Source organism: Ailuropoda melanoleuca, chromosome 6, assembly GCF_002007445.2.
Source record: "Ailuropoda melanoleuca isolate Jingjing chromosome 6, ASM200744v2, whole genome shotgun sequence".
Classification (NCBI taxonomy): Eukaryota; Metazoa; Chordata; class Mammalia; order Carnivora; family Ursidae; genus Ailuropoda; species Ailuropoda melanoleuca.
The window spans coordinates 102831142-102972145 of record NC_048223.1 but is presented as its reverse complement, the minus strand read 5'-3'; the positions used below and the strand labels follow the sequence as shown (position 1 = coordinate 102972145).

At 48.1% G+C, this 141004-nt stretch overlaps 3 protein-coding genes across 11 annotated transcripts; 2 read left to right on the top strand and 1 right to left on the bottom strand.

Moving 5' to 3' along the window:
• The first annotated feature begins 26096 nt into the window (after positions 1-26096).
• Positions 26097-104812, top strand: FBXW4 (F-box and WD repeat domain containing 4). Of its 4 annotated transcripts, none has more exons than XM_019809212.2 (9): positions 26109-27000; positions 44678-44773; positions 47577-47762; positions 48182-48314; positions 52201-52295; positions 92018-92083; positions 103158-103298; positions 103752-103838; positions 104076-104812. In XM_019809212.2, the coding sequence occupies exons 1-9, from the start codon at positions 26204-26206 to the stop codon at positions 104086-104088; spliced, it is 1614 nt and encodes a 537-aa protein (XP_019664771.2). In that variant the 5' UTR covers positions 26109-26203; the 3' UTR covers positions 104089-104812. The 4 variants fall into 4 exon arrangements, with proteins under 4 accessions (XP_034519050.1, XP_019664771.2, XP_034519049.1 ...); XM_002913913.4 differs by having other exon boundaries at positions 26125-27000; positions 103697-103838; XM_034663158.1 differs by lacking the exon at positions 92018-92083 and having other exon boundaries at positions 26115-27000; positions 103697-103838.
• A 640-nt stretch (positions 104813-105452) lies between these two features.
• Positions 105453-123505, bottom strand: DPCD (deleted in primary ciliary dyskinesia homolog (mouse)). 2 transcript variants are annotated; one of them, XM_019809220.2, is made up of 6 exons: positions 123355-123505; positions 118144-118224; positions 113201-113325; positions 112721-112854; positions 106067-106244; positions 105453-105774 (listed from the first exon to the last, which is right to left on the bottom strand). In XM_019809220.2, the coding sequence occupies exons 1-6, from the start codon at positions 123416-123418 to the stop codon at positions 105670-105672; spliced, it is 687 nt and encodes a 228-aa protein (XP_019664779.1). In that variant the 5' UTR covers positions 123419-123505; the 3' UTR covers positions 105453-105669. The 2 variants fall into 2 exon arrangements, with proteins under 2 accessions (XP_019664779.1, XP_002913917.1); XM_002913871.4 differs by having other exon boundaries at positions 106142-106244.
• Positions 123506-123512: 7 nt separating this feature from the next.
• On the top strand, positions 123513-131781 carry POLL (DNA polymerase lambda). Of its 5 annotated transcripts, none has more exons than XM_011236025.3 (9): positions 123513-123577; positions 124432-124596; positions 125345-125639; positions 125828-125990; positions 126374-126691; positions 127441-127614; positions 128185-128313; positions 130366-130534; positions 130879-131781. In XM_011236025.3, exons 2-9 carry the CDS (start codon positions 124482-124484, stop codon positions 131241-131243), a joined length of 1728 nt encoding a protein of 575 aa, XP_011234327.1. In that variant the 5' UTR covers positions 123513-123577; positions 124432-124481; the 3' UTR covers positions 131244-131781. The 5 variants fall into 5 exon arrangements, with proteins under 5 accessions (XP_011234327.1, XP_034519051.1, XP_019664751.1 ...); XM_034663160.1 differs by lacking the exon at positions 123513-123577 and adding an exon at positions 123586-123905; XM_019809192.2 differs by lacking the exon at positions 123513-123577 and adding an exon at positions 123586-123962.
• The last annotated feature ends 9223 nt before the right edge of the window (positions 131782-141004 follow it).

Below are 141004 nucleotides of genomic sequence, written 5' to 3'. Positions count from 1 at the left end.
TGATGGACATGTGAGCTCTTCCCATAGTTTGGCTATTGTAGACATTGCTGCTATAAACATTGGGGTGCAGGTGCCCCTTTGAACCACTATGTTTGTATCTTTGGGGTAAATATCCCGTAGTGCAATTGCTGGGTTGTAGGGTAGCTCTATTTTCAGCTTTTTGCCAGAGCAGCTGCACCAGCTTGCATTCCCACCAGCAGTGTAAGAGGGCTCCCCTTTCTCTGCATCCTTACCAATACCTGTCGTTTCCTGACTTGTTAATTTTAGTTATTCTGACTGATGTGAGGTGGTACTTACTATGGTTTTGATTTGTATTTTCCTGATGCCGAGTGATGTTGAGCGTTTTTTCATGTCTGTTGGCCATTTGTATGTCTTCTTTTTTTCCTCCAGACTTCTTATAGGAGATTACAAATGTTCTTTGTTGTTCAAGCCATTTTGAGTTGGGTTTTCTGTAGCATGTGGGCAAAGACATCCTAATAGATACAGAATATCATAAAATTAGGACTCTGTTTCTCTGGTAGTCAGAGTGTTTTTCCTTTGTGCAGCTTCCCCAGGTGAGAGTAAGTCACATTTTTCTCTCCCAAGGAAACACTGTTGCTTTGACAGCAAAAAAAGATCTACAGGATTCCCAGTGTGAGGCTGGGAGTTGTGGCTGGACACCACTCTGATCTGCCTTCAAGGAAGAACTCACCATGTGGCTGCCTTTTTCAGCCAAACCTATGCTCTTCATAGGCAACCCATGCTAATGACTGAGCTTGGTGGGGGGTGCCAGAGCCTGGCCATTTCTACCTGTGTAGGACTCCTCTTAACCAGCAGTCTTTCCTCTAGAGCCTTTCCCTGTCCAATCTGGCTTCTCCCCTCTTTTATCTTTCCCAGGTGTTACCACCCCCTACCCCAGCCTGCTTGCATACCTCACTGTGTCTCAGTGCTCACTTCCTGGAGGACCCACGAGGTTGAATATAATAATGACTCCTTTTGAGGGATTTGTGCAGCCTGCTCTGAAAATATAGGCCTGCTTGTTCCTTGTTGTCATTCTCTATTGTTCTTTTTTTTTTTTTTAAGGTTTATTTATTTATTAGAGAAAGAGAGAAAGAGTGAGTATGTGTGGGAGGAGGGGCAGAGGGAGAGAATCTCAAGCAGATGCCCCTCTGAGCATGAGCCTGATGCAGAGCTCCATCCCATGACCCTGAGATCATGACCTGAGCTGAAACCAAGAGCTGGACGCTCAACTGACTGTGCCACTCAGGTGCCCCTATATCGTTCTAGACATATTCCTAGTACCTTGAATAGCAGATCAGCAGACACTCAGAAATTGAGCAAATGTTAAGTGCCTGTTCATGCTAGCACTCTACTGGAGGCCTTGCATTCCTTCTCTAGTTTAATCCTCAAGGAAGTCCTGTGAGATGGGCATAAGTAGCCTTATTTACCAGATTGAGTAAAACTGAGTCTTGAAATGTGAGGTGATACATTCCAAGGTCACATCATCAGAAGGTGACAGATCTCATTTTATTCAGATCTGGCTGTCACCCTTTCAGAGAGCCCTGCTTTCCTGTCTAAAACACCTCCCCCACCTTCATTGTTCTCTACTCCTCTGTCCACTGTAGCACTCTTGACGCTACCAGTTTATGTGTTTATCGTCCGTCTTTCTTTCTGAAAGGGAAACTTTCCAGGGCTGTGGTCCTGTCTTAGTGCTATATCCTGAGAACCTAGAACAGTGTCTGCTACTGAGCAGTGCTCAACTAGTCACTGAATGGATGCATAAAGGAAACTAAGTCCCTCTTTAGGTCATGTTTATATTCATTGTTTTAAATAATTATACACCCTATTTGAATAATACTACAGTTTACAAAGTGTTTCCACTGTCCTCTCAGTTGGTCCTTGCAGAACTCTTTGAGGTAGGACTAACACCGTTGCTCCTTCTGGAGGGTCTTTACACACTAGCTGGTCTTTCTGCCTGGAATGCTTTCCCTCCACTTCTTTGCCTACATCACTCTATGCTTCCTTTGTCACTTCCTTAAGGAGGCTGGCTGTGGTCTTACAGACCAGGTTAAGAACCTGTGTTACAGGCTCTCTTAATACCTTATAAGTCTCTTGTAGGCCTTATCGTAATGGTAGTTAAATAATTATGTAATTATTTTATGACTGGATCCCCTACTAGCCAAGGCTCCATGAAGACAGGCCCTTGCTGTGCCTGTTCATGTCATATATATACCTTTGTGTTGCTCATTACATACATGTATGTGTATGAATATGCATGTATACTTATACACATATATGTCTAAGAGGAATTATTTCCACTCAATAGATGGGGAAATCAAAACCCTATGTTCTAAGTTGTGGGCTGGAAAACTTTTTTTTCTTTTTAAAGATTTTATTTACTTATTTGACAGAGACAGCCAGCGAGAGAGGGAACACAAGCAGGGGGAGTGGGGCAGGAATAAGCAGGCTCCCAGCAGAGGAGCCCAATGTGGGGCTCCATCCCAGAATGCTGGGATCACCCCCTGAGCCAAAGGCAGACTCTTAACGACTGCGCCACCCAGGCACCCCGGAAAACTTCTTTATTTGTTACTCATGTAAGAAATTTATTGTCCATCATGACCCCAGGAAACACACATCCACACACACGCAGCAGTGCTTACACTTATTATGGACTAAGCAGTGATATTTTTCTATTCCCTTCAACTTGACTTCATTAAAAAATGTGCATTCCAATTTATTTCATTGATTTCATGACGAACCGATGTCTGAACAACCTTGGCCTAAGTGATTTGCTCAAGGTTACCTGACTAGTATAGTGGTGGGATCAGAAAAATAATTCAGTATTCTCATACCTACTATACGTACTCTGGTGGATTTCTTACCCTAAGGCAAGACTATCACACAGTCTTGTGTCAGTTTTGATACCAAAGAACCAATTTATTCTTCTGCTTTCAGCCATAATTAAGGCAATGCCAGTCTCACCATCTGAAGGCATTTCAGTTTGGTTCATCCAGATACCTTGGCTCTCTGCAATACAGCTGTCCAGAAGGTTCTTCCTAGAAACTCTAAAGGGAAAGATTTAGCCCTAATGGGTGGCACACCTATACTTGCTGGAATTCTCATCTGAATTACACCAAACATTAACATATGGACAAAGGCACATGGCATATTAAATGATTTAGTGGGGTCAAAGATCAAGTCAATGGCAGGCCTACAGTTAGCCTGCCACGCATCCTCAGAGTCTGCTGGCTGACACAAGGAAGCCTGGGCTAGGCAGGCAGTCGGCCTGGACCCAGTCAGCCGTCGGCCAGTTAATCTACAACGGCACCTTCTTTTCCTACCAGAGGGAGGTTTGCCTTGAACTCCTGGGAGACCTGGCTTCTTGGAATCTAGATTTCTCTGCTTCAGAGTCTAGTTTGGCTGGTGTTGGATGCAGAAGCTAGAGAAAGCTGAAACTTGTTTATTTGTTCTTTTATTCCTGGATTTATAATTTGACCTAATATACTGTATGTCTGTACATGTGTTGATCTCAAAAAAATGTTTGAGCTTGCCTGCTTCTCAAGCCATGTTGGCAGGCAGCTGTTAAAGCCATCAGCAATGTTTGCTTCCAGTTACAAAAGAAAACATTCTCTATTTGGGGCTATGTTGTTGTTTTTTTTCTTTCCTGATTTAAAAGGGGAAATATGGTTCCCAGTAGAGATGTGGGGCTGCTCCATCCCCTTTCAGAGCTGAGAATGACTAAGAACCCTTTTCGGCACACCTGGTTCAGCGTCTTTCTAATATTCATGCTCTTTTTCTCTCCCCGTGGAAGTATTCTTAGGGGATTTGGTTTGAAATTGTTTGAGCAATTGGGCAGGTTTCTTGCCCTTCCCTGGGGATAGAGTTTACGGTTCAACATCTCCCTGAAATTCTGGTGTGTCGTTAGCTAAGAGTCAGGTTATGTCCCATTCTCAGGTGCACTGATGACACAGCTGCTGATGAGACCAAGAAAACACGAGTCATCCTAGCCTCTGCTCAGAACCTTTGAAAGAATGCACAAACCCTGACCTTGCTTTGGAGAGACCATCTGGGGAAAACTTCATTTCCCCAAATATATATGAAATTGAGAGTTCCTCTGGGTGGGAAGTAGAGAAAACCATATGGCAAATGTGGGGTTTGCATATGCAAATATTCGTTTCAGAGAAAGCGATTTAACATGGTAAGTACACTCTTGAAAGACTGACCTGTATCCTGGGGAAGAGCACGGGAGGAATTTGGGGTAAAGAGGAGCAAAGAACAGAGAAGCCAGACAATAGATGGGAAACAGGGCACAAGGAAGCGTGATTTGTTGGAGGTTGGAGGTGCCTTTTTAAGCGGCAGGCTAAAGCTCAGTAACCAGCTGGAAGCGGGAGAGGTGGGAAGGGTTGAAAACAAGGAATGGAAACCTCCAGGTAAGTGTGGCTGCCCAAATAAAAGAGGCTTGGAGGAACAAAAAAAAAAGGACTCAACAAACAGTGCCTCAGAGGAATCCAGCAATGGTGAGAATCGCAACTTGGACTGTAAGCTGAAGATGCCGTCTGGGCCACTACAGGAAAGGTCTCAGGAACCCCAGGATTTCTGACTGAAGGACATAGTCAGGTTGAAACTGCTAATCACCTGAATGCATGACTCTAAGAAACAAGACTTAAAATGGTATCTTTTTCAAAATTTCAGATTCCAGTTGTTTATTGCTGGTGTATAGGCAAGTAATTGACCTTCGTGTCCTGACCTTCTAACGCAGACACTCTTTCCATTTACCTAGGCCTTTTATTTCTTTCATCGGTATTGTCTAGTTTTCTAGATGTAGATCCTGTTCATGCTTGGTTAGATTTATACCTGGTATTTGGTTTTTTTTGGACGCTATTATAAACGGTTTTTAATATTTCAAATCTGAATTGCTCATTGCCAGTCTTCGGGAGAGTACAAGAAACTAGAATTTATCTTCTTAGCTGCCATTTTGAGCTTGTTCCCAAAAACACTCTGAGCGAGGGGAAGCTAGGGTAGGATGGGCCAGTAATCACAGCTGTCCCCTCCCCACCTTTCCCGCCTTCCTCACTCTGTAAATGTTTGTTTATTTCATTTGGCTGAGTTGATATTAGGCTAAAGAGCAGCTAGGGAGGAGGAGGTGCTATTGAGGAATAAGGGACAACGTCTAAGTCTTAAGGTTAAGATCTTTGGAGGAGCAGTGTTTGAATTCTTAGAGTTTGAGACAGAATGGTGGGTGTGGGAAAACTAGTGGTTACAGCAGAATGAGAGAGGGCTTCACCATATGATGTGGGTAAAGATGAAGTCATGTTGTGCCTGGGGTTCCCTGTGACAGTCTACCAAAATAGCATATGAGTTGAGATCTAACTCCTGCTTTTGGCCCAGAGTAATTAGAGCATAATCAAGCCATTGCTGTGCTCATGGTTATGCTTATATTTGTCTTAGAAATCAATAAGATGGGGAACATGACCAGTCTCTGTACAACTTGGGGCTTGTTGTGGATGCAAGGCTTGTTGGTTGCGAGAAAGTGGGGCTTGCGGTGGGAACTGGGTTGAGAACGATGTGAGAAGACTATATACTCCCACCTTTTTATCCCCCAGGGTGTAGCAAGTAGTTCTCAATAATGTATATTGTATGTTGAACAGATCTGGAGGCAGCTCAGTAAAGTTGACTTATTGCCCAAGTGTCCAAGGTGGGGCAAGGAAAAAATGAGTTTAAGCAACTATTACCCACAGAATCTGGGGTAACAGCTAAGTCAAGATTTGTGTGGCTTCCAAGGTTTTTGTTTTGTTTTGTTTTTTACTGGGACAACAGGTAGACCAGCACCCTAGACAGACAAGCTGTTGCTTACTCAGTGACCGAAGTAGCTGAGAAACATGGCTCTGCTTTGGGTTTCAGACGAACCATCTGTGGTTTCATACCTTCCCTAAATCTGAAGAGTGTCTGCTGAGCTGTCAGCAGATGAGATGCGTAGCTGGGGAGGCTGCTGGGGTGCTAGAGGACCAGGTAGTGCTAGCATCTCTTAGCATCTCTTCTTTTTTTTTTTTTTTAAAATTAGACTTTTTTTTTTTTAAAGATTTTATTTATTTATTTGACAGAGAGAGAGACAGCCAGCGAGAGAGGGAACACAAGCAGGGGGAGTGGGAGAGGAAGAAGCAGGCTCCTAGCGGAGGAGCCTGATGTGGCTCGATCCCATAACGCCGGGATCACGCCCTGAGCCGAAGGCAGACGCTTAACCGCTGTGCCACCCAGGCGCCCCTCTTAGCATCTCTTCTAATCAGGATCACTTATGATTCCCTGGAGCTGTGGTTAAAGAGTTGTGCCCTTTGCTGGAGGGACCCTAATTTATGGAGGGTGATTGGAGGGGAAGAATTCCTGAGAGCCAGAGTCAAGGCCTTGGAGCAGAAGCCCCTGAGTCTTGACGGGTGTGGACAGGAGGTCACCTAAGAAGGTCAGAAGTATAGTGGGGGAACCATTTCTAATGCTCTGAGTTACAATTAATTACGATACCATGGAAAAGATACCTTTACCTTCCCACTGGAACCCCAGCTTTCATTCTGGGTCCCAAGGAAATAATTTCCACAAGGTTCTCATCTGGAACATTTCGCTCTGCACTGGCATATCATGTATGTTTCTTTCATGCCTCTTCAAACACTAAAAAAGTTACCCAAGAACACCACCATCTTTTCTTAGTCAAGGACATAACACTCACTGATAATATTACTTCACAGAGGGACCAGTGTTCATTAACAGTTAAATATGGAGAGAGGTTTTATTCTGTGAAACCAAGAGCATGAGCATTGCAATCAGTACATCTGAGTTCAGTTTTCAGTTTTGCCATACGCTAGCTTTGTGGCCTTAGACAAATTACTGAACCTCTAGGAGTCCCTAAGAAATAGGGGTGATAAATAACAATATCCATTCTGTTGACTTTACAGGCTATTGCTGTAAGCAAGGAAGTGCTATACGTTAATAAAGATTTTTATTGGGGCAAAATTAGAATCAGTGCTCCCTGAAAATTATGCCAGGAGAGAGTTCATTTAGAAGGACTGACACAGACCTACTGACATAAGCAGGTCATGAAAGGCAGGGGAAGTGAAGAGGGTCAGTCAACAAATATTTATTTACCATGCACTATATGTAAAATGTTCTTGATGCAGAGGGAGAAAAGTGGAATGGGGGAAAGAGGTAAGTAGTAGTAGGTAGTAGGCATGGTTTCTGTCCTTTGGGGAGAACAAAGACATGGTGAAAGTATGGCCAATACCAGGTAGTCTAGACAACTGACAAATGAATAGTCTAGTCGGGGAATGCTAGGGATTTTTGTGGGAGGGCTTTCAAGGGGACCAAAACTTAAGTTTGTTTGACTTGGTGGGATTCTGATGAGAGAGGACTTTTCCAGAAAGAGAACAGGTGGGACCAAAGGTTGAGAGGCCAGGAAAAACAAGACATTCATGTCACTCCTCATTGTATTAACTTCTTTAACATGCTGTTGTCCAGTTTAACATGTACATGATAATACAGCAAATTAGACTTTGTCATCCCTATTTTACAGATGAGGAAACTGAGGCTCATCAAGGTTAAATATTTTGCCCAAGGTCACCTACTAAAGAAATGGCAGAGGCAGGGTTCAAATCCAGATCGTTGAAGTCTAAGTCCAAAGGTCTTTCCACAGTATGTGCTGCTTGCTGGGGATATAGTAAATAGGTCAGTTTGCATGGAATGGAAGGTTTCATGATGGGGAAATAAGGCTGGAGAGAGGTCCTGGGAAACCAGACTCTAGAGTGCTAGGCTGAGGTTTATATTGACTACAAATCCTGTGGGTAGCAGAGGTCTCCGAGTAGCAGAGTGACATAACTGAAGTTTGTCCAGGATTTCCAAGTCCAGGGCTCTGTGGGGGCATAGACTGTACCAACTACTAATCAGACAGAAAGGAGGGAGAAAGCTCCCTCCTTTATTCCTGGGTGATTCCTCCTCTTGACTTACCTTCTCATTGTGTTATTCCTGGGTTTTCTTAAATATTTCTGCAATTTCCACCCCAGAGAGATCATCATATTTTTGTAAGGAGCTGAGTGAAAGAGATGCAGTTTGGTCCTGTATCCAGTAGTGAGCTCCAGTGATGCAAGTGCTCACACACAGACTCTTGTAACACCCGAGTACCACTGAACTGAGCCTTCCAAGTAAGAGGCTTCTACATTCTTTTCCTAAGCTGAAGGTTTCCACGTAGGTCAATGGTGAAAGGCGAATTGCTGGAGGGCTAACAGACAATACGCACTCTTTACATTGTGTGAGTGAATTTCTCAACTGATTAAGTAGTAGTTTGCTTGGGGTCTTTAAGTGTGTAGCAGCGGTGGCGATTCTATCCTCCAATCCCTCTTTTTAATTGAATTTTAAATTGGATGTTGATCTTCAAAGCTTAAAAAAATGTATATGCTCTATGACCCAGCAATATCACTGTTAAGAATTTTTAAGCAAATTTAAAGCAAAGTCAAGAATGTGAATATGGAGTACTCTTTATAATGCCAAAAAATTGGAAACACCTAAGTTTCTGGTAACAGGGAATTGGTTGAGTAAATTATGGTACATCTTAGTAGAATGCTATGCAGGCATTAAAATGATATTGTTGAAGAATATTTAATGGCATAGAAAAATGTCAAGGTTATATTGAGCTACAATTGAGGCCAATTTTTAATTTTTAAAAGTATAGAATCTCGGGGCGCCTGGGTGGCACAGCGGTTAAGCGTCTGCCTTCGGCTCAGGGCGTGATCCCGGCGTTATGGGAATCGAGCCCCACGTCAGGCTCCTCTGCTATGAGCCTGCCTCTTCCTCTCCCTCTCCCCCTGCTTGTGTTCCCTCTCTCTGGCTGTCTCTATCTCTGTCGAATAAATAAATAAAATCTTTAAAAAAAAAAAAAAGTATAGAATCTCTTCACACCTATTAGGATTGTTATTAAAAAAACAAAACAAAACAACCCAGGGGCACGTGGGTGGCTCATTTAGTTGAGTGTCTGCCTTCAGCTCAGGTCATGATCCCAGAGGGGTCTCCCTGCTCAGTGGGGAGCCTGCTTCTTCCTCTCCCTCTGCCCCTGCTTGTGTTCTCTCTCTCTCAAATAAATAAATAAAATCTTTAAAAAAAAACAAAACTGGAAAACAAGTGTCGGTGTGGATATGGAAGAATTGGAACCCTTGTGCATTGCTGGTCGGAATGCAGACTGGTGCAGCCAACTGTGGAAAATAGTATGGAGGCTTCTTCAAAAATTAAACATAGAAATACCATTTGATCCATCAATTCCACTTCTGGGTATAGACACACAAGAACTGAAAGCGGGGACTCATACAGCTGTTTGTACACCAGTGTTCATAACAGTATTATTTCTAATAGCCAAAAGGTGGAAATAAACCAAGTGTCCATTGGTAGATGAATGAATAAACAAAATGTGCTGTAAACTTACAGGGGGAATTATTCAGCCTTTAAAAGAAATGAAATTCTGACCTATGCTACAACATGGATAAGTGAAATAAACAAGATACAGAAGGATAAATAACTGTATGATTCCACTTAAATGAGGTATCTGTGTAGTCAAATACATAGTGACAGAAAGTAGAACAGTGGTTGCTAGAGGCAGGGGGAGGGGGAAATGGGGAGCTATTGTTTACTGGGTACAGAGTTCCAGTTTGGGAAGATGAAAAAGTTCTCCAGATGGATGATAGTGATGATTGCACAACAATTTGAATGTAGTTAATGGCACTCAACCGTACACTTAAAAATGATTAAAACAGTAAATTTTATTTTATGTATATATTACCGCAATAAAACAATTTTTAGAAAAGTGTATCTACAAAAGACTATATGGAAGGCTGGGTAGCAGATTATAGCTGATTTTATTTATTTTTACTTATCATCAATTTGGCCTTTAAAATCATTAACTTTTTTAAAAAATTATTTTTAATTATGTGAGAATTACATAAAAGAAAACATTACAGGGAAGATTAAAATCCCCTTACATCACCTCCCTTGAGGCAATATATACATGTACCTGACATATATATAGGGTTGTTGTATACATATCATTTTCGTAGTATAATTTGTCAACTTTTTTCACTCAACACCATTTCTTAGGTATGTTTCCATGACACTCTTTTCCAGTTTGACTCTTTCAAATGATTACATATTATTCTATAGATGGACACGTTGTGGTTTATTTAGCTAGTTGACCATTGATGGACATTAAGGTTGTTTAATTGTTGTTTTTGTTACTACAAACAATGTTGGGTGTACACGATTTATGTTTTTTTAAATTGATTCTGATAAAATATGTTACACTTAGAAAGTATTTTAGGGGCGCCTGGGCGGCAGAGTAGGTTAAGCATTGGACTCTTGATTTCAGCTCAGGTCGTGATCTCTGGGTTGTGAGATTGAGGCCCATGTCAGGCTCCATGCTGAGCGGGGAGTCTGCCTAAGATTCTCTCTGTCCCCCTCCCTCTGTCCCCTGCCCCCGCTCACTTGCACACATGCTGTCTCTCTCTCTCTCAAATAAATTAATCTTTTTAAAGAGAAAGTATTTTAAAATAGTAAAAATATCTATTGTTTTAATTTGAGCTGGAATGAAGGCAGTGACTTTATTATTTTTATTTTTTATCTTATATTATTTTTTTAAAGATTTTATTTATTTATTTGACAGAGAGAGAGCAAGCACAAGCAGGGGGAGTGGCAGAGGGAGAGGGAGAAGCAGGCTTCCCACCAAGCAGGTAGCTGGATGTGGAGCTTGATCCCAGGACTCTGGGATCATGACCTGAGCCAAAGGCAGACGCTTAACCGACTGAACCACACAGACACCCTGAAGGCAGTGACTTTAATTCAGTGTGTGTACCCATATTCCTAGAGACTAGGGTGGCCCAAGATGCCACCTTTCCCTGTTGGTGTGTTAGGAAACTTGGCCTCTTGTTTTTTTTTTCCTCGCAGAATTCAGAATATTATAAATCTATCAACTCCCCAACTTGCAGGATCCATAGGAAAAATCATAAAGACCAGTGACTGCTACAGATAGACATCGTATCCCATTCCTTCTAAAACCTCAAATCAGAGGAACTGAGTCCTGGGGAGAGACTGCTCAGCCCACAGAGAGGAGGAAGTGATGTGAGGTACGGCCACCCCTATCGCACATCACAATTCTCCAGTGGAACTGAGATCATTTGAATCCTTAAATGTGCAGCCACATTAGCTCCTGTCACCACTGGATCTTCAATTCCTATCCTTATACTTGGAATGCTGGGGACAATGGAATTAATGAGGAAATCAGCAAATTCCCAGCACCTTCTGCTTAGTACCATGTGATTTTTAACCGAAAGTGCAACTGAGTGTAAAATAAGTGAAGTTCTTGTCTTTGCTAAAATGAATTACAACATAAAGGCTCTCCAGTTTAAAAAAAAAGAAAAAGAAAAAAGGAAAAGAAACTCCCCTCCCTCTAACCTCCTCTCAAGCCTCTAATCTCATCTGTGAAAAAGAACTGTACTTTACTGTCCACAAAACAGTCTATTTTCAAAGTGAGAGGAGAATTGCTGCGTGAGGAGAGCCATCAGTGACTGGGGTTCATGAATTCCTGCTTGTTTATAGAAAGCAGTGACTAAGGATAGACACTTTGAAACCACCTGTGAAAGAATTAAAGACCAAGGGGGGCGAAACCCCCATCACAAACAGAATCTCACTGATCAAGTGTGAAAGAAAGGGAAGAAAGAAAAAGCCAAGTAGATCTTTGCAGGCAACCACTAGATGGACATAGAATTCAAAAACATTCTTTAGTGAGATCAAGGATGGCAGGCTTTGAAGCCTGGAGGGCTGGCGAGTCTCAGAACCGGCCTGGCCGTGGCAATCCCCGTACCGACGCGCCCACAGTCTTGCACTTGCTGGAGTAAAGCATTTAAATTGGAACAATGTCAAATTTCACAGCTATCTTATGTCCAGTGACCTTACGGGACCCTGAGGGAAAGACAGATAAAAAAATGATTGTTCTCAACACGTTCCTGAAAGCGAAGAAGTCACACAGGCAGTGTCGAGAAACAACTTTCCAAAATGCAAACACCCACAAACTCTTGCTTATTTATTTATTCGTTTATTTATTCTTTTTACTGAGGACTCATATTCTTTACAGAACACATGCAAAGATCAGGTTCCATCACCATGGCAGATAAATTTGTGAGGATAAATGTTATTGTGAGAAAAGAGAAGATAACTACTCTTTTGAATTATTTAATCAATTTGAAACAGGTTTTATTGTCATTATAAAGAAAGTGAGACAAAAGTTCCGTCTGACTGAAAAACCCTCCGTATGTTATGTGAAAGAATAATTTGAGGACAAAGATGAGGTCTCAAACCTCTGCTGTGTTTTTAGATAAGAATTTCAATGACCCTTCACATCCCCTAACTATGTCTAAGTGAATCATCTTAGCTTAATGGGTTTTTTTTTTCTAAAATAGACAGTATAGATGTAGCTAAAATTCCCTTTCACCACTACCCTCAATCTCATTTCCCATCTTCCTTCCCAGAGGCAGCCATTACCATGAGTTTAAGATGCATAATTCTGTTCTCTTTTTTGTACTTTTACATACATATATGTGTTCCCTCAAGAGTTAAGATACTGTTTTTTGTGTTAATTTTTTTCATAAACGGCATCATACTGTATATATTGCTTTGAATCTATTTATTTATTTTGCTATTACACTCAACTTTATGCTTTTCCCACCTATCCAGATAAATGTTTCATTCCTTTTGGGGACTTCACGTTTTAAAGGAAGAAAGCAAGGAGGAAGAAAAGTTTATTCACACCAGAACATTTACATGTACCTATATGTTTCTGCCTGTCTCGATTTAGGAGACTAATGTCAGGAGGACTTCTTGGAGGAAGGGCAACCTAAATTCAGTTTTTAAAAGAGATGAAAAAATGCTAAGCTGCAAAGAATGTCATAGGGCATTTTAGAGATATCCTTTAAAATAATTTCCTAAACTAGTAATTGTGAGATTTCCTATATGATCTTTCCTTCATTATTTGGAATATAGGTTCTGTTTTATTAATTAATTAATTATGTTTTGACTAGTTTTGACTAGATGACTAGGTTTCACTGGGAAAGATGTTTAAAAAGGGATGCTATACTAATCGAGTAGAGATTTGCTAAAACCAGACCACTTCAGAAATTCTACAAAACACTATCATTTAAATCCAACAGGTGGACACACATACCAATTACAGATGAAAGAATCTTTGATTAATGGGAGTCACTGGTGTGTGCTGAATAAAAGCCATCCAAAATCCAAAATGTATTTGCAGTGTGAGGTGAAGATATGGAGGTCACAAGTGAGTGCTGCTTATGTTAGTAGTTTTAATTTTACCCTGTTGGAGCCCCTGTGTACAAAACTTGAGAAAACTAGACCTTGATTTGCTCAGGTTTCCCTGAGGAGGGGCCGCAGAATCCTTGAAGCATGATTTGAAAAAGATGGATAAGATATTCCACCCAAAATTCAACATCACCTTTAATCTTGCCCTCTCCTCCTCTAATCCCTAGGTAATGTTTTGTGCTTCTTTTGCAGGAAAGCAATTTTGTTAATCACTTTAGCACCAATTCTTGCATCCCTGGCAATACTCAGAACTGCCTCCATCCAAGTCTTTGATGTGGGAAAGAAACACACACACTCTTTCACATGTAATCTGAAAACAATTCACCTCTTGCCAATGAATGCACAGCACTCCACTTTAATAGAGAGCAAGTTCTGTGGAGGTTTCTAATCCTTTCTGCCAAAGAAGAGAAGAGAGAGAATCGCTCAGGTAGCCCAACCTCATTCAGGAGTTAAAATCATTTGGAATGTTTTGTGGTGGGTTGGGGGCTTTTTAAAAAATATTACTTGCTGAAGATTACTGCTCTCAGGGGAAATCAAAACAACTCGAGAGGAAATAAATAAATAAATAAATAAATAAATAAATAAATAAATAATAAAAAAAGATTCCCCATCCCCAACTCAAACAGGATATTCTTCTCAACTCAGATAACTCTTGATCTAAGTGTATTAGAAGAAACCTGCTTTAATCCCTCAAAGCAATGGTGTTATAGATAAGTAGCGATAACTCAGGTGGCTTAAATTCCAGAAATGTACAAAAGATTTGGTTGGAAACAAAACTAAAGAAGAAAGGAAGCTCAATCTGCATTGCTGTGACTTGAAGAGGTAAATTTAGGGCAGTAAAAATGCAAAGAATGACCCCTAAAAAAGAAATAGCCATAAAGTTCAGAATTGTCTTAATGGTCTTATCGGCTGCTTACAGCGTGTGTCTGAATGTGTGTGTGTGCTTTTGGGGCGTGTTTGTGTAAGTGTTTGAAGACAGTGAAATTGTTTTACTGATTTCAGGATCTGCTGGAGTTCATTTGAAAACTTATTTATACATTTTACTGTGATACTACAAGATTTTGAAGTTTATTTCACAAATGATTTTCTTTCTCCTTTTATAATTTGTAGTTGAGTTCCAGTATTTTGTTCCCGCGCAGTCCTTTTTCCTACCATATCACTGCTGACTTAAAATGTAATGGGATGGACTTGATGCTTTCTCCTTCTGTCAGTAATCACCATATTTTCACAGTCTGGATATTCATTTTGATCTACTTTCTGACATCCCAGTTAACAGATTGCAAAATCCCCCTCCCCCTCGTCAACTATAGCTCTCTATTACAAAATAATGGCAATTTCTTTCATTATGGCCTCTTCTGTTTACCTAAAACATGCTTCAAAATGCCCTTCCACTTTTTAAAGTGTGCCCCGTTTTGAGAGTAAAGGTTGTGATTTGATAGGTGATACATAAAAATAGTTAATAATTAGAAATTCAGAGGGTATAAAATAGCATCCCACGCAGCTCCCCTACTTAGAAGCAAACACTGGTACTAGGTTTTAGTGTAACTCTCCAGAGATTTTTTGGCATACAAAAGCCAAAGAACAGAAATGTAGTTTTCCCTGCAAATGGCAATATATTCTACACACACTTCCATATCTTGCTTTTTTCACTCAATGTATGTTAGAGATTCTTCTATATCAATGCGTACGATCTTCGTCGTCCTTTTTTTTTTAATTTTAAATTGATCTTCCTCATTCTTTTTCACAGTTGCTTACTATCGTATTCTACAGATGTTCCATGATTTATTTAAACAGTTTGGAATACATTTGTTACAAATGCTTCTATTCTCTGTCAGTGTCTTGTTTCTTCACAAGTTGTATCTATAACTCTATCCTAGGTACGGTAAATAAGTAGACTGAGTTGAAACGTGAAGGGCTCTGGAACAAATGTTCAGATTTATTTTCTGTACATTTAAAAACTTTAAAAAATTACCCAAAATGATATGGGTTTATAGTTTTTTTTTATTTTTTTTAAAGATTTTTTATTTATTAATTTGACAGAGATAGAGACAGCCAGCGAGAGAGGAAACACAAGCAGGGGGAGTGGGAGAGGAAGAAGCAGGCTCAATAGTGGAAGAGCCTGATGTGGGGCTCGATCATAACGCCGGGATCACACCCTGAGCCGAAGGCAGACGCTTAACCGCTGTGCCACCCAGGCGCCCCTAGGTTTATAGTTTTTAAAAAAACAGCATTATGGAAGTTGTGTGATGCCAAAACTTTGAATGATTTTTTGAATTATTTCCTCTCAGTATCATCATGGATCCCGCCTGGATTGTGTCATGACCTAACTGCTCGAACATTTAAAACTCCATTTTTCATGGATTTTCCTATATGGGTTAATATAAGATTCTGTATTAAGAATTTCCTTCCAATAGCTCATATGAACTTTAATTCTCTTAACCTACAAAATATTATTAAATGTTGCTTCATACACCTTGAATTAAAACTAATTCGATATGCTATCTCATACATGACTAAGGACTCAAATCAGAGAAATTGGAACTTCTAGTTGACCTCAACTCTTTTGGGAGAGGCAAGCTGTGGGGCCCAACCATTGTGATTCTTCTCCTATTATTGAGTGTTCTAAGAGATGAAGATCTTGGGAGGTTATAGATTAAGATCCCCTGAAGCAGGAAGAGGTCCAGGCTAGCTCCTGGGTTGTGTCACACATCCGCCAAGATTGGTCATGCTTAAAGCATGCATGGGCACCTGGGCAAAAACTTCTATTTATTGGTGGCTCCATAGCACTTGGAAGCCCATGCCCTTGCCAAGTAAGGATTGAACTCTTAACTCTGCCTGACTAGGGTTAATATCTATGTGATTATTGTTTGGTTCTACTGTCAGACCAAGTTCAGTTTCAGGTTTTTTAATGTGTTCATTTTGCTCCTGATTTATGAGCTTCTGTTGCAAAGAGAAGTTTAGCTTTTCTTTGCTCACTCTTTTACTGGGAGACTCTTCTGGCAGAAAGCCTGTCATCTGTTGTAAAGGAGAGCTGGTGTTGACTTGAAGCAACAGAGTTGGTGGTCCAGTAGCCATTATCCTGTGTTAGGAGCAGGTGGTCTCACTAAGCTCCATGTGTTTGGAAACTTCTCTGACCAGTGCTTGTGCTGCTAAAGGAAGAAGAGCTCAAGCTGTACTCCTTGTTTTCCAGGTCAATCTACTGAACCTGGGAAAATCCCCAGGGGCTAGCTTGGACCTTTTCCTGCTTTTTCTCTCCATGGTGGATTTTAAATGTAGGGGATTTTCCTCATTCATCCCTGCATTTGTGTTTGAAACAGCTGCTATAGAAAAGAGAATAGGCACATTATATAGAAAATATAATTTTTAAGGAGCAGTGACACAGGATCTCAAAGGATAACAGTGCAGTTTTAGTACAAAGGCCATAACTGCTCTTGATGTGGTATATGAGTGTGTGTGTATATATGCATTTTTTAGTAAAGTAAAAACCAAAAAAATTAAATAAGACCCATCCTTATTCTATTCACATCCAAACTTTTGTTCTTATTTAACAACTAAACACAACCCACCATCTGTTCAAAATAATGCAACTGAAACTCCAGAAAAGTTGCTTTTTGTGTTTCTCTCTCTCTCTTTTTAGAGAGGGAGAGTGTGGGGAGGGGCAGAGAGGGAAGAAGAGAGAATCTTAAGCAGGCTCCACTCGGACGCAGGGCTCAAACTCATAAACCTGAGATCATGACCTGAGTTGAAATTGAGTCGGACACTTAACCAACTGAGCCACCCAGGTGCCCCTGTATTTTTCTCATTTTTAACAGACCCCAAACCTAGGACAAGATAAATTATATCCTGTGGTTTCATTCAGTGTAATCAATGTTTCAGATGAAAAAATTGACCTGAAGTTAGGCATTCTTAAATAGTAATAATAATTATAGAATCAGGTATAAGAATCTTATATTTGACCTGGCACTTTCTTCCAGAACTACTAAAGATACTTAATTTTTTCTAGAGCTTAATTATCACTCTTTTCTTGGAAGAGAACTCATAAGATCATATTTGCATGTATTCTATCATTTTTAAAAAAAGATTTATGTATATTAGAGGGAGCAGGGGTGGGGCAGAGAGAGAATCCCAAGCAGACTTGGCACTGAGTGGGGAGCCCCAAGTGGGGCTCAGTTTCACAACACTGAGATCGAGACTTCGGCAAAAACCAGGAGTCGGTTCAACTGACTGCTCCAGCTAGACGCCTTGTATGTTATTCTATCTTAATGATGACCTTATTTTTATTTATCTGTGTATGTGTGTATGCATATTTGTTTAGAAGTATATATTTATTTAACGAAATCCCCAGTTGATCATGAAAATTTCACAAGATTTTTTGGTTTCCTTCATCTTTAAGTTTTATATCTTCCATCATCTTGTGCCAAATGAGTCTTCTAACTGACAGAGATCAGAAAACTCACAAATTCTGTTGCCACATGGCAACACAGGAATTTATCTTATCCTAATGCTGATGGTGTACTCTATATCAAAATCTCTTTCAGCATCACCTGTTGACATGAAGAAGGCTATCTGAGACTAACTAATGATAACATTACCTAACTGGCAAATCTGAAAATCTGTTTTCTCTTCCCCACAGTTACATTTTATATTTGTATCCCTTACTTGTTCTACCCATTATAGACATGGAGTCCTTAAATTTTGTATATATATGTGTATGTTTACATTTGTATATTTAAATACATGTATATCATTTCTATAAAAATTGGTGCTTGGAAATGCCTGTTTTCTCACAGTTGTAAAGTTAGGACAGTATCTTGGAATGATATCTGTCCTTTTGGAAAATGAATCTTTCTGGTATAGCTGTCAATTTGGGTGACTAGAACTCTTAAGTAGAGGTTTTTGTTGGAGATGACCTATGGGACATTAATTTTACTTTTTTGTTTTGTATGTATGGTGAGAGGATAGAGTTTCATATCAGGAATCTCTATAACTCAGGAAATACACTGCCTTCACATGCATTACAGTTTTTGCAGAGATTTTCTGTAAAAGTCATAAAATGCTAAAATGAACTTTAAAACAAATCCCTTGATTTTGTAGAACAGATTTAGATTTACAGAAAAATTGTGATGCCAGTAGAGAGAGTTCCCACATACTCCCATTATCAACATCTTGCAGTACTATCATGTATTTGTAATGATTAATAGACAAATTCCTCACTTTCTACCTAACATCCTTTTTCTTTTTTGTTCCCAGATAGCTCATTACATTTAGTTGTCATGTCTCCTTTGGCACCTCTTGGCTGTGACAGTTTCTCAGACTTCCCTTGTTTTTGATGATCTTGACATTTTTGAGGAGCGCTGGTCAGGTAGTTTGTAGAATGTCTGTCAGTTGGGATTTGTGTCATTTTTTTTTTTTTCATTATTAGACTGGGATTATCGGTTTTGGGGAGGAAGGCCACAGAGGTAAAGTACCATTTTCATCACGATATATCAAGGGTACCTGCTATCAACATGACTTATCACTGTTGATGTTGACCTTGATCTCCTGGCTGAAATGGTGTTTGTCAGCTTTCTCCACCGTAAAGTTACTCTCCCCCTCTTTCCGTATTGTGCTCCTTAGAAAGAGTCACTGTGTGCAGCCCTCACTTTAGGAATGGGGGTGGGTGAGAGGCCTTGGCGAAGATGAAATACAACACAAATTATTAGGAACTCTTCTGCATAGGTGATGTGTAAAATGAACTTTAATATTAAAATGAACTAATATCAAAATATTAAAATGCACTAATTAAATTATTTCTTACATTTAGATGTGAATACTTAGGATTTTTCAAGAACTGATTATTTGTGTAATACGTGTTCACTGCAGAAAGACTTAGAAAATGCAGAAAAGTGTAAAGCGACAGCAAAAAGAACTATCCATGATTCTACCTCTCATAAGCATCCATTTCTAGCATTTGGTTATATTTCCTTCTGTTTTTTTTCTGCATAAAGTAACTATTTTTATTTATTTATTTATTTTTTAAAGATTATTTATTTATTTATTTGACAGAGATAGCCAGCCAGCGAGAGAGGGAACACAAGCAGGGGGAGTGGGAGAGGAAGAAGCAGGCTCCCAGCGGAGGAGCCCGATGTGGGACTCGATCCGGAATGCCGGGATCACGCCCTGAGCCGAAGGCAGCCGCCCAACGACTGCGCTATCCAGGCGCCCCTAAAGTAACTATTTTTTTTTTTAAGATTTTTAAATTTATTTATTTGACAGAGATAGAGACAGCCAGCGAGAGAGGGAACACAAGTAGGGGGAGCGGGAGAGGAAGAAGCAGGCTCACAGCCGAGGAGCCTGATGTGGGACTCGATCCCATAACGCCGGGATCACGCCCTGAGCCGAAGGCAGACGCTTAACCGCTGTGCCACCCAGGCGCCCCTAAAGTAACTATTTTTAAACAGTACTTTATTATTTATTTATTTTTATTTAAATTCATTTTAGTTGACATATAGTGTATTATCAGTTTCAGGGGTAGAATTTAGTGATTCATCTGTTGCATATAACACCCAGTGTTCATTACATCAGGTGCTATCCTTAATGCACACCACCCAATTACCTTAAAATTGTTTCATGTGAAATAAAAATATTTTATCTTTGAATATAACAAAGACAGTGGATTCATAAAAAACAGAAGATCTTGGTATGTCTAACATGATGAATATAAACTACCGACCTGATAATTTCTGAAAACAAAACTTTAGACTCCATCCTTCTATTTGTGTGTTGCTCACATGTTTATAGATACAGTGTTCACTGTTAGGCTTCTTACTTTTTCTCATTTCTAATACTCCAGTTTGTTCTTTATTTTACTAATAAATGATACACATTTTAAATGGAATAAATAAAGTTTATTTGAAATGAAAATGAAACTTAGGTGGCTAGTTAAAAATTCTGGTAATAATCTAGGCTTCAAATCTCCAACTTTCTTGTTGCATGGTGTGTTTGGACTCATGACAACTATTTTTTCTTTTTGAGAGATTTTATTGATTTTGTAAAGGTGATACATGCTTCCTATTTAAAAAATCAAGGAATACAGAGAAGTACAAAGTAAAATCCAAAAATTTATTACCTAGAAATAACCATTATTTTTCGAAAAATTTTTATTTAAGGGGCACCTGGGTGGTTCAGTTAAGTCTCTGACTCTTGATTTCAGTTCAGGTCTCAATCACAGAGTTGTGAGTTCAAGCTCCACCTTGGGCTCCATGCTGGGCCTGGAGCTTACTTTATTTATTTTTATTTTTTTCAAAGATTTTATTTATTTATTTGACAGAGACAGACAGCCAGCGAGCGAGAGAGAACACAAGCAGGGGGAGTGGGAGAGGAAGAAGCAGGCTCCCAGCGGAGGAGACTGAGGTGGGGCTCGATCCTGGAACACCGGGATCACGCCCTGAGCCGAAGGCAGATGCTTAACGACTGCGCCACCCAGGTGCCCCTGGAACTTATTTTAAAAAAACTTTTTTTTTCCCACTTGAGTTTAGTTGACCACATGTTACATTAATTTCAGGTGTACAACATACTGATTAAACTTCTTTATATGTTATGCTATGCTTACACAGTGTAGCTACCATCTGTCACCATTCAAAGGCATTACAGTATCGTTGGCTATATTCCCTATGCTATGCCTTTTATTCCTGGGACTTTACTCATTCCATAACTGGAAGCCTGTGTCTCTCACTCCCCTTCACCCATTTTGCCCAACCCCCTATCCCTCCCTTTTGGCAACCACCAGCTTGTTCTCTGTATTTATAGGTCTGATTCTACTTTTGGTTTATTCATTTGTCTTGTTTTTTAGATTTCACATGAGTGAAATCATATGATATTTGTCTTTCTCAGTCTGACTTATTTCACTTAGCATAATACCCTCTAGGTCCATCCATGTTCTTGCAAGTGGTATAATATCATCCTTTTTATGGCTACATAATTTTCTAGCATATGTGTGTGTGTGTGTTTGTATACATACACCACATCTTTCTTATCCATTGTGTATCGATGGACACATAGGTTGTTTCCATATTTTGGCTATTGTAAATAATGCTGCAAAAACATAGAGGTACATATATCTCTTCAAATTAGTGTTTTGTTTCCTTTGGGTAAGTACCCAGTAATGGAATTATTGGATCATATGGTATAAAAAGAACCATTATTAACATCATTTCACAAAATCTCTCTTTGTGTATTTACAAATGGGATAAATTTACAAAAAAAACCCTCATATAATACGTACCATACATATATTGTTATTTAAATTTAACAGAAGAAATTAAAGCTGAAGCAAATTATTAAACTTTAGTTAAATGTTCTTTTGCAAGATAGATTAGTTCCTACAAGTCCCTTTAAATTTTTGCAAAAAGATTACGGAAAGCACTAAGAGGCTGAGGTCTGCATAGTTAACTCAAAAAAGTAATGGAGATAAGAAAGGAGCTACTTTAACTGCTTAGAAGCAGCTTTTATTTAGATACCAGAAGTGCTTTATAGTCAGAGGTTAAAGTATATTATTATTATTTTTTTAATGTTTTTTTATTATATTATGTTAGTCACCATACAGTACATCCCTGGTTTCCGGTGTAAAGTTCGATGATTCATTAGTTGCGTATAACACCCAGTGCGCCATGCAATACGTGCCCTCCTTACTGCCCATCACCGGTCTATCCCATTCCCCCACCCCCCTCCCCTCTGAGGCCCTCAGTTTGTTTCTCATAGTAAAGTATATTATTATTAAGTGTGTCTTTATCAGTTGCAAGGGATCTCAGAGGACCCTGTATTCAATGTCTTCTTCCATTCTCTGCTATGTATGGCAAAAGCATGGTTCAGAGTATAGCTTTGGAGTGCCAGTTAGGAACCATGTGGCCTCTGGCTTCAGTCTCATCTGCAAAAAACTGGGTTAATAGTATCTTCCTCATGTGATTGTTGATAGGAATAAGATAATACATGGAAAGCTCTTATAATAGTGCCTGATAAATAGTAAGTGTTTAATAAATATAAGGTATTATTATTATACAAGAATAATGGTGAGCATCTGAACCAGTATATGCCATTGAAAACTGTCATTCACGAAATCATCTCTTTCTAATTCATCTCAGAATGATTTCCCTGTTAAATCTGCCTACTCCTAAAGTTAAAGGCGGGGGCCCTGGATGTTTCACCAGTGGGTACATGGGCTCCTGTCTGAGACTGCCGCCTATATTTACAAGAATGGACAGAACTCACAATTTTAGTGTTGTTTACAATCCTAAGCGTACATTACGTATTACCTATAACAGCAATAGTCACTACTATGCACATCACTTACATGGACATACACAAAGAACTTTATTTCTATACTTAAAAATCCTCTTTAAAAGTAAATAATATTAGCGTTTCTAAATAGCCAGTATGAAATTCATATTGAGTCTTAAGTTTTAATATATTCTCAGTTCCATGTTTCTGACATTCTAAGTTTAGTTTAGTACTTTCAGTTTACCTATTATATGCAAATTAAAAATTTTAATAAAAAGCTTTATAAAAATAAAGGTAAATTTAGCCATCCTACATTATTTTATTATGATTGCTTCCTGAATTTGAATTTCAAGGAAGTTGATGACTTTTCTTAAAAATATTCTAAAGTCCACTCTACTCTTTCTAATCTCCCTTTTTGGGGGCTATTAATATATTTATTTTCTTTGATAATAAAATGCTATTCAGGTACTCCATGAAGATATACATTTACTTTTATTATAAACCCATCTTTCAGCCATAGTTGATTTTTTTTTTAAGTACCCTGTCCCAAAAAAGAATTTTGAGAGTAAAAATTCTAGCTGCTTCTCTGAGCTAAGACTATAGTTTTGGGTTTCTTTTCATGCTCAGGAATTTTGGGATATATATGACCACCAAGTAACAGAAACATATGCCAATTTTCCATTTTGGCTTTGCCTTTCAACGTAGTGAGTAGGCATTTTTTGGTAAATCATTAAACCATAAATTCTAGTACAGACAGTTCACTTGATTTCTAGTTTGGGTGTGAAAGAGGGTGAGTTGATGTATGTATGTATTTATTTTTAAGATTTTATTTATTTATTTGAGAGAGAGAGACAGCAAGAGAGGGAACACAAGCAAGGGGAATGTGAGAGGGAGAAGCAGGCTTCCCACCGAGCAGGGACCCTGATGTGGGGCTGGATCCTAGGACCCTGGGATCATGACATGAGCCAAAGGCAGATGCTTAACGGCTGAGCCACCCAGGCGCCCCATGATTTGATGTTTTTAAATGATGGTTTAATTTCTCCAATAAAGGTAACATAGGGTAAAGAGTAAGTTATATTTCTGTGAGGGTGGATTTTAACACTGACTTGATTTATGTTGGGTTAATTAAATAATTTTTTGTGCCTTCAAGTTCTCCAGTAAAAACCAGGTCATGTGCATAAACTCAGCTTGACTCTGTAGAGGAATGGTCAAAAAATAGTCAAAGAATAAGAAATTACAAACATGTCTAACACAAATCTGAACACAAAATGTAGGAACCATATGCTATATTCATCTCTGTCTTCCTTCCACAGTGGCTCATGGTATACAAATATAGCAAAATCAATAAATGTTGAGTTGATGACCTTATCTCAATTTGTAGTATTCCTACCTCAAACCTTCTAACAGTATGATACCTGTGAATAAATTTCTTTATAATGATCTTTAAGATAGTCTAAATTCTTTGGTTGTACAGAAATGTCGTATCAAATATTGCTTTTAAGTAAACCACTGGCTGGAATTTGGAAATCTTTTTCTACTCAAAGCCTTTTTTTTTTTTTTTTTTTTTTTTGGTAAGGGTATTTTTTGTAACAGGATTTGACCTGCAACTATTATTGAGAATTTTCTTAGAGGAGTTCAAAGCATTTTACAGGGATCATCTCATTTATCCCTCGAAAGTAAGGCAGAGGCATTATCTCCACTATAAACTGAGAACACTAAAAGGCCAAGATAGGTGGGGTTTTTTGTTGTTGTTTTGCTAAGATCAAAAAGTAATTCTAGGGCAAAGCCAGATTCCGGTCTGACCTTGTTACATGATGCTTCTGCAGCACCATAATGCAATGTAGTAGATTTCCTAGGTCTCCCCTTGGCTATCCTAGGTGTTGAATAATTTCCAGAGTTGATTTCTCATTCATTCTTGCTCCCGGAAAATGGGTCTTCAGATGTAAATACAAAATAAAACCCTCAAACAGGATTTGGGGTACAGGCTACACAGGGTTAGTCATCTTCCTCCCAAATCTTACTGCCTAGTCCAGTACTATGTATAGAAAAATAATTGGGGCCATAAATGTAAGTCACATGTATAATTTTATTTTTATTTTTAATTTTAATTTAATTTAATTTAATTTTTTTTTTAAAGATTTTATTTACTTGACAGACATAGAGACAGCCAGCGAGAGAGGGAACACAAGCAGGGGGAGAGGGAGAGGAAGAAGCAGGCTCATAGCAGAGGAGCCTGACGTGGGGCTCGATCCTATAACGCTGGCATCACGCCCTGAGCTGAAGGCAGATGCTTAACTCTGTGCCACCCAGGCGCCCCTAATTTTTATTTTAAAAAAATATTTTATTTGACAGAGAGAGACAGCGACAGAGGGAACACAAGCAGGGAGAGCAGGAGCCGGAGAGGGAGAAGCAGGCTCCCTGCTGAGCAGGGAGCCCAACTTGGGGCTAGATCCCAAGACCTTGGGATCATGATCTGAGCTGAAGGCAGATGACTTAACGACTGAGCCACCCAGGTACCCCTTATTTTATTTTTAAAGATTTTATTTAGGGATTGAGAGCACAGGCAAGCGGGGGGAGGGGCAGAGGGAGAGAGAATCTCAACCAGACTCCATGCTGAGCACAGAGCCTGATGGAGGCTCAGTCTCATAACCCTGAGATAATGACCTGAGCCCAACTCAAGACTCGATGCTGAACTGACTGAGCCACCCAGGGGCCTCTATAAATTACCTTGTAGTTACATTAAAATATATTTCATTTACCCAGTGTATCAAAAATCTTTATCACTTCAACAGGTAATATGAAAGTATTAAGATAATTAACATGCTTTTTCTTGTGTAAGTCTTCAAAATCTGTTGTATATTTCACATAGCACACCTCAGTTTGGACCAGCCACATTTCAAATGTCCAATACTTAATGTGACTAGCAGGATGTGTTGGACAGCATGTCTAGACTTAAGTAAGGTTTTCTTAGCTCTCCCTTCAGATTGGTGCCCTTGTGAATGGAATGGGTGGTGTGGGGTAAGGACTCCTACGTGACCTTGGAGAATCCATTTGCACTTGTGTGGTAACTAGTAAGAAGCCCTAGCTTTTGCCATTTCCTGATAACATCACTGGGAGTTACGGATTCAGGATCTAGAGGACTGCAGCTTCCTCAGACGTCTAAAATACCAGCTCACTGCCCTACCCTGTGGGAGGACCCGGGCTAAGGAAAGTGCCAAGTTCCAGGGCTGCGGTTTATAGGGCCCTGGGAGGTGGCCTGTGGAAAGGAGGCATCACCCAAGGAAGAGAAGGGTTCCTTGAGAGGGAAGGCGACCCAAGTGGATGCTTCTTGAAGGCAGAGGCACCTAACTAGGTAGATTCGTGGAAGGCGGAAGCTCTTCTTGGGGCCTTCGCCGGCCGCAGTCGGCCTCACATGCCAGACGAGTGAATGCATGTGCTTCCACCTGGTGCTCCCGGCGGCCCTGCGGATGGGGGAGGGGGGTCTGCGCCCTGGCCCGCACCCCGCAGCGGCTCCACGGCCGCGGGTGTGAGGGGCGGGCCCAGGTCTCGGCCCGCGCCGCCCCATGTGACCCGGTCCGACATGGTGTCACCTCCTCCTGGGGCGGCTGCGGCGGCGGCTCGGCTCTGCTTCGGGCCGGGCCCGCGGCCGCTCATGGGCAGCCAGGGCCACCCGGGGCCGCCCGGGAACGGCGGGTCGGGCGAGGGCGAGGGCGGGGAGGCGAGGAAACTGCAGGAAGGGAGGGTCGCGAGGGGGAAGCGAAGAAAGGGGAAGGGAAAAGCAGGAGCAGGGAAGGGCGGAAGAGGAAGCGGGGCGGAAGGGAAGCCGGGGCTGCAGAAAGCGAAGGAGACAGCGGGGCTGGGGGCCGAGGCGGGAGCCAGGGCAGGCCCGGGGGAGGAAGGAGAGGGAGGTGGAAGCGTGGAGGAAGGGGCGAGAGGGTTCGTGAGGGGAGATGAAGGGAGCGCAGGGGAGGGGAAGGAGGCCAGAGGAAGAGGTGATGGGAAGAAGGCGGAATGGAGGGTCAGGCCAGGGCGGCGGGAGGACGCGAGGCCGGGGAGAGCGCAGGGACGAGGGAGTCAGGCTTGGGGCTGCATCGCAGGGGCTGGGGCGGCGGGGGTGGCCATGGCGGCGGCGGCCGAGGAGGAGGAGGAGGAGGCGGCGGCCCGGGAGCCGGCCGGCCTCCCCGCTGCGGGGCCGGCGCTCTTGCGCCTGCCGGAGGAGCTGCTGCTGCTGATCTGCTCCTACCTGGACATGCGGGCCCTCGGCCGCCTGGCGCAGGTGTGCCGCTGGCTGCGGCGATTCACCAGCTGCGACCTGCTCTGGCGCCGGATAGCCCGGGCCTCGCTCAACTCCGGCTTCACGCGGCTCGGCACCGACCTGTAAGCGCCCGCTCACCCGCTCGCTCCCCGCCCCCGGCCGGCCCGCGTCCCGGGAAAGGGCGGGGCGCCGCGGCCTGGTCGGCCCGGGGTTGTGTCGCACCCCCGAATGCCGAGGCGCGGCCTCGGCGGGGACCCTTCCCCGAGCGCCCCTCTCCTGCTGGAGGCCTCCCTCCGAGGAAGCCTCCCATGAGCATCCCTCAGTTGGTACCCTCCTTGGGCGGCTTCTCACAATTAGCCATCTTAAGCACTGCCTTCAGCTTGTAATTGTGTCTTCCCTCACAGACGGTGACTGGCCCGGTGCCTCAGCCCCCCCAGGAGCCAGGCTGGTCTGAGGCTTCAGACGCCTCCTCCGGTCCAGGTGTAGGACCCATGGCCACTGTGTGGTCTATCAGAACGTTTTTGTGGACATTCATCCGCACACCCTCTTCTGAAGGTTGTTAGGCTGCAGGGCTCAGATAAAATCGAATATGGAGAAAAGGGCTCAGGCCTGAAAAGAAGGCTCCTGGTCCAAGCGTCAACCATAGTTTGACTTGATACAGGCAGAATGACTCAAAAAAGGGTGCCTGGTTATGGCAGGGGACTGGATTAGGTCTAGGTGGTATACAAAGCGTGGTATTGCAGTTTGGCCTGTTTTGGGTAAGGTCAAAGACCTGGGAATAGAAAACTTTCTTGAACCATTTGAGCTGTTCAATAGGAAGGGGGAAAAAAAAAAGAATTGGGTGAGTAAAAGCTTTTAGATTGCACCTAAAACTCCATCCAGTTTGGGTTTTAGAAAAGGTAATTCTAAAACAGTATAACAACATTAAAGAAAGTTTTTTAATATGTAAAACGCTATATAATACAACTACCTTTAGACAACTATTCATTATTTAAAATTACTTTTCACTTGCATACTTCTTACCCCCTCTCAGTTGCTGTTTTACTGATCCTGACAGAATAGGTGCATAATAAATGTTTGTAAAGTTTACCGTAATGAGATTAAAAACATGAGTCTAATATTAAACTTTCATGTGTGTCCAGATTTTTGCTATTACAGATAACAATGAAACAAATAAAGCATTTTTGGGTAACAGCTTTTGAGATATGTCACATACCACACATACGCCTTTTTAAATTACTTCCTTAGGATAAATGCTCAAGATTGGCATTATTGGATCAAAGGTTATGGTTTGTGAAATTGTACCAAGATACGGTGGCACCGGCAAAGAATGATTAAGCCAGTTTCATGTGAAAATTTAAAAATCTGTTATTTTAGTTGGGCATATGATTGTATTCCAAAGTTTTATTGTTTTATTTTTTTTGCTTTTTTTTTTAACTGTTGACCCCAATAAATATTTTTTCCAGGTGTTTGTTTCACCTGTGAGATCATCTGTACCTAGTCTTTGCCCATTTATTATTGGGGTCTTGATGTTTTTCTCATAAATTTAGAATCCTGTGGGTCATAGATACTAGGGTCTCATCTATCATCTTTGATGCAAGTATTTTCCCTGGTCCTTTTTACTTTACTGTTTTTAGCCTATAGAAGTTTTACACTTAAATATATCAGAATGTCAGTCTTTTGTGATTTTTTTCTTTTTTACCCCAAAGCTGAGACATTTATAATTTCTCCAAGACCTGATGAATCTTCTTTTTGATATTCTGTTGGTTTTCTTATAATTTGATTTTTTAAAATAGTTAACACTTTCATCAATATCAGTTTTGTTCTGATGCAAGGGTGAATTTAATTTTTTTTCCCCTAAACAGCTACCTAGTTACCACTGTACCTTTTGTTAAATAATTCTTCTGTTTCCCTTTGTTTAAGAAAGCTTATGTTGCCAATTATTAAGTTTGTGTGTGTACACACACACACACGTACATACGTACATATGAACTCCATTTTGTTCCACAGATACATTTTTCCATTTTCCTCATGTTTTAAATGTTGTTGCTCTTTGGTAGAGTCTAGTATTGGTTAGGGTTAGATTTATCCTTTTTGTGTGTGTCAGGTCTCGACTCCCATTTAACTCCCCAGCAAAAAAAAAATTCTGTGCCTTTTCAAAAGTTTCTGTGATTTTCCCTGTAAAGTTGCCATATATCTATTGTCAAATTTATTCCTAAGTATTCCTATATGTGTTACACATTTTGTTTTTATTGTGACTGTAGTCTCTTTTTCAGCATGTTTTTCAGGTGGGTGTTACTAATGATGTACAAGATTACTATAATCTTTTGTAAATTTTGAACCTGATTATTTTGCTTAACTTTTATTCTAGTATGATTTTGTCTATTTATCTAGTCAGGTTTGTTACCTAGTATGAGGATAATGATTCTTTGGAATCTTTTGGCATGCAGTCTTATTACCTTCATTTCTTATAAAAAAATTGTTTCAAAGGACCTGTCAGTTGACCTTTAAGGGAAGTTGGCTAAAGTGACTGAAACCCAAGCCAGCTAAGGCAAAGCTTGGTTTCTTTCCTTATAGAGATTGAATGAAAGAATGAAAGAATTGATGTTTTATTTTTCTTTCCTTTTCAAATGCGCTAAAAGAGAGATAATAGAAATGAGTGTTCGTTCTGTGAGCAAAAACAACAAAATGAAAATGAGTTTATAGTATAAAGTGTTTTGTGACTGTCAAGTGATATGGCTTTATTATTTATTAGCCATGTGTGTTTTGATTTCTTGCCTGTGTCCTAGGATGAGGTATCTCCGACCTTCTAGGAAAGTTGTTTTACCACAGCACTTGATAAAGAGCAGGGTCACTGCTCATGTTTTCTGAGTTGAGGGGAGAAGTTATGCATGTTACAGCAGGTGGAGAGAATGTTTACCAGTGTGGTCTGTTTCTGGACAGCTGCAGAGACGTGATAAGCCACCATGAGAGGTGGTTGTCATCTCTGGAGGGAGACAGCATACACCCCAGTCCTCTTAGAGCATCAAAGAGCTTGGGCCCAAAGTATGAGACTATGGCTACTTGGATAGTGGCAGGGCTGTAGTTTATGGTTTTGGCTAATTAACTGCAGACTGGACAGTGGGATGTTTTTATGAGCACAACACACAGCTTCATTTTATCAGAAGTTACACAGCCTCACTGGACCTGAGTTTTATCATATATAAAGAATGGGAATGACCTACCCAGTAAAATGAGACTTAAATGTATGAATGTGTAGGCACCAGCACAGTGTTCAGCACATAGTAGGCACTCAATAAATTGTTGTAAAATGGAACTTTTTAATAGCTTGGCTTGTCTAGTCAGTCTGTATTTAGCAAAAGAGATGGTTTGAATTGGAGGTGCTGCCAAAAGACAGGAGGAGGTGGGGGAAAACACACACACACACACACCTTAGTTTCTCTCACCTGTCTCTAATGTTTTTGGAAGCATGACAGCAGAACCTGTGGGCCTAGGGTCTGCACTCCCTGCTGTAAGAACCTCTGGATTCTCAGAAACACAAACTGCTAAGGTTTACTGACCTTCCGGCCCAGGGCAAGTCCCATTTAGTTGGGCTGTTCCTAACTGATCATAGCTTTGTTGAGTAAGATGAACTGCTTTGGTTCCTTGTGATTTGTTAATGGTCTTATACTTGTGCTTGAAGGCATTTTGGCCACTTTAAAACCACAAACAAATAATTTGCTTCCCTTTAGGCCTCTTGCCCAAACAGTGAACATGGGTAGGTATCCTGAGCTTTTTTTTTTTTTTTTTTTTTTAAAGTGAACACAAAGACAGTTTGAGTCAGTCATCTGGTTTAAAATCAGTTTTCTTTGAAGGTTTTATGAAGCCAGGGGGAATAGAAATATCTTTAATATAAAAATCAAGGAAATGTTTCATATAGCGATCTTTTAAGTTTTCCCTGAAGAGTAGGGGGGAAACTAACCTAGTTTAGTCTTCAAGAACAAAACAGTGAAATTTAACCCTGTCAGTTTATAATGAAGGCTAAATGCAAGAGGTGGACAGACAATATGACAGGTGGAAGAGCAGAGGTGCTATCTGTAAATTCTAATACTGAAAATGAACAAGAGCAAAGAACAGAGAGAATGCAGTATACCTATGTATATAATCTAAGGGTTTTTAAAAAATACCTTCACCAGTCTCATGTTAATTCCTCCCAAATTAAGTCCTATGTGTTTTCAAACTTGAATTTTATTTGAACTATCCTTTGAGCGATACCTGGGTGCTCTCTTGCATTTACTTGTGATAGATTTGCCTAGAATTAACAATAGGCGTTTAGGAAGTAAGGCTCTGAGGTGTTTGCCCTGGCATGTACATTCATTCCTTAGCTAGGGTCTTGCAGGCTTGGAGCTCTTTGAGGCTGGGGAACAGGGTATCTATTACAGTGATGATTAACGTCCAGAGTGGTGAGATGGACACAGATAAGCAGAGTGTGTTTGTTTGTTTTAAAATGATTGCACCTAAGAGCATTTTTTTGGCCCAGAAAGCATAAAGTTTCCTTTCCTAACTCTGACCTGGAGAAGGCATTGCTGTCTGATTACATTTAAGGTCTGAACAGTGATTTTTCAGAAAACAATTAGCAACTTAAAGTAGCTTAGGCTTTCTCCTTTGCCTTTCTGCCTTACCTAGGAAGGGGAGTCACTTTTTCTCTAGTTGACTGAAAAGTTTCATAGATGGATGTATTTCTCTTTAGCCGTTCTGAAAAGGCCTTATTTTTAATCATTTTGTGAGTTAATAAAAGTTGAGTTCAGTTTACATGCTTAAAATAAATAAAACAATACACCTGTGGAAGCAGGAAATGGTCTAGTGCAGTTAGTACCTCCAAATGGAAACTAGAAGAATGGAAGAGGCCTTTTCTTCCAAGACCGTGAGACTATAGAGCTACATATATCCTTTCCAGTCTTGTAAAACTTGAGTAGTAGGGGATGAATTTCCTAACATTCAAGGCAGAAACATGGAGGAAACCCAAAGTCTTCCACAGTCTGTAAGATGAGCAACTCCTGTTGGGATGGGATCTCTGAAAACATTTCAGTGCTCCATACTTTGAATTTTCTGTGCCTAGCACCTTCACCTTAGGTAAAGATTGTGAGCTACTGAAATCAAACTGACAGTGAAGTTACTGAGGAACCATACAGATTTAAAAATATATATGTTTTTTGAGTGTTTGACATAGAAAAGGATTATCTTTGTGTGACAACGTAACCTTAACTCTGGGTTGACCCTGGCATTGGATTTGTTTCTGGTTCTCATAACCATGGGACAGGGAGTATTTAGGTAGACTCTTCTTAAGGCCAGTAAATTTTGAAAATTTAAGATGAGATCAGCTGTTTGAAAAAGTGAGGACAGAGTCAAGTTTTGAATTTTCAATGCAAATTGGCATACCCCTCACTCTGATCTACAGAAACAGATTTTCGCTAAGCTCCAGAATTTATCTCAGGTGAGTCAACCATCAGACTAGGTTGAGAATTCAAAGATTTGCTTTCTTATTTATTTTTTAAAGATTTTGTTTATTTATTTGACAGAGAGAGAGGAGAGCACAGCAGGGGGAGCAGCAGGCAGAGGGAGAAGCAGGCTTCCCGGCTGAGCAGGGAGCCTGACATGGGGCTCGATCCCAGGCCCCTGGGATCATGACCTGAGCCAAAGGCAGACGCTTAACTGACTGAGCCAACAAGGTGCCCCAGATTTGGTTTATTTTTGAGGAAAGTCCTTTCTATTCAGCAGTCTTGCTCAGATTTGAACAGAATTCAGATGGAAATCCAGTTGTAGTCAATGGAAACGAGACGGTTGTGCTAATTAAGAATATGTTTGTGAATCCCAAATCATGTGAACACTTGAACTGGATCTAAAGCTGAGGATAAGACTATCTGGAAAAAGAATTTATCTCTTGTTAGAGGTTTAGCTGCCTTTTCTCAACTCCGAGTCAGTTCTCCATTAGACCCAAACCATCCTCATTGCCCTCCCTGGAAGTCTGGGCCACCCAATGGGCCCCAGACTGCCCCTCTTTAGCCCACAATTAATTGCCAGTACATTCTTTCTTCTTCTCCTTCTTTTTGGTATTTGACATGAGCTCAAGTTGCTGAGAAAGGTGACAACTGTGAAATGAAGACAGGGCTTAGAGACACCTTAAAAAATACATGCAAAGGCCACTAAATGACAAGAGCAGACCGCCAGGCTCTTTCAAAACATCGCCACGTCTGTTGACTTTCCATTCCTTGTCTGCAGCACAAAATTGGAGGTCAAAGAATCATAGGAGTTAGAGATGGAAAAGACATTTGGGGTCAGCCAGTTCATCCCTCCACCTTCTTCTGCCCCTGATTCTGAATCATTCCTTACATTATATTTTCTTCCTCAGCTCTTGTACAGTTTTCACGGTCTTCACTCAACCCCGGCTGTCACCTTTGGGGAATGATGCTGGAGGCTCCATCCAGTTTCTCCTCAGCAAAGAGAGATACTGCCTCTTGCCCCAGTTGACATTCATGAACTTCTTTGTTGGTGGTCTCAGCTGAGAGGCTGAAGACTAACTGGAAGTCTCTCCTCTGCCTGGCAAGGGGGCTTTTCTCGCAGAACTGAAGCACATTTAGTGTCTGATGATGTTGGGGAAGGGTAAAGGGCTGGGATATGGTGTAGTCATTGCTGAATTTTTCCTAGACATTTGTTTTTCGGGGCTCTTGACCTAAAAGGAGGTGTGTGTGTGTGTGTGTGTGTGTGTGTGTGTACAAGGGGTGTGGTTCTGGGGAGGTGGACAGAGACAAGGAGATTACACTGAATAGGAGTTTGGTAAAAATCCAAACTTGGAAATTGGTGGGTTAAGCAAACAAATAAAAGATACTAGTCCTGTGAAGTAGTAGAGGACTGTTTCAAGAAACACGTGTCGGGGAAGACAGAGTGAGGGCTTACTGTACACAACTTTCATCTTACAGTCAAGTTGAGGAGATCAGATAGGGAGGCAAGTATTTTGGACTAGGGGACGCTGTTGTTTTGGGGGTCTCCTTGCTTTAAGAAAGTAGGGAAGGACAAGTCTTATGTTCATTGGCTGCGTGGTTTGGCAGGGGGAATGGTCATTTTTAGAGGCAGCTTTTGGAAGGTTACCCCTAGCTCCCCATCTTGTTCCAGCAGCTGTTGGGAGCAGTCCGAAGGGGGTATTATGTTTCTTCTGGTAACTCTGCCAAGAATGAGAGGAAATCCACAATCTGAGGGCTTTTTGGGGGGAATGGGGATGGGGTGGCAGGTGATGGGACAGGGAAATTAAATTGTTTTATAGTAAATATGTTGAGATACTTTTCCTGGAAAGCTGTTTCACCAGAAGGAATGATACTTCCGCTGCTCACGAGCTTGTAATGGGTTCTTTCTCTGCAGAGAAGGGGAAACAGTGTTCTTCCAGTACATCTTTTTCTTTCTTTCCTCTAGTTCCAGCTTTGACCTCCCATGTTTCTTTGAAATTTTTTTAATTTTTAATTTTTATTTATTTATTTTTTTAAAAAGAGAAGTGCGTAGTGAAAATGTGAGTCAAGATTCAGATACAGGTGCTGTGTGAGCCTAAGAGGGGCCTCTCTTTAGAAGTGAGTTACTAAAGATGAAGCTCTCATTTATCCAGTATCTTGGCTGCAATTTGACTTTATCATAATGGCTTCAAAACTGGAGATGTAAAAACTTTCTGGGTGGCGTCTGGTTCATGTTCTTTCCATCCCTTCATCCAGGCTGGAAGGGCACCAGGGATTTTGAAGCCTGGCTACTTGGGCTGAGAACCTGTTTTAGTGATTAATATGGAACACAGTTGCAAGATTAAAAACAATAAAAAACAACCCTGAGAAGCAGAGCAGTGTAATTATTCCTTACATTTCAGATGGGGAGTCCAGGGAAAAGTCATTTTTAAGGTATGAGAACAAAGTCCACTTGTGAAGCTGCTAGTGCCTAATTCATGACTCACTGAGAGGATGGCCTGTTCACAAAAAATAGTGGCATCTTTCTTGCTGTTGTTTATGCTCAGAAACTGCTAGATCAGCCTTTCTGAAAGCTGTATTTTGGGATTCGTGAAAAACTGATTCTGTGATCAAATGAGTATGGGAAATGCTGTGCTCCACATTGCTTCTCTTGGAGGTTCACAATGCCCGTTGGTGAATTAAAGACACTGAGAAGTCCTGCGATTGAGAGACCTGTTGAATTTTGTTTCAGCCGGCATTGTCTGAAGCTTTTGACTGTAAATTCCCCCCACCTTGCTTAATATCTCTTAACATCTTGGAGAACATACATGGTCAAGTGCCCTGTAAATACAGAACTTGACCAGTAGTAGGAGGAAATGAATGTGAGTGTGAACACAGTCCTAAATCCTATACTCAGGGTTCTGAATTGGGGTTATCCCTAGTACTTCCGTAACCTCTTTGGACAGCTTTGACATGTGGTATCACATTAAGGTAATTTATCTGCTCAAGTTCCTACCCTCGAACTTCTCTAGTGTAAGAATTTGGTGGCTTTTGTTGAATTCCTAAAGGTGTGATATAGTACACATTTTTAGGAAGGAACTTTGGAGCTAGACGGTAATGTGTCCAGGCTCCTGAAATGCTACAAGTATTGTTGAAAGTGTGACTTGCCAAAGGGAGAACTGTACTTTTGAGGATTTACTTAAGCAGTTCCTAAGCAGTATATATCAAAATACCTGTTATGCTAGCCCACGGTTCTCCCCTTTTGTGTCTGACATACTTTTGTATGCTGTTAGAATTTTTGGTAGTACATTAAAGGATTAAAATGTAAATTTTTTTTTTAAAAAATCAAGTTTTAGAAAGTTGAAACACCTGTATATTTATTTATTCACCATCTGGTATGTTACTGTTTGGGTAGAACCGTTTATTGCCCTGACTTTTTCTCTTATATCCTTTCAGTTACCTTCCTCCGAACACACAATCTTCATCTTACTTTGCAGCACATTGGGCCATGGGCCACATTGTGGCTCAGTGGTTTGTCTAAAATCTTCATGAAAGTGTGGCTCTTTAGTTGAATGAAAATAAATTGTATAAATTGTTTGAAGTTTTATGGCACAGTTATTTGGGGTTCCTAGTATACCACTGCTCTGCAGCATGCTGATTGGGATGTACTTTTAGAAGCATTAAGAGGTTAAGACTTGATCCTGTGGAATTCATGACTGTATTGGACAACAAGACATAGAGCCGCAAGAAGTTAACTGTGGTACGTTCAGCCCAGGGGTTCACATAAGAGGGAGAGGACTGTTTGCAGGACTTAGGAAAGTAGAGGCATAAGCTGGATCTTGATTAGAATGGGTGAATTTGACTAGTGCCCAGAAGAGGGAAACAGGCATTTGTCAGAGACAAAGTAGGCTGGTGCTGGCAATTGAGGAGAAGGTATGGAAGTAGGAATGAATGTAGACGAGATGGGCTTGGCTGGAGTTCGTTTGCATGGTGTGGGACCACTGGAGGTGAGGTTGGATGAACAAAGTGAGGCCTTGCAAGGGATAGGTGGGTCTGCTTCCTCACCTTGTGCATGGTCCTGTCATCACTAGAGAGAACAGTCTCACTTCACCCTGGCCGTTTCCCTGTTTCCTGACCAGAAGGGTAAGCAATTTAACACAACATAATGATTTTTCATTGATTAAAAAAAATCTTAATTGAGTCACCTGGGTGGCTCAGTCAGTTGAGTGTCCGACTCTTTAATTTCGGCTCAGGTCATGGGATATCAGGGTCGTGGGATTGAGCCCCGTGTCAGGCTCTGTCTTGGGTGTGGAGTCTGCTTAGGATTCTCTCTCTCCCTTCTCCCTTGTGCTTGTTCTCTCCCTTTCGATCTCAAATAAATATATCAATAAGAATTTTTAAAAATCTTTTTTTTTTTTTTTTTAAGATTTTATTTATTTATTCAACAGAGATAGAGACAGCCAGCGAGAGAGGGAACAGAAGCAGGGGGATGGGAGAGGGAAGAAGCAGGCTCATAGCGGAAGAGCCTGATGTGGGGCTCGATCCCATAACGCCAGGATCACGCCCTGAGCCGAAGGCAGACGCTTAACCGCTGTGCCACCCAGGCGCCCCCAAGAATTTTTAAAAATCTTAATTATAGACCTCTGCTGCTGAGGCCATTGGAAGATTTAGTCTGATGCAAGTGTAAATGAAGAGTTAGAAGTTTCCTGTTTCAGGCTGTTTCAATACTTCTACACTGCCAGCTGCACCACCACCCTTGCCTGAGTCTTTTAACCTGGGTGTTAGCGTTTTATTTATTTATTTTTATTTTAATTTTACTCATTTTTTTAAATTATGTTATGTTAGTCACCATACAGTACTTCATTAGTTTTTGATGTATGGGTGTTAGCATTTTGAAGAGATGCCTCAGGAGTTCTGGCCATCGACTAACTGCCTCCTCCCCAGCTGGGAGCTGTTGGCAAGACTGTAACTAGTGACGTTTGTACCACCAAAGACTCTATTTTGTGGTTTAAGAAGAATAAAATTGACTACATTAAAAAAAATACTTGTACATGAAAGTCAAATTCTTAGTATTGGTAGAAGGTAGGGTAGGTACAGGCCATACAAGGGAAAGTCTTTCTGGAAAGCGAGATCAAATAAATCCAGAGACAGTGTTAAAATTCCAAGCCCTGAACATCATTTTGCATAGCCCTGTCTCCCCTCCTTGGCCGAGTGCACCCTGAGATGGCCTTGTTCTCCACTTGTGGACAAATCCCCTCCTTTGCCAAATTCCCAAATCAGCAGGGAGTTATGCTTATGGAAGTCATGCCATTCATGCATGGAGGCAGCATCCACAGCATCAAGGGGAACTGAACTGCAAGATGGGGTAGGGAGGGAAACTGAGTTGTGATCCGGGAGTTTACTGATCTTAGAGACGGTGCAAGTTTAAGACCTCTCTAAGATACCCGCACTTCCTGCTCCTTCACCCCAGGCCATTTTTATTCAGACTAGGTTTATTTATTTGCTTTGAGTTTGGGGGGTAAGGGAGGAGAAGTGAAATGAAAGGGGAATCTAGATAACTGCCTAGATTAATTTCTGTCCCTCTGGACTCAATTGTTGCCAAGATTTTAAGGGGCCCGATAGCTTACCATGGGTGCATGTTGTGTTGTTTTTGTTTAAAATAGGTCTTGTGCCCAGGAATGCAGTCAAACTATAATGGTGACTAAGTGCCGGAAAGCTGAGAGGGAGGGGGCCCAAGTGGAAAATGAGCCTCAGGCAAGAGAAGGCGGGCTGGGAAAATGGAAGTTCCACCAGGCCCACGGGCCCCGGTTAGAGATTCCTCCCCGCATTAACAGCCCTGTGAGAGGTTTATTTACAGGGCACTAATCATTTTGGGGGGGAGCACCCCCACTTTACACCAGCAGGTGTATTGGAGAAACAGCTAACCAGAGAGCATTTCAAAGATGGGAACAAGGGTCTTTACTGAATCCCAAGGGGCACCTGCTCCTGTCTTCTTAGGCACGTCTGCTGCCTTGTTCTACCAACCTCTTCGGACTGTGACAGGTCCCACAGCGGGGATGGGTACCTGTTTTCCGAGAAAGATTGTTTTATTTCTTCTGATTTTTCAGTTGCTGAGGCTAATAATATACATCTGATTTCGCCACCAGCTAGGGAAGCTAACCATCAAAGAAGATGGAGTGGACAAAAGGGATGAAAAAGCTGAGTTGTTAAGCTGCTTTTAACAAAGTGCTACTATTTCTCAAGTCAAAGCCAAAGGGAGTGGCTTAACAAAGTCGAAATTTGATTTTAAGGGCCGGAGCCAGGTGTTGCGAGGATGGAGTTGGTTGTGGGAGAGGACGCCTGCACCTGCTCTTTGGTAGCAGCTTTTAAAGTTCAACTTGGCAAGTTTCTTGCTGCCGTGATCAGGCCCTTAGGGCAGTGCTTTGACCCTTAGTAAAGTGTCAGCAAATGGCAGTTAAGTGATCAGAGAGATGAGAGAAGTGTTGTCCTTAGCCCAGTTCAGGAAATATATTGATTCTTTCCCCCTTGCTTCCTTCCTGCTGTGATCCAGAATATTCAATTTTTGTTTTCACCTCCACCTTTTAACTTGGACCTAACTCCAGAGGAAAGGTGAGCTACGGAGGATGTCTTCTTTTATACCTGGGAGGGATTTGCGGATAAGATTTGACAGGGAATCTCATCTTTCTCTTTAAGAGTTCAGTTCTTCGGTGCATCCTGTTAACTGTCTTTTGCTGCGCTTAGTTCTCCCTCCATCTGGTAGTGAAGCTTGCTTTCTAGCAGTGTGAAACCGGGGACCGTATTCACACAGTGGACAAATTCAGGAGTATATTTTAGCTTTAATGTGTGTATACCCAAATCCTTATCATTCAGCCTGAAAGAGGACTACTGTTTGACATTAGAGTAATGTTTAGTAATTGTAATTAAATTAGAAGAAAAATAAATGGTTATTGGATTAACTTCAGGGACGACACCATTAATCAATATTAACTACTACCTGTGTTTATATTTGTGTAAAAAGAATGACCCTTTTTTGTACTTACACAGTACTTTGTTTTAGTTGTCATTTTAAAGCCATGGTTATGAGAAATATTATCGTCATTTCTTGGGGGAAGATATTGACCATTAGAGAAGCCAGGTAACCAGAATTTTTTAATTAGTAAGAGGTAGAACTGGGATTCAGATCCCAGTTTCCTAAGTGTGCATTCTGGGCTTTTCCCACAACTTCATTGAAGCTACTATTTAATTTAAGGTAAATTGACAGACTTAAGTATCAACAATTATGTGAGAGAGATAGGTATAAATATGTTATGTAAGATCTATAAACTCACTTCCAAAGCACCTCTTCTGACATGTTTATGGAGACATAATTTTATGTAGCATCTCTTCACCTCTACCTTTATAAATCTGATTGCATTTTAAAATTACCATTGCTTGCTGTGGTCATTTCCAAAGTGCTTGGCAGTTCCCACATTTGTCATTTCTAGCGGCAGTATATTCCATTGCATGAGTATACTGTTCTCCCCCACAGACAAACATTTGGGCTATTTCCAGGTTTTAGCTCAGATATATAGCTGCAACTATAAATATCTTTGTAAAAAATATAGTTTTCTTTTGAATTATTTCTTTGTGATTTAGTGCCAAAAATGGGAATGCTGGGTCAGAAGCTGTCATTTAACAATTCTCCTCGACAGAATTCCTTCCTGAAAGGCTGTACCGGTGTGTTACCTGCAATATATAACCAAACCCAATTGTTCTATCAAACAAAGCCAGTTTCTGTTTTTCTACCTAATAATAGATGTGAGGTGGCACTTATTAATAATGGCTTTAATATGCATGTCTATATTAATGTTGTGAGATGTTTCCCCAGTGTTTCATAATGTGGACACCGTTTGTTGTTATCTGCTGTTGGTTATGGATGACGGGGTATTGGAGACAGGGTGTTAATTCTGGTAGATTTCTATCAGGCCCTTAAAAGTTTTAGAGATAAAACTTGTACCTGTAGTATTGGTAATTTTCCACTGTTGTTTACTCTGTTTTCATTTTAATCTCTTTTTTCTTCTGTGCAGCATTTAAAATTTAAACACTTTAAAATCTTCTAGTTAAAAAAATATTTTAAATTCACTTTCATTTTGAGGGGATTTATTATATTGGGTTATGAGATATAATCTAAATCAGTTTTTTCTCCATTGATACCCAATTTTGTTACCAGCATTATTATTTTAATGAGTATTTTCCTCTTCACCAAAATATTACAGTGTAGAAAAATTGGAAAATACATAAAAAGACAAAATAAAAACAGAGTTGGCTGTCCACAGTTAACTATTTTATTTTTTTATTTTTAATTGTTCATTTTATAAATATAGTGTCAGACTAGTGCATTGGTCTGACCGTTCCTTCACTGTCGCATAGCATCTCCAGTAAGTGAGGGGGGATGGGACCCAGGTAACTATTTTAGAGTATTTACTTCCCATGTTCTTTCTAGCCATGTATATTCCTCTTCCCGCCCTTCTTTTTCATAAACTTGGGAACATGCTATGTAAACCCAACAACACTAATGAAGTAGTGATTTCTTTCCTTACTTTAAAATTTTACTTGGGGGGCGCCTGGGTGGCACAGCAGTTAAGCGTCTGCCTTCGGCTCAGGGCGTGATCCCGGCGTTGTGGGATCGAGCCCCACGTCAGGCTCCTCTGCTGTGAGCCTGCTTCTTCCTCTCCCACTCCCTGCTTGTGTTCCCTCTCTCGCTGGCTGTCTCTATCTCTGTTGAATAAATAAATAAAATTAAAAAAAAAATTTTACTTGGTTTGTTATATATTAAGTTCATGTCAGTTTGGATCATTTCTGGCTTTCTCTTTTTAAATTGAAGTATCAGCCAGTTTGCTTATTGCTTGTTTCCAAGGTCTTCTAATTGGATAAAATACAGGAAGTATAATTGCACTATAAACAAATACTTATTGATACTTACTATGCATAGATGTTGGATAAATGAAAAACAGTTCCTGGCACAGCATAAACACCATATTAAATTTAAATAAATTATCTTTGGTATTATAATCCAGAGAGATTAAAACATTCTACATAATTTTTAAAATAGTATTCAGTTGGGTTAACTAAACTCTACTATGTTGAAAGATTTTTCATAGTAAGATTTGAAATAAAAATGTATTTTGGGGGTGCCTGGCTGACTAAGTAGAGCATGTGATACTTGAACTCAGGGTCGTGAGTTCAAGCCCCACATTGGGTGTGGAGCCTACAAAAAAAAAAATGTATTTTGGGTTGATTTTCTTCTAGCCAGAAAATTATAATAAAGAATCCCTTCCTGAACATTCACTCTCTTTAAAGTGTTTTCAAAAGTTTGATATGAAGTCATGGATATGTAAAAATTTTTTCAGTGTCCACATGGATAAAATGCAATAAAAGTAATAATAAATTGGAACAAAATTGACAATACAGATTATATAAAGAGCCTTTACACACTCACAAGAAAAAGACCAAAGTCATCATAGGAACAGGGACAAAGGATATGGACAAGCATTTCCCAGAAGAAATGCTAATGGCTTTCAAACATATAACCAGATACTCAGTCTTATCCATAATTAGAAAAAAATACTGTACACATTTAAACAACAGGAAAGAAACTTTTTAAAAAAGATTTTTATTTATTTATTTGAGAGAGAGAGAGTGTGAGTGGAGGGAAGGGCAGAGGAAGAGAATCTTCAAGCAGACTGCCCACTGAGCGCAGAGCCTGATGCAGGGCTCTATCCCATGACCCATGAGATCATGACCTGAGCCAAAATCAAGAGTTGGGTGTTCAACTGACTGAGCCGCCGAGGTGCCCCAGGGACTTTTTTTTTTTTTTTTTACTTCTTAGAATGGAAGAGATAAAAAAGAAAATTTTAAAAGTGTCATGATCATGAAAAATAAGGAAAGACTAAGAAACTGCTATAGACCAGAAGAAACTAAGGAGACATGACAACTAAGTTCAACGTGGTGAGCTAGATGGGATCCTGGGACAGGAAAAGACATTAGTGGAGAAATTGGTGAACTAATACAGAGTGGAGTTTAGTTAATAGTAATGTACCAATGTTAATCTCTTAAACTTTGACAAATAAATGTACCATGGTTATGTAAGATGTTAACAGTAGGGGAAGACAAGTGAAGGGCACATGAGAACTCTGTACAATCTTTGCAATTTTTCTGGAAATCTAAAATTATTCTAAACTTTTAAAAATGTTTATTTTTTAAAAGACAAGCTAATAAAAGATATCCCGAAATAAACACCCTAATATGGTATTAGAACTGTAAGTTGGTATAATCTCTTTTGGATGACAATTTGACAGTATCTATCAAAATAAAAACCCCACAATTTCCTTTGGCCCATTCAATACCATTTCTAATAATTTTTTCTTCGGATAGATTCTTACATCTAAATGAGATGCAAAGGTATTTATTGGAGAAGCATTTATAATAACTAAAGTCTGGAAATCTTTAAAATGTCAATCAGTATGTGATTGAGTAAATGATAGGGTTACACAACAGAATTCTACGCAGCTATTAAAGAGAATGAGATGGATCACAGTGTATTGATATGGAATGGTTCCTAAGGTACAGTGTTCAATGAAGAAAGCAATGAATAGAATAGTATACTTTTTTTAAAATTAAAAACTGGGAATATGTATAAATATACACTAATATATATGCATCTATGGTATATATCAGTATATAGAGACTATATATATAGTCACTTTTGCATGGCTAACTTTTCATGCTGTTAGCTTTTTTTTTTTACCCTGTACATGTATCATTTTATTTATTAATCAAAAATAGTCTATACAAATAAACAAATGAGGTCAGGAGGTGTAGAGTATTATTTATCTAGAAACGGAATAAGTATCTTTTCTTTTGGCCTGCCAAAACCATCCTTTTTTTTTTTTTTTTTTTTTAAGAGAGGGGGAGAAAGAGAAGAGGGAGAGGGAGAGAGAGAATCCCAAGCAGGCTCTGTGCCCAGTGTGGAGCCCATTGTGAGGCTCGATTTCACGACCCTGAGATCATGATATGAGCCCAAATCAAAAGTTGGATGCTTAACTGATTGAGCCATCTAGGTACCCCCAAAACCATCCTTTCTAACCTGTATCTGTTGTAATCTTGAAAGCAGGACTTGATTGCTGCCTTTTAGCAAAGGGTAGTTAGTAAATGTGAAGGTATAGCAGAGACTGGAAGAGATGCATGTCTCTCTCTTCTTTTCTCAGTAGACATGGTAGTTACCACTCTCTGTTCCAAGTAGTGTACTCTTATTGTCCAGTGAAGCAGGCCAAAGAAACACAGGGGAGCTATGGGGCCTAAAATGAAGTTTTCAAATTCTTGCCCAGAATTTCAAAATTCTGTCCAAAGGTGCATTTTCAGAGGGGCTTTGAGCTCTTCTCCCTACCTACCACTCCAACCAGTCACAAACTATGCCATTCCTGTTGCTGGTGTGCTCCCTTCTCTCTTACTGCTCTAACTTTCCTAACCCAGAAAGTACTATTGACACTCTCAACATTTTCTTATGAAAACTTTTTCCAAAATGGCTGTACCATTTTGCTTTCCCATCAAGATTGTAGCAGAGTTCCTTACTGGCCTTGAAAAAATATATAAAAATGTATAGATTCATATACATATGTATACAATTGTATACATACAATTACATGTATAAAATTACAAATAAACATACATAAATGCATGTATAATATATACATATATGTATACGTACGATTATACATATGTATTTATAATTTCTTCATATTTTCTGGTTATAAGCCATTTGTCAAATATACATTTTGTGAACATTTTCCCCCAGACTGTGGTGTGTGTATTAATTTTGGTGAGCAAAATTTAAAATTTTGATGTCTCATTTATTAGACTTTTATGCTGTTGCTTTCTGTGTCTTAAGAGACCTTTGCTTAGCCCCCAAGTTGCAGAGGTATTTTGATATATTTTCTTCTATCAGCTTTATAGTTTTAGATGTTATGTTTAAATTTATTTTGAATTTTTCTGTTTGGTATGTGGTAGGAGTCAGAGTGCATGTTTTTCCTTAGTGATAGCCAGTGGTTCCAGCTCTCTGTTATCCTTTCTCCACTAGATTGCTTTGGCATTGCTATAGACTCTGTACTGGGCAGGCTGTTCTCCTTGGCTTTCTTGGTTATTCTAGGGTGGAGAGAGAAAGTTATTCCTTTCTTGTGTCCTAACGCCATCATTTACATCTAGACGTATTCTAGATACTCCTGAGTTCTGACTCATAAGCCTATGGAATTTTCTCTGGTTGGCAATAAGTCGTCATGACTGGGTTATCTGTTCTGTCTGAACACAGGATGGCCAGTGTTCCGGTGAAGGAACGGGTGAAGGTGTCTCAGAACTGGAGGTTGGGGCGCTGCCGAGAGGGGATTCTGCTGAAGTGGAGATGCAGGTAAAGTAGCCTCTTGACTCTTTGAAAGCTACCTGCGACAGCGAAGCATGCTGGGAAGTAAAAGATCTTAGCTAGAGTGTAAATGTGCCTTTCTTGAGTGGTGTGACACTGGTGATCCTTTAAACATCACAGAGGGGGCATCAGAGAGACACTTTTTTTTTTTTTACATTTGTAAAAATTACCGAAAAATGAACTTTAACAGATTCCACATTTTTATGATTATAAAAATAACACAGGTTTATTGTAGAGATTTGAAAAAATAGAAAAGTTTAAAGAAGAAAATAAGACTTCTGTATAATGCTCCCACTCAGAGGTAACCTCTATTAATGTACCTCATCAAAAAAATGAAGCCAGCATTTCAACCCATCTTGTTTTACAGTTATTTTTCTTTAAATTTACTCTCTGGAGTTACGCCTTCACTTCATTCACTCCATTAGCCCTCTGCCCAGCTTTATTAAGAAGGCAAAACAGGATCTAAAAGCTTGGCTGTAGATGTTATAGGAGGTAGAGCTCAGAACTGCGAGGAAATTTAGGCAGTGGCTTTGGACTGCTAATGCCACAAATTTTATGCTTCACTGGTGCTACATTATTTCATGGTTATCATTTGACTCCCTGCCAAAAAAGTGCTCCTTGTTGATTGGTTGGAATGGATAAGGAACTTCATGGTTCCTCATTCCAGGCTGACCTGTACAGACAGGCTTCTTCCTCTGAGGACCCCTTCTCTCTTGCTAGTGTTCAGTTTCTGCTGCTTTCATGGGTGGTGGTTGCTGTAAATTATGCGGGGGTCCTGGTGGTGGTGATGGTAAAGAAACTATTAGGGAGAAAGACCGATTTTTATGGTAAAAAACTTTACCCTCAGCTTCCTGCTTTTGCCTTTTAATACCAGAAAGTAGAGTTTATTTCTCTGTCAAGGTTTTGTCCCTGACGTCCTTTTGGGGATGGTTTTCAAAGCAGTTTGGCAAATAAACACACAAAGCAGTTACCAGGCTACCCCGGGATTCTCCACTGTTCACCTGGCATGAACCTTGTTTCTTGTCCTAGGCAAATGGCTATTTACCAGATGGCTCTAAACACATGCATTCCGACCTCTTCTGCTTGCTCCCCACTTGAGTGTGCCACAAACCCGTGCAAGGGGATGTTGAAGAGGGAAGTTCATAATGAGTAAGAATGTAGGCATCTATATACACTCTACACATGTTCTGTATAATATATGCACACACTTGTAAAAACCTTCTGAGCAGAAACTCAGCTACTACAAAGTCCAAGCTGCATTTAATGGCCCGTCAAGTCAATTTGCAGAACTTTTCCACATTCCCATGACGCTTGTATTAAGGAGTCTGGGGAAGAAACACAGCCCAGTTTGCTCAGACAGGCTTGGCAGTGGGAGATGGTGTCTCTGTAACTGTGGATGAATCAGCAGTCCCTGTGCTTTGCTTGGGATCTGGTAGCTCCAGAACTCCTACATAGAGTAGGACAGGCTGCTGGGATGTCTACCTTGGGAGAGGGGCCTAGTTCCCACCAGAGAGCCTGGGGTCTGGCAGAGTCTGCTTGCCTTTTTTCTGTTCTTTTCTTTCCTTTTCTCTTTTCTCCTTTTCTTTTCTCTCTTGTCTTTTTTCTCTTCTCTTCTTTTTCTTTCTTTTTTCCTTCCTTCCTCCCTCCCTTCCTTCCTACCTTCCTACCTCCCTCCTCCTCTCTCTCTCCCTCCCCCTCTTCCTTTCTTTTTCTTTCCTTTTTTAAAAAAGATTTTATTTATTTGTGTGTGAGAGAAAGAGAGAGACAGAGAGAGCCCAGGGGGAGGAGCAGAGGGAGAGGGGCAAGCAGACTTCACGCTGAGTGGAGCCTGTCCCTGGGCTTGATCTCAAGACCCTGAGATTGTGACCTGAGTTGAAATCCAGAGTTGGTCACTTAACTGACTGAGCCATGCAGGCGCCCCTGGCAGAGTCTTCTTTCTTAAGGCTCATTCCGTGCTGTGAGACTGGCCTGTGGCTTCTAACCTTTTTTCCTCCTGCCAGACTGTAGAGGGAATCTTTAACTATTTGTGGATTTCTCTTATCAGCTGTCTAGGAGAGCTGACTATTTCCCTGGAGCCCCCAAACTGTAGTGGGCTGCTGCGGGGCTGTGTTTTCCCATTGCCCCACTTACCCTCTAATACAGAAATGCAGATATCCCCTGTGAGGATCTAGATAGCTAACCAGTACATTAGCATCCTTTCCTGAATGGCCTTATTCCTTTCACTTATAAATGGCCCCTTTGCTGTAGCAGGATAAGGAATTGGGGCTTCTTGGGGCTCACTCTTCTCTTTTTTCCATCTGCTCTGTTGGGGGAAGACATTAAGAAGTATGTGTGGGAGTCTTGGAACCTCGAAACTTATCACTTAACACTTCAAATCAGGGAGGATGCAGAATGAAAGAAAATCACTTCATCTGGGTGGAAGGTTCCTTTTTTAACCCTCTCTGCTCCCCAGTCATTGAATTCGCTGAGCTCTGCCTACCCCCAAGAAGTCTGCGCTGCCAGTAATTTGAGTCGTAAACATTCTCCAATTAAGAGTGATATTTAATTGGTCTTTTAGTTCTGACTTTCTTTTAGAAAGTCCAAAGAAGATTAGGTTACCACAAAGCTCAGTGTCTCTGGTTGTCTAAGGGTAACCTAAGGGTAGGTAATTTTACAGGAGAGGGGTGGGTAAAGGCTTAGCCGTGCAGGTTGTACTCGCTAAGTTGGGGATCAGTCAGCCTCTCCAAAGATTGGAGTCGAGTTTTCATGCTGTATCTTGATGATCCTTAAATTGTGTTTTACATCTCTGCAGTCAGATGCCCTGGATGCAGCTAGAAGGTGATTCTCTGTACATATCCCAGGCTAATTTCATCCTGGCCTATCAGTTCCGCCCAGATGGTGCCAGCTTGAACCGTCGGCCCCTGGGAGTCTTTGCTGGGCATGATGAGGACGTTTGCCACTTCGTGCTGGCCAACTCGCATATTATCAGTGCAGGAGGGTAAGTGCTGCAGGCTTCTCCTTCGACTTCTTCCTTAGCATTCTTCAGGGAACTTCTGCTTGCCTCTGACTTTTCTCTCTCAAGAAGAGGGAGTATTTTTTTTTTTCCCCATTTGAAGCAGAGATATTTACCAAAGGCACTTAATAGGGTTAGCTGGAGAAGGAAAACAGGAAGAGTCTTTAATGAAAAGTGAAGCTGGTTTTGATACTCTCATGGGGGAAATTTGTTTTGTCTCTCAGCTCTGCTTAGCCCCAAGTGTACTGAAGAAGTAGAGGTATCTCAAAGCTTAGCTCCCTGTTGAGCTGAATTGCCTAAAACAGCAAATTTGGACATCACTGGAGACTCAGGCTGCTTCTGTAGCCTTGTTCTCTTCTGACAGAGAGAATAATTGGCTTTTGGGCTCCCTGTTTCTCTCCTAGAGATGGGAAGATTGGTGTTCATAAGATTCATAGCACCTTCACTGTCAAGTACTCAGCTCATGAACAGGAGGTGAACTGTGTGGATTGCAGAGGGGGCATCATTGTGAGTGGCTCCAGGGACAGGACGGCCAAGGTGAGTGGTCTCGCCCTTACGTACGGCTATTCCCTCCTGTCTATAGGGAGTGGGGTGGGAGAGGGTGGATAGGGCCTTGAGTCTTGGGATTGGCTGAGGGCATTGGGTGGGGGCAGGGGGGAACGTCACGATAAAGGACTCACTTATGTGCCTTTGGCATGCAGTTTGCCGTGCCAGGCTATGTCCCTGCCAGCTGGCCTGAGAAAGGAGTGGACAGTGGCTGGGAAGCTTGCCACTCACTTGAAATGTGGCGTGAACTCAAAAACAGAGGGCCTGGCCAGCTTTTCCTCCCTGTGCTGAATTTCCTCAAGTTTGTGGGCTGAGTTCTGACCCCAATATTTTATTTTAAAATCTCCCTCCTTTTGCTCACTCTCTGTTTAGGGAGGTTAATTTTTCACCACCTTGTTTATAAGCAATCAGGCTGATAATTAAAATGTGTTTTTACTGCTTCTCTGGAGAGTGATGTGGTCAGCAAGCAGGAGAAAGAGGAGGAGAAAAAAGAGTTTTGGTGCGTCATTGCCAAACTGCCTGGTCTACAGTCAGTCATCTGCCAATGCAGAACAGAATGAGGCTGATAAGTAGTGTAACCCCTGCTTTAGGGACTCTGCTCATCTGCGTTTGAGTCAAACAGGCCTCCACCCATGAGACAGAGAAGAGCATCTTTCTCCATCCCTGTGTCCAGCAGCCCTGGGCAGGGCCCACACACACCTGGTCCTACCGGGCTGCTGTGGGAACTTTGCTGACAATTCTGTCGAGGTGCAGGAGGCCTGGTAGTATCTTACTTGCCTGTTTCCCGGCATCTGGAGACTCCATAGTGCCAGCAGGAGCAAAATACCTGTTCGTGTCAGCAAATGCGCCTCTAAGACACATAGGGTCTCCGGAAAGGGAAGTTGCAATTTTTACTCATTAACTTTTCTGACTCCATGTACTCTCTGGTGAGTACTCCCTATAAAAATGCCACCAATTTATATAAAAAGAAGGGCTACATATGTTCCTTTCTACTTATGGAAGTTTCTCCTCTCTTTGCTCTTTTCTTCCTAACACTTTGTATTCTGTCAGAGACATGCACACCAGCACAGGAAGCCTGAGAAAAATCCAGAAAATCTTTGGATCCAACTTGGAAACTGAATTTTCTATTGCCTGTTTCCGTTTCCTCTACCCAATACTTACTTTAGGTTTCTGAAACATTTTCTTTGTAAGACTTCTGAGTTAGGGACTGCTCAGGGAGCCTTCCCCCCTCCCCCTCCCACTTTCAAACTTACCATAACTTAGTTTGGATTCCCCCTCTGGGCTTTAGTGAGGCCAGCTCCATCCTGAGATGTGATAGGCATGCAGGAATGTTCTCAGTGGGCCTGGGCTGGTCCTTACCATTCTTTCATTCTTTCCTCTAGTTCTCTATTCTTCCATTCATTCTTAAAAGTATCTACTGTATGCAAGGCGTAGCGTACAAGGCACTGGGACTCTTCAAAGGTGAGGAAGAAACAGCCTCTCTTCTTGAGGCGAGCTGAGACATGCCTGCAGTGGCTCTGAAGCTGATCGGAAGTGGCCAGGACTGTGAAGTGTAAGGCTCTAGGGAGAGGGCCAGAAAGTTCAGAGGGTGGAGAGATCACATCTGGCTTGAAAGGGGAGGCTTTATGAAGGAAGGAACATTTGAACTTGTTTTTTTCTTCTTTGAGTTATTTTTCAGTGCAGAGGTTTGCTTGTTTATATACAAGTAAACAGAAATGATGTTAAGCACTTTACAATTGTTCATTTTATAACGTTTTCTATTATTATTATTATGTATTATTTGTAAGTGTCATCTTTAATGGCTTAATGAGTAATAAGACCCACCGTTGTTGAATGCTGAGCACCTGCCAGATGCTGGGTTACCGTGTTCGGTGCTTTACGCAGTTCTTGACTTTTCTGCAGCCCTCAAAAGATAGGTATTATTTCCCATTGTACATATGAAGAAACTGAGGCTAAGAAGTCCTGAAACATCCCTAAGATCAGAGATAATAAGTAACAACTGGGTTCAGACCCACATGTGTCTGATTCCAAAGCCCATGCCTGCTCTTCCTGCAACTGTGGACTGCTGGGAATATTTTTACCATATAAGTTTCTCTTCACTTTAGAATTACTCTCTTTGAGTAGAGTCTCAGCAATAGAATTACTGGGTGTGAGGCTTTGGTTGTTTTAAGGGTCTTGATACATATTGTCAACTGCTTTTTGAAAGGACTATATAAATGTCCAAGTTATATGTTTTCCAGGGATGGATTTGTTTTGGATTTGACCACTGAGGGTAAAGGTGTGATCAGCATATTGTTGTCAATTCCCCTCCCTCAGGCGTCATGACACTTTGGTTTCTGGTGGATGGTGAGCCACTCCTGGAGACCAGGAACCTTGTCTTGTCCTGTGGTTTGCACAATGTCGGAATCCGCCAGCCCCTTCCATGCGGGGCACTGGTGAGTTCAGGACTGGAGCTGGCCCTATAGATTTTACAATCAGAGGCCTTAGTGTCTCCTCACCCTCCGACTTGCCTCCTAGGGAGTTGGCATCTGAGAAAAGGCAAACCTCTCTTCCATGCTGGGAATGCCTGAAAAAAGACATTAGAAGTGCATCTGTTACAGGCTAAGTGTCCTGACTGTAGACCCAGAAGAATAAGCCAGAATCATGGCACTCCAGGAAAGCTGGGGTATTTACCTTTGTTTTCTGCCCCTCCTTGTTCAGTTCTTCTTGTTAAGTTTATTTTCTTTTCCCTATGTTGGAAGGAACTCACACCCTCCTCCCCCTGTCATGCATACACAAAATCTTAAAACACTTTCTCCTTTTATAGGAAAGACATGTCATGTGACCCTAAGAAGACAAGACCACCCCCACTCCGTCACCTGCCCCTTAAAACTCAAGGAATGTCTCCTGAAAGTTCTTCCATCTAAGGTCCTGACTGGCTTTTGTGTGTTCCCCTTAGAGCACTGCGGAAACCTTGAGAGGTCAGCGATCCATCTGACAGCCTCAGGATCCCTCCTTGGCTGCTGTCTGGGACAACCCTGTACATTCGAGGCTTCCTTTCTGTTTGGTTAGAGGCTTATTTCCCCGAGTGTGTCATCTGGGGTTGGGTGAGGTGGGGGGGCCTTGTGCTTAATGGGAGATTTCTAAATGCACTGGCCGCTGAGGGCTCCCTGAGTGTTGATTAGAGCTAAGCCCGGAGTGGCTGCTAATGTACATTCCTGACTGATAGGGACCAGATAACGTGCTCCAAGCAATATTTTTAACCTGTAGGAGATATGGAAGCTTAAAAGAGTTAAGCTTTTCTGCTACTTTCGGTGACACTAGGTGCTAAATTCCCTGCTGACATGAATAGCACTGGATCCTGGGCATTATCAACAAACAAACAACAACACACCACCTTCGTGCTTTGAAGCCTCTCTTCTTCCATTCTTTCCTTCCCTTGTGGCTTTCTTTTTACTCCTCTCTCTTAATTCTGCTCTAATTCTGTCTTTGTTCCCCCATCCTGGGTCTTGATCATCCTCCTCCCTACCTCCCAAAGGAAAGTCTGGGTCACAGATAGGGAAAAGGAAAACCCACAAATACAAGGAGGTTACTAAGAGAGGTGGGTCCCACCTGCTCTCCCTGCTGAGTCAAGTCTCAGCTAAAGAATGTGGAGCCTCTGATTCCCTGGTATAGAATTGGGTGGTGAAGAAGGGCTCTCAGGTGGACGTTAAGGAGGGCGGTTCGGGCTGGGAGGTAGGTGAGCCGGGGGCTGGGGAGGCTCATCTGCTCATTCTCTGGACTCGGCATATGCAGGGCAGAAAGGAGTCTCCGTTCCCCTCCCGCCCTCTCCGGGACACTCACCTCACACTCCAGCCCCAGGCAGTGCCACTGAGAGCGTCTCCTCTCCTGTTTCCAGGTATGGCCTTTGGCCTCGGGTCGGCTGGGGCAGTGCTTACACACCATCCAGACTGAAGACCGAGTTTGGTCCATTGCTATCAGCCCAGTACTCAGGTAAGGGAGACGTTTTGGGGTATGGTTTTGTCCTGTATAATAATGCTTTTATTTTCTGAGGTTGGGTGGGCTAGGAAATCTTGTATATTCTAGGTTGCTTTGAGCCTGTCTTCTGGAGATTTTGAAAATCCTCCAGAGGCTTGAGGTCTGTGGCTCACTTCATATATGTGTGGAGTGGAGACAACATTCCAGGGGTTAGTTTCCCAGGCACCTACCCCAGAAATGTGAGGGGAAAGATACCATTAAAATGTAACTGAGTCCAGCTATTACAAGAGTGCCCCTTCTGGAGCATATGCCCTCTGGGGTTACTTCCAAAGCAGAGGCCTGTTAGCACCCCTGGGAAGTTACTGCACCAGCCAGTCTGCTCTCACGACCTACACCTGGTTTATTCCCTTTGGAAAATGTCTTCTGGAGTATCCCTTACAGAGTTGAGTCCTCAGGAGAGGCATGGGGCCCATCTCCAATTGGGCCCTCATCCAAAGACAGGAATGTGGGGTAGAGAGTTAATTGTAGCAGAAGTGCCAAATTTTTGATGGTGGCTTTGCTTTATTCTTTGGCCTGTTTTTCTCTAGCTCTACATGTAAACGAGTGAGCTTTGCATCCTGACTTCTGCTTTCTAGGCTTTCTTGAACCAAGGCAGAGCCGGCCTCTCTTCTCACCAGCAGGATACATAGACTCTCTCCTGCACCTGCCCTTGTCAGAGTGTTTGTTTTTCTAGGGTCTTCCCTCACTTCCTTCATCCCTCACTCCTCACCTAAGTGATCAATGGGAAAGCCGTAGGGCTGCCACCCTCCAACACGGGGTTTAAGTCTGTCACTAGTTTTATGAGAGAGTTGATTCCCCCCCCCCAAATCAGCCACCCTCAGCCTCCCTCTCCTCACCCCATGGAGCTTGCACCCCTCCTCCTGCCCCCTTCTACAACTCCCTTTCAAATTTTTTTCTTTCTAAAGAATTAGAGCCGATTAGCCACGTCATTAATTCTTCAATTTGACGGCTGATATAGCAGGACCCGAAACACATTGCTGACCCCAGAGAATGGAGACCCCGTTCCTTAGCATATTGACGATGGGAGAAGTTAATTAAAATTCCACAGAGCGGAGGTGTCGGCTAACCTATAAACCTGTCGCTGTTCAGAACAAATCATTCTAGCAATCCTAGGAAAGAGGGAAGGAAAGACCAGCGGGGAGTAGAGAGGCCTAAGTGTGTGGGAGCGGTTGGTGGAGAATAGAGCCATTGGGTATGGTCCCCTCCACAGTGTTTTTCCTCTGCTGTCCCTTTTAAAGCCAGTTGGCCAGGCTTGGAGGTCTGTGGGCTGGATATGTGTAAGGATTGAAGGAAGGCAGAACAGCCTGTGGGAGGTGGTTGGTGGGCTGGTGGCTGTCCTATGGACTTCTGCTGGCTTCAGGAGACTAGGGTGGACTGGGGTGGGGCTGGTGGTAGAGGGAAGCTCTTGGCCAGCTTCAACTAGCACCTCATTCCTTGGTCCTCTACTCCAGCCACCTCTCTGGAATGTGTTAGGCTACCCCATAACAATAGAGCATGACAACTGTTGAAGATAGTTTCAGTAAAAGAGGTTGAGGTCAGAGTCTGTCTCGTCATTAAGAAGCATTTTAGAACATAGTAAACTGGGTTTTCTTTTGGCCACAACTTGCAGACTGGCTTTGAGGAAGACCTAGTTTTTTGACAGTACCAGTACTAGTCTACAGTGACCTTGATACATGTGTATTAGTCATTTGTCCTGTGCCAGACCCTTTGCTGAGTCCTTGATGTGCCTCACCTTTGGTGAAAACCTGGGTCTTTTGTTCTCTTATTCTCCTTCAGAGTCTCCTTGTCCTCTTGGTGTGCTTCTTGGCCCTAAGATGACGCTTTCCCTCACTGTTGACTGGCTCTTCAGCTCCTAAACCACAGTTATTTGAGATGACTTTTTCCCCAGCTCGACAGATGGTGTTGTGGACTCTTTGAAAATAGTTTGCACTGGGGATCTTGGCTTTACTAGATGGCTGGGGCAGATGCTGCTGTTCTTTCTCCCCCATTTTCTCTTACCCTAAGGCGTCCTGGGCTAGGGCTGTTTCATCCCGTCATAAGATCCATTTCTTTTCCCCATATCCATGAATTTGAACCTTTCATTGAACGCTTCTATTTTCCCAATCTGGGGAGACCCTGCCTCCTGGCCTTGGGGTCTGTTCTGAAAGACTGGGGTTCTGCTTTGCCGCCACTAGCAGGTGGCCTCAGGTGAGTCATTCCCTTCTCTGAGCCTGTTTCCTCCTTTATTCAATGTGGATACTGTTTCCTTTATAGACCTCACTAGATGATTGTGAAGATGACCTGAAATAATAAGAAAATACTCCAGAGCTAGAGGGCCTATCTAACCCAGAATCTCTCCTCTCCGGGATGGCATTTGTTCAGAGGCTTTAGTTGCTTTTCCTGTTTCCAGCTTACCTGGGGGCTTCTCCCAGCTCTCCTGGAGCTACACTGCTCGTCTGCAGTCTTCTTGAGGTGGGGGACCCTCGGCAGGAATCTCTTTCCTTTCCCCCCCGCTCTGGTGTTCCTGCCCTCGATGGCTGTCTTCTGTTCCTGTGTCTGCCACCTTCGCTGTTGAGTACGGTCATCGGTGTGCATGTGGTCACTACCAGCATGTGACTATGAACCCCTCACAAAGAACGTGAGGGGAGGTGGGCAGCAGCTACCCTCTGGGCAGGTATTCCTGGGCGACCTGATAACATCCCAGTCTCTCACTGCTCCCTCAACCCTTTAGGAAGGTCCTGAATGGTTAGGAGACCTGCCACATCCCTTTTCTCAATTAATCTTTCTTCTACTGGAAACAGTTTGTTAGAGCTATGCATCATATTTATCTCTGATGCTGGGGCTTTCCTGCCTTCTTTGCTTAGGTGTGTGCTTAGACACTAGTAGCAGGAAACATGAAACCTCAAGCCTCAGGCTTTATTTGAGGTGCTCATGACTGGGAGAAAGCTGGTATTCTGTCCTGTGTCCAAATGTCACCTTTCCTTCCTCCCGTGCCCTTGAGTTCTTAATTGGTAAACAGCTGTGGAGGGTGATATTTAATACCAGATATGTGCTTAGAGCTGTGTTTGGGTGCTCGAAACCACAGAAGGAAAGCCAGTAGTCTCCACAGGAGGGTGGCAGACAAGGACCTTTTTCTCTACTTCTTGTGTGCCCTCCTGCCCGTCTCCTTGCTCTGACACCAGTGATCCTGTTTTTAAGATTTCTGACTTACTGGTGAAGCCCTCCTTTTGGAGAGGAGACCAAGCCTGGAGCTGTTTGATGAGGGAAAGGAGGACAGGCTGAGATGGAAGAGAGAGGAACTGTGGGAGGCTCACCTAGGGCATAAGGGCGTATCTCCAGGTGTGCTTTGTAGCTCACATACAACCTTCTGAGGTCATGTTGGATTCTGAGCACTTTTCCATGAGTAACACAGAGAAGCAGAATTTTAAAAATGTGTGATAAGTTTTATTGCCATTTAAAAACTATTTCCAGCTGAATAAATTTAACATATTCAAGAGTGAGGAAATAAAGAACTGCTAAAGACTCCTTCCTTCCCTCTGACTTTCCACCTCTTCCTTCCTTCCTCCCCTCCCCGCCCCCCGCCCCAACGTATTGACCGAACCCTTGATAGATGGCAGCTCCTGTGAGGATTTTACTCCGTGGTGGGGTAAGATGGGCTTGTAACTGTAATGGCTGCCAGGTGATACTAAGTGCTGAAATTCAGCCCTCTCTGGCTGAGGGGGAAGAGGGTGCCGCCACTACCACACCCTCCCAGCAGAGGGAGAAAGTGAGGCTCGGGGAAGACTGATGCAGGGCATACGTGGCATGGGGCAGAAGAGGTGGCTGTTCGTGCTCAGGTCTGTAGCCTAGGGCCGAGTCCTGTGGTGCTGAGGGATGACCACAAGGCAGGCCCCAGGTCATTGCTATGCCTTCATCCACCAGCATGTTGGACAGTAGCTGTGGCCTATGAAAGACTCTTGGGGCCTGAGGAACATTCTCTCTTCCTAGAGGCCCAAGTTGAGGTGAAGGGGTGGGGGAGGGCACTACATCCTTGAGGCCTAGCCTCATTCAGGCGGCTGTGAGTGCTTACCCCATCCCAGGAGTGTGAATTCTTGTCGATCTTTGGTTTGCAAGGGTGTGGGGGGGGCAGTCCAGGCCAGCTGTGGGCCCTGGGGGCGGTGAAATGAACCCCAAGACCCACTTGCCCTGTTGGCCTGCTAGGGGAAGAGTGAGGAGCCCACAGCTCCTTCCTCTGCAGACACCATATTTACTGCCCACCAAGAATGAGGAGGTGCTGAGCAGACTCCTTTCCCCATCTCCGAACAACTCTTGCTATCCTGTGAGTGAGTGTGGTCAGGAAGGCTTCCCAGGACACTTGGATTTTAATCCCTTCTCTCTTGTTTCTGTCACTAGAAAAATATATGAGTGGTATAGGTGTAGAAAATTGACTTAGCTGTGTTATTAAATATACAATATAATTTTCTGTAACTTTGCTCACTGTGGTGGCCTGTTTGTTTTTTGGGGGAATAGTCCAAGTCTGCATGAAATGTACCGATTCAAATTTGTAAAGTGAGTTGTAGCCTCTGGGGGGTTTTGGTGGAGGAGCTGCCCCTGCTTGCTTCATTTCCCCCAGAGGTGAGGGAGAGTCTGGAAGGAAAGCAATCACTGTGTACTGTTTGGGGAGGGGGCAGGTTTCTGGGGAGAGCAGGGTGTTTGTCCCAGTGGCTCCAGGGTTTACTGTGTGTTATGTGTGTAGTAAACGCATATTCACCAGCCTGTTGAAATACACCTTTCTTTAGAGAAAGGTAATTGCATCTGGAGTTTTCTCTGACAGAGAGGTTTGAAAGATTGGAAAAAAGAGACAGCCAACTTTCAGTTTGGATTCTTTTGGTTCCCAGTGGCTCAGCAATCCTGTGGCCCTGGACTTCGTAACTCTGAGCTTTTAGGGGAAAATGAGTCAAAAGTAAAGGTTGTGCCTCTGAGTTTTGCTCTTTCTGGTTGGTGATGGGGAGCTGGGCTGTTAAAAGGAGCCCTAACCTCGATAACTGGAGGAGAGAGTCTGAGGCTGACTTGGTCGTGCTTTACATTGTGGCTTGGCCTGTGGCCAACTCGGTCTCTATGTCCTGCCTTGCCAGGGCCAGGGCAGAGGGAAGCTTCCTCTGGGGCCCATCGAGGGAAGGGAGACCTTCCCTAAGCAAGGAGTGTCTCGGTGTCCTCCTTTGCCAGGCTATGGAGCACACAGGAGGGAGCCTCCTGCGGGTGGTGGTCCTGGGTGAGAGAGTCAGAGGCGCAAAGACAACGTGGAGGGGCCAGGGGCAGGCATGGCGGGAAGAGGGGGCATGACACCTGGAGAAAGAAGGAAGAAGCTCTGGGTAATGCTAGGTGGGCCTCCTGGTCCAGCCTGAAATGACTGTAAATTGGAAAAGGATCAGTGTAAGCGTATGACTGAAACGGAGTCTGGTCCTGCTGAATCGCAGTGCAGTGCCCGCCACCAGAGTTCACTGCCTGTGCTAAGCCAAGTCTCTCTGGCGGGTGCAAGTGTATCCATCAATAGCAAAGATGAGATGCCACAGGGGTGGGTTTCACTTCCTCAAGACCCTGGATTTTCGCCACTGCTCAGGGCAGGATGGGCACAGGGAAGCTCATGTGCTGAGCTGCTGGCCTCAGACCAGCAACCCGACCAGCCCCGGCTGGCCCAGAACCCATTTGTGGGAGCCACTTCTTCCCTGGCCAGCAAGGTTGGCTCAGTTGTCAAGAGTGGACTTAAATAAAACACCACAAATAGAAGCAGAAGCCACTGCAGAAGATAGGTACTGCACATGCAGAGTTGTGCCCTGAGACCCTGCCTCTCCTGACAGAGAGACATGGCCATCTCTGTCTCTGTCGTATTCTTTCTCTCTCCATCTCCAAGGCTGTCTGTCTCCCCCGCCTTCCCCCCACCCCGTCTCAATACGATACTTAAACATTGTTACATGCTAGACCCTGGGGAAACCCTGGGGAAGCCACCGTGAACTGGACAGCGTCGTGTGACAGGGACCAGTCAAACGGGTAATATGGTGTGTTGAGTTCCCAGCGGGGGGAATAGCGCACTGGAGGGAGCGGCCTGCCTCCTGCTCTCTCTCCTGCTGCTCCTCCTGGCTCTAGTCCCTGCCTGCACCGGCGGGGTTTCTTCTCTCCTCTCATGAGGAGGAGAGCATGTCCTTTTCCTGCCGGAGCTGCCCCTACCTTTTCTGGGTTGTGTGTGCAGTGTGCCTGTGTTTGTCCACCTTTGATCACTGTTCTGCCAACACATAATTTAGCAATCCACATCCCCAGGTGGAAGCATGGAGTTAATGTTAAAATTAGTTGGTGGGTTTATATACACACACACACACACGCACGCATGCACACTCTGTCTCTCTCTCTCTTTAAACTTCAGTGGGTGATGAGGCAGGGAGACAGGAGGGCGAAGGGGAGCCATAAATCCTGGGCCTGGTGTAGCTGTTCTCTGAGCAGCCGGGAAGCCTCTGATGTCTCCACAGCACTTTCATTAACATTTAAATTAAGGGTTTGTTTTCCAGTCTGTTTTATAGGCAGGGACCTTTCATGGCCTGTCACATGCACACACACAACCCCCCCCCCAAGTGTGTAATTGTAGCCACTGCTCTGTCCTCACTGGGTTGCAGCCAGAGTTCAAAGGGAATTCCTGGAGCTGGAGCTCTGGAGGTACAAGGTGTAACAGTCAGGATGTGGGTGTTCCCTCTGACACAAAGGTGCTGTGTAGGAGCTCTTTCTTCTCGCGTCCTACCTGTGCTTTGCTCTTTCAAGGGACACACAGACACACACTCCAGTCTGAGTCTGACCGCTTCCCACCCTTCCTTCCCTGGGACCTCAGGCATGAGGGACAGGGAGCATCCGTGAGTGCCCGCTCCTTATAGCACAAGTGAGGGCCTGGGACAGATGGTTCTGAGATACAGATCTTCATGCTTATCTTCCTCCTTTTGATTTTTTTTTTTTTGAGCTTCAAGAATACTTCCTCCTACTCTCCTCAGAGAAACAACAATATGAAAGAGATTGCCATCTGAGAAGAATTTATAATAAGGCCCTTTGGTGCTTAAAAGTGCGTTCTAGTATTGACACGTGTACACACATCATACATAGTTGCTCGCTCTGAGCGTGCACACGTCTGAAATAGCTTACTGATCTAGGAGCTCACTTGAGACCTGTTCTCTGAGGTTCTGGCATTCAGAGGAAGCTCTTCCGTGCCCTCACAGGGAAGAATTGTTTCTAAGCTTCCATTCATAAGGCGTATCTGGCAGCATTCGGGGGTGTTTTGAAAAGGCATCCCTGCTCTGTCTCTGTCCTCCCCATCAGCATCCTGTTGATGTGTAGATGACAAGAATGTGTCCGAAACACCCCAGAGCATCTCATTAGTTCATAACCTCAGGGCTGAGTTCACCCACTGCTGGTCTCCAGCTAGAGTTCCCCTCTGGACAGTGAAGAGGGGAGCATTGGCGCCTTTTTCTCTTCCTGTCCAGGGGCTGAGAATTTTCTTTCTCTCAGAGCCCTGACTTTACTGCTCGAGTTGCCATATCCTTCCTCCTTTCTCCATGAATCTGCTCAAACCATCTGTGACTTATCTGCAGGATTCAAGGTGGCTTAATGTCCTGCCCTCCTGCTCCAGGTAGCCTAGTCAACAGGTGGACACCCTCATGGCCCGGAGTCCTGCCCGAGAGGAGTGCGGGAGGAGCTGGGGCGACCCTGTGCAGGTGCTGCTGGGCTCGGATTGCAGCCTGGTGTCCAGGCCCCGCCTGGTGGTGATTAATCTGGGACACGGGCCGGCAGAGGCCCAGCCAGGGCAGCTTTGGTCCCTCACTGTGAAGACCTTTGGCTCGGACACTGAACTGATCTCTGTAGCCTGCTTCGGCTTGAGTTTGATCTGTCAAGGCTAAAAAGGAACCTGATGGTGGGGCGGAAACTTCTAGCCCTGTCTGACTTACGGCACTGATCCGTTCCAGTGGCTCTGTCATGATAATACTCGTATATTTAAGAAGATTTCCCCACCTGTTCGCTGTAACACTCAGATCATTCAAAAGAGGCGTCTTCATGAAATATCTGTGCTTTTAGTTTCTTGGGCCAATGGAGCTCACATTTGCAAGTAGATTGGGGGGTAGGGTAGGGTTTGTACTGGGCCCAAGTGAATAAGGCAATGCTGAGATGTGGCTGGATCAGTAGCATAATGTATGTTTGTGCATTGAGGGGTGATGTCAGGGGTGGAAGGATCCCCCCATCCTCCTGCTGCAAGTAGGTGGCTCTCAGGCCATTTGGGACAGATTTTGGTACTTCAGTTTGGAGTCAAGTCTTAAGTTCCTTGTTTGCATTTCAAACCAAGTTTTTTGAAAAGGTGTCCCTGTTTCCCCCACCACCTTTCCATTTACCGGAGTCCTTGGTCCCTGGACTCTCCAGCTGGCAGTCCACAGTGTCTGAGTTCAGGGCAGTCACACATGGCCCTGGTTGGTCATGTTCTTAAAACCCAAGAACAGGATTTCTGCTGCTCATGACTGTTTCTGGATGTGAGTGAGTTCCATTATTATAGTAGTTCCATTTGGGAGATTAGGAGCTGGGGACCTAAGAGCTGGGACAGGAAAAAGAATAGACCCCATCATGTACAGCGGCAGTGGAATATGTTGATGCTACTGATATGGGGAACTGTCTGTGAAGATGCTCAGAAAGTCTGTGTTGACTCTGAATTTTGCTGTGCTGACTAGAGCTTCTACATAGGATGATGGTAAAGGATGCATTATGCCTCAGCAAGCTGACCACTGTGTTCTCTTCCTTCAGATCGATACTAGATGAGCCCTGGCTGTGTGACTTGGACATCTGCTAATCCTTGTGCCTCTCTAGCAGTTTCTTGAACAGGACTCTTTCGAAGGTTCCAGATTTTAACCTTTAGGGGGAGGGGTTTTATTTCCTGTCTTGTGTGAGTTCTCTGCCTGTGTGCTACAGATAAAACCCCTCTGCCTCTGGAGTACCCTACTGAGCTGACTACCCAAGACCTTACCCCCTATCCCCTTTGTTCTTGCTCCTTTCTCTGGCTAGAGCATTTTCAGAGGGGGTAGTTTGTGACCTGGTCTGTAGTACCCTGTCCAGTTGGCTTGGCTCAGACAGAAGGTACTGGCAAGATAGGGAAGAGTGGAGAAAGGAGGAGGAGGGGTATGTGCATGCAGAAGCCATGGTAATTGCAAAGGGAATATTAGTCTAAGAGCTGCTGGCCCAGGAAATTGCTTTCTGCAGAAGCTTTCCTTTTTCATAGTTTGCAATGCAGATTTGAAACACGAATGGTACACAAAAAAGTAAGGGAGGGGGCAGATGGAGTGCCAGTTGGGATGTGATAACCTCCAAAATCTTGAGCAGGGTCCTCATTTGCAAAAGAGAATTTTAAGTCGTGGGAGAGAAACATTTAGGAGATTAAAATAATTATAAATTGTATTTTGCTGTGGTCCCCCACCCTCATATGCACACCTATATCTTTTCCTTGTTGTGTTCAGACTTGTCTCTGGCCCTGCTCAGCTTACACTGTTGTCCACTTCTGCCTCTTCCTACAGCAAAGCCATAATCCAGCTTCTAGAACAATGGTCATGGTGCTCATGGTGTAGTATTTGATCCTCACAGCAGATTGGAAACAGTGGCCCCATCTAAAGTTGGTGCACTTTGGACAGCGTGTGCCCTGGCCCTGGGGACTGGAGCCTTGACCATGTGCAGGTTGAAGACCCTGCATCTTGAAGGCAGGAGCTTGCCCACTTGGGGAAGGCATTAAAGCCAACGTGCTATTCCTCTGCTTTCTCTGACTCTCTTCACACTGTGGGTAGACTCAATGAAGTATAACATGGGGTCACTGGGCTTTTTTCCTCTGATTTCCCATGCTTCCTCTGCCACATCTAGGGAACACGTATGGCTTTCTGCTTCCAGGCTGAAGACACCTGATGTCTGGTGGCTTCTGGATGCTTTGGTGATGTTGGAGGTGGGGATAGGCAGGGGGTGACTGCTACTTTCATTATGCTGGCAGAGCGATCAGTTGGTCAGGTGGGAAGCGTCAGACTGGCTTTTTTCTAGGAGCTGAGCTAGACAGGAAGACATGAAGAGAGGCCAGCGGCAAGAGCTTTTCAAATACAAGTATGCCCTGATAGTAGAGCCAGCATGCAGCCGCGGGCTTGCTTCTGCCCCTTTCTGTATGGCTCTCTTGCACATGTGACAAACACTGTCTGAACAGGAGGGGAGGGAAGGCTGATCTGTATGGGGTAAAGTGAAATGTATGTACCCTTTCTGCCTGTGGCCACCAGGAGTCTTCCTTCCTCCCTCCCTCACTGGGGAATTTTGAGAGTGAGATTAGCTCAAATGGTGCCGTGGGTGAGTCCTGTGTTGCCTGGGCCAAACTCTGGAGTCTCAGGGGCACACTCCCCCTGTAGGATGCTTCCATATTCAATCAGCCACTGCTTATTAGCACATGCTCTGCACTCTCAACTTGCTGCACCATGGCCTTCAGGGACTGCAGAGAGAGTCCAGCTCCGAGCATGTGACCCTCCTGTCTCTTTCTCCTGAGGACTGTCTTGTAGGGTGTTTCTCTTTCTCCTGTTACTATCTCCCTGTCGTGGCTGTGACTTTAGCTGTTGCGGCCAAGCCTGGGCCTCTTTTCTCCTCAGCCCGAATGGGAGGAGAACAAGTGAGTGATTGAACCTGGGGTCCTATGGTGAAGGACCCAAGAGAAGGGTCAGCTGGACATGGGGTGCGATCTGTAACATTTGGCCAAGAGAGAGGGACACGTGGGTTAATGTGTTTGCAACACCCTACTTTCCCGGCCAGCTTGAATCTTACTAGTATCCAGGGTGAGCTGTGATTGAGAATAAAAACAAAAAATTAACAGGAAAAAAAAATACAGATTATTCAAAGGATTCTTCCACTTGTTAGAGGTCTGTGGCCAGGAAAATCCTTTGCAGGCGGGTAAGGGCGGATCCAGGAATAAGAGGGAAAGTTAGAGTTTTAAAAATTTCATTAGTTTGGCAGTGAGTACCCAAATAAAAACATGAAAACCTTTTGACACATAAATTCCACATCTAGGAATTTATCCTAAGGCAACAACCAGACAAGTGTGCAAGATGCATGCGTAAAGACTTTCATTAAAAACACATAAATATCCAGTAATAGGGGTCTGGCTAAATATTTTACGGTATGTTCACCCAGTAGAAGCCCACCTCACCACTGAAAAGGATGATGAGAACTGTATTTATTGACTCCATAAGATGCCCTAGCCTATTATTAAATATAAAAAGGTCACAAAATAGTATAATAGTTATTTGACTGTCTCTTCACAGTTATTTCTTATGTGGGGGGATTTCTGTTGACCTTTCCCGGTTTTTGTTTTTGTTTTTTTTTGGGCGGGGGTCAGTATTTAAATGTTTTTGTAGTGAGCACAAACACAAATATCCATTTCAGCACCTGGCAACTATAGAAAGAATCCTTCCTTTTTTCTTTACATAGTTATTTAAATTAAGGTTGCGTGGACCTACATTTAGTTTTTCATTTTAAACATTTGTATGAAAGTATAATTTACATACCATAAAATTTGCACATTTTAAGAGACAATTTAAGTATATGATTCCATGATTTTTGGTAAATTTACAGAGTTGTACAACCATCACCACAATTCAGTTTCGAATATTTCTATCACCCTGAAAAAGTCCTTCTTTACTTTTACTTTTGCAGCAGTGAACTTGGTTTCATGCTTGGGATCTTTTGTGGAGGAAAGAAATTAGCTAAAATACTGGAATTTTTTAAAACGGTAGTGTAAACTCAGAACTGTTTTTCCGTGTGATGTATGTCTGAGTGCCTGCCTTACAGACGTTTCGAGAATGCTGCTATGTGCTATGTCACATGGGGAGTATGAAGCCCAAGAGACAGTTTTTACTACCCAGGAGCTTGCAGTCCAGTTGGGAAAACAGTGCATCTACTCAGACAACAATTCATCCCAGTCTCTATGGAGTGTAAGTGCCATCAACTGCCAGGGTTCTGGACAGGAAATTGGAGGAGAGCAGTAGCCTTTTAGTGAAATGGGGGAGCTTTCTGGGTGACATGGAATTTGAAGTGGGACTTAAGGGCGGCTCTATTTACATTGCAGGAAGGAACTTGAGGCATGGGGACCGGTGGAGCAAAGACCTGGTAAGGGGTGGGGAAGCTCATTGTAAGTCTGGGGGGTTCAGAGGAGACCATTGTGGCTGGCTGGAGTGGAGAGTTTAAGGAGTGGTGGGCAGTGAGGCTGGAGGAGACATTTGGGGCAGGGTTTCAGAAGCTTTGAGGAGCAGCTGGACTTTAACCTGAGGATGGCAGGGGCCCTTGGAATATTTGTGACCAGATTGAATCAGTTACAGGATTAATGTGGCTGCACAGTGTATAGGATGCTTTGGAGGGGGAAGGACTGAGGCCGTTGGGATACTTTTCCAGGAGTTTGGTTTGTGAGCAATAAGGGCCTGGGCTCCCAGGCGGCAGAGTAGGAAGACGGCCTTGGATTCAGAAAGAACTCAGTGGTCACGACCGCATGTGGCGGGGAGGGAAGGGACCCACATGAGTTCCTCCCTGAGCGTGATAACTGAAGGGGGCCTGGTTTTGACCAAGCTGAGTTCTGTCCTCCACCTGTTGGTTTGAGGCAGTACTGGGACAGTCAGGTAGCTGTGACCAGCGACAGCCTGGGATGGTGGCCTGGGGCTCAGACATGGCATGGAGACAACAGCTGAAATACCACAAGGGATTCACACCAAGGGAAAGAGCAGAGAAATCAAGACAGCCAGGCAAGGAGAAACCAAGAGGCCAAAGGTGCCATCAGAAAAGCAGGAAAGCTAGGAGCCGGGGGAGAGTGGCACATCCAGTGAGAGTCGACAGTGGACAACTTCCATAAATTAATGTATCCTCCCCATTCTTGGTGACACATAGGATAGATATGGTAAAAATGCATAACCTTGATATTGATGCACGGAGATTAGCAAGCATTTTATTCTCCTTGCTTGATTTAAGCATTTCGTACTTTTAAACTACAGTAAATTTCAAGTCCTGCTTTCTCCTAGGTTCTCTCTTCTGGCTCTTGTCCTCTTCTCCATTCTTCCCTGTGGTGGTTTCCCTTGAGGGCGGCCTAGTTTGGGCTTGGTAATTTTTCCCTCAGTTCCGTTTTAGAGGGTCAGCAGCAGAGCAAGAGGTGCTAAGTGACAAAGTGAGGTGGTGTCATTTCTGGTTTTCTCCCATGGTGTTTGCTCCACGCATGATGGTGTTCAGGGCAAAGTGAGAGCCCGGTTGAGGAGAAAGTAAAACGCCAACTGACCACTTTGCCATTTGGAGCAATTTGGCATCAGAGCCACAGGGGCAGCCCAGGTCCTAGGCTTGCTTGGGCAACTGTGCCTGTCTGAAATCTTTCTTTAAAGGGAATTAAATAGAAACTTTTCAAATCCTCCTCAGGTTCTTCAGGGTAGTAATTCCATGGGGCTTGTCATTTGTGTTTGAAGCTGGTGGTGAGGAGGGCGGAGTGAGGAGAAGCGAGGGGGTGGAGATGGGAAGCCGAGAAGGAATCAGAGGGAGAAATTTTATTGAGGGAGAGTTTGCTGGGTTTATGGGAGGGAATCTCTCCCCTCCTCCCCATTCGGATTTGAAAGGGCCGGTGAATCTTTGATTAGGTGCAGGTCAAAAGAATTTACACATTGTGACCTTAATAACTAGAGGTGATTGGCAGGCGGGCTGTGGGGAGGGGGCCGCGGGTCCCTTTCATCTCACTTAGCACAGAGGAGAGACAATGGGCCCGCCGATTTTCCTTGTTGTCCCTTGTTTGAAAAGGTCTGGTGTCTCTACTAGGTACCTGTGACATGGGGGTCTTGATTGGGGTCTCATAAAGGCCCCTGTCAGTATGTCCAAAGGCCAAGAGTACAAAAGCAAGCAGTGGGTGGGGGTCTCAGCTGACCACTGAAGAAGGGAGGGGAGGGCCCGGGAGGCAGTGGAGGGAGAAGCAACCCCCGATGGGAGCCCTTATAGAAGGAGGGGAGGAGGGGGGCAGAGAAGGGCCATTTTTGTCCCTAACTCATCAAGCACATCTGCAGAATTGTCCAGGCTGCTGCCTCCCGGTTTCAAAAGAAAAAAATGATCGTTTGATAAACCGTCCCCGATTCACCACTTTCTCACAAGGGTGGGAGACCCAGCCCTGACCTCTGTATGATTTCACATCAGGACCAGGCTTTCTTTCCCCCACCCCCAAATTGCTAGAGAAACTTTGAAATGTATCCTGTGGCTTTCTCTCTCCCTTCTTCAAGCCCCCCACCCCCATTTCCCACCCTCTCCACGCCACTGGCCTCTGTTTTCTCCCTGGGCGCTCCAGAGTGTAGGCGAGTAATTAGTCCCCTCTTTCTGGGGCACAATGAAGCCAGGGTGTTTGGCGGGCCCCTTCCCACCGCTCACAGAGCCGGGGGCCTGGGGGGAAGGACCAGGTGGCATGTGCAGTGTGTTCCAGGCCTGTACAATCGCTGGGGCACAGGGCCGGGGGCTCTGGGACCAGTGTGCTCCTGCTTCTCGAAGGAATGTGCAGAGGCGCATGCATTAATGGTCCCCACACAATGCTTGCATTTTTTCTAGGCGGAGGCATCTTCCCCGTGAAAAGGCTGCTGAGCCCGGAGCCCAGGCGGGAGCTTGCCACCCCGACGGCGTTCTTTCCCACCCTGCGCTTAGTGACTTGGAGCTAACATGGGAGACCGACAGGCCGCGTCTCCTGAGAGCCCGATCTTTGTATCCGCTGTGTGCTCCCCCTCTGCCCTGTCAGTTTTGTGTGTTCACGGAGTGTTGATTTTAATGCGGGCCTGTGTCGGGCTGAGAGGCCAGGCTGGGGGGGGCCTCGGGTCTTTGTTTTGCAGGGCCTCTTCTTCTTGGAGGGTCTTCGGCCCTGGAGGCAAGTGGCAGATTTGAGAGGTAGAGTGAGATGCCAACTGTGGCTGGCAGAGGGTCCCCCGTCCATGTGTCTGTCACATACCACCGTGGGGTGCCTAGGAAAGCAGAGCACCTTGGGATGCTCAGGCACACGCTCGCCTGCCCCCCACCCTGAGGGGGGCGGGTCATTCTACCATGTAGGGCTGCCAGCTTGAAATGAGTGACACCCCCCTTGTGACTGAGTCTGGCAGAAGGACAGATTGTGAGCCTCGGGGAGTCAGGGCAGGGCCTTGTCTGCAGGGGTTTGGGGAGGTGGGGGCAGGCAGGAGGGGCGCTGGGAGAGCACAAGGCTGCTGTAGACGACTACCCAGCAATTGGTAAGGGTCAAAAGAGAACAGGACCAGACAGAAAAGAGGCCAGTGTCTGGGAGAATATTGGCAAATCACAAATGCTCCTCTCCAGCACTTGAGGGAAGAGTACCTTAGAGCGTCGGGACAGGATGGGATTCGTGTTCCCCAGTAAGGAGAACTGGGGCCCCTCACAGGTACGACCACTGGGTACTGTCCAACAGGAAATCTTCTGTCTTTACCATTCATCTCCCTGCGCCAGGAGTTGGGGGAAAGGGTCTTTACATTCTGAGCCCCTGGTCTTGCTGAGAGAGAAGGTGGGTACATGTGCCTCTAGGAGGGGGAGACTCGGAGCATCAGCCTTCATGTGGCCTGCTGTATTCCTGGGGAGGGGGAAATGCAGGGATCCCTCTGAGTCAAGGAGCTAGTGGGTAAGGACCTGCCCACCCACCACCATGGCCAGGCCATGGCCCTGGTATCTGGTGTGGTGCTAGAGGCCTTCAGCTGAGGAGTCCAGTGTTTAGAAAGGGACTGTGTCCTCACTTTCCATAGGGATCAGAAGGCAGAGATGTGGGCTGGCCCCTGAGATGAGGTGGCCCTGGGGAGGCATCCCGCCAAGGTTGCCCAAGCACAGCGTCTCCTCTGTGCTGCTGTTGGCACCCTTCAGACTGTCTCGGGAATTGGTGCCAGTGCCGCTGCCAGGCCTGACCAGGGGCAAGCAGCTGGAACTGCAAGGCCTGTGAGGGGCCTGAGTCCCAGAGGGGCCCGCCGGTAAGGAGCAGCTCCTACGTTGGGCCACCGTGTGGCAGAGAACATTTCCTTCGTTGAGAAATAGGCAGTCCTGGCAATACCCCCCACCTCCCTTTTTCCTTTTACAGTTCTTTTCCCTTAACTTTTCCAAATGCTGTTTCTCTTCTCCCTTCTCTTGCATTTTGTGAACAGCTCATAAAGAGCCTAAAAGAGACACGGCTTATGTGTGTGGGTGTGATAACGGAGGGAAGGGGTGTCAGGGATGGTCAGGCTGGGGCTCCAGGATTGTCAAAAACACCGTCACCTCCCCCTACCTCCCTGGGCTGTCCTGCCAGTGCCTGGCTGGAAGGGCACAACAGACCACAACCTTTTAAATGCAAACTGGATGGAGGAAAGAGGTGGAAGCGTGGAAACGAATTAGATCTATCTATAGGGGGTGTTCAGCTAGAGAAAGTGAGCATTTCTTACTAATCGGAGTGCAGGGCATTTCATTATTAAGCTTCATTACAAGGGGGAAGAGTGCAGTCGGCCTCTCTGGGGATCCCCGGGCTGTTTTTCTCCCTTTAAAAGTACAGTCTTGTTTAGGTAGGGGGAAGAGGCAGGAATTGCTCTCAGTAACCTCACGGAGCACCCAGGGATTTAAAGCCAAGTTTGGAGCAAGGTAGGAGAGAGAGGTGGACAGTGGGAGGGTGCCAGAGGCCTCCCTCATTCTGTACAATACAGAAGTGGAAAAAGCCCTGGTGAAAGTGGGGTCCTCACCTCTGGAACTAAGATTGAGGGATTTGGGATGTTAAGAAAAATGTCGATTAGAAACCCCGCCTTCCTGAGAGATCTGCTATCTGATTATTTTAAGTTTTGAATTAAAAGTCCAAAATGGTGGACTACAGATGCAGTGCAGTGGTCTGACACAGCTGTTGTTTCCAGGATATACAGGACCTTGTCCTTTGGGGCCAGGGAAGGGCTGGGTGTGCTGCCTTCAACTGGGCCTGGTGGGATGCATGTTAACTTCCGTCCAGGCAGAAGGGCTTAGTCCTGTCCGTAGAAGATGGTGTGAATCAGTCAGATGAGCTTGGCTTTACTTTTCTGACCCTTTTCCTGTTGCTGCTGCCCCAGGGCTCATGTCCAAAGTATAATCTGTCCCAAGAGAATTCTGATCTGGAGTGCTTGCTCAAAGAAGTGGCTTGTCTAGGTTTTGTCTAGTCAATTGGATTATCTGTTGTTCAGTGTTCTCAGGGAAGCTGAGAGAAGATAACATTTTGTCACGGGAGAATTTCCTGTGTGGCCGTGGTACCAGGTGCAGGGGTAAAAAATCTCATTTAGAATCCGTGCTTGTTGTGACTTCTTCAAAGGCCTGGAGGTTTTGCTTTCTCCCAAACCATCCTTTGCTTTTACCACAAGTCTCTGCTTAGCTCAGCCTCCCTGAGGACTATCAATACACAGGCTGTCTTCTGGGGCTGGTAGACCTAATTCCTAATGGAGGCCTCGTCCCTTCCGTCCACTGCCTGGGACCTCCTTGGTGATTGGGTGAAGCTGGGATTTAAGAACTCACTGCGCACCTGTCGGAGGTGCTATTTCCAACCCCCCCCCACTTCCCTCAATTTCTACCCCCTCCCAAAGAGGAAAAGTATCTGTCTGCACTTCCCGCTTCCCAAAGAAGAGGAGCCGGGATGATCGATGATCTGAGGCAGCTGTTGGCACCTTAGCTGAGGGATAGGTAGCCGGCGCTGCTTTTTTATTTGCAGGTGCAGGATCTCAGCCTTTGTGTTCCCAGGTCTGTGTGTATCCGTCCTGTCTCTGAGCCTGTGCATCTGAAAGTGTGTGTCGGGGTAGCAGGAGGATTCCTTGGTCTCTGGGTGCCCCCCACTGCCACCCCAAACAAGAGCTGTCCTGAGATGATACACATGGGTTCCTCTGCCCTTTGCTTTCCTGACTTGTGTTGATGTCCCTGCTTCTCCTGGGATAGCATCATCTCAAGAAGGCACCTCAGCCTAAGTGAGTGCGCACATGTGTGGCTTCCTTTGTTTTCTTTTCCCTGGAGCATGGAGTGGGGCTGGGAACCTGGTCGTGGAGTTTCTGGCAGTCCCTGTGTTTCCTGAAGTTCTCTTGTCCCTCTAGCTTATCTTTTGCCCAGGCTTCTCCTTGGGAATCCTCTTCTCTGTGAATTTTCTTCCTATTGGTGGCAGCGGGCAAGGAAGTGTTTTCTGGAAGGGGCTGTGCGCCTCTCAAGCAAGTCCCAGCGGGTGGCTGTGGGCATGTGGGAGAATGCTGAACCTGAGCTGAGAAGGCAGGAGCTGTGGAGTTGTCTGTGGGCCGAGGCCTGTGCAGGTTGCAGCTGACCTGAGGCTTCCGAGCAGTTTATCATTAGGGTCAAAACTCTTTGGCTTTTCCACAGAAGGAGCAGAATGTTGGGAGGGGGATGGGAAGTTGGTTTTCTCTGTCAGTGGCTAACAGTGTCCAGTATTTGGCGTAGCAAGGAAAGCTTGAAGTGAGGGGGGCCGCCCAGCCAGTAAATCAGGAACCCAAACCACTGTCAAGTGTGTTTGCAAATTTGTGACACTTGTTTTCATTCTTCTAAAAGATTTGTATCCTACCCCTAGTGGCTTAATGGGAAAGACAGGAAACTTCTAATCAAAGGAGCTTTTTGGTACCCTCATGTTTTTCCAAAGAGAAAAATCCATGCTTTTTATAGTGGGTGATTTCAAAAATGCATGATAAAAACATGCCACCAGAAAATATCTGTCTCAAAGCAAGCATTGGAGGGGGGGAATGAGGGGGTTTGGGCTAAACTTGAGGAAGTGGGTGGGCTGTGCAGGCAGCTGCTTAGGGAGGGGCTCCTAGGTCCAGTGGCTTCTAAAAGGCCTGTGTGAAAACCTCTCCTATGCCAGAGAGCTGTGAGAATAGTCCTTCCACTCATCCTCTAAGGTGGTAGGACCAGGAAAGGTCTGGAGTCCGTGCTCAGAGGCCTAGGGGAAGGGAGCTACCAGAGGTAGAATGACCTGTGGGTGAGGACTCTCATCCTAGAGATAATGAAGGAAACGAATCAGTTATGGTTTCCATTGGCATCTCCTCGGCACATTGTAGGGGGCCTTGCCTAAGGCTGGGGCTAGGAGGACGTGATTCTTGGGAAGATGTGGACTCTGGCAGCCCCTGATGTCAAGCCTCCATTTGAAAGCCGTGCATATTTGTGATGGGCAGGACCACATGGGTGTGTGTGGACCTGGGGAGCTCGAGGTCCCAGAGTTTTATGCTAGGAAGCCATACTTGTGCCCCATCCCTAACCACCCCTACCAAGAGGTAAAACAAAACAAAACAAAACAAAAACAAACAATCCAAAAACTCCCCTCCAGTCCTCTTGGGACCAACCCTGGCTCCACTGGGACTGAAGTCTCAGAAGAGGGATGATAGGTATTAGGTGCTGTGGGATCGCTGTTGGCTATTTATGATCTGAATCCTGGGTTTGAAATTAATTGGATTGCAGAAACAGCTTACTTTTATTATTTTTTCAAACCAACTAAATACCCCAAAACCAAAATTTAAAACCCCCAAACCTTTCATCCTTTTCCCTTTCCCTGTGGCTTTATTTGCTGGGTAGTGAGAAGTGCTTTCCCCAGCCTCCTTTGGGTTGCCGTGCTGAACAAAGTGAGAAACCCAGGGAAGGAGGAAGCTGGTGCCAAAAGGGCTGGCTGCTGCCCCCCAGCTCTGTGTCCCCTGGCCTGCCCCGGCCGCCCCACCGTCTGGGCCATAGCCCAAACAAGCAAAGGCGCCTTGACCAACAACAAGCCCCAGCTTTGTTGCGCCTGTGGGGGAACTGCTTTCTGGAGCCCAGGGATCTCCTCTGAGAACCACCTGTGCCTCCCGGCCTCCTGCCTGGCCTAGGCCTTCTGGCACAGGAGCCCCCACATTCCAGCCAGCAGGCTGATGGCAGAGTGAGGGGCGGGAGAGGACGAAGGGGGGCTGTGGTCAGTTTAAAGGGGGCGCAAATTCCAGTCTGCCCCTTTAGGGCCTCTGGTTGGCTCAGGATCTCCTGTGGCCCTGGCCAGGTTAAATTTGTCCTGTCTGTCATCAGCACTGACAGTAGCTTTCTGAAGTGGTCTGCAAATGGGGACAGTAAACCCAAGGTCTCTCTTCTTGCTTAGTTCTTGATGCTTCAGGAGGGGAGTGATGTAGGTTCCCCTTACAGGCTACTTCTTGCTTGGGAGTCCCCAGTGCCTCTGTGCTGCCTAGCCAGTGGTGAGGACAATGATGGCAGCTAAATGCCAAGTGCTGTGCTGAACACTTTATAGTTCCTTTAATCCTCCCAGACAGGTACTGTCCTCACCCCCTGTTTTCAAGGAAGGAAACTGAGGCCTGAGAGAGCTTAATTAACATGCCTAAAGCCAAATCTGGTAAGTGAGGTGTTCAGGGGTTGAGCCCTGGCACCTGATTCCAGAGTTCATGCTTTCTAACTACCGTGGGACACTGTCTGCCTTCCCTGCCTTGGGGGCGAGGGTCTCACTCTCCTTTGGGATTAGAACTTGTTGACGGTCTTGATTTCTTCTGATTTTTTTTTTTAATGTTAATTGAAGACTTGACTCTCTGGCTGGACCTTAAGCTGCCTAAGGGCAGGCCTCTGTGAGTTTTGTTTTTCCTGAGCCCCCTGGCACCCGTAGCTGGCTTGGGTGCACTCAGGTACTTGTGGAAGGAATGAGGCCCCGTCTCTGCCTCCAGTTCAGGAATGACCCAGGCAAGACCTTGTTCTGTGAGAGGGGCAGCCAGTCCCAGAGCAGGAGCTCCCATCTGAGGGGAGAGGGCAGCCTAGGTAGGTGGGAGCCAGGACTGATGAGGGGCAGTAGAAGATGGGGGGACAGAAACCAGGCCAGATGTGACTGGAGTCAAGCCAGCTATTCTGAGCACCAGGCTGCTTGTCCCCTGCTGTTTGTTGGGCTGGGCTGCCCCCAGAGGGAAGAGGCTGTTTCAGGAATAGTGGAGTGTGAGGGGAGGGTCTGCTTTCATGTCTCTGAACCGTGGATGTTTGGACTGGTAGCCACCCTTTACTTTGTAGACTGTTCTGTAGAGAATCACTTTGAACCTCTGTTGCCAGGGCTTGAGGGCGGGAACAGTAGTCCTAGCAGCGAGGCCAGTGAAGAGCACTGTGTCAGTAGCATGACCCATTGTAATAGTGCTTGTGGCTAGATCTCAGTGGTGGAGAAACAGGCACAACATTTGACCTGACCACCTCCTATAAGCCACATGCCACACGGCTCCACAGTTCACCTGGACTCTCGGACTCCATCGTGTGTGGCAAGGATGGCCAGTGTGGGCCTGGTCCTGCCTCTGTTGGTAGGTCTGAGGGCAGCCAGGAGGCAGGGCTGCAGAGAGTGGCATGTGCTGTGGGCAGTTCGGCTTTGTTCTTTTCCGTCAGTCCCGGGTTCTGCTGGGTTGCCGTGTTAGTAGCAGGGTAGCCCTGGAGACAGTCTGCTGTGGTTAGCCGACGGGGGCTCTGAAGGTGTGCGTCAAAGGCGGGAGGGTCGGAGGCCACACAGGCGGGCCCCTCCATCCCCTACTTCTGCTTACATGGAAGAGCCCCCCCATTTCCAGTTTTATAAATCTATCAGAGATGCTAGCTCTCACGGGTGTTCTGTTGCCTTTTTAACAAGTTAAAAAACATTGTTCTGTTTACCATTTTGCAGACGAGAAATGTGAGGTCCCCAGGCGGTTATAGGCTTGTCCGAGGCGAGCCAGCTTGTGAGCAGCTGAGCTGGCTCTGGACACTGTCCCCCACTGTCCCCCTGCATCCCAGCTCCTGGCCCTTCCCGTGCACTGCCGTGCTGCCTGCCTGGGTGCCTGCGGTGGCCTGTGTCCTGGGCATTCTCACCTGGCAACGACCTCAACTCCTCATTTTCTCTCTCACCCATGCACCGCTCATTTATCAACCAGGCCGTATGTTTCTGGTTCTCATTTTTTCATTCTTTGAACTCCTTCTTTCTCTCCTGGGTCTCAGATCAGGGCTCTCATAAGGGCTGGTTGTGAGAGGCTGGCAGACCTGTTTGCTGCTGCCTCAGTGGTTATTTCCACTGCTGGAGCCCACATTTCTGGCCTTTGGACACCCCAGCACTGACCCCAGATAAGCCCTGTGCCGCCTTCACCCCGTGCCTCTCTAGCCTTGAAGCCTTGGGCAGAGGGCTGTTTTTCCTCTGCTCAGCTGGGTGGTAGGGGCTGCTGTGGCAGCAACAGTAGACAGAAGTGTTTGAGAGGCCCCGGGTCTCCCTGACTCGGCCCCCAGGAGAGTCTCTTTCCCTAAAGCTTCCCGAGTCGGAGGTGTCCGTGAAGGCCCAAAATGTAATGTGAGCTCCAGCCCCAGGGCCTTTGGGGACAGCCGGACAGACCAGTGCTGTAGCCCTCCAGCCCCCCTCGTCCTGCCCCAGCTTGGTCCACCACCCTTTCCCTATTCTTTGCATCATAAATGCAGGGCTGTGGTACTAGGTACGAGTCAACAGTATCGTCTTGCTTGCCTCTGCCTCTCAGAACTAGCTGTCTGGGGCCACTGGCCCTGACTGGAAGACTAGTATTGGGTGGGTGATGATGTAGGTCCCTCCTCCAGGCCCCAGTCCCAGCTGCCCCCACCAGCTCTGGTCTGGCTCACCATGGGGCCCAATTCAGAGGCTTCTTTTGTTTGACTTGCACAGAGCAGCCTGGCTCACCATTCCCACATGCCGAACTTTCCCTACCATTCACTGGGAAGGCTGAAAAGCCCTCAGCTAATTGCGTTGGGCTGAAAATTACCACTTCCCTGCGTTCCCCTGCTGCTGAGGACATTTGTGTCACTGCTGTATTTAGGGGGAACAAAGGCCCCCTGCGGGGAGAGCCCAGGTACGAATGTGGGATGGGGGGAATAATTGCAGTCTCTCCAGGTGAAAGCCCCTGTTAAACTTCAGTAAGTCAATTAGGCTGGGGGGGGGAGGGCAGAGACCCCCATGATAAACTGTTCCCACCGAGCAATTAAAATCATTTTAGCTTTGAGGAGAGAAACTGCTTATTAGAAATTTTGTGGGTCCCCCCCTTCCCTACCCCTGCCCCTCCCTTGGGATGAAACAACAAAACGCCTTCCTCAATAGAAGTGTTTCTCCTCCTCCTACTCATTGTGTGGCCTGAAAGCACTTACCGTGGGAGGGCAGAAGGAGGGACAGAGACAGGCCGGAGGGGGGAGAAAATGGCAGGGGCTTAACACCTGGGCTGACTAAAAATCACAACTGCCCAGTAAGACTGGGTAGAGACTTCTGTGGGCACAGTGCTTACACAGGTGGTGTGGCAGGGTCTGTACGTGTGGGACATGAGTGTGTCCTCGGACCTGCTCTCCCCTCATCAGGAGTGGGAACATCAAGCTGTGGTGGTGGGTGTGTCTGTGTGCGGCATCCTGGGTGCCCCTAACTGCAGGGAGCGAGCACAGGCTCTGTGTGTGTGCGCGCGCGCGCGTGTGTGTGTGTGTGTGCGCGCGCACAAGCACTGACATACGCCTTCTCAGTGGAGGGTGGCAAGGCCAAGGCAACCCAGCTGGGCATGCACCTCTTCCCGAGGCTGTGACTGGGCCCATGTTCTCTCTCCTCCCAGGAGCCAAATACCAGCACCTGGGAGCTGAGCCACGGCATAGCTTTCCACCTCGGACAGTCGACAGCTGAGGGCTGAATGGCCAGCAGCCGCCTACTGGCCCGCTAGGAATGGGCTAGAGGGGAGTGATGGATGGACATGCTGATCTCCACAGTGTTCTTCCCCACGTTGCTGGGGTGGGGATGAGGGTGTGGAGACTCAGCAGGAAAGAAAGCCACGGCCTGGCACGTATTTTCTTGGTATCTAACTTGGCTGATAGAGCATACGGTGAGAGTCTCCAGTTGGCACTCCCGATTTCTTTTTTTTTTTTTAAGATTTTATTTATTTATTTGATAGAGATAGAGACAGCCAGCAAGAGAGGGAACACAAGCAGGGGGAGTGGGAGAGGAAGAAGCAGGCTCACCGCAGAGGAGCCTGATGTGGGGCTCGATCCCATAACGCCGGGATCATGCCCTGAGCCGAAGGCAGACGCTTAACCGCTGTGCCACCCAGGCGCCCCCCACTCCCAATTTCTGATGGGAAACACAAGGTGGAAAGACAAGGTGATCTGATCTGATCCGGGGAAGATGGTGGGGAGGGAGGTAGACTTTTCTATCAGAAGTCTGTAATTTGGTAATTTACAGGTGCTTATGCACATGTGTACCCACAGATCACAGGTAGCATAGGTGGCACACCCCACCCTGCCCCAAATCATGGTACTTCAGGGGAGGGCCTGGTGGCACTGATGGTGGGCATGGCACCGAGTCAGGCACTGCCCTGGCCTCAGTGCTTCCCTGCGGCTCATGATTATTAGTATTGGAACATTATTCCAATGTTCCAAAGAGGTGAAATTAAACATTGAGGGGTTGACTTTTCCCAGAAAACAAATATGCCAAGTTATTTGCCTACCAAGGGGCCTTAGGAGGTAGAATTTGGTGCCTACAGGCTGGCAGTGGGGAGGTGAGGGCTGTTGACAAAGTCCTGAGCAGGAGCGTGGAGGGGAGGCTTTAGGCAGCGCAGGGGCTGGTTGGAATTTGGGGGCTCGGGAGGGCGTGGAATAGCTCAGAGGAACAGGAATGGGGATGCTGCTCCCTGCGACAGGCTCCACATAGTGGCTGCCTGTAAGGGGATGGGTCTTAGAAGAGCATGAAGCTCAAATATATGTCACTCTTTGTTTCAGATTGTTTGTACAGGTAGACGAGGTAGACAGGCATTAGCACAGACACACGTCTATTTATGAACTATATGGTGATGAGTTTATAGAGCTTTTATACAACATATGATATCATTTATTATTCTGTGCTCCAGAATGTGGTTTTCCATGAATGGGCCTTGGTTACTTCATACCTGGTTTCTGATTTATGACTTTAGGTGGCTTCCTAGTTTCATTAAAAAGAACAAACCGGTTTTTGGGGACTGTTTGAGGTATGCGTGGAGTGTTTTTTTGTTTGTTTGTTTTATTTGGCTTTCTTATTATTTATTTGTCAGAGAGAGAGAGAGAGGGAGTGAGCACACAAGCAGGGGGAGCAGCAGAGGGAGCAGGGGAAGCAGGCTCCCCGCTGAGCAGGGAGCCCAACGCGGGGCTCCATCCCAGGACCCTGGGATCATACCCTGAGCCAAAGGCAGATGCTTTGACTGACTGAGCCGCCCAGGTGCCCCTCTGGTTTTTGTTTTTTAAGAAAAGTTATACCTGCGATGTGTGGGTTTCCTGCTTGGTTCCTCCTGCATTTGGTGTGTCCCTAAGAGGGATCCAGCAGTGGGATATTTGAGTTTGCTCGTGTGGCCAGATCTCTTTTCCCCTTGCTTTGGGGGCTGTTAGTACTGAGTCAGGGTGGGAAGAGAGAAAAAGAGGTGCAACAAAGGGGTTGCTTGGGGTTACAAAGTTTTACTTGTATGTGTGTGTGTGTGTGTGTATTTTCAAATTTTTAATCTTGAAAACTCTCAAACACACACCGAACATAGAATCAACTTCCACATTCTCATCTCCATCTTACCAGTTTTCTGTATGCATCTGTACTTCAGGTCTGAGAGATGCTGGGACGCATCTTTAATGAGCCACCCGCTCAGGGAGCTGGCGCTCCAGGGTCCCAGGAGTGGCTTGGTGGAGGTGCCTTGTGGGTTCTGGCAGAATTCATACTCAGTCTGTCAGAAGGGATCCAGGAGGCCATATCTCTTAAGATTAGGGCTTTCTGCCTTCTAAAGGATAATCTAGTCCCTCAAGCACATCTTTATTGTCTGTTCTTTTTTTTTTTTTTTAAGATTTTATTTATTTGTTTGACAGAGAGAGCACAAACGGGAGAGTAGCAGGGAGAGGGAGAAGCATGCTCCCCGCTGAGCAGGGAGCCTGATATGGGGCTTAATCCCAGGACCCTGGGATCATGACCCGAGCTGAAGGCGGATGTCCAACAGACTGAGCCACCCAGGTGCCCCCGTCTCCTCTTTTTAAAAAAAAAAATTTTTTTAAAGTAAGCGTTACGCCAAATGTGGGGCTTGAACTTACAACCCCAAGATCAAGAGTTGCATGCTCTTTTCAACTGAGTCAGCCTTTATTATCTGCTCTTGTGCAGACCATCTTCCTTCCCCTTGTTGGGAGGGGGAGAGTAGCCTTTTTCCTGGCCCTCTTCTTGGGCCTCAGGGTAAGACCACTTCATCCCCTTTCGAAGTTGTGGGCCGGCCTGTGCTGTCCTGCTTTATCTGCTCTCCTAGTAGACACACCAGCTATTGACTTCATGGTTGGGGTGTCCTCAGCCAGGCCTCACAGTGTTCAGTAGGTGCCTGGCAAAGCCTGTCATGCATCTGTCAGTGAGAAACAGTCAAATGGGGGAGAAGCTCAGCAGCTACTGAAGAGAGGCTCTGTGGTGGTCGGGACACACTGGTTGTAAGTGACAGAAACCAAGCCCACATGAACTTAAATAAAGCAGGGAATGTTTGGCTCATGAAATGCAAGGGTACAGCTGAGCAAGCAAGCCAAAAGATGAGCACGAATACGACTGGGCTCAGGAGTGGCTGGACCTGACGGAGGCCACGGTGCTCCCAGGACTTTATCCTTTTGGGGTGCTGCTTGTCTTTGTTTCACCTTGACCTCTGCGCCTTTCTTTCCCCAGCTTACCAGCTTATTCTGGAGGCTACCAAGAGTGCTTGAGTTTGGCAACTCATAGTTGAAGGGAAAGTGACTGGCTTCCCAAAATCCCAGGGCAGATTCTCATTGGCCCAGCTCGGGTCAGCTCCCACCCCTTGACTCATTAACTGTGGCCAAGGAGGAAGTCTTTCAGGAATCACCCATATGGAGGGAGATTGTAGGACAGACAAAACAATAGGTGTCTACTATTTTCACAAAGGCCAAATTACTCCACGACATCTGGCCCCAAAGTGTCTATGTGAATGGCATTAATATGTGGATGGTGACCGAGCCCAGAGCCTTGGCCACCAGCTCTCAAATCAAGAGTCTGATGAGAACTGTCAAACTATAGCCTCTTGCCTCCTCTTCCTCGCTTTCACATTAAGAAAAAAAAAAAGATTTTATTTATTTATTTGAGAGAGAGACAGAGATAGCGAGCTGGGAGGAGAAGGAGAAGCAGTCTCCCTGCCAATCAGGGAGCCTGATGTGGGACTCAATCCCAGGACCCCAGGATCATGACCCCAGTTAAAGGCAGACGCCTAACTGAGCCACCCAGGTACCCCCCTCTTCCTTACTTTATTACTGATCCGCTGATGAGAGATTCCTCCTCTCTAAGCTGTTAATAGAGTCCTTACAAAAACCTGCCACTTTCCTAATGTGATCTGCACGGGGGAAGGGACCTGGCTGTGGATTCGTGAGGTTAGACAGATGAACAGTGAGTGGCCCAGTGTCGTGCCAGTGGGGCAGAGAGAGAGTCTGGGATGACAGACTCTGACCTGGCCGAGCCTCCTGCAGAGGGCAGCGGCTAGCAGGAGGCCTGAATGTTACTCGAGTACAGTTTACCTCACAGAACAGGATGGAAAACAGACTGCTGCCTCTCCTCTCCCGTGCCATGGTCAAGAGGGCAGCAAATCTTGGGGAGGAACAAAGTTTAGATCGAGATTCCAGCTGCTGCTAACTAATCTGGGAATGAGAGGGTTCCTCGGAATTTTGCCTTCCTGGGAAGCCCTGTAATGGAAGTCTGTCAAGAAAGGACTTCAGTTGGCTTTTCTACCACCCCTAGCTTCCCGCTTCCCCCTATAATGTAGGCCTCAGTCTGTGTAGCCGAACCAAGGACTCTGGGGCCCTTTTCTCCCATGAGAGGGAAGGCGTGGACGCAAGTTATTGGTTGGGTTTGCACACCAAGGTCTGCTGCTGGCCCTCCTCTAAAATGGAGCCCTTCTTCCTTGAGGGATAGGCTTCACCTGCTGTGCACATAGTCACCTCTCTTTTCTTGCCCTGGGTTGTACTTCTGAAGCTCTGCCGTGCGTACTTGATGATGTGTAGTGGGCCCTACTGGCCGGTCGACCTCCATGACCCCCCCTTCCCCCTCCTCAACTCCCCACTCTCCCGCCAGCCTTCAGGGTGATGGTGGAACATGCCACAGCAATCACACAAGGTTGAGGAGTGTAGAGCTTCACCTCCCCTTCTTCTACCTTGTTTAGATGAAAGGGAAGTGGTCCAGGGATGCAGATGGTGGCGGTCAATCCATAGGTCGACATTCACACCCTTTGGTTCCCTGTTTTTAGTTTGCTGGATGTCACTGTGGGACTTTTTTTCATTGGTGGGTCATTAGGGCTTCTCTTACTTTAAGCTTTGCTAGAGTTACAAGGCCATCAGATGAGGAAAGGCCATGCAGTCTTGTAGCGGGTCATGTGTATGGGCTCTCCTGACCTTTGTTTCATCAGGAAGAATCTCTTTCTAGAAGGTCTTGATTGTGCTTTAATGCTTGTCACATGAAAATGACATTGGTGCTTCTCACATGGTGCCTATGGAATATTGAGAATAAAAATAAGTGCCAGGTCCATCTCTAGGGACTTCATTGCTGGGCCTAAATATGACCTTACATCAGGGATGTAAGGCCTCAGGATCATGGCTCAGACGGATTTTTCTTTGACCTGACCTCATCTCTGTTCTCTGTTGGTGTAATAAGTACTTAATGCTGCTGCCCAAATCTGGATTAGCTCTGAGTTTCGAGGTCCCTCTGTGGTTTGTTAATGTGAGTATGTTTAGAAAGAATCAGATTTTAAAATAAACGTGTTGAGTTTATGTCCGGCTTATCTGAGCAGTTCTCCAGGCGAGCTCTCCTCTCCTCTCTGTTTGTTTGTGGAGCCCCAGTTGATCCTAATGGTTCTCATCATCCTCCCTCCGCATGCCACTATTCAGATGCCAGCCACTCATGTTCATCAGCAAACCTGAAAAAACACCAGAGCTTGTCTGGCCTCAGTGCATACGGTCAGGTGTTTTTCTAGGAAAGATCCTTAGAAGAGACTTACTGGATTGAGGGATAAGTACATTTAAAAGTTTTTAGATGTTGCCAAGTGCCCTCCAGTTGGACAGTATCAGAATATATACACCCATGAACAATGTATACAAGTACCTATTTCCTCTTGGACTTACTAGTACTGGGTAATACCATTTTTGTGTTTTTTTAAAGATTATTTTATTTTATTTTTTTTTAAAGATTTTATTTATTTATTTGACAGAGATAGAGACAGCCAGTGAGAGAGGGAACACAAGCAGGGGGAGTGGGAGAGGAAAAAGCAGGCTCATAGCGGAGGAGCCTGATGTGGGGCTCGATCCCATAATGCCAGGATCACGCCCTGAGCCGAGGCAGACGCTTAACTGCTGTGCCACCCAGGCGCCCCTAAAGATTATTTTAGAGAGAGTGAACATGAGCGCAAGCGAGCAGGGGGGAGGGGCAGAGGGAGAAGCAGACTCCCTGCTGAGCAGTGAGCCAGACATGGGGCTCCATCCCAAGACCCTGAAATCACAACCTGAACCGAAACCAAGAGTCGATCACTTAACTGACTGAGACACCCAGGCGCCCCCCAGTTTTGTTTTTTGTTTTGGAGAAAATTTTTGTTTCTCTGATGGGTAAAAAATTATCTAATTTTGGGAGTGGTTATAGAAGAGTGATTATGAGCTGGACTTGAGCCCATCTGGCTGAGGTCAAGTCCTGAGTCCTCCCACGTACTAGTTGTGTGACCTTGGGGAATTGTGTAACCTCTCTATTCTTCATCTGTGAAAGGGGAATGACACTGGTAGTTAATACCTCATAGTAACTTAAAAAAACCTTTTTCTTATGGAACATTTTGAAATATATAGCAGTAGAATAAGTGCCAATTCTTGGTCAATCCTGTTTCTTCGGTATGCCCCACACACTATCCCCTCTGTAGTTTTGTGAAGCGCAAACATCATATAAATATTTCAGCGTGTATTCTGAAAGATGGTAATACTTTTAAAATTTAATTACCATACTATTATTATATTTGGAAAACTATCGTCAAATATGTAGGAATATCTTAAATGGACTAATATACACATATAATGAGCTTGGAACAGTGACTGGCATGCAGTAAATGCTGTGGTAGAAGCGTGTGTAGCCATTGTCGCTGTTGGTGTAACTTGAAATTCCTTGATTACTAGGAGATTTACATCATGGTTCTTGGCCATGTGTATTTTTTTTATAAATCACTTATTAAAAATTCTTGCTCATTAATCTACCTTTTCCCCTTATGATTTATAAGACTTCTTGATATGTTCTACATATGAACCTTTTGATTATTATATATATTTGGTACTTCCTTTCAGCCAACGTCGATGGTGTCTTCTGCCATGTGGAACTTTGGTTGTTTGGAGAAGAGTTCTGTCCTCTTTACCTTTACGGCCTCAGAGTTTTGTTTCCCTTTAAGAATGTCTTTCCCACTCCGAGATTGTAAAAGTATCTTCCTATATTTTCCTTCAATACTTTTATGGTCTTTCATGTAATTTTTGAAAAGTTTTCCCTCCTTAATCCAGCTAGAATTGAGATCTGTTCCGAGGTAGTGCTCTACTTTTTCTTTCCAAACGTGTACTTTGTGGTGTCTCTACCCTTTTACTGATTGGTTCATTCTTCATCGACTGTCTTTCTTTCTTTCTTTTCTTTTTCTTGATTTTATTTATTTATTTGACAGAGAGAGAGACAGCCAGGGAGACAGCCAGCGAGAGAGGGAACACAAACAGGGGGAGTGAGAGAGGAAGAGGCAGGCTCCCAGCGGAGGAGCCTGATGTGGGGCTCAATCCCATAACGCTGGGATCACGCCCTGAGCCGAAGGCAGACGCTTAACGACTGAGCCACCCAGGCGCCCCCATCGACTGTCTTTAAAAGCCATGTTTAGGGGTGCCTGGGTGGCTCAGTTGGTTGAGCAACTGCCTTTGGCTTGGATCATGAGCCCGGGTTCCTGGGATTGAGCCCTGAATCGGGCTCCCTGCTCTGCAGGGGAGCCTGCGTCTCCCTCTGCCTCTGTCTGATGCTCCCCCTGTTTGTGCTCTCTCTGTGTCAAATAAATAAAATCTTAAAAAAAAAAAAAAAGCCATGTTTAGGATTTACTAATTCCTGACAAATATATGGAGATAGCTTTGGGTTCTTATTCTAACTCATTGATATGTTTGTTCCAGCATGAACATCATACTGCAGCTTTAGAGTACATTTGATACCTGGTAGAACAACTTCTTTCTTGTGGCACCTGGCTGGCTCAGTCAGTGGAGCATGTGACTCTTGATCTCAGAGTTGTGAGTTCAAGCCCCACACTGGGTATAGAGATTACTTAAAATAAAATCTTTTTTTTTAAAAAATGTATTTATTTTATAGAGAGAGTGTGAGTGTGCGTGAGCCAATGGAGGGGCAGAGGGGAGAGAGAGAGAGAGAGAGAGAGAGAGAATCTCAGGTGGACTTCCCACTAGGTGCAGACTGAGGCAGGCCTTGATCCAGCAGCCATGAGATCATGACCTGAGCCAAAGACACCCAACCGACTGAGCCACCAGGTGCCCAAAATAAAATCTTGAAAAAAAAAAAAAACCCACAAAAAAAATCTTCTATTGTTCTGGTTATTCTTATGCATTTCATGCATTTCCACTTCCAGATGAATTTTAGAATCGATTGAGTAAAAAATCTTGTTTGGATGGGACTGTGTTGAGTTTATCCATTAATTAAGGAAGAAGTGACAGTTTTATTTTATTTTATTTTGTTTTTGAGAAGTGACAGTTTTGGATCTTGAGACTTACTATCCAGGAACATGGTATATCTTTCTACTTATTCAGCAATTCTGTGTTCTTCAGTAAAGCTTTATTTGTTTTTTTCATATGCGCCTGTCTTGTTTTCTGTTGGTGGTGGTTTGGGGTTATTGTTAGGTTTATTCTTGGCTATTTTACAAATTTTAAATTCTTTTTTGTCAGTGGATTTCTAGTTACCTTTTGGTGATTGCTGGTGTATAATAATAGCTAACCTCTGCGGGTATTTGCTACGTGCCACACAGTGCTTAAGTATCCCATCTCCTGTCATTTTTACAACAAGCCCATGCCTAGATATTATTATTTCTACTTCACAGATAAAGAAGCTGGATATCAGAGAAGTTAAATACCTCTTCCAAGTTCGTATACTTAGTAGAAGGTAGAGCCAGGAGCCCAGAGGCTGCGCCCTTTTCACTGTTTGCACAGCATGCTAACCCTGCTATTCACTGTAATAGCTTTTTAGTTCAGTTTTGGATTTTCTCAGTAGGCAATGATACTGTCTGCAAATAATGACCATCTTGATCTCTTCCCAGGCCTCTTGTCGGGCACACAATTGTGTGAGTCTTATGTCATCATTTCTCAGTGAGTCCGACCCAGCCAGCTTGTACTTCAGCACTGGAACGTATTGCCATTTCTTCCTCTTGGGATCGGGTGGAACAGTTCTTGTGTTTAGAGGCCATGCAGATGGGAAATAGAGCATAGAAGCTCTTCTCCCTGCAGGCCCCCAACACATCTTGTTTAATTCATAGATTGTACAGCGACTTCTTGTTTTTGGTGTCCTTAATTTTTCCTCTCTGTTATTCTGTCCTTCCATTGTAACAGGTTTCTGAGTTCCTACTTCTTGAGTGGAATGTGTGCATTTGGGAAGAGCTACCTCAAGATTCCTCCTCTCTAACCTGGGCCAGGATCTTAAAACCTTCTTTAGACTGAGCTTTTGCCGTTCGTTAAAACGGAAAATGACCATGTGTGTTTCTTTGGAGGCATTTTCCAGCTGTAGGACTGCCCTCATCCATGGAGTGGCTGTGAACTTGCTTTGTTGGCCCTTGTTTGTTAGGGTTGCAGTGGGAGTGTGGACATTGGAACCCAGCCTCTGAACGCCACGTCTAGAGCCTGACCTTCTAGGTGGCCGCTCGCACCATCCTGTCTTGATGCACTTGAGCTGAGAGAGGCTTGGGCGGGGGGGTGACTGAGCGGGTGTTAGAGGCCTCTGCCAGCTGTTGGAGTCAGGAGTTGCTCTTGCTTGCTAATGGGTAGCATGCCTAGTTGGGAGAAGGAGGCCAGCGGAGCCCCTCATTTCTGATCTAACCTTGGGCTACTGGTCGGTCCCAAAGCTTCAGTCCAAGTCCTGCCAGAGCCACTGTTGAGGACACCTACTCTAGCAGGAAGCTCACTATTGGGTCTGCCTGCTCTTGGTCACGGGACAGGAGACAGGAGTGTCCAGTTACGTTGTGTTTTTCCTTACAAGGCATAAATACGTTTTTCCCTTTAAAAAGTAGTGCCTGCTCATTTGGAAAATAAAAGTTAAAAGAAAGAATTGCTAATTACTCTATTGCCCAAACATAATCATTGAGCATCTTAGCATGTTTTTTTTCTACTCTTTCCTTTTCTATGCACAGGCTTTAAAAAAAACAGTTGTATTAAGGCTGTTTGTCCTCTACTTTTTTTTCTTGTAATAGTATCATAAGCATCTTGCCTGTACTCTGGGAGCATCGTTTTAAATGATTGTGTAATATTCCATTAAGTAGATGGAAGGTCTCCTTTCTCTGTTAACCCATTTTGGTTCAGTCATCCATGAAGTTAGCTAAACTTTTGGATCGATATTTTCTGGCTCTACCACCTCTTTGAGATAATGTAAAATGGACCTTCTTTTTATTTGCCTTAAACTTGACTCATTCAAGCTTCAGACAGGCCTCTTGGTCTCATTATCCTTTAGTTTGAGGAATGCAGTTGTATTTACGTCCCCTCCCTGATCCTACCGCCTTAATTCTGAGCACACCCCCCCCAGCCGTTCCAGGCAGGTGCTCCCTGTGGTTGGCAGGCGCCCCCTTCGNCCCCCCCCCCCCCGTGTACTCCTGCCCAATCGCTGATGTGCCTCTCAGCCTTCTGGTCCGTTTACAGCAATTCAGGAACATGTCTCCCCAACTGCAATGTGGGATGTTTACTGGAGAGGGAAGATTTCTTTCTCTCTCTCTCTCTCTTTTTCCTTTCCAGACACATACATTTCCCTTTCCCGACACATACATTTCCCTTTCCCTTGGGTGGCCTGGGGTGCCCCGTTGGCTGGATCTGGGGAGCTGGCGGCCTTACACTTTCACTGGCTCCGCCCTGTGTCTCTCTCCTCACCCCTCTCCCCTTCCTGACTTCCCTTGCCCTCCTGTTCCCACTCCCTGGGCCCTCCGTCACGGTGCTGTCACTGCACTCCTGCTCCCGGCTGCCCTGGCCCAGCCAGTCTGTGTGACCTTCGAGCTGCATTCCTGCTTGGGGACTGAGCCGCCGTAATGATGTCAGTGGCGCAGGTTAGCAGATGGCCGCAGCAATGAGACCTGACATGTTCTAATGACTCCCTCCTTCCCACCCTTGCTGGCCGCGCCGACGGAGGGGCTGGGGTTTCCTTGAGGCATTTTTGGAGGGGGCCACGGGAACTCGGGGGGCCCCCAGGTGCCGATGGGGCCCGTGACCTTTGCCGCTATAATATCAGTGTTTCACAAGCAGGGCGGTTCGGGAGCCCACTTGCAGCCCATCAAAAATTGATTTAATTGCAATTTTTCCTCCAATTAGGAGCACTGGAGCCTGACTAATTGGAGTAATAGAGAGTAATAAGGCTCAGATAAAAAGCCGTCCTCGGCGGCCTTTGTATCTCGTGTCAGTGCCTGTCAGAGGTCAGAGAGCTTGCATATTCTATTAGGCAGCCCGGCCTTCATTTGTACAAATTAGTTTACCCAACAGTAATTAAAATGCCAATGCGGGTTGAAGAGAACTGAATACACTTGATGGGCATGTTGGTGAATGATGTGACAGCTCTGGTGGCCTCCCTTGCCAAAGTGTGTCAGCCGCGGCTCAGAGGCGGCCGGGGCCTGGGCCAGCTGGGTGGCTCCGGGCCAGCCACAGGGCACAGCTGCGAAGCACGCCACTCTGCTGCCGCCTCCGAGCCATGCAGTCGCCCCTTTCTTCTTCCAGGTGGAGCCATTTGTTCAGTCGTCCATTTGTTCATCGACAAGTGCGTGAGTTCTCAGTCTGTGTCAGGCAGCGTACGAGGTGCCAGGGAGAGAAGGCAGCGGCCCGGGGCTGGGCTCAGATTCCAGCCCTGCTCGTGGCTCCCCATGGGAGCACGTTGCATTTCCTCCCCGGGCCTCAGTTTTCTGGCCTGTAAAATGGGGCAGGTGGCACCTCCTGCACCGGGTTATGAGGATTAGATGGGAGGAAGTTTTTGAAACCCTTCCTCAGAGCATAGTAAGTGCTCAACAAATGACGGGTGTCATTAAGAGGGCCTAAAGCAACTATGAGAAACAAACTGAGGACTTCAGAGGGGAGGGGGGTGGGGGAATGGGATAGACCGGTGATGGGTGGTAAGGAGGGCACGTATTGCATGGTACACTGGGTGTTATATGCAACTAATGGAGCATCAAACTTTACATCAGAATCCGGGGATGTACTGTATGGTGACTAACATAATATAATAAAAGGGGCACCTGGGTGGCACAGCGGTTAAGCGTCTGCCTTCGGCTCAGGGCGTGATCCCGGCATTATGGGATCGAGCCCCACATCAGGCTCCTCTGCTATGAGCCTGCTTCTTCCTCTCCCACTCCCCCTGCTTGTGTTCCCTCTCTCACTGGCTGTCTCTCTGTCAAATAAATAAATAAAATCTTTAAAAAAAAACATAATATAATAAAAAATCATTAAAAAAAAAAAAGAGGGCCTAAAGCAGAGGCAGCAAGAGCCTACCTTCTTTCCAGCCTGCTCATGCCTGAGTAATTTCCCTTCGTCCCTTCCTCTTCTCATTCTCGTTTTCCATTCCTCAATTTGAGTACCAGAACCCCTAATGCTCCTGGGGTCTCTCTCTGATGTGGGGGCTCCTGTGTCATCTTCTTGGGCCTGAGGATGATCTCTGTGTTGCCAGGTTTGCTTGAGCTGGGTCCAGGGGGCCAGGAAGGTAGGTCGGGAATGTGGAAGGTCTGGAGCAAGATGGGATATGGGAGGAGCCTAGCTTCTGACAGGGGCTTTCTCATCTGAAGACAGATTTTATAGAATCAGAATGACTTTCATTGATTTAAGATTTTATTTATTTGAGAGCACGCGAGAGAGATTGAGAGCATGAGTGGGGAGAGGCAGAGGAGAAGGAGAAGCAGACTCCCCCACTGAGCAGGGAGCCCGACGCAGGGCTTGATCCCAGGACCCTGAGATCGTGACCTGAGCCGAAGGCAGATGCTTAACAGACTGAGCCACCCAGGCGCTGCAGAATCAGAATGACTTTTAGACCCTCGTGCTGAGACAGCGTGTGCACTTGTACAGGAACATGTGTGTTTTACATTAATGTGTAGGTACTGATGGTACTTCTCATCTATAACCTCGTTGTGGTGCTTATGAGTGATTTCACTGGCCCAACGATGCAGGAGACTGTGGCATGTGTCCTTCAGGTCTGAGTCTGGTGATGTGGGGGTTGTTTAGGAAGCAGAGGGACCCCCTTCACAGCTCATGTCTTGCTTCCCTGGCCTTGTCAGCTGTGAGCTTTAGAGGGCCCTTTTGGTCGAGTTCCACAGACTCGTATAAAGTACTTCTTCTAGGCCAGGCACTGGGCTGGGCACCAGAGGACCCAGGAATCACCGGATGGTCTGTGATCTCAAAGGGAAGATGGGAAGATAACCCCAAAAATACCATGTGTCCGCTGAGAGCAAGATAAAGCGTGGTAGGGACTTGGAGGAAGGCTGGGCAAGTCCCCTGGGGAGCCAGCAGCTTCTGCTTCAGCACAGGTTTGCCGTCGCTCTCCCTAAGACACCCCTGAGAACGCGACATGGGACTGAGGGCAAAGGCCATTTGAATCCTCTTTCCTTTCTGAGGAGAGCTGGCTTTTTCTGTAACTTCAGACTCTAAGTTGAGATTATAGCAGAGACCTTTTAATGGCTTAGACTCCCAGAGTAGTCCCTTGGGAAATGCCATTGAAAGGGGATGGGTGTGTCCATTTCGGGGGACTCTGAGCATTTGTTGGGAGCCTTTGGCACACGGGGCGCAGGGTCCAGCGCGGGGAGGACGTGGATGACCTGCTGGCAGACGAGGGCGGGCCGCGGCCTGTGGAACAGGACGGCACTCCGTGCGGGCGAGACGGCGTGGTGGAGGCTGAGCTCGTGGGGGCAGGAGGCCGCCTGCGACGCACACATCCCACCCCGCCTGCTCCTAGGGCTGGGAGCACCTTGTCCAGTGCGGCTCTGGGGAGGGGAGCGAGTGTGCAGAGGGAGTTCACGAAACTTCCTGGGAGCTTGGCTGGCACTTAATTTTCCCTTCCTGTACGGTGGGAATCATAGCATCTCTTGGGTGAACTTACCGTGTGGTGTGAGGCACCCTTCAGGCATCCCAGGACTGCGAATCCCGTCTTCTCCTGGTCTCCGTGTGTCTGCTGCACTTGGGCAAGACTGCTCGTGGGCACACCCTTATCGTCCTCTGACCCTGAATGTGGCTGATCTGTGGCTTTTGCCTGAGGCCTCCTGAAGTCCATGGGAATTGGAGGGCGAGGTGGGGAGCAAGAGCGGCTGCAGGCAGGCAGGAATAGTGTGAGGTGTGCAGTGCTGTGTCTGCAGCCAGCTTCACCCCTAGAGTCCTGGCAGTCCCCATGGTTTGGGTGTGAGTCCCCGTGTGTGTCCCCGGCGGGACCTGGCTCCAAAGCTGCTTGACTGTTGCTTACAGGGCTTGTACCTAGTGTTAAATTTGATTATATGCTCAGGTCCCTCTACGTGCCAGGGGCGGGGGCTCTCTACTTTCCTTCCTCCTCTTGCTCCCTGCACCACAGGGTTGGGCAAGGCAAGAGGGCAGCTTTGGAAAGAAACGTTTCTGGGTGCTGTGCCCTGGCAATCACAAAAGGCTTTTGTGTGGTATGAAGGTGAGAGGCACTCCTGCTGGTGGCAGATGGACAGGCCCGGGGAGAGGGGCAGGTGGGCAGGAATAGAGAAGGACTGGGGTCCCAGGAGAAGGTGCTTGTGGCCCCACCCCAGCCTTCTGGGGTGTTGGGAGTGGCAGCTTCCTGCCTTCCCCCTCATCTCCGCTTCCCTTGTCACTAACTTGGACCTGTGGTCAGTCAGTGGCCTGCTACAGGCCTCTGTAGGAGACATCTGTGCACCTGTGCTGGCGCTCCTCACCTGGCTGCACTCCTCAGAAGTCTGAAGGGCCCAATTGCCCGCTCGAATGCTTTCCAAGTGGCTATTATGTTTCTAACCCAAGGTAATTGGCTTTACCAGTTATTAATGGATTACCCTCAAGAGAAAAATGTCGAGAGGAGGGAGGTAAGGACAACATCTCCTGGCTTTGCAGTTTGGGGCTTCAGTGTCCAGTGGCTGCTCTCCAGCCTGGGAGTCACTTGGGGCATGACACAGTGGCTATGTTGGCACGCCATTCTAGTGGAGTGGTTGCTGGCCCTCCTGTGGGTCGGGAGGAAGCTGGGAGAATGGAGCATGTCCCTAGGGGAAGTCTTGGCTTGGGGCATGGGAAGCCCCAGAGTAGCTCATGTGGCCTTTTTATCAGCATGGGGTTGAAAAGCAGACACCGGCCCTGCAATTTTGATTGTCAGTCAGTGGCTTGGCCAGTGCCTGCCCTGACCTCTCCCCCATCGGCAGCTGGCAGGCCACCTCCATCCGCCCCCTCCCTCCCCCGCCAAAGCTGATGGCTTTTTCAGAGCCCTTGCTACAGAAATATCTCTGCTCACTGACCTGCTTAGGACCAGAGAGCCACAGGTGCTGAGCAGGGCCAGGGTGGATGGCTGCTGCCCGACACTGCCAACGTGTCGTTAGTGTGTCTAGCCATCCTTGCCCCAGCACCCGACCTGTAGGGACAGTGCTCTTCCCCGCCCCAGGGCTTCTGAGTGATGCCACTGCTTTCAGCTGTCTTGCTCCAGGTTAGGTGTTCCAGCTGGGGTTCCCGCAGGCCTCCCTCCCCACCCAGGAGGTCCTCGGCAAAGGTGTGGTCTGGCACCTCGGTCCCCAGTGCAGTCCTGGCGCTCCAGCCAGCCTGGCTCACGGCGTAGAGCTTGCCCACCGGCTCTGTGCCTCCACCTACACGTGGACCTGCAGATGGCTTGTGCTGGACTTTGTAGGGGTTTAAGAGTTACTCTGTGGAAGTAGGGCGTGTTGCTGTGCTCTGAACTCTGCCTGCTGTCCCGCTCGAGGGCAGTGGCAGCTGCCTGGCGCTTGCCGCTCTCGCCTCCTGCCCTCGTACCAGCACACTGCCCAGCTAGCCTTTTCCTGGAATTACTGGCCTCGGATGGTTCCCTCTGCTCAGTTCGGTGCCATTACGCCTGCTCTGTGCTTGCACGTTACCTAGTTCTTAACACCGTCAGCACTGCCCCCCAACCACCCTGACCTCTGACCAGGGCATCTTCTTCCGGCACCCCGCAGCCTGTTCCCGGGGAGCTGTTTCCTGCAGCCTCACAGGCCTGCCCTCCCTTGGCCTGAGGGTTGCACATCCAGAGATGGGGTTTTCTGGTGGGACCCTTCTGAGTAGCAAGTTCCACTGTCCTTACACCTGTGGGGCCCCTGGGGGTTGCAGACCTCCCTGTGCTCCCAGCTATCTTCCCGCAGCTTCTCCGATGCCCCCCCACCCCTCCTCTCATCCTGTCTCCGCACGATGATCCCCGGAGAACAAGCACTGCACTTGCAGTTGTGTTGCCCTTTCCACCGCAAGTTCTGACAAGCCCGCCCTGACTCTGCTCTCCTTTTGTTTGGCAGCTCTTTTGTGACAGGGACGGCTTGTTGTGGGCACTTCTCACCTCTAAGAATCTGGGACCTCAACAGGTAAGAGATTTCTGAACCACCCTGGCTTCCCGTGGGGGTGGGGCTGGAGCAGCCTGGGAGGCAAAGCAAAGACCTTTTGGCCAGACCTGCCCGGCCTCCGGCTTCCGATGGCCACCAGGTGGTCCAGGAGGAGACTGGGAAGCACCCAGCCCGGCCCACGACCCACTGACCGCCGCCAAGGTGTGCTCTCTATCCTGGCCTCGTTAGAGTGAGCTTGAGGAAACTGTTGGGAGGAATTTATAATAGGTAAATAATTTCACTTAGATATTAGGATAACAACAATTCGGATTTGGGATACTTTTTCTCAAAGGGGAGCGCCTGATTATGTGGCTACGTAAAATCCCATCTATCCTAAAATAAAGAAATTTTGGAAGTGACCTACAGATCCATTAAAAGAATAATACAGAACAGTTAAAATACATCCAGGTTTTACTCACAGTTCTCTGCCTTGGCAGGCTTGACGCATTCCCATCGGATTATCTACCATTCTGTTGAGTTTTTGTTTTTTTAGCTTTTTATTTTGAAATCATTATAGATTCATAAGTTCCAAAAATAGGACAGCAAGGTGCGTTTGTAACATTAGATAATATATAGCTTAATATATAAATCAGAACCAGGAAGTCGACATTGGTATAATCCACAGATCTTTATTCAGATTGTAGTCATTTCTGTGTGTGTGTGTGTGTGTGTGTGTGTAGTTCCGTGCAACTTTATCCCACGTGTAGATTCACATTACCATTAGCACAGTTAGGATATGGAGCTATTGGGACCCTCACCTGCCCCTTCGCCCCATCCGCCTCCCATCTCCTGTACTCCCTCTCGTCCCTAACATCTGGCAGCCACTTCGGTGTTCTCTGTCTCTGTAACTGTGTCCGTTTGAAAGTATTACCTAAGTGGAATAACGTATGTCACCAGTTGAGATGTGCTCCCCCCGCTGTAATTCCCGTGAGGGCACCGCGGTTGGTGCACGGAGCGGGCTTTACCTGAGGTTGCTGGGTGGCAGTCCCCCGCGGGGACGCATCACAGCCCGCTCCCAGCGAGCAGCACCCCCCACTGCAGGACATCTGGGTTATTTTCAGTTTTCGACTGTTGCAAATTCGGCTGTTAGGAACATTTGTGTATAAGCTTTCATGTGGACCTAGGGTTTCATTTTTCTGGGATTAATGCCCCATACCATTTGAATATCTGTACCAATTATACTCCAGCCCCGGCGTAGGGGAGATCTAGTTCCCTCACATCCTCAGCAGCTTTGGGAACTGTTGTTGTTTCTTAGCTTAGCTGTTCTCACAGGTGTGGTGTCTCGTGGCTTTAATTGGATTTCCTTAATAGCTAATGATGACGAACATCTCGTGTGCTTATTTGCCTTCCGCACATTCTCTTTGGTGAAATCCCTGCTCAGGTCTTTTGCCCATTTTCTCATTGAATAGTTTGCTTTTTCCCTGTTGAGATTTGAGAGTTCTTTGCATGTTCCAGATCTGAGGCCTTTGTCAGACATGGGGTTTGCCTGTACCTTTAAGTCTGGAGCTGTCTTCTTATCCTCTTGACAGGATAAAGGACCAAAGTTTTAAATTTTGATGACGTCCAAATTATTGACTTTTTCTTTTTGTGCTCTTGGCGTGAAGTCTGAGAAGTCTTCCCCGAGCCCCACACCCCCACGTTGTGGTTTGCAGTGCCATGATTTACAGTACCGGTGAGGGTGCGCTCTGCCCGTCTCCTGCCTCCGCTGCTCTAGCGTGGCCCCTTCTCTCTCCGTCTCCCCAGGAAAGCATCACCCATATCTTTTTGTTTCCCTGGAAAATCTGTTGTATTGTCAGTCTTTCCAAAAGATTTTTTTTTTAAAGATTTTTATTTATTTATTTGACAGAGAGAGAGATAGCCAGCGAGAGAGGAAACACAAGCAGGGGGAGTAGGAGAGGAAGAAGCAGGCTCCCGGTGGAGGAGCCTGATGCGGGGCTCGATCCCTTAACGCTGGGATCACGCCCTGAGCCAAAGGCAGACGCTTAACTACTGAGCCACCCAAGCGCCCCCAAAATATTTTTTTAAGATTTTTTTTATTAGAGTGTGCACAAGCGGGGGGAGGTGCAGAGGGAGAAGCTGCCTCCCCACTGAGCAGGGAGCCCAATGCCGACTCGATCCCGGGACCCGATCCTAGGACTGAAGGCAGATGCTCAACTGACTGAGCCCCCCAGGTGCCCCTCCAAAAGATTTTTTTTTTTAAACACATGAGATGTTGTCATTAAGTATGGTTTTCTCTACAATATTCTCTTGGTGTTCATCCAACCACAGGGATAGGAAACTCCCAACTTCCCCAGATGCCACATTACATCTTTGGATAGCTCTGAGAGTTCTGCCTGTCGGTCATCAGGGGTTGATCTGCTTCCAGGAGCTGTGATCCTAGATAAGAAGCAAGTTGAATTTTGCCTCTGAAGACAGGCCTTTAAATATCTGAAAACTTTACCCCTGCTCCTCCAGCGTCTTCTCTTTATCAGGCCAGAAGTCTAAGGACCTTCAGTTGTTGCTTATGAACATCAGTTAGGGTGCTTTTGGCTGTAAGTAATGAGAACCTAATTCAAGGTGGCTCAAATAGTAAGGAGTTTATTATTATCTTGAATGGCAAGGAGTCTGTCCAGGAGTCGGGTGGTTCGCTGCTTCCAGGATCGATGGGTTCGGCAGCTCAGGGAAAGCTTGAGAGCCCATTTTCTCAGCTTTCCGCTCTGCCACCTCAAAGTTGGTTTTGCCTTTCAGGAACCTCAGGCTTGTTCACAAAAGCTCTACCAACCCTAAAGCAATACCCAAAGGGAAGAAGGAAGGAAGAGGACATGTCCCTGGTTGGGGTCTCTTTTTTAGATGGGAAGATCTTTTAGAGGAGCCCCCAAGCAGACTTTTCATATTTAGTGAGCCGAAAGTGTGTTCCAGTACTCACCCCAAACCAAACTGTGGCAAGGGAAATGGAATGAGGAGTCCAGATTGACCTTCTGGGCCTGGGGAAGTGCCCAGCTTCCCCCACATGCATACTTGCAGTGGGGAAGGTGGGTGGGCATGGAATCAGATTTGGTTCAGCAAGAAAGAAAGCGAGGAAGAGCTCGGTGGGTGACCTGCGGCGTTGGTCTCCTACTTGTTCTAGGACCATTCTCACCTGGAAGTGTCTCCAGTTTCTCTGGTTGCACCCTTTTGAAATGGGATGTTCACAACTGAGGAGTGAACACACCGGGTGTGAGCTGCTGAGTGGCAGGTGCTACCATCTTCCTTATTCTAGACTTCTGCTTTTGTTATGTAGCCAATGGTCGCATCATACTGTTGCCAGCACAGCTGAAACTTCCAAGGCTTCGTTTGTTCTGTAGCCTCTGGGATGTGGAGTGCTTGCAGTCTGCGAACGTTGTTCCCATGGCTTGCCCTGCCAAACTCCTGCCACTGGCAACTTCTTGCTTCTGCATGGGGTGGAGGCAGAAGGAACCCCTCCTCTGGTGTGTGCTGGGGAGGCTGTGAGGGGCTACAGAGGGAGCACAGGCAGGTGGTCGGACAGATTTGGGTTCTAGAACGGACTCTACTGCTGATTGGCTCTGTGATAAGGGGGCCTGTCTGGGCCTTGGCTTCCACATTTGTAAACGAGGGGAGACCTCGGCTTCCGCATTTGTAAATGAGATTTAATTATCTCTGCTTAACAGAACTAGTATGAAAAACACATTATTTTCAAAAAGTGCCCATATGTACCTGTCCCCTTAACTCTCTCCTTCCTCACCTGCAGCTGCCTTCCACATTAGGACCTGAGAGTTTGCAGAGGCTCAGCTTTTTAATTCTCCAAATACCTGTGGCCTTGTGACCACTAGAGGCGGAGTGGTCCTGCTGACCTCATGGCATAGAGAAGGCTCTGGACAGTACGTGAGGCTGTAGGCCACAAGAGAGATGTTGCTGCTGAAAGTCAGCCTCAGTCACATGGCTGGCCCTTGTGCCTGGATCCTCCCTGGCCTGCGCTCAGGATGGCGAATGAGCCGGGGTGGGGGGTGTACCACCGTGGCCCACTTTTATCTCTGAGGTCGAGTCATCTTGGAGGGCCTCTTCTGCCTGTGGTTTCCTTGGTGGGGGTACTTTTGGGTACAGATTTATGGTCATGTAGTTATAAGGTACCAACTCCTTGAATAGCACTCGCTTATGATATCCCTAGTCCTCCTAAACCCCAAACACTGGGTCTTTCCAGAACCCAGAAAGAACCCAAATGAGAAGCTGCTCCTGCACCCTTTGGATGGTGCATGGCAGGGCTGCCCTGGGCAGCACGTGGTGTGGCCTTCTCTCTGACCCTCAGACCCGCCTTTTCACCACCAAGAGGAGCCAGGCCTCGTTGAAATTATCTGTCCCATTGCCAGGGAAGCTTGGAGGCCTGAGTGGGGCAGGGCTCGAAGGAAAGATGGCCGCTGGAGGCATCTGCTTTTGGTGGGAGGAAGTGGATGGACAGGGCGACTGTCTGTAGCTGTCTTTCCCAGAGAAGCCCAAGCAGATAATAAAGCCATGTAGAAAATAGGATTAAGGTAATGAACAGGCAGGACAGAGTTTGATCTTTCAATAATGCCAAAGCCTGACTGACAGGCCAATCTGGAAGGTGGAGCAGCACCGCCGGCAGGACTTGGTGGCGGGGCGCTGTGCGGGGCTGGGTGGATTCCTTGCTTTTAACCTGTCACTGCTGAAACCTGAGGAGTGCCGGGATTTTCTCTTTTATGTGTGTGCTGTGACTTGGGGGGAAGGAGTGCTGGAGGGGCAGTTTTGCTGAGAGCATCACCCCTCTGGGGCTGCCCTCAGGATGACAGTGGGGGCTGGGACACACTTGGGGGGGTGTAGGGGCCTTGCTGGGCTTGTCTTCACCCTGCTGCCTCTCCGGGACCCGCTGTCAGGCCGCTTAGGCTACTTCTCTCCATGTCTGGGGACCCCTTCAAAGTCACCATGCATGGCTCCCTCAGCCCTTTGTTCCATCAAGAGCCCTGGAGACTCTGCTCCCCCTACAAGCTAGGGACGGGGAGGTGGTGGCTGAGTACACAGGTCAGAGGGCAGCTGTGGGCATACAGCCATTACCTAGATGGCAAGAGCTTGGCTGTCTCTCTCTCTCTTCTTCCTTTTCTGCCTTTCTTTCCTCTGGAGTTGGAAACCATGGGCGGGGCCCAAGGACAGGGCATTTCTAACGTGTCTAAACCAGACAGAGAGAAAGAGAGAGTCCTTTAACTAACCTGGAGGTGCCAGAGTGTTCCTGCTTCCAAGGGTAGATGGTCTTTAGGTCCAGTTGCAGGCCCCCAAGAGCTCCATCTTGACAGATAGTGCCAACAGCCACTGAAGCATCCCTTGCTAGGCCCCATGGTCCCATCAGACCCCAAGGAACTGGGCCGAACTGGGGTCTGAAGGAATCCAGGCCCATCTTCTGTCCTCTGTGTGCGTTTCGGCAGGAACCTCAGCTAGGTCCCAGGGAGGGTGCTGTCTGTGTGGGGTATACCTTCCAGCTGCTGAAAGGCCTGGGAGGTCGGACTGGCCTGACATCATATACAGCCCTCCTCCCAGGCTTGCTCGCACCATGGGTTCTACATTTCTACCAAGGGCATTTGAGCCGGATTTAGCATTGGTGCAGGTGGGCAGCAGGATGGAGAGGCTGTGATCCCAGACCTGCAGGGATCCTAGTGGGTACCACCACAGCCCTAAGCCAGCCTGGGGAAGGGGATGGGGTGGGCGTAGGTGATCTGGCTACTCCTAGGGCATTGGCAGTTCAAGTTGTATGTGTGCGACTGTGTGTGGGCCCTGCACACATCCCCTCATCTCCCCTTCCAGCCAAGGTCATCCCCGTTTCCCATTACTCTTACATTTCTATCCTAAAGCCCTATTTTCTCTTTCTCACCAGAGTTGGGGCAGACAGGCTTCTCACACATTCTGACAGGTGCCCTCTATTTTCCCCTCTGAGCCTCTGCTCTAGCTGCCCCCTGTGCCTGGTTTCCCCCCTCGATCCTGCTTATTACTCTTCGGTGCACACAGCAGCTCCACCACAAAGCCGTCCCTGATCCCAGCCCCCAGGGCTGGAGCACTCACAGGGCCGCCTTGTCGGCCACTGTGGGCCAGGTCCTCTTGGGACCCCAGGGTGAGCACAGCAGATGCATTGTCAGAGCATCTAGTGGCCTTCAGAAAGGTGAGGGGTGCCTGGCTGCAGCCCTTTCTACAGAAGGAAGCGGCGACCCGAGCACAGGCCGGGGCCTGCGCGTGGACAGCGGCAGTGCCCACTGGGCCCAGTGTGGCTTCGTCTCGGCCCGCGCCTCCGCCTCCACCCCGGGCGGCCCGGCCCTCGGTAGGGCTGATTGGGGAACTGCCCTCTTTAAAGTACCTGCCTTCTCCTTTGAAAGTATTACTGACAGATTTTTTTCATTTTGTTTTTTCTTTACCTCTTTAAGGAACCCTGTAATTTCTTTCTTTCTTTCTCCCCCCTTTACTTTTTCTTTCTTGTCCCCTCTGTCCCCCTGAACTCTTTGAAATTGGCTCTCTGCCTGCTGACACCAAACTGATACTTTGCGTTTCACTTCTCCTTATCCCTTTATGGCAACAGATGTTGAAATTTTGTATCCTTTTATCTGCCCGGCTGCCCCTTCCTGTAATTACGGGCCCCTTGTTAGCAGTACAAAGTGGGCTGCCTGGCTGCCTGGCCTTTGAGCCATTGTGTCTGAACACGTGTGCGCGGGCAGGCGCGGGGGGCCGTGCACGCGCACACACATGCAGGGGAGAGGACATGGGCTCGTGCAGGGCCCTTCCCGCTCGCCGGATGGGGCTGAGGCAGGCGAAGCTTCCATGGGCTTCTCCTTGTCTCCACCACTCTGGTGTTACATTCGGGACCTAACATGCCTCCTTGATTCCCACCCTCCCCACCAGAGGGCTGGACAAGGCCAGGTCCTCCCAGCTGAGAAGCCTGGTGACTCCCGGCCCCTCCCAGAGTTCCTGCACCCGAGGGCCGGGCCGTCATGGTCGGAAAGCCAGATCCCGGCCAGACCTGAGTGCCCGCCCGGTGCAGACATGGCGCCGGCACCCCAGCTCTGCACCTCTGCAGGGGCGGGTCCTTCACTGGGGCCATCCCCCTGCTCCTGTCATTGCCTGTCGCACTTCTGTCACTCCCTGGAGAACCACTCCGTGCTCACAGGCCGAAATGTTTTATCTGTCCTCTTACAGTAAAACTTTCATTTCTCTCCGGGGTTCCACCCGGCCACCCCATGTATTGTTAGTTGGATACATGACAGACTCCCTCCCTCCCTGGACTGAAAACTCCTGGAGGGCAGGGAGAGCTCCTTCAGTCATCCCTGACCTTTCCCAGTAGTTCCACTAAAGCACACTGCCTTGTATACAGAAGGTGCTCACTTAATGACTGATGCTCAAAGAAAGGAAGAGCAGGAAGGAGAGGGATGGGAAGGAGGAAAAACCTCCAGTCCTCTGAGTAGCCGTGTCTGGACCAGCTTGCATCTTCAGGCCCTCTGTGCCTGGGAGGCGGGCTGCGGGAACGTGAACTATGTGTCACTCTTCCATCCTTGCCCTCCCCTGAAAGCTTACCGTTGCGTCTCAGGGTGACGCATGCCAGGCGGAGGAAGGAGAACCTCTAGGATCCCCAGGGGACACCCTCGGGAACCCCGTGTGTTAACAGTGGCTGTAAAATGGTGTGGGGGCCACAGGCCGTTTAGACGCAGGCTGGGAGGGGGATGGGGATCTGGCTTCTCCTGGCTCAGGACGACTTTCTGTGGCTGTGGCTTGTACTGGGAGCACAAGCAGGCTGGTCAGGGAGGCAGGTGGAGGCTGGAATGAGCGGCCTCGGGGAGGGTGGGCACCCACTTCCAGCTCAGCAGGGCCCAGACCAGGAGAGGGAGGGGCCCTCCCAACTGGGACATCTGGGTCTTCAGGGCCAACACCTCCAGTTAGCTGTGCCTAGATGACCTCTAAAGATGGTGATGGAGGGGTCCGTGTCTTACTAGATTTCCTTCTCCCTGTCAGGAAGCTCCTCCCTAGCTCCCTCTTCCCTTGAGCTGGACTTGCTGTGCCGCAGGGTGGGAGCCCCGGTTCCCTCACCTGCTCGCCCCCTCAAGGCCCCTGGGTTGAGGCCGCCCTCTGCTTGTTCTTCCTGCCCAGGTGCTCTGGGGCCTCCCAGAGAGCGCTGCAAGCCGGGCCTCCTCTCGTTCCTCAGGCTCACAGGGGTGGCCCCATCTGTCTTTCTCTTTCCCTGGGTGGGAAGAGAATTGCTGGAGTCAGGCTCAGGAGAGGCTGGGGTGTGGAGGGCCCCCCCTCAGCGGCTCCTGGAGACCCTAGCTTTGTGTGCTGGAGTTGTAAGGGAATGGACTTTTTGTCTGGGCCTCTGTAGTGACAGAGCCGGCCCTTGCTCCTGTCTTGGCCCAGGACTGAGGGGCAGTCCTGTTCCCACACAAGTTGTGCGACAGTCAAGGCACTGCACCCCCCTCCCGCCCCCCACAGTGAGAGGCCGAGAAGCATTCTTGACATTCTTTCCAGAGAAAAGGGGTGAAACGTCTGAATTTGGGGGTCACCATGTTATACAAATTGCAATCTAATCGTTTTTACAAGAACACGCTTGCAGGAAGAAAAGGAGCCCAAGAGGAGGGGCTGAGGAGACAGCTTGTTTTGTCCCCCTTTCCCCCAAAGTTTGGGGCTATTGTCGGGCTGATCTTGCTCCCTTCCCCAAAGCTGTTGAGCTAGAGTTTTCTAGTTAAATTGGTCTTGGGGTGGGGGCCACAAAGGGCCCACGGTGCCATTTCTGTTTGTTTTCCCAAATCAAAGCCCCAGCAGGGCTCCTGTGGCAGGGCTGGGCCGTGCAGTTTCCCGGAGCCGGGGTGTTCACAGACGCTCTGGGCTTCACCTCCCGGCCACCACACAGCAGTCTTGAGGGTCCCAGGCCCAGAGGCAAAAGAAGTTTTATCTTTTTATTAGCCCATTTGAAGTGTGTGTGGCCGTTTCAGAGAATCCGAGCACCGGGCAGCAGCAGAAAGAAACTCTTCTGTCTTGGCCCAGGCTGGGCCGGTGGACAAGGGGCCGTGGGACTTGTGCTGGCCTCGGGGGCTGGTGCTCACTCTGGCCCTCCGATTTCCCCCAGTGGGCAGGGTTCTGTTTCTTATCGCAGACGCTGGCATGACCCTTTCCAGGGGTGGCTTGGATACTGGGCAGGGGCCCAGGGTGGCAACTTGGTCTGGGTATTGGCCCTGATGCTGCCAGTCCTGACACCGCTGCCCTGTCCAGCCCACGGGTGCCCAGCTGTCTTTCCCTCTAAACCCTGGGACCAGGGGTAGGCAGGTAGAGCCATGCTGGGCTTCATGCCCCCAGCCCCCACTGCCTTTCATCTTCTGTTTCAAACAAACATGAAATTACTTCTGCAGATTAAAGGGGAGAGCTCCTCAGTCATTCCTGAAGGCCTCACTAATGGAAGGGGCAGGGCCCCCAAATCTGGAAGGAGGGAGAACTGGAGCCAAACAGCCCCTACCCGGGTGTGCACAAATGTCCAGAAGTACCTGTAAAAGAGGTGGGGGTAGGGGACGGACTCCTATGGGGACTCTGGCCTGCCTGGTGTGGGTCAGTCACGGCTGGTGGCCCCTCTGCGAAGGCAGGCCCTTCCTAGGAGCCAAGGTCAGCGATCACTAGGAGATGCTGATCTGGGGCTAGTGGCCTTCTGCCTGATCCCTCAGGTTCCCCCACCACAGAGGCTTACCTTCTACCTCAGAGAAAGAGGAACACCTCCCCAAGGAGGCTGGGGGCAGGGGTGCTGACTTAGGACCTGACCTCCCACCGACCGCAACAGTGTCCCTTGGTGGGGGAGGGGGGATCACCTCATTGCCCAGGGCTCAAGGGGAAAGGTGGAAGGGAATCCCAAGCCATCGCCTCTGTTCCTTCAGCTTCTGGGGAAGATGGTGGCTACACTGGGGAGAAGGGAGGTTGAGGGTCAGAGTCGGTGCGAGCTGGAAGGCCTGGGGCTGCAGTCTGCTTTCACACTTGTGGCTCGCAGCCTCTGCCTCAGCCCTGTGGTGAGCACTGCATGTGAGATCACAGAGTCCTCCCTCCCGCCACCGCCGCCGCCGGGGCCTCTTACCTGGGTGTCCCTGGGAAGTGTTCATGGCCTTGCTTCTCCTGTTCTGCTAGGGAGGAGAGCCCAGCATCTCTTGGGTGAAAGTGTGGGATCAGGCCTGGAGGGTGCCCCTCTTCATCCCCCCAGTCATTCTGCAGAGACTCCCTGCTTCTCCCCGTTCCCTAGCCGCAGGGATTAGCGGGTGCACTTGATGTTGAGGGGTAGTTGCTAGGGCCAGAAGGCCCCCCTACGTGGTTGCTAGGGGTCTGGCATCAGGGCTAGGGGTCTGCCCACTGCCGCGGTCACGGAGGGAATTACACAGTCACAAAGAAATTGTTCTTCTCAGTAATCTGCTCTCGGCCACCGGGAGGGGTGAGGGTGGGGGAGCACGCTGGAGCCCAGCAGGCCAGGAGCTGTGATCACACAGGCGTGCTAGCCCCGGGCTGGGGGCCAGCCGGGCCAAGAACACCAGGGACCAGCCTGCTAAGCTGCTTTCTCAGCGATTTCTCTCCCCAGACACAAAGGTGTTTACTTGTTTTAACATCTCCTGGGACTCCCCTTCTCCCTTTGTGTGGTCTTTATCCCAATGAGGTTTGAGCCCCAGATTACAGGCAGGAATTAAGGCATTGGGCTCAGGCAGCTCAGAACGCCATGACCCGCAGGATCAAGAAGTATAAAGTAACCAAGTGTGTGTGCGCGCGCGCGGGAGGGGGCCGGTCCGTCCGCAAGGCCCATTCTTCCTCCCCGAGGAACAGCAGCCAGGCGGCGAGCAGGTGTGATGCAGGGGCTGCTGGGATGACAGAGGCCTTTAGCTGGGGGAGGGGCAGGCACTGGGACTGGGGTGACAGGGTAGGCGTCCTGGGCCATTTCTTCCCTTGGCCCCTTCCTAAGGAAGGCTGATTTTCACTCAGGAGAGCGAGCTAGCTGCATTTCCCCAGGGACTGAGGCCGTTAGGCTACAAGCTGGTGTGGGGGCCAAGGTCGGACAGCCTCTCGTCCTCTGTTCTCTCCCCAGTGGGCAGCTAATGACACACCTGGGCAGTGACTTCCCCCCAGGGGCTGGGGTGTTGGACGTCATGTATGAGTCCCCTTCCACACTCTTGTCCTGTGGCTATGACACCTACGTTCGCTACTGGGACCTCCGAGCCAGCGTCCGGTGAGTGTGCTAGGCAGGAGGTGGGCAGCAGTCCCGGCCCTCCCTCCGTCCCTCCTGGTGCACCCCCAGAAGGCACGGGCCCTCCAGGTGGAGGCTATGAGCGGCAGCCAGCAAGGTCGGATCAAGCTGAGACTCCCCGCTTGGCAGCCCTGGTCCCAAGGCCTGGGAGACCATAGCCACCAGATGCTGATTAAGAGCCCCAAGAGTCATCAGGGTCCTGTCCCTCAGCATTTTGCCTTTCTGCCCTGCTGCCTAAGTCCTGTGACACGTAGCCAGCCATGTGAAGCACAAATGAAGGCCTCATCTGGCCTGGGGTTCGGGCACTGGCAAGAAAGAGCCCCTTACAGAAGCGGCTCTCCCCCCTTAAGTGTAGTGATCAGCTTCTGTCTCCTGGACAGGAAGTGTGTCATGGAGTGGGAGGAGCCCCACGACAGCACCCTGTACTGCTTGCAGACCGACGGGAACCATCTGCTGGCTACTGGTTCCTCCTACTATGGGGTCGTGCGGCTGTGGGACCGGCGTCAGAGGGCCTGCCTACACGTAAGCACGCCGTACACCTCACCTCCGAGATGCCACGACTCCTTCCTTAGGGGCTATATCTGGGAGTGGGGGTGCCTGGAGAAGGTGGGGGCGGGGGGAGTGTGCATGGGACCTGGCCCCCTGCACTGGGCCTTGGACCCTTAGGTCAGGGCTCCCTCCCTCTCCCACTCGGGCCTTGCTTCTCCTGTCCTGCCAGGGAGGAGAACCCAGCATCTCCCGTCCCTCCCTTGGTTGCAGGCCTTCCCGCTGACCTCGACCCCGCTCAGCAGCCCCGTGTACTGCCTGCGCTTCACCACCAAGCACCTCTACGCGGCGCTGTCCTACAACCTCCACGTCCTGGACTTTCAGAACCCGTGACAGGGCCACCCCGGCCCGTGGGCCAGGGAAGCCAGCTACTCAGGGACCTCTCCTGCCTGGAGGGTGCAGGGATACCTCCTCCCCCGCTGTGCCTGTGCTCCTAGACCTGTGACCACAGTGCTTGGGCACCATCAGGTAAAGGCTGCTGACTCCCGGGAATTTGGGGGTACCTCCCAGGAACTAGTTGGAGAGAAGGGATCTGCTGCTTTGAGAGAACGGCTGAACCTGGCCGGGCCTTGCTTCCCTATTGGCCAGAGCAAGGATCTGGTCTGGACAGGCCTGCCCTGCACCTCGACCCTTCTTAGAGCCATGATAGCTTAGAGTGAGGTGAGGGGCGCCAGCTGTCCCAGTCGGTCCCTTTCTGCCCCTTCCTTGGAAGGAGGGGTGAGGCTGCCAATCCTCTGCTCTGGCCCCTACCTCCTCAGTCAGTCCCCACCCTGGACCAAGCTCTCAGGGCTCATTCCTGGGGCACTGTGGCCTGGTCTGGCTTTGAAATTGAGGAAGGACAAAGGGAACCCACCAGTTTTGAGTGAGTCCTGAGCCAGCCCAATCTCAGGCGAGCTGCTAAGACAGGCTACAATGTTCATTTTTGTAAAAATAAAGCTTGATTGTTCACAGATCTGGTTCCTCTCTGGCTAGGGAGTCCTGGGAGGCCCTAAAAGAGGATGGGCACGTTGGGGAAAGGGTAAGACCAAAGACCAAACCTCTCATTACCACTCACCCCTTCTGCCCCAGTGGTGGGGTAGGGATAGGGGACCGTGGAAGGGCTCTGTGCTGTTGGGGAGCTAAGCTACTCCCCATCTGCAATACCTCCACTTCACCCCACTCTAACATGCTTCACCCCACTCTAACACACGCGCCCTCCTGGCAACAATACGTCCCTCCTTCTGCCTTTACACCCACAATGTCTTAATATCCTGGGCTGTTTCCAAGGTTTCTGTATTTCAAAAACTACTCCTTTACTTTACCTCCCCTCACCGTACAGAGCTCATCTGAGCCCTTCTGCAAGCTAAGACAGCCCAGGGTCTCTGCCAGCCTAGTGTCCCTCTGAATTTATGCACACAGGCCAGGGAAGATGCCCACCAGCACTAGGCTTGGGCTCCCCCAGCTCTGCTCCACCGGAGACCCATGCTTCCCTTTATGTGGAAGGCTTGATGTTGAAGGTCCCTGAGGATAGAAGAGAGTGTCCTCATCAGCACCCTCCCTGGTGACAGACAAGAGCATGGAGAGGTGGACAAGAGGGCAGTCCCCCCACAGTGACTCAGAATGACTTTACTCGGGAGATCAAACCATAATATGGGGGCTAGGAGCACCCCAAGGCCCAGTTCTCACAGAGCCTGGGCAGCTCTTGGAAGAGTGGACATGCCCCGGTACCAGAAAGGCCCAAGCCACAAAGTCCGGAGGAGCCTCACCCACCCGGCTGGCTGCCGGAGGTCCGCCACGCTGCACGAGGTGCCTGCGCAGGGACGCTCTGCTACTGGGTCTTACAGTCCCCGTCGCTGCTGTTGGCTGTCTTCACTTTCTTGAGCTCCTGCTGAAGCTGTGACTCAGCCGCCAGGACCTCCTTTGGCTTCTGGTACTGTGGATGGAACCAGAAAGAGCACATCATTCAGCCACATCTCCCTTCCCTACATACACACTCGGGGCCTCCTCTGATCCCGTTATTTGGAAATGAGGAAACTGATGCCTACAGGGTTTAATGATTTGCTCACAGTCACACGGCTAGCTAGGAGCCTTCCAGCAGAATCCCCGTCCTGTGACCCCCCCCCCACACACACATCACCCTCTATCCTCTTCCAGCTGTAACTTCTAAGATAAGCTGAGCCCCCCCCCCCCGAAGGAGAGATGCCTATTCTCTAGCAAGCACACACCACGGGCTGGGGATGGGACATGGGCCAGGAAAGGAGCCTCTCCCTGATGCAGTGGCCAGTCTGGGTGAATCTTACAGAGACAATCAGGGTGCAGTTGGCGTGAGCGAAGCTCAGCAAGGCCTCATCCAGAGGCAGCTGGTATCTGTCTAGGTCAGGAATGGAGAACTTCTTGAAGTACCTGTGGGAACACCAAGAGGTCACTGGCACATCCAGCAAGGTGACCCCCAACTGGCCAGCAGGCCCTCTGTGGTGCCAACTTCTCACACACTTCCACGGAGCCAAAGAGGAAGAAGGGAAGCCAGTCAGAACACCAGTGTGAATGAAAGGCATTTTGGCCAGGCCAGCAGTGGAAGGGCAGGACCCGTCATGGTTCCTTGGTTAGACCAGGGTTTAGAGCGACTCGTGCTTCAGGCTCAGACTCCCAAAGACAAGCAGAAGCAGAGTCCTGTAACAGCAGCTCAGGCAGGCCAGGCCTCCGCAGTTCCTCGAGAACGTGGGAATATGTATGCTACGAGGCACCGAGTAAGTCTGTCTAGGGCTGTTCCTCAAAGCTGGGGACCAACAGTTGCCACTTACATGCAATTTTCTCTGAAGGCCCCAGCTACTTTTTCGGTCTTCCAAGGCCCTGTGGGCCTGACTCTACTTGTAGGCCAGAGAGGGAAGTACCTCCACAAGGAGAAATCCAGGAGGACAAAGCACGTGCCCCCCCAGAAGCTGGCTCTCTGGACTGCCCTGCTGGCCCTGAGAACCCCCCCCCCGCCCAGTTTCACACACAGTCCCTACCATCCGCAAGGCCAGTCCAGAAATGAATGATCCTTTTGAGTAAAAACAGACCCAGAAAACCCAGAGAGCAACACCCAGCCCATGACGTATACAACTACACTTCGTCTTACAGGAACTTCGGCCTTCTTTACCGAAGAGGGAGGTGACAGGTCTCACCTGGCTTCACGGCAAACTGTCCATGGAGTCGGGACCCAGCTCCTTGCTCCCGGTCAGGGGCTTGTTACCACAGAGCGCCGCCTCTCTAGCAACAGGCCCATGTGGCGTCTTCCCTGGTGGAAGTGGAGCCTGCGCCCCGACCACAGGAGGCAGGCCTGTCCCCCGGGCACGGCAACCCTACTGCTGCTGGGGGTGTGGGCTGGGAAGGGGAACACTACAGGCGGGTACACACAAACTCACGGGGGGGCCCGGAGAGGCCTGGGCTCTGAATACTTCAGAGGGGCCTGGTCCTTGTGGTGACAGCTACTCCAGGTCCACTTCAAAGCCCTGGTGCCCCAGGGTCTCAGAGAGTTGACATCAATGCAGCACTCCTGCCCTGCTCTCCTGCCCAAATCCCTTGGAGTTTAGCAGAGGCTCTCAGGGCCCCTCTCCTCCCAGGTTCTCCAGTCCCCGCCAAGGTGCTGGGACCCACAGCAGGAAAAGAATGTTTACTTAAAGGCCGACAGTTCAAAAGGAGTGGGGGCTGGGGGACCCTAATGGCACTGCAAGCTTGCTTTATTTCCCAGAGCTCTGCCGCAGGGAAAGGTGATCCATCTGCCTGCAAAACCAGGGTGGAATGCTGCCTCATCCCCGTCCTAGGCTGGGCTGAGGGCTCTTCCTGGGGCCCTTGGGCTGGCCAGCAAAGGTGGCAGACACTGATAATAGGGGGGAGTCAAAGGTTAAACAGCAGAGATTAGATGAACACAAAGGCTTGTTAGGAAGTGTTAACATCTTCCCTGCAAATATACACAAGCAGCGGAACTGGGAGAGAAGCAGCCCAGGCACGCGCAGCCCAGCCGAACCTGCGTGAGGCCTTACCGTGCAGGGCGTGGGGACAGCCTTCCTGCGTCCCTGGCTTGTGCACCAGTGTGGGACGGGACACACCTGTGTACCCTCAGAGGGGCACCGGCAGACCACATTCCCCCAGGTTGGGACACTGGGACTGAAAATAGAAACCCAGGGGCCTCGGCCTCAAAGGGAACTTGAGGTGCATGGCTTGCCTCCTCCCCGCCCTACTCCCACACCCGTCACCACGAGGCTAGGGGGTGGAGGCCGAGTGAGTGTGGACGCTCTGCTTTGTCCCGAGTCTGTTCTAATGGATTTGGTTTACTGGTTGAGGTTACACAACTTTCCTCAGAGGCTCCTGATGGGCAGTGTTCAAGGGAGTATGGGACACCTGCTTCCTCTCCTTGGGGTGCAGCCCACCCCCTTCTCACCTCCATCCCCTGGCCATGGGATTTGCCTTGAGAGGAACCACACCTGACCTTCTCACCAGTACCTGCACTAGAGAGGAGCCCATTGTGCTTCTGGAAAAGACAGAACACTCAGCCTCAGGCAGCCCGAGGGAGGCAGCAAAGATGTCTTGAGGCATCAACCGTGTCCTCGGCCTTGAGCTGTGAGCTGGGAATTAAAGATGAAGAAGAAAGAAGGCCCTATCTCTGCCTGAGGAGAACTTGTGTTTCGGCTGAAAGCCAGACCCTTACAGTGCAGCGGGTCCTGGGCTTTGGGCTGACACGTGACTCCGTTCCCATCTCCTATTACTGTCCTCGGTCTCCGTCACACAAGGAAAGGGGATGTTTGTTAATGCTTAGCGGGGCCAGGCACTGCTCTACACACATCGAATTCTCAGAACAACCCCTCAGGCTGGTTGCTTCTATTGTCCTCTTTTATGAAAGAGAAAACTGAGGTACAGACACACAACTTGCTGGAGTCACAAAACTGGTCAGCGGAGGAGCCCTTACCACGAGTAAGAACTCCCCAAACCTCCTGACCCCGCCATCTCTGCACACCCTCTCCTCAAAGTCACAGTCCCCTAGTCTAGGTTCCCTGCTGTCCAAGGATGGGGCAGATACGGGTGGGGGGTCTCCCTTAGGATCCAGCCACCCTGCAGGTCCTCCGGGGACTCCAACGCGGTGGCTTTCCTTTCTGAATGTCAAAAGTGTTCGAAAGACCTGGGGAAGCCAAGGCTGTCAGGACAACTCCCGGTCCTGGCCTGGGACCCCTTCCCAGGCAGGCCACTTCCTTCTGGGTCCCGGCTTCATTCCTTCCTCCAATAAAGCTTTAGTCTCTGAACCAGATGAACGAGATGAACTTTAAGTTACTGTCAAAGGGACCAGAACAGGCCAACCCTGTACCTCCCCCAAACTGTGCCAAAAGAATGGCTCCTTCATTTGGGCTGTTTCCGAAATGACCCACAGAACCCCGCCGCTCTCCTGCTGCTGCTGCTCCTTCCCAATTTCCAGTCATTTTCCAACCTATCCTCCTTTGCAGTTCACCAGAGAGGCCAGGCGTCTAGAGAGACTTGGAGGAGACAGGGCCACTGTGCAGAGTCACACAGGCCACGCCCCGCACAGGCTGGGCCAGACCGGTCCTGAGAAGCCTCTGGCCAGTCCAGCCCTCAGAAAGCAGCAGGCCGGGGCGCCTGGGTGGCACAGCGGTTAAGCGTCTGCCTTCAGCTCAGGGCGTGATCCTGGAGTTGTGGGATCAGGCCCCACATCAGGCTCTTCCGCTGTGAGCCTGCTTCTTCCTCTCCCACTCCCCCTGCTTGTGTTCCCTCTCTCGCCGGCTGTCTTTCCCTCAAATAAAAAAAAAAAAATTTAAAAAAAAAAAAAAAAAAAGAAAGCAGCAGGCAAACCTTCCTTCTTTCTTACACATCACAGCTCCAGGCAAGCCGGTCGTCCCTGCGTCCAGCAGCCCTTCCTAGACTCACAACTCACATGCACGTACTAAGACCGCCATATGTCCTACCAAAGAGAAACTTGTTTAATCCAGTTTCCTAAATTTATTTGACCATGGAATCCTTTTTTTCTAGTGATGCCTATTAACACCCCTCACAGTGTTAACGTCACCAATGTCAAATCAGCCAAGTTCCAATTGCCAAAGAATTGCTAAAGACATGCTTCAGGCCGGCCATTGTGCTGGAAGTTTGTATACATGTGATTTCATCACGTGCCCAAACAATCCGTGACATGGGTATGAGTATTCTCCTGCGATACGTGAGGAAGCCTTGCCCAAAATACTACAGTTAGTATGTGGCAGAGGCCAGATTTAAGCCAACCTCTTCCCACTCCAGTGCCTGGTCTATTCCACTTATGGCTGCCAGCTTCTAGGCTGAGGCTAAGCATCTTCCTTCTGCACAGACACTCTCATCAAGAAAGGAAGTACCACACTGGGATCCTAGAAAAGCACTTTCTTTCTTCCCTGATTTATCCTCTCACTAAGACGTGAGGCCAAGGACATGATACACTGGAATCAATCCTTTCCAGAAGAAAGTGGCCAACCCAGTCCTTCAGGGACAAGGCACGTACAGACAAAGGAACGTTGGCTTTTACTAGTAACCACGTTCCAGAATATTAGAACTCGGGCAGGCACAGAACCAGCAGGTAATGGAAGAAGACAAATCGGAGAGATGCCACAGTGTGGGTACTGCACATGCCCGGACAGCTAGGCTGTCGCTAACTTTCCCTTCACAAGTCAGCTCGTCACGCTGACTTTACAGACACATTTATATGATCATTAAGCTATAACAGAAGAATGAAAGTATGTACCCTGCCCAACGCTGGCTGGCGTGATGATCAGAAGGCCGATTTTTAGCGTATCCCGAAAAAACTGAGTATCCTGCTCAAAATAACCACCATTGAGTGGTTTAATCAGTGGTAGTAAAGTGTAAGACACATTACTGCCCCTGGTAGGAGATGAAAACGCCACTAGGCTCAAGAAAGAGCCGGTTAGCAGTCTGGCGGCCTTTCTCTCCTCCCTCTGGGCAGAGGGACCCGAGGAAGGCTGGGCTGAGCCAGCCAGGGGCCCCTGGACCAGAGGCTCCGTGCAGGCTCCGAAGCGGGCGCTCACACGCTCCTCTCCCTTCTGTGGGGATCCAGCCTTAGCCCTGCCCCCTCCGGGGGCATCACCCCGGTCCCACCTGGCTTCACCCATCAGTTCAAACACGTCTCCCGCCGCCCAGAGCGCAGGAGTGGGCTTCTGGCCTCGTCGCTCCTGGCCAACAGCGCCGCCTACAGCTGGCGACGCGCAGCAGATGGGCCCCAGAGGATCGGCCCGCGGATGAATTTTTTGGTGAGGTAGCTAGCCTCTCTCCTCTCACTCCCCGGTAATCACATTTCTGCCTGATATCTGTATTCGACAGTGACCTCTGGGGGACAAAAGGGAGGCAGCAGCCAGCTCCACAAACTGCTGGGCTGCAGATTCAAGTGCTATCAGAAGCACTTTTGTTCCTGGTTTGGACCCAGGGCCTCTTACGCCAGGGAATGCTTGCTGAAGCACGGAGTTTGTTCTCCTGAAGGCAATTTCTCTGTTGTCTGAAATTGCTCAATTCCACTTTCGGCACTGACTCCCATTAATGATGAGAACAATAACGGGAATAAACTGCCTTTTATCTGAGGGCTTCAAAGTGCTTTATAAACGCAAACCCTTATTATTATGACTTTATATTTATAGACAAAGCCCATGCCGGGGCTGCTGGCTGCATGAAGAGCAATAATCTTGAAATTAATTCATTCATCTCCACCCCTTCCCCATCCCCTTAACCCTGCAAAGTGAGAGGGTACGGGGGTCATAAGCAGAGGGCAGAACCCAAGGCTGCACGGGGGAGCCCAGGAGCTCTGCTGCTTTCCTGTGGGCCTCGCGGACCCGAGGGAGACGGGAGGGGAGGCGGCACCACACCCCGAGGAGCCGGACAGGGAGCTGGATCCTCCTCACTGCATGTAAACCTGCGATGGATGGCGGCACCTCTGACCCAAGCTCACACCCACGAGACGTGTTGGGTGGCTTCGGTGTACGGACCAGTCACTCATAAAGCCTTCCATTCTAATACCTCAAAATATGTTTCATGGGAGTTGGTCCTATTCTGCAGTCCCTCTGGCCCAGGTCAAGACCAGCTCATGAACAGGGTTCTCCTCCTGGGATCAGTCAGAGCTCTGGAAATCTAAAGAGGATCAACGCATTTCCAAGATGGCCAGCCCAGAAACACCCCTGCCTGGATCCAATCTCCTCCTTGGCCACCTTCTGTCCCCTCAACCCTACATTTTGCCTCCCCCTTGTCTGCCCCCATCAGAACACTAGGAGGGAAACAAAGGGAAGTTAGGTACCCCTTCTGAAACAGAACGCAAGAGACTTCCAGAAGGCTGAAGTGTACCTGCCTACTGCCCCTCAGTCCAGGGAGGGGTACGGTTGGCTGCCCCCAGACGAGTACTTTAAAGTCCTCTAACTGCCACCTCGGCTGGGTGTGCCTTCTACAGAGGTCACGGCCCCCTGACCGCCCCAATGGTGATGTCACCAGGCCAAGTTCACCATGGACTGGATCCAGCCAGGGGGTCAAGGTAATAATCTTACAGCAGAACCACCTAAGATCACAAGTTAATGGCCAGGTGATTCCTCATCCCCTCGTTTATTCGACAAGTATTTGCTGACCCCCAGTATGTGCCAGCTCCTGGACCAGGCATGCCTTGTTCCAATTTCCCCCCACTGGTCCTGCGGAGAGGAAGCCCTCCAGCTTTCAGCACTTTCTTGGGCTTTAGTTTAGCCCTCCTCCCTCCCTCAGAGCGGGAAGAGGAGGCTTCTCTGTCCCCTGGGGTGGGGAGCAGTCTGAGCCTGACCCCAGGTCAAGCCCCCCCCCTCACTGTGCTCTTACACAGGCAGGCAGGTGCCCATCCCGCCACTTACTTTTTGTTGGTTGTTCGGACAACGATGCAGCGCTCCTTCTTGTCCACACACACACCATAGACGTCCTTAGGGTAGGGGAGGTTTCGAATCCGCCACTGGAAACTCATCTTGGTGTCCTTGCGCATGAAGATGGGCTACAGAAGGCAAATGCAACTTAGGGACTGCTCTTGGCGAGGGCTAGCAAGGAACGGCTCCCTGCTCTGCAAAGCTCTACCCGGGGCCCACAACAGGAGAAGACCCTCAGCTCTTTCCACAGCTTCCCTCTGATGCTATTGCTGTGACATTCCGGGCCTGGAGCCCTCATCCTGTGATGACCAAGCCAAAACCCTTTGGGTATTCATTCAAGCAAACGCTTCTAGAGCTCTTTGTCCAGGTGGGCACACTGGAGACAAGGTGGTGAAGGAGACCTGGTGTCTGCCCTCCAGGGCCAGCAGCCCACTCCCACCCCCGCCTCCCCCAACACCTAACAGAGAGACGTACATTGGCATTGTTTTCCTTGATGAATTCAGGCCCCAGGCTCCCTGCTCCCGGGAGTGCTGGCTCTCCCACCTCAATCTGCCACTGGCCCAAGGCTCCCAAGGCACTTTTCACACGCCACTTTCTCACTGAGGAGAGAAGGAAGCAATGGGATTACCGAGAGGGAAGGAAGGGACTCTGCTCTTCCTGCTGAATCACTGATGTCACGTTAGATGACTGGAAGGGGGGAGAAGTGGGTGCGCAGCCTTCACACCTTACACCGACCCGTCCACGCGACCAGGACCTCCCAGCTGCCGGAAGCCCAGCAGAGCATCTCCACACCAGATAACCTGGAAAGCCCATATCACGGGCGCCCAAACTAAGGGGATTGAACAAAGCTCTGAACGGAGCCAAGTGGATTGGCTCCAGGTGTGATTTCAAGCAAAGGAGATACGTGCTCGTTAGGCGCAGGGGAGCTACTGGTAACGGGGAACATCTGGATCCCAGCAAACATGAACTGAGATGCATTTTTTCCCTCCACAAATGTGCAAGGGAAAAATAAATTAAGATGAAAGCTGACAGGCAGATTTGTCTCATGGTTTAGAAAGTCCGAATACAAAATTCATTCATTTCAGGTGTACCTGCCTTAAAACAACAGCCCCAGAATCATATTTAAACAGACTGTTAGGCACATACCAGATTTTAAATGCAGTATTTCTAGAAGATCTCCTGCGAACGGTCTTGTGGAGCAGGCTCACCCTTTTACAATGCTCACAGTCGTCTCTATTTTATCTTTGTTTACAACCCACGTGTTTACCTAAGCTTTTTTTCAAGTAAGGCGCATACGGTATGGAAATTATAAGTGAAAACACTAGTTCAGTGGACGTTACCTGAGGACCCCTGCCAGGATTCTGGGCACCCCAGTCATCCACATCTCCACCGCAGCCATCACAGCAGGGGGCTTTCCCCGCCCCCCACCCCCACCCCAGCTGTAACCCCTGGGCTCCTCTCTTCATGCAGCATCCGGGTGCCTCCAAAGGCCGGTAGCCTTCCTGAAGCCCTTGTAAGGAGCGAATCGGGTCGAAAAGTGCCTGGGGTTGTGCCAAAGCTACTCCCAGCCACCCCCTTTCTGGGCTGGGGGGTGAGACCTGGAGTCGGACTCTCAGGATGGGTTTCTTCGAGACCTTTGGAGCCGCCATGCCAAACCCAAACACCCTCCCTGCTCCAAGGAAGTCACGCAAGCTGAACACAAAAGTAGGCTGTAAAATTAGAATTTTCCCTTGAATATGTGCTTTTATAAGGTCGGCTGCATTCTGCAGCATGATTTTATTACGTCTTAGGGCCAAAAATTCTCCCTAGAAACACATTTCCAAGTTTATAATGAAAATTAATAAGGAAGAGTAAAACTTGGAAATATGCTCTATAGGCAACTTTTTTTTCCCACAAATACTTCTACTCTCTTAAGTGAATGGACTGTGACCGGGAGTATATCCAAATCTATTCGTGTAATACCTCGCTTAACTGGAGGCCAGCCTTCTGGCTCTTTCGCTGCTTTCTTTCTTTTAAACACCTTGGGATTAAATTCTTTGCTAGAATGTAGAAGAAAGTCTTCCTACTCATTCCATTATAGGATCCAATAAACGGTTTTGGTGAAGTCCTTGTTATTTTCCCCATGTATATGGGCACGAATGCACATGTGCAAATACACACTTCGTCTCGTCTTTCTTGTCCTGTCTTTGTTCCTGAACTCAAGGACAGTTCCTGCGGCAACAGAGGACTGTTTCCACCTGCTGTCACTCTGATTTGATTATATGTTAAACCCAAACTGGTGTGTGGAGGGTAGCTCCCTGGGACGCTGTCGTATCTTCCTGGCTGAGCCAGGGCCAGTCCTTGGAAAGGAGCCGCTCAGTGACCCTAAAGGGTCTGATGGGGAATACGTGAAGGAGGCAGTGCCTGGGGGCTTTTTCCTAAATCAGCAGGAAGCAGGCTGATGTCCTGGACTGCTGAAAGGAAGCCCCATCTTTCAGGTGGGCTGGAAAGTGGAGGTCCTAAAGGCCTCTTTCCCCAAAGCTCCCAGCCTTGGCCTGCTTCCAATGTGGATAATTACTTTCCCCCTTCCTACATACGCCCTGCGGCTTACACGGGACGCAGGATTCTTCTCTTCTGCCCTAGAACGCTGCAGCTCCGCTCTGTGGCTATTCAACAGCTGCCCTGGCCCATCCCTGAGGAGGCTGACGGGATCGAGTGGGTCATTTATAAAGCCGGTGAAGTGCTTGGGGATGAAAGTGCTCAATACCCTCCAAACGCAGCCTGGGGGGTAGGCTGGCGGTCAAATACCAAAGCAGATTAAGCCGGTAATCCAAATGTAATCGCTGGGGGATGGCCTGCCCTTCAGCCTCTGCCCCCCTGGACATGCTGTGTTCTTCTGGGGCTGGTTTGATGTTCCGATCATTGTTATGGGGCCCTTCAGGTTTTTCCTCTATGACTACACGCAGCACTCTTTGTGTGGGGTGGGAATGAATAGCACTGAGGCAGCTGAAAAAAATATGACACCACTCTGCTTATTAACACCGCCTGGAAGAACTTCCTACACAGATGCACCACCGGCAAATGACTTTCTGGGTTTTTCTAACAGAAAACCAGTTTAGCCAATTATCAAATTTGTAGTTAGCTGGAAAAATGGAAAACGACTCCCATTTATGGCCATACTAACCCTGTCCGTGTCTTACTTCGCAGAGCGCTCAAGCTCTAGTTAGTTCAGGCCCTGAGACTGTTTACACTTAAAAATTAATCATATTGCAAGGGCAGCTGGTGGGGGTAGGGTGGAGTGGATGGAGATGGTAAGAGAAGGACCAGCTGTTCAAAGGATCCAGTGGTTTGAGCGGGGTGTTCCTGTCTGCCCATCTCTGTTCTGCTCCCACCAGCCCCTACTTCAGTCATTCCGGGGAGAACAAAATTTAGTAAGAAAAGAAAGCAGGATTAAATATTCTCAACTCCCAGTAGTATGTTGTTGTGCATTAAAGCATGGGCTCCTAACCAGGCAGACTCAGATTTAAATCCTAACTCAGAAACTAACCAGCTATGGAATTCTGAGCAAGATGTTTAACCTCTTGGAGCTTCCGTTTCTTCCCTGACTGTAAAAGGGTACAACAGAGCATCCCCGTCAGGCTGTCACGAGGGTGACTCAGTGAGATAACTCACGTAAAGCACTTAGCATGGTGCCTAATAAAAGTTATGGTATTAAGGGGCACCTGGGTGGCGCAGTGGTTGGGTGTCTGCCTTCGGCTCAGGGCGTGATCCCGGCGTTGTGGGATCGAGCACCACATCAGGCTCTTCCGCTATGAGCCTGCTTCTTCTTCTCCTACTCCCCCTGCTTGTGTTCCCTCTCTCACTGGCTGTCTCTATCTCTGTCGAATAAATAAATAAAATCTTTAAAAAAAAAAAGTTATGGTATTAATATCACTATTAGGTAAACTTGAGCCAGTGTTCTATCAATCTCCATTTCTGCTTTTAAGAAAAAAAGGAGTCTGTAGCCTATTGTCTATTCCCCACCTGCCAAGAGAAGTGACAGGTTAATGTGAGATGCTACAGAGGAAGGTACCGAACTTGTTTTTCAGTTTAATTTCATGTAAAAGCACAACTAAGAGGCCGGGGGTTGTTTGCTTGTTTTTATGGCCACAGCAGCCATCAGTGGGTTATTTGCTCTGAGTGAACGAGAGAGGTGGTGCTGGGGGCTACGGGGAGGAACTGCAGCTAGTCTCCGCCTGGCAATGGTGGTGGTTAGCCCACGTGACCTCTGCTTTCATAAGCTCGCCCCTGTTAGGCATTCCAAGGCTGTGGCCCCCCGGGAGCGCTATAAATTACAATGTATTGTGAGGATATTACTACTGTATTGGTTTCCACCAAATCAGTGTCATATGCTAAACACATCAAGATTTTTAATAGCACCAGACTAACCCAATTGGGACTGCAGTCCAAGCAGCTCATAATAAGGAGGGATCAACACTTCACTCTGCAACTGAACATGCGCAGGACACACATTTTAAGACTGGAGACTAAGAAAATGCAAACCAGTGTAATCCATGTTGTCGGTTCTAGACATTTATGAGCTGTCAGAAAAAGGGAAAAAGAAATTCCCTTGCCAATACTACCTGTCGATCAGGCCCAGGAAGAAATTAAAGTCAAGAATAATGACAAGAAAATAACCCAACCCATGATTCCGCCATTGGATTTAAAATTTCAGGTGGAACTTAATAAATACCAACTCCCACTGCTGACAGGCTCAGGCCCTGGGTCAAAGCAGCAGCCGCCCGGCTCTGGGAGTCAGTTAATGCGGACGTGCAGACCTGGGCAGAGGATGGACAAATCAAATAATTCCCAGAAATCTGAGCTGGAGCCCCTATTCACGAGCCTCGTGTTAGAGGAAAGGAGCTGCAGGAACGAAAACAACAAGGTTGCAGAATCCCCATTTCTACTCCCGACCCCCTTTGACTCAGACATTTTCCAAGGTAAGGGGCAGATTTAACAGTGCGGCCTCTGAGCCAGCTCAGTGCCTGCTGCCGATGCCTGCTGCTGCTGCGGCTTCAGAAAACCAACGAGCAGAACAACTGCAGTAAACCTGCCCTTACCTCCGCCCACTCGGCCCGGAGCAGAGGCTCACTTCTGATTCTGCCTTCTCCATACACCTCTTTCCCAACAGTTTCCCGACAGAAGACTTTCTCACACTCTCACTGGGCTGGGGGTCAGGGGGCGCACACCAGTCCAGCAGACACCCACTCCACCTCTCGTGTCCAGTCCTGACCTCATATTATTCTCAGGAACAATCTTCCCTTGAGGGCCTCGGTCTCCCCCTGGCTTCCACCTTTGGTGCTCAGTTCCTCCCTCAAGCCTCAGCCTAGCATTGCTTATGGGCACTTTAGGTCACCCCAAGGGCTCCTACGGGCCCACTGGAAGCCCCCGTCACTTACCAAGCAGTTCACCCGTCTTCTCATCATATTCTTCGGCCATTTCCTTTCCATCTGGGAACAAATAGTGCACCTTTCTTCTCCCTATGCACAAAGCAGAGAGTGCCTTACCCCCATGCCTCTTCTCATCTTGCGCCTTGCACGTCAAGGGATCTCCCTGGGAAACACCAACAGCCTTGGGCTTGGGCATGAGAAACCCGCCCAGAGTTGCCCACGAACTCCTTGCCAGTCATTGCCCACCACTACTTTTAAGACATGTCCTGGGACAACCTTTCCTTTCTGCAGCTTTCTCTGCATGTGTCTTTGCTCTGCTGTTCCCTCTACCAGCAGAGCTCCATACTTCTTCTCATCTCTTGAAATCCTTGCCCTTCAAAATTCAGCTCAAATGTCACTCCACTGGGAAATCTTCAGCCATGCTGGCAGAATTCACACTTCCTTATTTGTTTGGGCCTCCCTAGTGCTTTATTCATATGCACAGTGGAGAATTTATCACATAGTAGAGTAGGGTACTTTATTTAAAGAGCATCCTGTCTCCCCAGGAATGGTGCCATATTTATGTTGTCTCCGCAGTTCCTAAAACCAAGCCTATGTGCTCAGGACATTGAACTGGGTTTCCTGACCAAGCACTCCTTCCAGCCACACCACTGCTGTGGCTTCTGCAGGTGTCTAGGCCATTCCTAGCACCCAGCCACATAATGTTAGTCTTCTTATGTTTTCTTCGTGGCACTTACCACAGTTATGATTTACATTTGTGTGATTCTTTGGTTATTGCCTGTCTCTTAGATAGAAGGGGTTTTGTCATCCTGCTTGCCTATGGTTTCCCTAACACAAGCATAGGCATATATTAGGAGCTCAACTAAGTATTAATTGAAAGAATAAACATTGATTCAACTTTCATCGAAAGAACGGAAGAATCCAGGGGAGTCTCCTAGCCCAACTCTTCCACCTATATCTTATAATCATAAGTTTTGTTTTGTTTTTTAAAGTGACTACATAGGGGCGCCTGGGTGGCTCAGTCGTTAAGCGTCTGCCTTTGGCTCAGGGCATGATCCCAGTGTTCTGGGATCGAGCCCCACATCAGGCTCCTCCGCTGGGAGCCTGCTTCTTCCTCTCCCACTTCCCCTGCTTGTGTTCCCTCTCTCTCTGGCTGTCTCTCTGTCAAATAAATAAATAAAATCTTTTTTTTTAAAATAATACATAAATAAATAAAGTGACTACATAATTTCCCCTATTTTTACAAATGGGAGAGCTGACATAGGTAGGCTCCTCAGTGAGCCTAATGACAGGGACAGGTACCCAACCTACACTTGATGAGTAAGAGCCCCAAGGACCTTGAGCAGCTAAAGGACTCACCATCTGAAATTTGCAACTGTATCTGATCTTCCAAGCCTTTTCCCCAATTAATTCATTCCCGTGGACACAGTTCCCTTAAGTCATTCCTAATTTGTATTCTGGGGAAACTCATCCCCAAATTTGCAGGGCTTCTCAGCATACCCCTAGGTTATACCACCTTAAGTCATTTTGATGGCTAATAGAGCTAGAAGGGATTTCCTGTCAGGAGTGGGTAAGAGGCGCTGCCTGTGAGCAGCTGAAGGTGTCTGGCCTGACCCTCTTCTCCCCTTGGAGTCCATCCTGAGTCCAGCCAGGATGCGGTGCTTACTATTGGCCAGGTATTTTACATGTTTTTTTTTTGCATTTAATTCTCAAAATAATCCTATGTGCCCCCATTACCTGTATTTCACAAATGAGGAAAATTGAGGCTTAAAGGTCATGTAACTTGTCCAAGCTCATAAAGCTATGAAATGACAGACCCAGACTTAAGCTCATTTGAGGCCAAAATCCATGCCCTAATAACCATACTAGGATAATGTGCATAGCTTTAAATATCTGTAAGGTTGAATACTATTCCAAGGGTTTATTGGTCATGTTTCTAATGAATTATTACCTGTTTAGACCTTATTTTATTTGGATATTCATTTTTTTCTTACTAATCTGATTGACCTTTATGATATTAACAATGTATCATATATGTTGCAAATATTATTTCAATTGTTTTTTAACTTTGTTTGAAGGGGGTTTTCCCAAACAATTGCTTAATTTTTATATAGTCAACTATTTTGTCCTTTGTGTTTACTACCCAGGAGTTGTGCTCAGAATATCCTCCCTGGGACGCCAGGGTGGCTTAGTCCTTAAGCGTCTGCCTGTGGCTCAGGGCGTGATCCCGGCGTTCTGGGCGTTCTGGGATCGAGCCCCACATCAGGCTCTTCCGCTGGGAGCCTGCTTTTTCCTCTCCCACTCCCCCTGCCTGTATTCCCTCTCTCACTGGCTCTCTGTCAAATAAATAAATAAAATCTTTGAAAAAAAAAAAAAAGAATATCCTCCCTTACCCAAAGATCATATAATAATTATCTGTACTTTATTCTAATACTAGAATTTACTCTATATGTATATATGTATGTGTATATACAGGGATAATAAACAATTTTAAGTGTATTAGTATACTTTGGTAAAAAAAATAAATGTATGAGTGTACATGCATGGAAGAAATATGAAAGTTTATGGATGAAAATATAAATTATAGGAGTGCCTGGGTGGCTCAGTCAGTTGAGCATCCAATTCTTGTTTCCAGCTTGGGTCATGATCTCGGGGTTGTGGGATCGGGCACCATGTTGGGCTCTACAGGGAGTCTGCTGGAAAGTCTCTTCCTCTGCCCCTCCCCCCATTTGTTCTCTTTCACTCTCTCTATAAAATACTAAATAAAATAAAAATCTTAAAAAGAAAGAAAATGGGGGTGCCTGGGTGGCTCAGTCAGTTGAGCGTCTGCCTTGGGCTCAGGTCATGATCCCAGGGTCCTGGGATCAAGCCCTGCATCAGGCTCCCTGCTCCATGGGGGGCCTGCTTCTCCCTCTCCCTCTGCTGTATCCCCTGCTTGTGCTCTAATAAATAAAGAAAATCTTTTTTAAAAATGTAAGTTATGATTATCTCTAGATGGTAGCTGATGGGTGATTTGAACTATTTTTCATATTTCCACAACAAGCATAAATTCTTTCTGAAAAAAAAATTGAAGAGTATTGGGTTCACATTACCAATAGCAGTGCTTTTTCGTGGGAGGGAGGTAACCTCCTCCCCACACCCACACACCCACCAGAAGCGTAAATCTATAGGAGAGGTTTGACAAGATGTATCCATATACTTAACATTATTATTATTTATTATTATTATTTGGTTTGGGGAAAAAAGACCAACAGCATTGTTTTGTGATGCTACTAACAAAAAAACCTAACAAAATCCTAGATGATGAAATATTTGGTTAGATACCATCCTGACCAAAGGAAGTGAAAGCAGGGACTCGAATATTTGTACCCTCGTGTTCACAGCAGGATTATTCACAATAGCTAAACAAGTGGAAGCAACCCAAGCGTCCGTCAACAGATGACTGGGTGAGCACGATGTGGTGTATGCACATGTAGAGTGGAATACGATTTAGCCTCGATACATGCAGCAACATGGATGGCCACTGAGGTGAAATAAGTGGATGCCAAGTGAGATAAGCCAGTCACAAAAGGACAAACATTGTATGACTCCACTTATGTGACATTCCTGCCATTACCAAATGCATAAAGACAGAGAGTAGAATGGTAGTTGCCAGAGGCTGGGAATGGGGCGGGCGGTTAGTGTTTAGCAGGTGAAGAAGTGCTGGAGACGGATGGTGGTGACGGTCGCACCACAATGTGAATATACTTCATGCCACAGAACTGTATCCTTGAACAGGATTAAAATGGTAAATTCTATGTTATCTATTTTTTACAATAAAACCAGAAACCACTATCCTATGAGATAATGTCCAAAATCTTTAGCTTGGCATAGGAGATCATAACATACCCCAATTTATCTAAAATCCCTCTTCGTTTTCCACCATTTCTCCTCACTGCTCCTTGAGAAAAGAGAACTTTTATTCACCCTTGCATCCTAGCGCCTAGAACCTGACACAACGTGGGAGGTTGTTGTGACTGGGCGAACACTTAAGCCTCACGAAACGTTTTGTTATTCTCCTAGTAATCAGCCAGATACTCTCACCCATCCATACCTTTCTTTACACGTGAGTCACTCCCTCTTCTACACTTAGCAAACACATATTAATTCTTTAGGACTCATAAACATCACCTCTTCTGTCAGGTCTTCTTTCAAAGAGATGATCATTCCTGCCTTCGTGCTCTCATACACTTTATAGAAGATTCCAGCTTCTACTTACCACACACTCTTATTTATTTACATATCTTTTTTCCCCTCTCCCTGCTCTAGCACACAGTCTAGAACATACTAAAAGCCTCCCTAAGTGCTGCGTGAACGAATGAGCAAATGAGCAGGTGATTTTAATTTCCATGCTTCCCTGATTGGCCTCTGCCTGTGGATGTGTGCCTCCAACTGGTCTCCCACATGCCACAGGAATTTAGACCTTATTCATCTGGCTGCCAAGAGGGTCCAGGAAAGGACCCCTGCAGCACTGGAGGTCCTACATCCACCAGTCCCAGGGTGAGACAAAATCAGGACTCCTTACTCCTATGCCCACCTTTTCCAGGCACAGCGCTGGGACTCTTGCTGTTTTCCCTACAGACCCCAGGGAATATTTAGGTCACTTACACATTACAGCTGCAAAGGACATCAGAGGTAGCCCCTCCAGCTCATTTTACAGATGAGGAAAATAAGGCCCAAGCAAGTAAAGAGGCTAACTGTGACTTAATGGCAAAGTAGTAACTAGAGCCCAGGTCTCCCGCCTCTTCATGACGCCAGGCTGCGTTCAGTAACAGAGCCCCGCTGACTGGACGAGGGGCCAGGGCTAGTCTAAAACCCTCTTTCATTTCAGTTTCCTCTTCTGTAAAATGGGGTGGAAAATTAACAGCCTCTTGGGACAGCTGTGGGGAGCAAATGACATAACAAATATAAAAGGAGTTAATATTTATTAGTAACAGAACTCAAAGCGGGGCGAAGTGGTGTAGAGGAAACTAGGAGGTGTCCAGAGGCGCGCGTTCCCGTCACGTCATCTCTCTGGGCCTCAGTTTCCTCATCTGCCAATGCAGGACTGGGCCTAGTCTGGCAGCCGAGGCCCTTCCAGTACAGCGGTCCCAGGCTCGGAGGCCCTTCGCGGAGGCGCCAGCGCGGAGGGCTGGACCCTGAGGGAAAGGACTAGGGAGCTCGTGGGGAGCCTCGAGTTACCGTCCTGCAGCAGCGCAGTCTTCTCGGCGGTCCGCAGACTCTCCAACCAGCCGGTGACCGCCATCTTCCCTCCACCCAGCCGCGCGACCAGCCGCTGCCATGGCAACCATTCCGCCTACGGTCACTTCCGGCCGACCCGGAAGGTGTTCTGGGCATTTGCCCTTCTCCCCCACCCCCACTTCCCACCTGCCACGCCCTTCGTCCGCTCTCATTGGCTGCCCTGGTAAGTGGTTTACACCTGCCCACCCGCGGGTGACCCGCGGGGCCTGAAGTTGACCCCCACCGCGGACCGAATCGCCGCGGCGGGGAGGGGCTCTTAGGGCAGGGTCCGGACACTCCAGCCCTCCTCTCGTCCCCAGCTGGGAGTCCCTGGCGCGTGCCAGCTGCGGACTCCGCGGATGCCCCACAGCTGCCGGTCGTCTCCACCCCCAGCTGTGAGGCCGAGACTCCCCCAGTCTCGGAAGGCGCCCCACACCTGCTGCGGCCATGCCCATCTCCCCGCAGCTGCGGGTCTGAGCACCCCCGTGACGAGAGGCCCGCCACCAGGGCAGGTGTAGAGCGTTCCCCCGCCTCCCGAACACCCGCCACCACCAGGGTTTCCTCTGCTGGTCTGTGATGGGGTCGAGAACGATCATGTGGGCTTTCTACGTAGATTCCTCTCAGTCCTTCAAACCTCTCGGGAGCCCAAACCCTTTTAAAGATGTAGCTCCATTTCCTAGCCTGGCATCCCCTTTTGGTAAAGCCCTTTCAAAGTGGGATGCAGCAGGGCAGACACTGCAGTGAATCTTTCGAGCAACCCCTCTGAGCAGTATCATTTTGTACCCCTCAAGAGCTCCTCAGTAGTCCCATTCTTCCCCCTTATTTCCCCCAGTACCTCTGGCTTTGAAAGGCTGGTAAGTGCTATGCTAACCTGCTAAAGTTCATTCGGGTTTTGGGAGACATTCCCTCCCCCCCCCNCCCCCCCCCCCCCCCCCCCCCCCGGGAACTGAGCTACTGCCCCTAAAGCCTGGTCACTGGAGACGCCACCTCCATAGGCAAAAAGTTGGGTAATCTTAATTCTGGGTTTCTACATGACAGTTGCCCTGATCAAACCTAAAACCAAAAGACCGTGATCCAGCCATACCTCAATGGACCCTGGGGGCATCTTGAAGGCATTTCCCAAGCGGAGGAAAATTCATGCCAATCCATCATCAAAAGCACTTGCAAAGATTCCCAAGCAAGAAGGTGGAGAAGAAGCAGGAGGTGAGCAGATCCACTCTCAGAACCCTCATGTACTTGAACTCTCAGGCTTCCCATATTGTTCATTTCTAGAATCAGGTATTAGAGCTGATTCTGCCAGTCCATGGCCTACAGGTTGGTTTGTATCTTTGTTGCCCTGGGCTTGGGCCCCAGTCTTTGACAGGCCACTTGCTATGTTATTTTCTACCCCACCCCTGATTTCCATCAATCAGGAAATACTCTCTGGTCCCTAAGGAAATAACCAGCAGAACCCTTTGCTCTCCAGGAAGTGGCCTAAAAAGGGATGGGGGGGGCAGGAGACTCAGGTCCCCAGAGTTATGTTATTTTGCAGCCAAGTTGACAAATACATGACAGCTCATGTGGCAGGTAGGGGAAGGGAATATCTGTTAACACTGTGAGGCCTGTAATGGCAAGTCATATGTGCCTTAAGCTTTGTACGGAGGTGGGTGTCTATTAATACTTGAAAGAATAAGTGATCAAATGAACTGATATACAGGATACCTACGATGTGCTCTAACAGAGTCTACACTTTTCTGGGTTACATGAGGGAATAAGACATATCGAAATCCTTGCCCCTTACATCAAGTGATGGTTCATGGGTACAATTAACTGTAGTCTTGCAGCAGAATCCCCAGAAGGCTGGCTGTCTGGATGAAAGGAAAATGATCGTTTTGGGGCAAGGAATGTAAAGGGTTCATTTGGATCATATCTGACAGTTATGACAATAGGCATCTGGATGTCCCCTCCACAGAGTGGCTGAGCTCCCTGCGGGCCCATATTGTCCCCAGTGGCATTGGGCGAGCCCGGGCAGAACTCTTTGAGAAGCAGATTATCCAGCATGGTGGCCAGATATGCGCTGCCCAGGCCCCAGGGGTCACTCACATTGTGGTGGATGAAGGCATGGACTGTGAGCGAGCCCTCCGCCTCCTTCGACTGCCCCAGCTACCTCAGGGTGCTCAGCTGGTGAAGTCTGCCTGGCTGAGCCTGTGCCTGCAGGAGAAAAGGCTAGTGGACACGGCAGGATTTGGCATCTGGATCCCTAACAGGTGGGCTGGACCCTGTCTTCCCTCCGTGTTTTCTGGCAGCATCTTGAGCTCTCTTCTTGGGTTATTAAAAATAACTTTCATTGTCTTAATCAGACACATTAGAAAACCAAGATGTGAGAGGAGAGGATTGGGAGCAGAGGTAGGGCCAGGCCTTTGGGGTGTTAAACTTGCCATCACCATCCCTGCAGGTACCTGGACCAAGCACAGCTCAGCAAGGCAGACCAAGACTTTTCTGCGCCTCCTGGAGCCCATGAGGCTGTGCTCATGACAGCCCTCTCTCCTCCCCGTCCTCCCACCAGGCCTGTATCTCCTCCCTGGAGGATAGAGGAGGCCCCGAGCACCCAAGCCCAGGTCAGGAGCCTCCCAGCCCTCAGAGCTCCCTTCCCCTGGGAACTGGGTCACAGAAACAGGGAGGGCCTGGTGGTTGTTCAGGAAGTCCCAGGCCCCTGACAGAGGAAGGATCTCTTTATTGTGAAGCCACTTGGGTCTGCCCAGCACTCATGATGCCTGCATTTGCCCAGGCCCGCATCTACCACGTACCACTGGGGATTCTATGGCTGGCACTGGGAGAAGCCAAATGGAACATGGCCCCACAGTTAAGGAGACCCAGGTCTGATGCAAGAGACCCAGCCTCATTCCTGGGTCTGACTAGGAGACTCAGCCCACACCTTTGAGGAGCTCTCCTGGGGGCTGGGGACATGAATTTATCGTCTCTTCTCTTTCCTTACCTCAAGCCTGGCTATGATGATGAAACCAGCGACGGGGAAGAGACCCAGGTTAGCGCAGCTGATCTAGAAGCCCTTATCAGTGGCCACTACTCCACCCCCCTTGAGGAAGATGGTGAGCCTAGTCCAGCCCCTAAGGGCCTGGATAAGTGGGTCTGTGCACAGCCTTCGAGCCAGAAGGCGATCAACCACAACCCCCACATCACAGAGAAGCTGGAAGTGCTGGCCAAAGCCTACAGTGTTCAAGGAGACAAGTGGAGGGCCCTGGGCTATGCCAAGGCCATCAATGCCCTCAAGAGCTTCCACAAGCCTGTCACCTCCTACCAGGTACCTGGGAGCCAGGGCAGGGCATGCAGGGAGATGGGGGGCTTTCTGTTTACTGGGCACCAGTCACAAGTGGGGATCAGGTGGAGTGCTAAAGCTTTTATGATGTCTGAGACCTGCATAAAAGAAATAAAATGGGGAGATGGATGAAAGCAGATTGACAGAATCTTGATAATTACAGAAGCTGCTGACAGGTACTTGGGGGATTATCCTGTTCTCTCTACTATGGGAATTCTTCCCATAGTAAAAAGTTTTTAAAAAGACTCTAGAGGCCAACAGACCAGGGTTTGAATTCTGGTTCCCATCATTCACTAACTGTGTGATTCTAGGCAAGTTACTTAAACCCTATGAGCAATGAAAAGGAACTAAGACTAGTGAGAGACTCAAGTGCTCCTGGGAGGACCAAGTGTCATGCTCCCTGTGGTGTAGGACCTGATCGGAAGAAAGGCCTCAGTGAACGCCTTGCTTTTGCTGTTGCCATGGCAATGGTGACCAGTGTCACACTGCTGCCTTTTCTTTACTTCCTGTGCTGATCTCCGTTCCTCTCAGAACCAAAAGACAAGCGACCCAGCCCATCCCATCCAAACTTCTCGTCTTCACTTGTGCCCAGGCTCTACACAGCCATTAGCTGCAAACTGGCCAAGCTGGCTTTTACTCAGATATGTGCTAAAGGAGTCTGCTAACCCACTGCTGGCTCTGTGCCTCCCACCTTCTCACTCTTCTTTTCCTGTCTCTGCCTCCTCCTCCCCCAGGAGGCCTTTAGTATCCCTGGGATTGGAAAGCGGATGGCCGAGAAAATCATAGAAATCCTGGAAAGCGGGCATCTGCGGAAGCTGGACCATATCAGTGAGAGCGTGCCTGTCTTGGAGCTCTTCTCCAACATCTGGGGAGCTGGAACCAAAACTGCCCAGATGTGGTACCAACAGGTGACACCATGTCCCAGGACCCACTTCAGTTTTGCTCTTTCTCAGAAGTGTTGCCCCACAGTTCTCATACCTTGTGCTCTGATGGGAATGAACCAGGACTATAGGGAGACCACTTTTCAAGGGGACTAGGGCTCATGTAGACCCCTCTCCTGGCTCCTAGAACTGCCCTGTTGCCTGATAGCCTCAAGGCATTAATCTGATGGAGGCAGAGAGACAAGAGTGTTTCTCTGTCTCCCAGACCAGCAGGGGCCTTCCTGAGAAGACCAGGCCTCAGGGGTGAGTATCCAGATCAGTGGTTCCCCAGCCTGGCGATGCCCAGAATCCCCCAGACCGATGGACTTGAGAACCAGTATTTTAGGGTTGTGGCAGAGCTGGATTAGGCTGCGTCTCCCATGTTCCCTACCTTTCTTGAGTCCCGCAGATTACAGACCCAACCACTCCTGGGGTTGATCCTGCCTCAGGCCTTCCTTGGAATCTGGGGGTGATGGAAGCCTTGTGTATGTGCTCATTCACTGCCTCTCCAGTGGTCCTGGCTGCTCATAGCCTCCTCATCTGGCTTTTTTTTTCCAGGGTTTCCGGACCCTAGAAGATATCCGTGGCCAGGCCTCCCTGACTACCCAGCAGGCCATTGGCCTGAAGCATTATGATGACTTCCTGGAGCGCATACCCCGGGAGGAGGCTACAGAGATTGAGCAGACAGTAAGCAGAAGTCCCAGAGCAGTGAGGAGAGCCAGGCCTTGCTATAAGGTCAGGGCCTGGCTTGAGCTAAGAACACCTGATCCCTCAGCTGGGGAGCCAGGCGAGGAAGCTGTGAGACACCAGAGGTTGGGACCAATGGGAAGAGGGCCAGCTGAGACTGAAGCTGGAAGGGTGGGTGGCTGTGGTACAGAAGGGCTGTAACACCAGGTCTCTGGATTAGCGTAGACTAAGCATTGGTTTAGATGCTAGAGTGGTGTTAGGGCTGGCTTAGAGGTGGATTATGGTCAGAACTACTTAGGATATTGGGGTTTGAACTGGGTTAGGTCAGGGTAGGTCAGAGTAGAGTTCTTAATGTTCTTTGATTCACAAACTTTTCTGAGAACCTGATGAAAACTATGGACTCTCTGTCTCCAAAATCTGTGTACAAAGTTTTCTATCCCCAGATGTGCAGATCTTCTGAAGGTGCCCCCCCCACCCCCCGCCAACCTGAGGCTGGTTCAGGGTTTGGGTTCGAGTTGGTGTAGAAGCACCGTGCCAGTACGATTAGGTTAGGGGTCAGAGGAAAGCTTAGGTTGAGTTGAGTTAAGGTTAGGCCTGAATTTAGAGTAAGGTTTTCTTAGTATTGGTTGCTTTTAGTTAAGATTTGTCATTGTCCTAAAAATAAGATTTGGCCAACATTAGGGTTTGATTTAAAGTTGGATTTAGGGATTAAATTCACGTAAAACCTAGAGTAGAGAGAGACTAGGGTATATTTGGGGTTAGATATATCATTTGTTCAGTTGGTATCAGGATTAGGGGCTGGTTGCTGTGGGCAAGGTTTGCTACTTTGGGATCAGGTGTTGTTAAGGTAGGACTCTATGGAGACCCTGGCCCACTTTAGTTGAAATCAGCCTCCAGCTCTACTCTAGGCTATGGGACTGTGAGCCTGGCACAGGATGGATGGACAGGCCCTTTTGTCCACCCATCACCAGGCCTTGGTGCTAGTGATGACACCGTCACTCAGCCACGGTGTCTAGGCACAGAGAATGTCCCAGTGAGCCTCCAGCCCCCAGCCCATTGGAACAGCAGTGGCTTCCCACCTGGCATTTAAGGGCTCCAGCTTTAGGAGTTTTTGATGGGATTACTTATCCTGGGTCTCCTCCCATCCTCTTGGGAGGCTCAAGAAGGGAGTGAGGGGATTAGCAGAGCCTGGCCCGTCAGGAGAATTGAGGTGTCCTGGCCAAAGTATCCAGGGTCCCAGAAATCTCAGTGTCCTGGGGGTAAAGGCGTGGAGGCCATCTGCATATGAAAGGCTTCCTTGTTGCTGGGGTAGAGGTTAATGGGCTTACTCCCTCAGTGAGGGATGACCCTTCAGCTGACAGCCCCCTGTTTCTTGACTCCCTTTCCAAACCTCGAGCCTCCTTCCTCCAAGTAAGGGTGTGAACACTGGCTCAGAATTGCCTCCCTCTTTGCTTTTTTTTCCTTTTCCTTTACTGTAGGTATAGCTGTATTCCTGGGCCCCATTTCCCCCTAGGCCTGGGCCCAGGGCACCCTGCTAGCCACCTGCTTAGGCCTCAAGCCCCAACTCACACACTCTGCCTTTAGCTCCAAATCCATACCTGGGGCTGCTGAGACCTGGCAGAGGGCTTCCAGGCACCTGGCCCTTTGTCCTAAGTGGACAGACCTGGGCACATGGGTTGGGGCAGGGACCAAGAGAAGGTGTGTCTCTCTGCTCTTAAAGAACTCGAGGAGGAAAGATCAGTGCCTTCCCTCAGAATCCAAGTATACACCTCTTAGATCGCTCTTCAGGCTGAGTCTGGTGGCGGGAGCAGATTTTCTTCTCTTCTGTCCTAGTGAAGCTGGAGAACTGCCATTCCCCAGGGCAGACTTCTGGCATCTGCTCCTTGAGGCTTTCCCTCAGGCTTGTATCACACATCCGGGGATTGGCTTGGGGCATCAGCTGGACATGTGGGCTCCCGGGTCAGGGAAGTCTCTTGTACCGCCCTGGGAGAGGAACTCCTTGCAGGGCTTGAGGCCCACAGGCCCTCCCTGCTGCCCTCCGCTCTTTCCCAGGTCCGGGAAGCAGCTCAGGCTTTCAACCCCGGGCTGCTGTGTGTGGCATGTGGTTCTTACCGACGGGGGAAGGCAACCTGTGGTGATGTGGACGTGCTGCTCACTCACCCAGACGGCCGGTCTCACCAGGGCATCTTCAGTCTTCTCCTCGACAGCCTTCGGCGCCAAGGTATAAGCCCCGTCTCTGGGGGAGCAGGCTGGCTGGCGCAGTGCGGGAGGGCGACCCCCAGGAGGGAGAGCCTCAGAGTCTCAAGCTCTAGGCAGGAAGCAGGGGAAGGCTGCTTTGTGAGAAGGCCGCCTCTCCCTCATGGGGGGGGGGGACACGGGGAGGACACGGGGAGGAATGACTATGCATGGTTTAAAGAGGCAGGCCCAGAGAGGGCAAGGTCACCCAACAATGAAACTTGGGAGCTGGCAATGGAGGACCCAGGGGTGAACAGGAGAGACCCGGGAGGGCAGGGCAGCCCAGGGCTGGCTCCCCGCCCTCCCAGTGGCCTTCTGATGTTGCGCCAGGGTTCCTGACCGATGACCTGGTGAGCCAGGAGGAGAACGGCCAACAGCAGAAGTACTTGGGCGTGTGCCAGCTCCCCGGGCCAGGGCGGCGGCACCGACGACTGGACATCATCGTTGTGCCCTACAGCGAGTTCGCCTGTGCCCTGCTGTACTTCACTGGCTCAGCCCACTTCAACCGCTCCATGCGGGCTCTGGCCAAGACCAAAGGCATGAGCTTGTCGGAGCACGCCCTCAGCACCTCTGTGGTCCGGGACACCCAAGGCCTCAAGGTGGGACCTGGCCGAGTGCTGCCGACCCCCACGGAGAAGGATGTCTTCAGGCTTTTAGGCCTACCGTACCGAGAACCGGCTGAGCGGGACTGGTGACCTATGGCTGGGGGGAAGGGGGCGCCAAGCTGGACCAGCTGCCCCACCTGGCCATCCAGTACCGGGCTCCAGCCTTAGCGGGCTGGACCTCACCACGTCAGCCACCTGGGCCTGAGGGAGAGGGCCAGCCTGGCTCCCAGGAGCGGCCCGGCCCTCTCCTCAACAGGAGCAGACTGCTGGCCTACCTCACCACTGCCCCTGGTAGAGTTTTGTACACGGCCCCTTGCCCCGTTTTAAGCAAGAACAGGTGCCAGTGTGAAGCCGGCTTCCTGTGCTGAAGGCCCAGACACCCCCTCTTCCGTACCCATGGAGGGTCTGGCTGCTGGGGGTGGGATGCGAGCTGCAGGGGAAGGGGCAAACAGCTGTGACTGAGCATCCCCTAAGACCCTTTGGAGCAAGAGAATGCGCTACTCCACGCGTACTCCCTTTACCTGGCCCACTTCCTCTGCAGCTGGAGGTGTGGGGAGGGGGCACCTGAGGCTCAGTAAGGACAGCACTTGAAGGCCCAGAGGCCCAATAAAGTGCACTTGATGTTCGACTGCCTGGCATCTCTGAGCTGCTGCAGTCCCTGCCGGCCGCCCACCCGGGTGGGGATGGAGATGGGAGCTGAATGGGAGCCCAGAAAGGCAAGTTAACGGCTCTCCAGTTGGGCTGGCCTGAGTCAGCTCCTGAGCTCGGAAGGGGGCAGGTGTGGATGGGTAAGAGGGAGAATTCATGAAGTCAGGCCTTAGGAGCGCCTGTTTCCCTCAGCAGCTCTTGTGGGCCCTGCCCTAGAACAGGTTATCCGGACATAAACAGAGGTGACAAGACTCATTAGGAACAACTAAATGGTGACTTGTGTGCCACCAACAGTGCTGAGGCAGTCAGAGAAGGTTGCCTGGAGCAGGGGAGGGGCAGGCTGGCAAGGAAATTGCCCGTGTGTCTGGGGACAACTAAAGAACGTGCTTTAGAGAGGATGCTTCTGCCGAGTCAGGAGGAGGCCAGACTCGGAGGACTGGGAGACAGGCTAAGGGGCTTAGTTTGAGAGAGCAGATAGGAGCAAGTCCAGCTGGCGGGACTGGGATGGTGCTTGGAGGTTGGACCTTGCAGGATGGAGAACTTGGTGAGGGGAGTGGAGGGTGGGGAAGAAGGTTTGGGCATACCAACTATGAAGAACAATGGGCACCGGCAGGAGAAGGCGGCCGTGTTGGAGGAGCCTAAGGAGGCCTGACGGCTGGGAGGCAGGGCTGGGGGCCAGGCCACCATCACTCTATCCCTGAGCCAGAGTTGTCCCTGGCCAGACTGAATGAATGGTAAGCAGAATAATGGTCCCCCAAAGATGTCCACATCCTAATCCTTAGAACCTGTGAATGTGTGACCTTGCTTGGCAAAAGACACTGTAGATGTGATTAAGGTTAAGGATTTAGAGATGAGATGATCCTGTGGACCCAATCTAAGTATGAACCTTCAAAGTGGGAAACCTGCACAGAGAGATATGACAACAGGAGGAAGGTCAGAGCGATGGGATGTTTCCGATTTTGAAGATAGAGAAAGGGGGCCGCCAGCCAAGGGCTGTGGGCAGCGGGGAGAGGAACCAGGGGTTGAAGGGGTGCGGGGGGAGCTCTGAGGACGCCATGGAGGACATCTCCCGAATCCAGTGGCACCAGGTAAGGGGGCCGCCACTCGCTGCTTGAGTGGCTGTGGAACCTCACCTGGCCCGTGGCTCTGCAGGACTCTGGCCTGGCCCTGACTAAGCAGGCCCACGACCCTAGACACACTGGTCCTGCCACAGCAAGACACCCTCCCCCACTGGGCTCTGGTCCCTCAGCTGAGCTGTCACTGTGCTTGTCTGTTCAGCTGCAGGTTCATTTGCCTGTGTGTCTAATGCGCATTCCGGGTGCGTGCCGGTGTGCTGCGCATTCAGGATTTTGTATCAGTATGTGTGGGCAGCCCCACATACGTGTCTGTGTGCGCACTGATCCGGACCTCTGTGGGCATGCCCCTGTGTTGTCAAGGGCTTGGGCAGGGCTTGGGGGCTGCAAAGGCCGTCCCTGGAGTCCCCTTTAGCGCTGGGCAGGGACGGCAGAAGGTGGTGGAGCTGGCTCTGGACTCTGGGTCTCCGTGTCCGTGGAGGGGGGCCGCAGGGCGGGCCGCCTGCGTCAGCCTTGAGCGACCATCAATAGCGCGCGGTTAATTAATTTGATGGGAACAGCAGGGACCGCCGTTTGCATTTAGTGAAGTTCCAGGAACTTCCAACCTCATCTTCATAATTGGCCTCATAAATTGTAAGAAAGAGAGAGATCAGCAAAGCGGGAGGGAGGAGGGGCTGCCCGTCCGTCCTTATTTAATTTTATTGCTGAAATTCATCTTTTTAGCCTCCTCCGGAATCGGCTCTCCCTGCCGGATTTGCCTAATCATGATAAATTAATATTCATTTCCCCGCCTCTTACCCAGCTCCCGCGCTTGGCTGGAGTTGGGGAGGGTCTCCTTCCAGCCCCTTGGCCAGGCCTTGGTGGGAGCCCTGAAGTGGAGCTTGTGTTTAGAAAAGAATGTGGAGCCTGGGGAGGGCTGGACGGGAGCCAGGGAGAACTCTGTTACCGTAGGGAGATGGTGGGGGGGTGGGATTCAGGGTGATTGACTGGGGCTCCCGGATGAGGGGCTCCAGGGGCCCCCTGCCGGTCCCCGGGCAGAAACAGCCCAGAGGGTCCAGAGTGTGAGGCTCTGGTTCCCCTGCCCAGCTAGGGTTAGGAGGGAGGGGCAGGAAAAGTCTGAGAAGGCCCTTTCGGAGACCCAGAGGCCCAGACTGGGGGCAGACAGGATGGATTCGGGAGATGGATTTTGAAGGCTAGTTCCAATGGAGGAGCTGGCCTAGGAGGAGGGTTCGCTGCCCGCCTGACCTGGTCTTTGCCCCACAGCCCTGCTGACGAGGTGCAGGCCACCTTGCCCTGGACAGACTCCAGTGGGGACCTGGCCTCCTCTGTGGGGCCCCACAGGTGTCCATGGGCTCTGGCCAGCAGAAGTGGCACCTCCGCTTCTCTACAGCCTAGGCCAGCTGGGTGGCTGACCTCTGACACTGGGTACGTTGGCTAGGCCATGGGATTGCCCCAGCTACTGCTCTTCCTTGGTGAGGCCCTTTCCCGAGGCCTGCAGCGGGGGTGCTGGGAGGCTGATGCAGACCTGCTCTTCTCAGTGGGGCCCCACAGTCCAAAGGGGCAGAATTCTCTGCTTCTTGAATCACAATTAGTACGTCAAACTGGGAGGGATTTAGACTGTACCCAGCTCTTGCCCTATGGTACAGATGAGGAAACTGAGGACCAGAAGTGGGAGGTGACTGGCCCAGCCAGGGTCTCACAGAAGTTAGGGGGGTGGGACTAGGAGAGAGGGATGCTTTCACAGCCCTCTGGAGGCTGGGTGTGGTGGGCAGGATTCGAAGGAAGACCCTCAGTGACCTTTACCCCCTCTCTCTTGAGTGTGGCTGGAGCCTTTAACTATGATGAGGTATTATTCCCACAGTTATGTTACCTTATATGGCAAAAGGGAGCTGATCCGGGTGGGCCGAGTCTAATCCTGTGAGCCCATTAAAAGCAGAGTTTTCTCTGGCTAGTAGCCAAGGGGCAGTCAGATTCGAAGCATACGGAGGAGTCAACACGTCTTTGCTGGCTCTGAAGATGGAGGGGGCTGCGTGCAAGGACCAGGGAGAGTCCTGGAGGAGCTGAGAGTTGCCTCCAGCTGACAGCCAGCAAGGAAACGGGGGCCTCAGTCTTACAACCACTAGGAACTGAATTCTGCCAACAGTGAGAAGGAGCAAAGAAGCCAATTTTCCCCAGAGCTTCCAGGTGAGAACCCAGCCCACCCAACACTTTGATTTCAGCCTTGTGGGAGTGTAAGCAGAGAATTCAGCTGAGCCTTCCTGGACTTCGGCCTAAAGAACAAGATAATGACTGGATTTTGTTTTAGGGGCTGAATTTGTGATGATTTGTTCTGCAGCAATAGAAAGCTAATACACAGACTTAGGGGAAGGTTGCCTTAGGAGGCTTCTATGATGGGAAGGAGGAGCTGAAGCTGGAAGAAGTCTAGGGCTCTATTTTAATGCCATTTCCCTTCCCCCGTATTCCCACTGGGCAGCAATTGACTGGAGCTGCTCCCCAGCTGCCGAAGTTCTCACTGCTCCCTAATGTTTTATCTGGGACCCAGTCCTTATAAGCATTTCAATCTGTGACTCCTGCCAGGTGGAGCCTGGACCCCGAGTTATGAGGAACAGGGGTTCACCTCTCACAGGAAAGGGTCCTTGACAGGAGGAACTTCTATGGAATTGGCTCACGCAGAGCCTTCTAGGATGTAGAGAGAGGCAGGCTGATTAATTCCGTATACTTGCAAACCAGACATTCCTTCCCTACCCCAAACCAGAGTTTTAAAAAATATTTATTCATGGAGCCTGGGTGGGTGCTGGAAGAAGATATTTTTGATTCCTACTGGAAGGCACTAGCTTCTCTATAGGTTGGAGAAGACCAGTTGACATTTTCAAGTTATGGAAAGAGTCTCCATTGAGGAGACCCAGGTTAGCGGCACCGCATTTCTGGTTTACTTTAGCAAGATTTTAGCAGTGTTTATTAAGGCCGGCCAGTCCATCTCTAGCCTAGGCCTGCATATGGGTTATATTCTGTAACCTTCCCAACAGCCTCATGGATTGTTGTATTAGCCTCATTTTGCAGATGAGGAAAGTGAGGCCCAGAGAGGCATTCACTTGTGCTAAGTCACACAGCACGTGAGGAACAGAGCTGGAGTTTAGCTTTGATCTCTGTGACCCAGAAAGCCCAGCTGGTTTCCCTGGCTCCTCTCTAGCCAGATCTCACAGGGCTTTCTTTCTAACCTCTCTCTCCCCTTCTCCCATGTATCTAAAGCAAAGAGACCTAAGTTGTCAGTCTGTGGAGGGTTCCTAATATTGATGTTGGAGGACATGGTCCCTGGACCCAAAACCTGGGGTTTTGAATCAGCAAATGCCTACTTGCCCTGAGATGGGACCCCTGACCTCTAACCTCCATTAGGGAATTAGTGGTGTGGGGGGCACAGACTCTAAGCTCCAACCCTGCTGGGAGCAGGGGTCCTGGCTCTATAGGTCACATATATCTCTATACATGCCTGATAGATGGCCCCTACCCATGTCCCTGCACATACCCGACTCCTCCCTGTCAGCCCCGTGCATGCCTGACTTGATCTCACATGGGCTCCACACAGGGCCTGATGGGTGCCCAGCCTGGCCTGAGACCCCCCCTCCACTTCCGCCAACTCCAGACTTCCCCTGAGGAATCTTCTCTCATTCCTGTGACCTTGGACTCAGTGATGCATGGGAGCACTTTGACAAGGGCCTCTGGTCAGGCCACCCTACCTACCTGCCAGGCCACACACCCACTGGAAAGGAATCACCCCCCTGGCCTGTCCCTCTTCCCCCAAGCTGCCTAATGGGGAGAGAGCCCAGGACCCTTAGTGTCTGACCCCAGGAGAGAGGACCCTAGAGGCCATGCCTTTCCTCTCCCTGACAGAGAACAGTCCTGGAGCTCGGGGCAGCTCCAGCTTCTCACCTCAGCAGCAAAAGACTGCAGCCCCCACCTCAGAGATTCTGAGAGCCGGTTCTCCACCCCCACCTTGAGGGCCTCTATGACCCTTCCCCACCCAAGTGCCTATGGAAGCTGCAGGACCAAGTGAAGGAGGAGGGCTCAAGGAAGATGCCTTAGAGAAGGCTGACTTGCTGCCCGGTCTGCAGTACGCAACCACGCAGCTTCGCAGTCTCCTGTGAAGTACAGACTCGGACCACAAACGCGCCTCCAGAGCCTGGCTCCATAGGCAAGTGGAAAGCTCTCTCTTCTCTATGCTTCAAGTTCTATTTTTCTGGACCTCACTCCCTCCACCCCGTAGGAACAATCAGGCTTCTCTGGGATCTGGAATGGGAGCGGCTATTCCGATTCGGGGGTGGAGAGACAAGAAATGCTCCAGGGGTCATCTTCAAGGACAGGGGCGTCGCCGCAAATGCGTATCCTGCCAGGGGCCTTGGGGTGGGCTGGGCGGCTGCTACCAGGTGTACAGGGCGGGGGACGGGGCAGGTATTGAGGCCGACGGCCGCGCTTCCCGGAATGCGCCAGCAGAGGGCGCGCGAGGACCAACGAAGAGGACCGGCGAAGAAGCCCGGCGGTGTGCGAAGGCCGGAGGCAGAGAGGGCTCCGGGTACCTGGAGAAAGCGCCCAGGGAGCTTCTCCGGGATTGGGGAAAGAAAGGAGGAGGATAGGGCTGGAAGGGTTGAGAATGCGCTGTCCCTACGCGGCCCCTCGCTCCTTCTTCGGAGGCGGCCACTGGGGATGTGGCCTAGCGCCTCTCCTCGGATGGGTAGACCCTCCCCATCACCCGGCAGGAATGGTGACCGTGATGCTGAATCGATCGGGTGGGACCCTTTCGCCAGACTCACCTCTGGTCCAGCTTCTCTGCCTCAGTTTCCCCCTGGGTGAGTTCTGTCCTTGTTCCTGAAAGTTCTGAACTGGGAGACCAGGTGGGGTGAGACGACTCAGTAAGAAGGTACCAGTTAGACCAGTTCCTCCCCACAATGCCCCCCGCCCCCATCTCCCTTCTCTCCCCAACCTGTACTCTGGTTGTACTCTGGGCTTGGGAAAAAAACAGAAAAAGTTGGGGAGAGGAGAAAAGAGTGAGTGATGAAGTAAGAGGTGGCACTGGAGAAGCAAATGGAAGGGAAGAGTGGAGTGGGAGGGTGGTAGTGGCGGGGGTGGGTATGAAGAGGGGCCTAGCCTCTCAGCTGAAGCCCTCCCAGGGCTTGGGCAATCTATGACTCTCCCGGCGGGTGGCGCTGGGGGCTGAGCTCTCCACTGCATCCCAGGAACCATTGCTCTGCCTGGAGCCCTGCTCCAGCCGCCAAGATTTATAGCTGGGCCAGGCCCAGCGACCTTGGACGGATAACTAATGACGGGTCAATAATGCAACAGAAAAAGTGAACTGGTAAGGGAGGAGGGACGAGGCCCATTAGCCGGCATTTTCTTTCTAATCCTGGTGCCTCTCACTGCAGTCTCTTTGCTGGGGGTTTCCCTAAGGGCCTCTTGATAGGTCTGAAAGGTGATGGTTAACACAGCTAAACTAGGAGAGGGGGAGGAGGAACCAGAACACATTGCAGAGACCCAAAGTGGGTCCCATGACAGTGAGGGAGACAGGTGCCCCAGTCCTGGGAATTGTTCCCACAGCCCACATTCTGTAGACAGGAGAAAGTCACATGTTGGGGAGCTGAAGTTAGCAGGTCAGTTCCTGTCGGGCAGAAGGCAGGGCGTCCTGGGAGAGAAATAGGGAGGAACCATGGTGCCCCCCCATCCCCTCCACCTCCTCCATCTAGCTCCCTCCCCTGGCCCATATCTTTGGAGGTGTCCTCTGCCTCCCCTCGCCCCAAGTTACCCAAAGTCAGAGTGTTTACTTTAGTCTGGGGGCACCTAATATTTGGCCGGTGTCCCCGCTTGTAGGTGGGTTGGGGGAGGCAGGGAGGGGCCTGAATCTCAACCCTTAGGGCATCTGTTTCCTATCGATAGTGGACCAAACAAAGCCTTTTCCTCCCAGGCTAGCAACTACCCTCCCCCTCTTTGAGGTCACTGGGTCATCCTCTGGGTCCCCAGTCTATCTTTGACACCCCAGGAACCCCAGAGTTGAGAGGAAGGAAGCAATTCTCTCAATACCTGACCTCACAGATTAGATCTCCCCTAATAATCTCTGTGGGCATCAAGGTGATTGTATAAATGCTTTTATACCTTATAGTCCCATTTGGTGGATGAAGTTGAAGCTCAGAGGCATAGTCAGCAGAGGGAGGAGCTGAGACTTGAATTCAGGTCCTCTGGCTCCAAATCATAGCCTCTCCCTAGCCTGTCACCCAGGGTCCTGGGCTCCTCCCCCATCAGCTCATCCTGAACTCCTGCCCTGCTTTGTCTGCAGAGGAGATACCCAATGAGGAGACCACTGAAGCAAGGGTGTTCTTTTGCCAAAGTAGACACTGGGTAACAGAACGACCCAGAGTATAGGGTGGTGACAGTGGGATAGGGGAACATATTTGGGCTGCATGTACCCCTCATGTTGGGGGACTGGATGCCCAGTGTGTGTACATGTGTGGACTCGTGTGTGCTCATTCATTCACATTATCACTTATTCCTTTGACAAAAAGGTATTGAGTGGCAACCATGTGCCATGCCCTGGAGAGACAGGGGCAGCACTGGGGAGCTTATATTCTAGCAAAGGGATAGAATAGGTCTGTCTGGGATGTGTGGTAGTGAATGGATTCCCTGCAGAGAAGCAAGCACGAGCAGATACATAACACAAGGCACCGACTCCCCCTCTGGGGTAGAGACACTAAATCTTCACCCATTGCCTCAACCCCTCAATCCATATCCAGACTCGAACACACCAAACCTGCTCCTTATACTGTGTTCCTCGATCGGCTTGGAGACCTCAGAGACCCCTGGCTCCGGGAATGCCTAACTAACTTTCAGGGCCCAGGGCCAAATGAAAATTCAGACTCTTTTTATAAAATTATAAAAAATTTCGTTAATGTGGACCTGCCCCAGCCTCCTCACTGGCCCTCTAGCCTCCAGCCTCTTTTCAACTCCATCGTTCTGGCCCTAATCTATGTGATAAGTCTCATTCCCACCTCACTCACCCAGTACCATTTGCCTGGACTCTTGGCCCCTTGGACTCCTTGTCCCTAAGACCCCTTGGCCCCAAACACTCCCTCCAGGTTCCCATTCTCATACCTTTTTTTTTTTTTTAACAGAAATCAGTTCCTTTTGAGAATTTATTCTTCCTTTAGCCACCTCCTCCAGGAAGACTTTTCTGATTTTTCTTTTGGAAATCTTACATCACAACTAGGTACTTGGGTCAAAGCACAAATCATCTTCTGCCTTCACTCATAGCCATTTGTCTGCTCCTTCTAGTAGACTTAAAATTCTGGAAGACAGGGATGGTGTCATATTCATCATTGTAACTTCGCAGTACCTGGCTGACACGTAGGGGCTCAGTGAATATTTGTTGATAACGGCTGTGTGTGTGTGTGTGTGTGTGTGTTTGGAAGCCCTGAATTACGTGTGCAGAGCTGTGTCGGGCTGTGTCCACAAACAAGCATTTCTGCTTATGTGTATACATACTTCCATATCCATGCATGTACAGGCATGCTGGGAGCATACATGTGCACGGACATAGGTGGTGTTTCTGTAGCCATGTGTACTAATCACAGGTGCATGGGTATGCATGCTCTGTGTGCATGGATTTATGTTGGTGGGTGTGTACCTAGATCTGGGTGGCAGATGTATGCTCATGCATAGCACAAAAACACGTGTCTGTGGTCCCGTGAGGTGGGGGTTGTGCCTGGACAGGAGCTGCAGGTGCACCGAGCAAGGACACAGGCGGCTGGCGCGTGTGCGGGCCATGTGTGTGCACAGCTGCGTGTCCTGGCCGCGGGCAGGCCTGCCGCCCAGTGTGCCCAGTGCTCCCGCTGAGCTCACCGCTTTGTTCCTCGGCTGCGGACGGCCGCGTGGGCTCTTGGCTCCTGGGCCTGGGCGTCTCGGCCCCGCCGTGATTGGCGGCCGGGTGGGCAGCTCGGATCCCTCCAGGGCGGGCGGAGCCGGATGGGCTCCCGTTACGGGCGCAGGGGGTAGGGGTGGGGGTTGGGGGGGCGCCAGGCCATCCATCTTCTGTTATTACAGCGTAATGGGGCTGCTCGGGCGCCCGCCCATTTGTCATCGGCCTCGTTCGCT

Coding starts and splice junctions, on each gene's coding strand:
- POLL (XM_011236025.3), top strand. CDS start 124,482: ATGGACCCTGGGGGCATCTTGAAGGCATTTCCCAAGCGGAGGAAAATT. Junction 124,597..125,344: donor AGGTGGAGAAGAAGCAGGAG/GTGAGCAGATCC, acceptor TCCCCTCCACAG/AGTGGCTGAGCTCCCTGCGG. Junction 125,640..125,827: donor GGCATCTGGATCCCTAACAG/GTGGGCTGGACC, acceptor CCATCCCTGCAG/GTACCTGGACCAAGCACAGC.
- FBXW4 (XM_002913913.4), top strand. CDS start 26,204: ATGGTGTCACCTCCTCCTGGGGCGGCTGCGGCGGCGGCTCGGCTCTGC. Junction 52,296..92,017: donor GCTATCAGCCCAGTACTCAG/GTAAGGGAGACG, acceptor TTTGTTTGGCAG/CTCTTTTGTGACAGGGACGG. Junction 103,299..103,696: donor GACCTCCGAGCCAGCGTCCG/GTGAGTGTGCTA, acceptor TCTCCTGGACAG/GAAGTGTGTCATGGAGTGGG.
- DPCD (XM_019809220.2), bottom strand. CDS start 123,418: ATGGCGGTCACCGGCTGGTTGGAGAGTCTGCGGACCGCCGAGAAGACT. Junction 118,225..123,354: donor GACTGCGCTGCTGCAGGACG/GTAACTCGAGGC, acceptor CTTTGTGCATAG/GGAGAAGAAAGGTGCACTAT. Junction 113,326..118,143: donor GAAGACGGGTGAACTGCTTG/GTAAGTGACGGG, acceptor TTCTCTCCTCAG/TGAGAAAGTGGCGTGTGAAA.